General features: G+C 36.4%; 6 protein-coding genes across 29 annotated transcripts; 3 read left to right on the top strand and 3 right to left on the bottom strand.

Annotated features, from left to right (window-relative positions):
- Positions 1-9,511: 9,511 nt before the first annotated feature.
- LOC113709581 (snRNA-activating protein complex subunit-like) lies at positions 9,512-18,169 on the top strand. Its single transcript, XM_027232378.2, has 11 exons — positions 9,512-10,003; positions 10,494-10,549; positions 10,690-10,756; positions 10,842-10,897; positions 12,222-12,363; positions 12,766-12,854; positions 12,978-13,065; positions 14,649-14,744; positions 16,733-16,858; positions 16,945-17,211; positions 17,758-18,169. The coding sequence occupies exons 1-11, from the start codon at positions 9,863-9,865 to the stop codon at positions 18,037-18,039; spliced, it is 1,410 nt and encodes a 469-aa protein (XP_027088179.1). The 5' UTR covers positions 9,512-9,862; the 3' UTR covers positions 18,040-18,169.
- Positions 18,170-22,985: 4,816 nt separating this feature from the next.
- On the bottom strand, positions 22,986-43,951 carry LOC113710405 (uncharacterized). Of its 19 annotated transcripts, none has more exons than XM_072065894.1 (9): positions 41,404-43,951; positions 40,984-41,064; positions 40,748-40,898; positions 39,810-40,045; positions 38,775-38,964; positions 27,916-27,978; positions 24,220-24,289; positions 23,543-23,576; positions 22,986-23,060 (listed from the first exon to the last, which is right to left on the bottom strand). In XM_072065894.1, exons 1-2 carry the CDS (start codon positions 43,538-43,540, stop codon positions 40,991-40,993), a joined length of 2,211 nt encoding a protein of 736 aa, XP_071921995.1. In that variant the 5' UTR covers positions 43,541-43,951; the 3' UTR covers positions 22,986-23,060; positions 23,543-23,576; positions 24,220-24,289; positions 27,916-27,978; positions 38,775-38,964; positions 39,810-40,045; positions 40,748-40,898; positions 40,984-40,990. The 19 variants fall into 19 exon arrangements, 16 of the variants coding, with proteins under 16 accessions (XP_071921995.1, XP_071921991.1, XP_071921992.1 ...); XM_072065890.1 differs by lacking the exon at positions 22,986-23,060 and adding an exon at positions 23,866-23,931 and having other exon boundaries at positions 23,130-23,576; XM_072065891.1 differs by lacking the exons at positions 22,986-23,060; positions 27,916-27,978 and adding an exon at positions 23,866-23,931 and having other exon boundaries at positions 23,130-23,576.
- Positions 43,952-47,973: 4,022 nt separating this feature from the next.
- Positions 47,974-49,152, bottom strand: LOC113709607 (NF-X1-type zinc finger protein NFXL2-like). Its single transcript, XM_027232406.2, has one exon. The coding sequence runs from the start codon at positions 49,135-49,137 to the stop codon at positions 47,974-47,976; it is 1,164 nt and encodes a 387-aa protein (XP_027088207.1). The 5' UTR covers positions 49,138-49,152.
- Positions 49,153-50,449: 1,297 nt separating this feature from the next.
- Positions 50,450-56,390, top strand: LOC113709704 (uncharacterized). Of its 6 annotated transcripts, none has more exons than XM_072066061.1 (8): positions 50,450-51,081; positions 51,225-51,296; positions 51,395-51,462; positions 52,530-53,841; positions 54,928-55,062; positions 55,156-55,287; positions 55,375-55,495; positions 55,590-56,390. In XM_072066061.1, the coding sequence occupies exons 4-6, from the start codon at positions 52,929-52,931 to the stop codon at positions 55,245-55,247; spliced, it is 1,140 nt and encodes a 379-aa protein (XP_071922162.1). In that variant the 5' UTR covers positions 50,450-51,081; positions 51,225-51,296; positions 51,395-51,462; positions 52,530-52,928; the 3' UTR covers positions 55,248-55,287; positions 55,375-55,495; positions 55,590-56,390. The 6 variants fall into 6 exon arrangements, 3 of the variants coding, with proteins under 3 accessions (XP_071922162.1, XP_071922163.1, XP_071922161.1); XM_072066062.1 differs by lacking the exon at positions 50,450-51,081 and adding an exon at positions 54,151-54,184 and having other exon boundaries at positions 51,106-51,296; XR_011821424.1 differs by lacking the exon at positions 50,450-51,081 and adding an exon at positions 54,151-54,184 and having other exon boundaries at positions 51,129-51,296; positions 52,530-52,618.
- A 2,119-nt stretch (positions 56,391-58,509) lies between these two features.
- On the bottom strand, positions 58,510-59,496 carry LOC113710035 (cleavage stimulating factor 64-like). Its single transcript, XM_027232884.1, has one exon. The coding sequence runs from the start codon at positions 59,494-59,496 to the stop codon at positions 58,510-58,512; it is 987 nt and encodes a 328-aa protein (XP_027088685.1).
- A 67,953-nt stretch (positions 59,497-127,449) lies between these two features.
- LOC140014580 (protein FAR1-RELATED SEQUENCE 5-like) lies at positions 127,450-127,932 on the top strand. The gene has a single exon (XM_072065636.1). It carries the CDS (start codon positions 127,450-127,452, stop codon positions 127,930-127,932), a length of 483 nt encoding a protein of 160 aa, XP_071921737.1.
- Positions 127,933-144,179: the final 16,247 nt, after the last annotated feature.

Raw genomic sequence — 144,179 nt, forward strand, 5'->3', positions numbered from 1 at the left:
AGCAATTTCCTTCTTCATACTCTCCCACCAATACAGAATCTTCAAGTCTTGGTACATTTTATTCCCTCCAGGGTGTACCGTAAACTTCGATCGGTGTGCCTCTTCTAAAATTTTCTTTTTAAGCCCTTCGTCTTTTGGCACTACTATCCGATTCCGAAACCTTAATATACCATTTGATCCCAAGTGAAAATCTGACTTTTCTACCTTTTTGACATTTTTCAACCACTTTTGCACTTCAGCGTCCTTTTCCTAAGATTCCTTGATATGCTCCAACAGAGTGGAATTCACTACAATATTCTCCAAAATTACTTTTCTTGGTTCAGGTCTAGGATTTCAATAACTAATTTCCTCTAACAAGTGTAATTCCTTAATCATCAATCCGGCCACTTGCACTTGACGACTTAGAGCATCGGTCACTACATTGGCCTTTCCTGGATGGTACTTTATCGTGCAATCATAGTCTTCTAAAAATTCCATCCATCTACGTTGCCTCAGATTTAACTCCTTTTTGAGAAAATAAATACTTAAGTCTTTTGTGGTCAGTAAAAACTTCAAACGTTACTCCATACAGATAATGTCTCCATTTCTTCAAAGCAAACACCACAGTCGCTAACTCCAAATCATGAGTCGGGTAATTTCCTTCGTGTGGTTTCAACTTCCTAGATGCATATGTTATCACTCTACCATTTTGCATTAAAACACATCCTAATCCTTCCTTAGAAGCATCTGTGTAGACCACAAAACTATCCTTTTCATTTGGTAAAGCTAACACTGGCGCTCTTGTCAAACGTCTTTTCAACTCTTGGAAACTCTCTTTACACTTGTAATTCCAAACAAACTTCCCACTTTTCTTGGTCAACTCAGTCATGGGTCTAGCAATCCTAGAAAAATCCTGGATAAATCTCCGGTAATACCCTGCTAGTCCAATAAAACTTCGAACCTCTGTAGGGTTTTCCGGTCGTTTCCACTTTGAAACAGTTTCAACTTTACTTGGATCTACTTTAATCCCATCCTTAGAAATTATGTGTCCCAAGAAAGTCACTTTTTTTTAACCAAAACTCACACTTGCTAAACTTAGCATACAATTGGTGTTCCCTCAAAGTTTGTAAAACAATTCTCTAATGTTTCTCGTGATCTTTCACATTCTTAGAGTACACCAAAATATCATCAATAAAGACCACCACAAATTGGTCTAGATAAGGCTTAAAAATCCTATGCATTAAATTCATGAAATCAGCAGGTGCATTGGTCAATTCAAATGGCATTACTGCAAATTCAAAGTGTCCATACCTCGAGTTAAAAGCAGTCTTGGGTATATCTTTCTCCAAAATCCTCAATTGATAATAATCCTGTCTCAAATCCAATTTCGAGAATACTACCGCCCCTTGCAATTGGTCAAACAATTCATCGATGTGGGGCAATGGGTACTTATTCTTGATAGTGACATCATTCCAGCCTCGGTAATCTATACATAATGTTAAACTCCCATTTTTCTTTTTAACAAACAAGATCCGGGCTCCTCACGGTGAATCACTCTCCTTTATAAAATTCTGTTCCAACAAGTCTTGCAATTGCAGTTTCAATTCCTTCAATTCAGTCGGAGCCATTCTATATGGCGTCTTAAATATAGGTACTACTTCCGGAGTCACATCAATCTTGAAAGCTATATCCCGTTCCGGGGGTAAAGACTCTAACTCTTCAGAAAAAATATTTGGGTAATCTTTCACTACAGGCATGTCTTCCAGATTCACTTTATCACTAGGGGTGTTGATTAGAAAAACCAAATATCCGTGAACTCCTTTACTCAATATTTTCCTAACTCGAATCCCTGAAATAAGTGCAGACGAGGCTAATCTACCTTTTACATTCAATTTCAGGGTTGCCTCTCTCGGAATGCACAATTCTACTATCTTTGTCTTACAATTCAACTGAGCAATGTAACGGGCTAATCAGTCCATTCCTAGGATCACATCATATCCCTTCATTGCTAAACCTATCAGATCGGCCAATAATTTTCGTTCTCCAACCCAGATCTCACAATCTCTATACACCAAGTTAGCGATTAGACTTTGATCCCCAATAGGCGTTTTAACTTTCAAGTCGTAAGGTAATTTAATTGGTTTCAAGTCTATTCCACTCATGAAATTAGGGTTTACAAAAGAATGAGTCGCACCCGGATCAATTAAAATCTTAGCTAAGCAGTGAAAAATAGGAATTATACCTTCAACCACCTCAGTCGCATCAGGTATCTGTTGGTGATCCAGTGTATAAACCCTAACCTGTACCTTAGGTCGGCTCCCTCCAACACCAGTCTACTTAGAGGTTGACTTTTCTGGCCTCTGAGGGTTACCTCCCAATTTTGATGCCTTTGGACAACCTATGAGTTGGTGTTCGACACTCCTACAAAACAGACATTTCCCTGACTTCTTCCAGCAGTCATTCTCAGAGTGGTTGGGTTTACCACAGTACCCACAAGTAACTTGAGGGATTACTGCCGATCCACTAGAAGGCGCTCCCCTAACTTGAACCGGCCCACCACAACCTCCTCTGGATAAAGCTCCCTTAGAAGCTCCTGCAGTTCTTGTTCCTCCCATTTCTCTTCCCATTTTGGAATGCTGTGCACTTTTACTAGCTTGTCCAGAGTGTGACTGGAAAAGTTTCTCTTCCTATTGTGAAAGTCCTTAACTTGCATTCTGGCACTCTCAACCCTTTGTGTTTTCTCTAGAGTCTCAGTAAAAGTAGTGATTTGGGTTGCGGTTAAGTCCTCCTGGATTTTCACATTAAATCCCTATAGAAACCGTCTTATCCGTTTTCGCTCATTAGTTACCAATTCAGGAGCATACTTGAAATGTTTAGTGAATTTCCCTTCATATTCCGCTACACTAAGGGTCCCTTGTTTCAACTTGATGAACTCATCCTCCATCTTTTCTTGGATCAAAGGCGGAAGGAATTTCTCATTAAACTCTCTCGTGAAATTCTCCCAAGTCTAAGGGTTTGGGCTCTTTCCTACTTTTCCCTTACCACATCCCACCAAGCACGAGCCACTCTCTCAAATTGGAAAGCAGCAAAATTCATTCACCTATTCTAAATATAGTCTAGAGCGGCGAATATGTTGGTCATTCTCTCCAACCAATTCTCTGCTACCTCAGGATCGGGTTCACCAATAAATTTAGGCGGGTTAAACTTCAAGAACCTCTCTAGAGCTCTATCCTCTCCTCTATCCTGTCCCCCAGTTTGGTTAAGTGGTCCAGGACCTTGTCTTTCCACTAAACGTTCTAGAATATTAGTCATCCTATTAATGGCAGTAGCCGCTTGATTTCCTTCTACATTTTCCTGTCCCTAGGTCGGTCCAGTTGCCGATCCCTGGTCATCCCCATGAGATTGGGCCTGTCTAGTCCCTTGCCCACGGTCTCGACCATTTTTTAGTCCTTCCATTATTCTAGGCGTGCCTAGTGCAAGAAATGAATCAATTATGCGAGAAAATACTTAAAACAAGAACCACTCACGAAAGCATTGAAAATTACAATAATTTACATTCATTAACATGTCAAGATCCATACAATTAGCAAGTCATGGGGGAGATCACAAAAATATAGCACGTAAGTGCCACAAGAGTACTTTCAGTCATAAAAGACTAAAGCAAAATCAAGTGCTTCAAAAGTAGGCCACACAGTCATGAAAATACAATGGTCTCAACACTCGCATCACCCCTGCTAATCCTAACTACACCAGTCAAAAGAGTCAAAAGGTCAATTGCTCTAAACCTAGTCCACAGTAGGACTACTAGGAGGAATATCCTCCTCAGGATCCTCCTCTAAGTCCTCCCCCTGAACCGGGCTCTGGATAATATCCGACACCCCCTCTATCATCTCAGTGGCATCAGCCAGGATCCCGGAAGCCCGATCACGGATCTCTTCTCCTAATCTAGTGAGTCAAGCCCTAGTCCTCTAGAGCTCCTCACGAGTAACCGCAGCAGTAGCCACCTCGCCCTCCAGAACCTTCTCAAGCTCCGCAATCCGCTCTCCCTGAGCACTAACCATCTACCTCAGCTCGTCTACCTCCGCCTGTAAATCTAAGTTAGTGTTCACCAACTGACGACGCTCGTCGTCCAAAACTAGCACGAGGCGGTTCGGGTAGGCGAAGGTCAACCTACACGAACATTGGGGATACCAATTGGCAGGTGAGTAACGCACGCGAGCCCCTCTACCAAGAGCTCGGTAGAAAATAGGCCTAGGAGGCTCTACATGACCATTCGCATGGCCATTCCCATTAGCTGCTGGGGCTCCGTTTCCATTTTTCATCCCTGCAAAACAATCACACTTTTCAAATTAGAAACTTAATCACTAGCTCACTCGGATGTCACCTAGGGTATGCCTAACTTAGTTACTAGTTCGCCCAAATATCACTTAAGGTATGACTTAGTCATCCTATCTCAAATCTTAAAGGTAGAGTTTCTAATATGTCACCCATATACATCTCTAATCTAGCGCTCTGATACCAACTGTGACGCCCCACTTCTCTCTAAGGCGAACCAAAAGATATCCGCGGGATGCCTGCCCAACTCTCATCAGGACTCAAGACAATTTCCGTTCAAGTTTAATGAAATACCAGCCATCACGATGATATAGGTACGAAAGGGAGGTCACTCCCATAAATAACATTCAAACTTACATCATGAGTTCCAAAATACGTCAAGTATCCAATCCTTACATCAAATTCTCAAAATATACAATAATCCAGAGTCTAGCCAAGCACATTGAAAACCCTAATACAAAAGTACATTCAAAAGGGGTTTCTCCGAGGTCCATTCCAAATCCTTTTCTGTGAAGGAAAACAAATCTACAGGGTGAGCAAAACGCTCGTGAGGCCAAGAACACACATGCAGACACGTTGTTCAAATAACAATCCCTATTTACAAGTAGAGTAATAATATTGCAATAATTAACAATTCGAGCGAGAAAAGTAAACAGAAACAATTCAAGGATATAGGAGCTCTCAGGAGTTATTTTTCACTTGTACGATCACGAACCTCCATTAGTTGACACTCCGTCAACCGGGTAGGTTCAGTCCGTAGAACTTCACTTATCATGTCCCCTTTCACCTTACATACCCCTGTATCGGGTCCGCCTGTTGTTTGTTTGAGGCGATACTGCTCGAGTATGCCAAGTAAGACCTCTCAATAGGTCAAACTTATATTTTCTCATGGTTCACCAAGGAGCCTGACCAAACACATGCCGGCTCGAGTCCAAGGTTAGCCAGTGAGATTTGGGCGTCCTCCATGTTCATTTGTGAGTCGAGGAGATTCACTCCAGCGACGTATGCAGCCATAGCATACCATTTCATTTCATTCAATCATTTAATATCATTCAATCATTCATTTCATTAAATACATTTCATTCCATTCATTTCAAATGAGAACAAGTGCGGTAAAGTACACACTCGACTTTATTTTCAAAATCTCCAATCATTTATAACAGTTAAGCATGTATCAAGTACTCATACACTTGACACTCACCGAGTGATTCAAGTAGCAAGTACAATCGATTGATTAGGCGTCTCCCGTGATATCCTCTTGGGGGTCCTCTTGAGTGCCTGAGCAATTAATAATGAACTATCACTTATAAACCCCAATTATCAAGGAAGATTGTACACTTGTACAATTTAAGAAAATTTCACGAAAATGAGCCTTAATTACTCATAAATCGAGGCTCAAAAAAAGGGGTTTTAAAACACAAAAGTAAAATATGATTTTTTTTCATCTTTGAAATCAAGTATACAACGGTCTAACAATACCAAAGGAGATAGAGAGTTCAAAACCCTCAATTTCCTTTAAGTTTGGAAATTTCAGATTTGTCGAACAATCTTTGAAAAATCGTATCTCACTCTCTACAAGTCCAAAATTGGAAAAATTGGTACCGTTGGAAACTTCTTCCAACGTACTAAAAGTTCTTAGAAGATACTTTTCCATGATTCCAAATGAAAGATATTCAAAATTTAGCTCAAAGTGGCTGTTTTGGAATGCCAAGACAGATTTGAGTTGATTTTCGGCAAAGTTTGGAAATTCAGCAAAATTCACACAATGCGAACTAGCCTCTAAAATTTGGAAGTCAATTAGAGTTACAATCAAAATTTTCAACACAATAAGTGGAACAAGAATTGGAGTTTTGGGCACCAAGATATGGTAGCTCAAAGTTGCTGCAAAAGTGAAACTGTTAAGCAAATTTCAGGTTTAAATCACGTACTTCGGGACTTTGTTTGAGCTTCTAAATGGACTCGGAATGGCACCAAATTTGGTATGATTATACTACCATATAAGGGCTATTCCTCTGTCAAATTTCATGGAAAAATATGTATGGGAAGTCAGTTAACAAAATCATTAAATCTCCAAGAACTTCCAAGACAAAACTGCCTTGTGGTTCCGTTTTCCGTTTTCAAAACGTTTGGCCAACAAAATGTCTCAAACACGGTCCATTTGTGTAGACAATGTCTAAGCAACATCCAAGATACATTTGGTAGGTGATCAACATCAAGAATTTCAAAACAACAAGTCCCAATCAAGATTTAAGCATTTACTAGTCAAAAAGAGGGTTTTCAACCACTGAATCAGTTTCGAACTTCGGCCACAACTCACTCAATCAACTTGGAATTGAGCATGGTTGGTGGTGTTAGAAACTACATTCATAAGGTTAAATGTTTATAGAAGGAATCGTTTTAAAAATCTATCCACAACTAGCCCATATTCGAGCATCAAGTTGCAGCTCATGACCTGCACTCCAGTGGATCAGCGAAACAGGACAGTCATGTTCAAATGATTGGTATGATTCACTCAGGTGGAATCTGGGCATGCATTTTATACCATTGGAAAACTGGAAGTGTCTAGTTTCTAATGCTACTAACGGCACTTGATTTCGACATCGGAGTAAAAAGTTATGACCGAAACAAAAATACTGCCAGAGTAACACGGGACTCATTTCCAACTTTGACAAATTTTCGAAAACTCAACATTTAATCATCCAAATCACGTAATTTTTTGTGGAAACCTTCCACACAACCCACACAACATGTATACATCATAAATAAGTCAATTGAACCACAAAAAAATGCACTAAGGCTCACGGCAATAACAAGGGCAGATTTGTCACTTTTGCTCAACTCTCTTCTTTTGAGTTTTTCTTCACAACCTAACGTATTTCCACTAGATTAAGCATTAATCCAACATAAATAGCATCATATATCATCAAATCAATCCACCAAGCCATTGTAGGCTTTCATAGATCCCACACACCAAATTTTCAACATAAATAAAGCTACCCACATGAATATATGAGTTTATAAGTGCAATATAACTTGCATAAGTCAAGATTTGTGAGGTTGATCATTACTTACTTTCTTAGATGATCAAGGCAGAAATTTCGGTCCTTTTAGCTCAAGAAAAACTGTGAGAGCAAGCCCCTTTTCCTAGCTTGAGGTGATCTCCAAGTGTTATCAAAGTGTATGTGAATTTTGAGGTGATTTGGTGAAGATTTGAAGCAAGGATTGATGAAGGAAAATGAAGAACTTTGGTTGTTTTTCTCCTTGGATGGCCGGCTGTCTTAGAGCAAGAGAGAGAGAGGTTTTGGCTGCAAATCAAGCTTCCAAGAGAAGCTAAAATGTATGGCTCTAAATTGGTTCAAAAGTCAACTCTCTCTTCCACGCGTACGCGCGCATTTCGTGCTCGATTCCTCTCGAGATTGTTTCACTTGTGCACTAAACCTCTAATGCACTTGTATTCCTACTATTATTATTCACTCTTAATGATCTAAAAATAAGGGTCTAAAGTCCCTCAATTAAATCGCGCGTGTAAAAACGCGTACTTCTAATTTGTGCCCGGTAGAGTGGAATTTTCACGAAATTCTTATAACGATGGTATCACTAACTAATAGTTGAGTACTTAAACATAAAAATACCTATTTTAAGACTAGTGTATAAGTCTCCAATTTTCAAGCTCATAGTTCTCTCAAATCGGTTATTGTCTCCAAACGCGTATTCGCTATTCTCACTTAACGAGATTCCAAAAATTAAATTTTGAAACAAGTCACTTTAAAAATACATGTGAGCTATTATTCTATGTAATTGAGTAATAAAAGGTCAAAATAAAATATTCTGAGTAAATGGCCAAATAAATAATTAAATAAGTTAGAAATAGGAAATTTAAATAAGTAAATTTTGCGAGTCCTCACAGAGGCACTACAAATGGACATGCTTATATTGAGCATGAATTTATGTTGTTACGTAGTTTTCCTCTTAGACATTTTATCAAACACACGGTGTGAGAAATCATTTGTTAAAGCAATTAGTATTCAAAATTTTTTGAAGGCCATAGGAATGTTCTAAAATTGCACAATAGAAAAGACAAGAGAATAATCTTCATTTACCTTAAAATTATCAATTCAAGGAGAATATTTTCATCTACAGATACAATATCAGAAATGATAATGAAGTTTTAGATGTTGTTAATATAAATATTGGCTTTTAACAATTACATTTGACAAGGAAAAATAACGAAAGGACACAAAATAATAAAGGAAAAAAAAGTGGGAATGTTCAAAGAGAGAATCAGGGAAGATATTAGTTGGGAAAGAGAGATAGAATGTGTCTCTATCTCTATCCTACCACATATGCAACCTATATGGAAAAAAAAGAATTATAAAGGTAATAAATTTTAAAATTAGGTTACATTGGGTATATGTAGAGGTGGCAATTTGTTTCAAGTCCCAATGGATTACCCATGCCCATGGGGACTTTGGGCGGGTTGGGTACTGGAATTTGATATTGGGTTTAAAATGAGACAAATCCCAATTATACCCATTAATTGATGAGAAATTTTGGAAAATATTTGGGTACCCATTGGGCTCAAATTAGATTAAAAAATTATCTTTAACAATTTTTATAGTCATACCAGCGAATATAATCTAGCAGTCTTCTTAGTCATTATCCACAAGAATTTCCAGCATTTCATTCAGTTTAGACCTGTCATCCTTGGACAATTATGAGGATAAATATTCAACACCCTAAGTGCCTTGGCCATCTTGATATTTGTTGGAATATGGCTGTATATCTATCTTTTTCTTTATTTGTTAATCCAAATTTTGGTGGGAATCCTGAGTACAAAGCACTTTCATGTTTATTTAATAAAACTAAAAGAAATTTAATTATTCAAAAATATTAAAGTTATATAAAAAATGAATTAAAGGAAAAAAAAATATGTAGAAAATAGATTTGGGTATTGGGCGGGATCAATCTAAACCCATTCCAAAATGATTCCGCCCAAGTTAGTCCCAAAACACATATGGGTAAGGTTGGCCCAAACCCATATGACTCGGTTCCGTTTCAAACCCAAGCAAATCCCACTCCTCCCGCCCATTTTGCTACCTCTAGGTATATGTTTCAAAAGAAGAGTTATTTTGGCAATAAACTCTGCGGGTGCCGGCTTAGAAACTAGTATGATGTCTTTATGATGCACAAAATTGAAAATTTCTTTTTCCAAATTGTTAAGAAAACGGTCCGGACTTTTTACATTCCAAATCAACCGCGAAGAAATTATTTGCCCTTCCTTCTCCCTATTTTCTCTTTATAGAAGTAAAGTTTAAAATACTAAAAAAAAAAAAAAATTTCTCCTATGTTTGAATTAGTCTGAGAAGATAAACCATCTTTTTTTTTTTTTTTCTTTTCTGTTTCTTTCCCGCGTAGACCCCCCACCGGCCACCGCCACCGCCACCATACGCTCTTTATCGGCCTGCTCCGGCAGCCCATTGTGTATAGCCATATATAACTTCCTGATTTCTCAGCATCTACATACAGTTGGAAACCCCTAATTATTCCCATGTCGGCGGCGGAATCCCTGAGCATCGGGGACGAACAATATATTTCAATTCCCTGCGGGGGTCCTATCTATAGCCCCCATATGCTTGGGCGCCTCACTAGGGTTTCTGAGTTTGAGAGCTCTGTATTCGAACAACTTCAGGTATCCAAGGAAACAAAAATTTATTTATTTGTTTTTTTACTTTTTTACTAATTTCTACGGGTATTTTAATTTTTGAAGTATCTAAGAAAATTGTGGCTTGTTGAAGGTTTTATTGAGCTTTTTCTAATATGGAAATATTATTTGCTAGTAAGAATTGGGGAACAATTTTAACCATCTACAGAAGAAAGTTTTTTTTTTTTTTTAAGGTTGTTTTTGATTAAGTCTTTCACTATGATAATTGATTTTAACCATCTACGGAAGAAAGGCTTTTTTAAGGTTGATTTTGAGGAATTTTTTCACTGTGATAATTGATTTTATGGAATTTTTACTGTATGTATATATTTAATTGTGAATTTCAAGAGTAATTTTAATTTTTTTAATTATTTTTTAATAATGCTCTTTTTAGTGATCCTTTTTTTTTTATTTTAGGAATATAAATTCCTTGGAATATTTGCATAGTCAAACTTATAAGAATTTGTTTTTGATGCAGAATCTCAAGGCAGAGATTGGTTGGGACTCGCTCGAGATATCTGATGACGAATTTTGGTCAGTTTTGTTTTGCCTTTTCTTTTTTATTTTTCACAATGTATTCAGAATTAGTCGTGGTTTCTTTGCATTCTTTAATGATGATATCTGGTTTGGATGTTATATGAATTTTTCTTTCTCTTCTTTTAATGGCTTGGCAGTGTTAATGATCTTAAAATAATTAACGAGGAGGTCTTGGTAAATAGGGCTTTTGAAGAGGCATTTAAGGTAAGCTGTTTTGAATTGTAATTTCTCAGAATTACCAAGTTTCTTATTTTGTATTCTTTTCTTAACTTTTAGTGGATAATGACAGGATGGGCAGCTGATAGAAAATGTTTCACAAAAATCCCAGGAGCAATCATGTCAAAGGTTAGCAGACAATTCATTGCTTCTTGCTGTATTTGTTTCTTTTCTAACCTTATTTGATGTTTTATATCTCGAATGGTGAAATACCTGAGATTTTCTTCTTCACTTTTTTGTTGAGTGTTGAAGTGAAGTGAAATCGAAATTACTGATTAATGGAAATTTCAGAGATGTTACAGGTCTTTGGGTTTGTGGTGGGGGAAAAAAGTTGGGTTAGTTTTAGGTTTATCATAATATAAAGGACATAATAGGCTGTGATATGTGACTTTGGATATGTAAAAAGGCAGCCAGATGAGCTTGGAATTTTGGCTTCATAAAACATGATAATGGTGTGCTGTACATAAATGGTTTAAAAAAGAACAAAATCAGCAATATTCCTGGAAACATTTGGCTTCAGTTCTTGCCTATTAGAGATACTATAATGCATAGTGGATCCTCATGAAAGTTTTGGTTATGTAAAATGAATCTCATTACTTTTAGTTTAGCTTGGCATTCTTAACTGCAGGAATCTTCATAGTCACTGTTCACTGTTCCAAAGCTGTCCCTAAAATCATATGTTTTTGCTGCTAGTTGAATGAGAATTTTCTTTCAGCTGAACCACAGAGACTTATGAAAAGGTTAAGAAGCAAATAGAATTATATATAAAGTCATTCACTGCCTTCTGTTCAACTTTGTTTACATATCTGGATTGTGCAAACATTTTAACTCTCGAAACTCTTCTCAGACTACTACAAGAAATAGTGGAAGTTAAATTCTTTATCTTATGAGTGTTGTAATTATAGCAAATGGACAATAAACTTCTATAAAACACTTGCACATCACACATCTCATGCTTATCTTAATGATACCTTATGATTATTACAAAAGGGAAAAGGAAAATGGAAGGTGTCTTTTACTTAATTTTTAATTATAAAATTGAAGTTCCAGCACAAAGAGCAATACGTTTATGAAAAAGCAATAGACTGCAGTAGTATCACGTGATTCTTTTTCATGGTTGGCATCTTTGTTTTTGTGAATCTTTTCTGATTTCTTTATTTCTTACTCTATGAGAGCGACTTACTTCAATACCAAGCGTTGAGAGGTTTTCAACTTTCTCATCTCAGCTTTGTTTTTCTTTGTTTCGAAGTAAGGCTACTACTTGTGTTGATTATGACCTCTAGCATTTTTTTTTTCCAGATAGCATCTCTTTATGTATTTAGTCTCCTTAGACTTGTGTGGGCCTTTCTTCTCTACTTGATCAGGAGTTTAGATTCATTTGGTTTTGATGTCAAATCTGTAGGGAACCAGATAATGGCACTTCATCTGCTACTCTAACTTCTTGTATTACTAGGTTGGGAGGAAACGACACTTTAGTTTCTTGTGACTCCTCAACTGGTGGTCCTAGAAACTTTGAAAAGACAGTATCAAATGATAATGTTTCACAAAAGAGGAAGAGGAAGAGGCATGTGAATCGGGAAACTGTTGATCTTGAAGTATGCTTCTAGTTTCTTATTGTACTTTTTCCTTATAGGCATTCTTTTTCTGCTTCCAAATGAGAATTATGTTGTTCAACATTTGATAGAATTTGGCTGCTTAAAAAATACACGCCTCTCCTTTGTCTGTTCCTTATGGGCTACATTTGTAGATATACTTAGGATATATTCAACATTTTAGATTGTTTATTAATTTTTGGGGATCTGAATATGGACCATGTAATTAGCAAACCAAAATGTTGTGATTTTGCCTCGTTTGGGAAATATAATTTATGAAAGAAAATGCTAAACTGAAAAAATATTTGCAGTAGCAGGGATGCTATTTTACCAATTTTGTCCCTTGATTTTTGTGGAAAACTTTACCTCAACTTGATTTAAGGAGATTTTCTCCTGTATTATCAGGAAGGATATGTTGCAAAGGTGCAAGAACTTGCAAAAATCAAACAAAAACAAGATGAAGATAAAACAGCAGCGAGATTGCATTCATTCAAGTAGGCATTTTCTAACTTTGATATTTGGAAATGTGCATTCGTTCTTAGATCTGGTCATTCTTGTTAGGAAATTCAAGTATTTAGGATTTGCATCTTAGCTTTTGTGTTTATGCTTCAATGCAGTGGTAGTTGCAGGAATCAATCTCCTACTAGTTCCCAGATGAATAATGACAAGATGACATCACTCAAGTCAACAAGTTTTTCACCTAAGGTTTGCTTGATTAAATGCCTTGTTTTACTGATTGACATGTATCTGAAACTGAGTGCTGTCTATCCACGATTGAAACTTTATGCATTTGGTTTTTTCTCTTTCTTATTTTTCTATGAAGTTGACTATTCTTTTGAATAAAAATAATTTTCCACTTCAGGTTTTTAGCTTACTTATCCTGCAGATTGGAGCAAGTGAACATTAGCATTGTTAGATATGCGAGAAATATGTCCTGTTTCTATTACTCTACTGAGGCAAACTTTTTTAGATATGTTTTGCAAGTAAATTTTTGGAGTGTTGCTTAATTTGGTTGCAAAAGGAGTTTAATAGTTTAAAAGTATGACCATGTAGTACTCATTCAGAAGAACCTTCCGTCTTTTTATTTAGCAAGGATGGTGGTGTTTGAGTTGGACAGAAGCCATTGAAATAACGGGGAGTGATGAAGAGCACTTTTTAATGTTGAATGTAAAAAGCAATTATAGAAAATTAAATGAAGTATGCCTTGTTAAAAAAAAAAAAGCTTCAACACAGTAAGGTTTTTCCCTGTAAGAAGGTGCTGGAAGAAGAAGACAAATTATTTAGATCTGATAAATTGTTTTGTCTAAGACTATAACAGGAATAGTATGAAGAAGAATTGGTGAGAGAGGAAGCACCTAGCTTTGAAGGATTGTTGCTTCATGCTTATATTCAGTTTTGGCCTAATTGTGCTACCCAAATAATTTCTATATGGTACTAAATAGTTTTCATGAAAAAAATGGAAATGACAATATAAGCAATCAAAGGAAAACATGCTTAAGGTTATAATCAGATGTCTAGTTGTGGTACAGTGGATTTGTTTATATGTGAAAATGATATTAAGTATGCATATGCTTAGATTTGTGGATTTTACGTCATTTTGTTTCTTGTTAATGCTTTAACTTGCTCAAAGTGGATGATAGTTTGACTTACTCTGTAGGTGAAAGGCTGAAAACCATTTTAATGTTTAGGAGCATCTAAGCTAGTGCAACATGACTCCATTACACAAGTCTCATGAGAAGGTTAAAGTGATTTTTTGCTAGAACAGTATGAAGTCGTTGTCTGTGCTATATGTGGTTTGCACTCCCATATATACATGATGAAGAAGATAGCATTTATACTGTTTTATCATCATTATTTATCATCATTAACAGATGATTTCTTTTATAATTGGGATTTGGTGTACAAAATAATGTTCTTTAACCACTTAATAGCTTGCAATAAGAAAATATATTTCTAAGGTAATAATACCAAATATTAGGTTTGAGTTTTAAATAAAGGTCTATACAAGTAAAACAGTAATATCGCAAGTTGTTAATTTAAAAGATTATTTTGGAACATTATTGGATTACATGCATAAAGTGATCTGATCTATTTAATTTTGCAGTCAATGAAGATTGTGCATATACAAATGTAAATGGATGGTGAATTTTGTAAATTTCATAGTTGGGAAGTTGTAATAGGTATTGTAGGTTTAACATGCAGACACTGTGCATATTAATCCTATTGTTTATTGCTTTTTAAAATGTTACACGGTTCTGATAGTTTAAATTCCTATAAATTAATTGCAGGTGAGATTATCCAATGCTCCTGAGCAAGTTCCAGTTCATTTTCCTGAAGTTATTCTCTGCCTTGAGGTTTACCATCGCAGCAGAGCATGGTCTAAGGTGAAGTACTGCCACATAGTATATCCAAAATGATGATGCTTTTATATTGACTCATTTAATCATAATGTCTTTAGCTGGATCAAATCATTCATCTCTGTTTGTTCGGTTTTTATTCCCTTTCACTAACAAATAAGTATACAATTGGTATATGAGATAGCAATCGGTTTATTTAAAAAACTTGTCCAACAGCTATCTATAGAGGTGGAGATGGATTCTACAAGCCCAAAAAAGAAAGTGAAAATGAACATTGCTGTATTGCATTCTCCACGAAGGGCTTTCAGTTCCCTCAAAGCTCTGTTTTTTCCTCTCTCTCCATAGTAGTTTCAACCACCAATTGACATACATCTGTTCTGGCATAACCTTGTGCATTTGAAAAGATTAAATGCAGCTTAAAACCCTTATAACCCATTGTAACTGAGCACTGGATGGTTGTTATCTTCTACTGTCTTGTTGCGCATTAAACACCAAGTTAGGCAAATTCTTTTGCTCATACCTCAGATATTCAGCAGTTAGAGTTAATTAATTGGTAGCCTTTCATGCAGAGAAAGCAACTTGTGCCATATTACCATTATGTTGATCATTGATTTCTGTCCTAAGGAAAAAGTTATAACATTATGTTGATCATTGATTTGTCCTAAGGAAAAAGTTGTACCATTATGTTTGTATTGTGATTTGTAGCTTTCCTTGAGTTTATGCTGTTTAATGGCCAGTAGCCTCCAATATCTTGAAAATTTTGGCTGTTTGTGATATAAACTGTAGCCTAGAGTTGATTTTTGTCATGAATAGAATTTTCACATGTGGTTTCAACTTTATTAAGGTGGTGCTATTCCGCTAGTACTTGTGCTGTTCAACAGATGAAACCTGAAGTAACATGTCCATTCTGATACTTGGTGAGGACTTGTAACTCCTATGTATGTGCATTCTGTAGTACAAATTTTAGGGTCTTCCTTTAGGTGTGTGTAACCAGCATTCTGCTGCTGGAAAGACTCATTAAATGATTGCATGGAAATCCTAATGTATTGGTGCAATTTGTTATTTAGTTAAGTGGTTTCAGGATTTTCATAATGCCTTGTGCTATCTTTAAGGGAGAGCTTCTAACTCTAGTGCCTCACATGTACAATTATCTTCTTAGTATGTAAAGTTTGGTCCTTAGAAATGCTGGGTTTCTCACCAATTGCTTCTTATTCATGTCTTGGTGAGACTACTCTTACAATAAAAACAAATTGAGGATAGCTGGACTAGACAATATGCGCACACAGCTTACAAGGACTATAGTGGTTGTAATATCTTGGATCCTTTTCTAGTTTATGAGATTTTTTGAGTTTGTATTTATTTTAATTTTCTCCTAGAGTTGATCATCTTGTAATTTGACACTTGATTGCTCTGGAGGGAAATAATGCCTTGTCCTCGAGCTGAATGTTTTGAACATCTCTTCTTGAGGCTCTGAATTTTTATGAATTATGTTATTTAGTCTTAACTTTATATCCTTGAAAACTAGCAGCCCCCTCATGGGAGCTCTGCCGTTTATTTTATTTTTTGTTTGTTTTTCTTTCTATCTTTAGTTTCCATTGTAAACTAAAAGTTGTGCTAGTTATGCCTAAGAAGTGCATTATTTTGCTTTCCATTGAGTAATTGACACACATTAACCTGGGAAATTGTCTCAAATCACCAAATGTAGTTTCTGGTTGCATGTGAAAATGGTCTGTCAAAAGACATTTAAATATATTTTGTTATACTTAATCACACTTTGTTATTAAATCAATGTACTTGTTTAGAATTGCACTTTACTCTCACTTTCGTGGAATGTGGTTTTTTGGGAACTTCACCTGGATTTGGGTTTGATCTTTTTTGGCCTTTTCTCTGTCTCTCTCTCTGTTTTTTTTTTTCTTTTTAGGAGGGGGTGGATACCAGAATCTGTTTGATTGATATTTGTCCCCAGTTTTACTTGCTGCTGAATTTAACTTATACTTTTGCAATAAATTCTGCAGACACAAGAATTTTTGGTTCTTGGGCGACAGTTTTTGACTGAAGTGAGGGACAAGATATATTGTTTAACTGATGAGATCATGAAAAAGGCTGGCCAGTATGATCCATCTGGATACTTCCTGGTAGAGGTAAGTGAGTGTAATGGCTTTCTTCATTGCTGAAACCTATGGCTGTTCTTCAATTTCTCACCCTAAGAGAGGTGTACTTTTAGTAGGATGTATTTTGCAATGATACGAGGGAACCTTCAGCAATAGATTACAGTAAGCCCATTTTTAAGTGGCTTGAACACTGTAGGAATGATGCACTTGAAAAATGGGAGTTCATTGTAGCTGGTGAACAACAGCAGCACCAGAAGCAAAAGGCATTTCTAGATAACAATGAAAAACTACAGTTACCACGATTCAAAGCTGTTCACATGCAAAAAACTCGCTTTTGTGACCTTGGATTTCGACTTGGCGCTGGATATCTCTATTGTCACCAGGTATACTTGTTTACAATCATTCTAGAAGTTATTCTTTTCTGTCCAGTTGTTACCTTATCAGAATTGTATGTTAAGGAAAGTTAGAAAACTGTTGGAACCCTTATTTTCTGCTGATTTTATGTTGCACTATTTCGTATTCATAATTTCATGCTGGTCAGAAAACTGGTCAGTATATCATGAACTTTGTTTTTTTTTTGAGCAAACATTTACTTTTCATTGATCAGAAAATCAGCTTATACAAAGAGTCAGCAGGCTAATTACATCGACAAAAACACTATTAAACTATAAACAAAATTCAACCAAGACACTGATGTGGTAATCCCAGTTCCATGATAACTCCTAGTTGGCTTTAGTCCTAGGAAATTTTCCCCCAGCCAGCAATCCCAGCCCTTCCTGGACCCAAAATGGCATATTATGAACATCATATCTTCCTTCCTCTGTTTTCTGCCAGTTCACCTACTTTTATGATTTCTTTTTGAACTGTCCCACGTGTTCAATTGTTTAGCTGTGTCATGGACTAATTTTGCTCATCTTATTGTGCTCAAGGGGGATTGCAAACACCTAATTGTCATTAGAGACATGAGGTTGATCCACCCAGAGGATGTACAGAGCAGAGCCTCGTATCCACTGATAACCTTTCAATCTAAATTGCGTTTTAGAAAATGCTCGATTTGCAAGATTTATAAGGCGACCAAGGTTACAGTCGATGACAAATGGGCTCTGGAGAACCCTTGCTATTTCTGTGATCTTTGCTATTACATGCTTCACTATGCAAATGGCTCTCTGCTGTATAGTGACTTCTCTGTATATGATTATCTTCATGAATAGTCAAACAGATGATAGAGTTTGTGTGTTCAAACCGTATGCAGTGCGGCAGTTGAACTTCAAGAGCTTTAATTATATCTGTTGTTTTTGCCTGCATATGAAATGCATAAAGATATGGTAATGATTTTTTCTATTTCCTTATTGAGTATATTTGTGCTGGCAATTTATTTTATAAGTTATTAAATTGCTTTTGCAAGAAAACTATTTTGTACCAACCGTAGCAGCTATTCTGTAATGATGTGTATGGGTTTCCTTTATTTGAGAATCAAATGTGAAAGAATTGAAAGGTCCAACCGAAACTTATCTGTGTAATTGATGATACATGCCTATTGCTCGGAGCACATTGAGCTTAAGAGACCATCTAGCGAAATGATTGAATAAGATTCTTTCATTTTCACTTCTGAGTACTTCAGATTGGCCTTCAGTAATAGTCTTTTGTAAATCATTGCCTGTCTATATACGTTACTTTCTTTTAGTTTAATGACCATGTACTGTAGTTAACGGCTATACGTATGACAACAAAGAGGGAGAAGTACAGTTCTGGCTCTCAAATTTCGGCCTGTGTGTCAAATTGATCCCTAATGCTTCATGAAAAACAAATCTAGCCTCCTATATTTTTTTATGTCAGGCAAATTTAGGATAACTAATGAAAAATTACAATAATTAAGGGTCAATTTAAATTGGCATTTGTCAAAAGTTTTGATAATGCATTTTTAGTTCCTAATTTTTGAAGTTTTGATCAAAGTTTCAAGTAGTTATAATTACAGGTTTTAAGATAAAATGTAATGTGAATTGAATTGAATATATGACAATTGAGCTCCTGAATCCTTATAAAATTCTATGAAAACACTTTTTGGCAAAACATCATTTTTTAGCCTAAATTGCATCTCTTTGTCAAATAAATTACAATTAGATGATAAGTTGAGACTAACCACGCTAAAAGAATAAGTATATGAGAAATTGGTGGCATGAATAAGTAAAATAACAAAACGAAGTTTAATAACAATTCCTATTACCAAATTAACACAATTTTAAGAGGTGTCCTAGCTCCATGAGTAAAGCTGCTTTACACAGAGGTCTACAGTTGTATAATGCTGGATCTAAGTGGTTGATCAAGAATGGAGAAGTTGTCAGATTTTCGTTGGAAAACTGGTTGGGGGTAGGTCCTATCTGAAGTTGAGTTCAGGGACCCTATTAGGTGTAGGGAAGAGGATATCATGTCTATGATCAAAGCTATTCCTAGACAGATGAGTAACCAAGACATGACTCTCTTATTCCGGGCACTTCTTGTGATGGTAAGTTTAATTCTAAAGGGGCCTACGATCTGGCAACTGACTGCAACTTTCTTTCCTCTCCTAATGATCCTAGCATTGCTTCGGTTTGGAAGATTAAAGCTGCCACCAAGATCAAACGTTTCTTCTAGTTGCGTAGCCAACAATAGAGACTAGCTTCTAGAGGCGTTGGGCAAAAGATCTATTGTTCAAACGGTTCTAGCGTTTTTGGTAGCGCTCCAGTTAAGAATGTAGAACATATTGTTAGAAGCTGTGCTATGCTAAAGCTATTAGCCTCTGGTCTTCTTTATCCTTTCCCATTACTGATTCTCGTGTCGCTCAGATGCTTTTTATCGACCGGTTTAAGTTTGGAGGTAAAAAATTTTCAGTTGCAAATTCTTCTAAATTGTCTTCGAGCACTTTCTTTGGTTATGTCTGCTGGGATCTTTGGATTGACAGGAATAAAAGCTTTTTTGAACCTTTTGAAAGTCCAAATTTATTTAAATCACTCAGCCAAAACTTGTTCAAATGCAGAATGCCACTTCTTAGTTTTTCTTCTGTCCACTAGCCTCAGGTACAGAAACTCACAAGTTTTTGTCTGTAACCCTCTGCCATCAGGGTGATGGTTGCTAGAAACTCCAGACTAAATTTTAGGGTTAATAACACTGCGCCCCCCACCCCTCCCGGGGTGCCCCTTCGCCCGGGGGCTGTGCTGCAGAATATCCTTTGCTTCCGTTGTAAGCTGTTTGCAGCAGCCAAACTTGGAATCAATTTCTCAAGGTCATGCTTTCGTTTGGACCTTAAACGCAGCTAGTTGAACCATTACAACCATGAAGCAAATTGTCCCGAGACATGATTTCAGTGGAGAATATGAGGAGCAGATGTTATTACGCAAAACACAAGGCAGAAATGACAGCTAAAGTGTCAACATGAGAAATTTCAAGCAACCAAAGATCAAGAAGTTCCTGCTCCTGATTTAGAAGTTTGGTAAATAATAAAACATTTTTATAGCTTTTGCTATGTATCCATGAAAGTCAGGAATTTACAGAGGGCAAGAAAGATCGCAGTCCATTCTGTTGTTCACTACAACATGTGTCATCAACAACCTTACAAGTCCACTCCTGGCCTAACTTAAAACAAAAAGTACAAAAAAGTGATATCATTTTTTAACTCCTATTTAGAAGTTGAGAAACTGCAGAAGCATCTTTTTATATCAACTATTAGAACTTGTACAATTGTTTAACTCCTATTAAGCACATAAAAAGCGATATCATTTGATTTAACAGGGATTTCCAATGTTCCAAAAGTTAAAAAAGTCATTATAACACCCAATGGATGTATGCACCGAAACCAAGCTCCAAGCATTTAGCTAATTCTTCAGACCGCTCATGTTAAATCTTTGCCGTTTCTCCTATTTGCTAAAGCATCCCTGGACATTGTCAAGTTAGTGAACCAAAACTGTTGTCTTTCTGACCCTATATTAACCCAGACATGTCAAAGGCTTGAACAATCCTGCTTTATGTAACTTTAGTGCAAGCTGACTTGCAATTCTCATGAGCCTGCAACTGGAACAGAAAAGAATAACTGCAGCGCCAGCCGGAGGCTTTTTAGGGTGAAATTGCCGAAGCAAGAGCTAATTTCTCATTTTCCAAACTGGAAACAGCTGCTAGTCCATCAAGCAACAGTATGGCAGTAAAAGAGAACAACACCCATATGAGTTTGTTACCCAGCTAGATGATCATAATGGCTCGTGCACCTTTTTTCTGTCTTCTTGACTAACTATATATATAGCGAGTTATTGGCTTAACTGAACCGGCAGCATTGGCAATCCTCGATGCTCCTCCTTGCCTCTTGCTAAAAAGTCCAATGTTTTCGTTTTGATGTTATCATGACACTTAGAATGCCTATTTCTTTCTCAAAGTCAACTTTCTCATTTGTTATAGAATATTTAAGGCCCTACTAACTCTTTAGGATACTAATAATGGAGCACATACTTTGCACGCGAAGATCATACTTTGAAGGAATAATTGTAATTGAGACCAAAAAAAGTAATGTTTAATATTTATATTTTTTTTTTTCTGAACTTGATTTGTGCTAACTACCACAAATGCACAAGCAATAAAGCATCCTTTATCCCAAGAGTACTTTTATTTTGTAACAGTATCAATGTTTTTGTCTTTGTATTAAATTTGGATGATTTGAATGCCTATCTTTTATGTCATTTGAGTTAAAATTTTTAACTTTTTGAATAATTTGTTGTTTCTCTTTAAGTCATTCTATGAACTTTTTTATTGGTTTTAGTGAACTCTTCTTTCTTTTTTTTTTCTTTTTGCTAATGGTGAATCATAAAATGATCTATAGTGCTATTGTAATTATAATAGTATTTAAATATAATGATGTTCTAATTTAAATAGCTTAACTTGGATGAGAAATGTTTTGACTTAGTGAAACTTATTTGTATTTGTCATCAATGACATGTTTTATCATTATAGAGTTTATATGATTAAAAATTGTAAGCCGCTAAGATTATTTATTATATAATAGTCAAACTAAACTTTGATATATTTTTATTCACCTTTGAAGTACCCTTTGAAATAGGATGTTTTATTTTTTATATATATATGGTTTAATTCACCAAAACTCAAAGGGATGTTTCACTTTCGTAACTATTATTATAACTGTCATTTATGTATATAATATTCAATAATTGTAGATTAATGTTGTCAATTGTTATAAGAATACCACTAATAAAGTTCATTAAATTAAAATTTATTTTATTTTAAATAAAAAAATTCCAACATAAAATTCTTTGCCTACCCTTGTTTTCTATCTCCTATTATTTAATTTTTTGTACTATTATTCTTTGCCTACCCTTGTACTCAATACTAATATATGCATAGTAAAAAGATGCCCTTAAAACTCGTGATATTTTTTAAGAGATTCACAATACCAATTTATTATGTTTTATTTCATATTTAAAGACTAAAGTACCCTTTAAACTTGAATATTTTGTAAATAACATTTCTTCTTCTTTTTTTTTTTAAAATAAAATAACATTACGGAATCTTTCATTTTTGTAATGACTAGCATGTTCGATATTATTTAGCAATGAGATGCAATGCAATTTGTCCATGTACTAGAGAAGAGTGTAATTTTGGCATCACAAAAACTTTCACCATCTTTTTAATAATTTATAAATAAAATTTGTTCTCTTTTTTTAAAATGTAATTCACCAAAACTTGAGGGAATGTTTTTCATTCTTGTAACTGTTGGCATAATTGATATTAATTATTGATGAAATACAATGAATTGGTTTTTTTTTCTTGATTTAATTCACCACAACTCAGGGGAATGTTTCTTTGTAACTGTTACATAATTCTTATTAATTATTAAGGAAATGCAACGTAAATTGTCTATTTATTGGTGTTAAGGGCAATTTTGGTGTCACAAAAACTGAAATCAAGTTTTGCTAACACTCTCACAGACCAAGGGTCGTCATATATATATATATAGACTAGTTTTACAAAAAAAGAGGATGCCCAGATTTCTGTCTGAGTATGCTGCGAAGTGCCTGGATTTTTTCTTGAATTTGTTGCAAATTTCTTATATATTCGTGGGAATGCATTAGTACGAGAATTACTTGGGAAGTACTAAACAATAGTTAGGAACAACCTGGAGAAATATATCATACTCAGATTCACTGCAATGTATTATCCCTATTGCCGCCAATGCAAAGTAGTAGTGTCCCTGCATCTACAAATTGGTCTTCGCATAAATGACAGTTATAGGGAGCTACTATTTGCCATATATTAGTCTCGTGCAGAAAACTAAAGCAAAATTTCACATTATTTGTAATAGTTTGACCAATTCACTGAAGTACAAAGTTAAGCTAAGGACCTGAGAATGACTATTATCCATCTAGAGTACAATGAACCTTTGGTGGGGTTACATATCTGTTATCCTCATATCTAAATACATACAATAACACAAAGTATCATTATCTGATCAAGCTTTTGTTACACTTGAAAAAAAAAAAAGTTCATCAGGAAGCAACAAGCACACATCATATAACAAGGTTTTGGCAGTGAATCAGTCAGTTGACCAACTTAACAAGTCAACTAATCTGGCTCTCTAATTCTTCTTTTGTTCAAGAAATCAAAATCTTTCAAGAGCAGTTGAAAGAAAGAAAAGATTAATATAAACAAGCAATTCCTAGAGAATGAGAAAAAACTTACCCCAAGGTACATTTTTCCGATGCTCATCTGTTTCCTGTAAAGGGTACAAGAGTTCAGGTTGTTATTGTGTAGAACGGGAGGGGAAATGCCACATTAAGCATGAAACAACATGTGCTCCTTCACTCTATTTTCCAGCTTCAATAGAGTTAAAATTGACAGATGCATTTATTAAAAGGCTTTCTAGTTCCGATCTTTTTATTTTTAAAATCAAGCCTAAGTTTTTGGAAAGATATACGCATAGAAGGTAAAGGTAAAAGTCTCACAAATAAAAAGGCATAAAGCTAAACTTTATCAAAGAAAATAATGCATCCAAAGAAAAGTACCATATTAAGCTTCAATGCTCCAGTTTAACATAACCAAAGCTCTCCCATACTTAATCAATAGACAACCTACAATGTTATCACCTTGTCTCATTTAGACATTTTACAAAGCTCCAGAAAGAACCAATTTGTTAAGTCATTGAGTTAGAAAGTTAGATTTCCAAGGCTAATAGAATAAGTCCAAGGAATTAGCCACAATTAAGGGAAAGAATGTAGGAGAAAATGATGCAATGCTCAATTGTTACGACTTGAAATGAAGAGATAATTATCAACATGCATGGTGCTAAGGAATCTAGTAGCACAAGGAAATAACACATGCAATTTAATGAGTAAAAATAAAGGTTCAGTAAAACAAACCTTTGGCCTTCAAATTCAACCAATTGGCACGATAGTTGATGACAACCAATAGCACAGCTGATACATCAAGCTGTCAAAAGAGAAGGAACTTGAGCTCATCAGCAGGGACCAGAGACAGATCAATAACATCTCTGTGAGACCCCGGTTAGTCCTTAAGTTTGATAGTATGTGAGATGAATTATTTGTGCGGTAAAATTGGGTTTTAGGGCTAATTAGAAAACCCTAATTTGGGTTAGGAATTGAAACCCTAGTTTTTGTATTAATCATAAGTTCGAGTTGTAGTTATGCTAGTGTGTGTTTTCGTACAGGTAAGTATAAGATCTGATCCATTTTATATAGGTTAAGTAAGTTTAAAACCTTAGAAAACCCTAAACTAGAAAAAAATCTCTAGTGTTATGATTTATTAGAATCCTAAGTTGGGTTTAAACCCTTAATATTTCCCATGACAAAAAGTTTGGTGTTTACTTGCATTTGTGTATGTTAATACATGGTTAAATACAGATGACTAAGTTAGTGGGGTGATTAGTAGAGAAACTAAGTAAGATTAATTAGTTTGGACTAGATTAAGTTTAGATCCTATGGAGTAAAAAGTAAGAAGTTCAAATGTTTAGGGGCAAGAGTTGATCACATGCAAAGTTGGAGTGTAAGGGCTAAAGAGCAAAATTGAAGCTTTTATGTGATTGGTTATTAGGGAAAATATCTTCTAATGCTTTGACTAAATTTATATCATAAGATTTGCTAGATAATCATAAGAAATAAACAAAACAAAAACCAAAAGGAGAAAGAGGGAGAGAGGGCCGAAACTTGAAGCTTGAGAAGAGAAGAAAAATTTCTTTGGTGCATCAACTTTTGTCCATCAATCTTGAAGTTGGAGCTTGGAGGAACCTCTTTGAGAGCTTGTTGTAGTAGTTTGCACCCTTATCAACCTTGTTTGAAGGTAAGAAAGCTCTTGCAAGTTTAAGTTTGGTTTATGATTTTTGAGATGGTTGGAAATGAAGTGTATGGTTGTTGTTGAGCCTTAATATGGCTTATGAAGTGATGGTGAGATGTTTCCATGGATTATATTGGTGGTTTATTGCTCCAAAACTTTTGGTTATGGCTGCCCTAGTTAGGGTTTAATGATGCACATGTGAATTAGTTCTAATCTTGTGTTGTTTAACTTGCAATTGATATGTTTGATGATTTGCCTCATTTGTTTGGTTGGTTGATAGCAAGGGCTGGTTTGAATAAAAAAACCCTAGGTTAAGATAGGGTGTATTAGCTTGGTTAGGGTTTGGTTGGATAGGGTTTGGCTAAGTAATGGTTGGATTAGGTTAAGTGATGTATATAACGCTAGGTTCAAAATTGTGGTTCGTGTTTGGAAAGTTTTTGTGGAATTTCATGGAGAATCTTTGGATTAGTTGTGTAAGATGTAGGAGCTGGTATATGTGTGTTTATTTGGTATGAAATTGGTTAGAAAACTTGCATGAGAACCATAGCAACGGACCATGCGTTTGCGACGTGCGAAACCGGTTAAACTGGAAAACAAGGCAGCCCAGAATCTGAACTTTGGCTACATTTTTCTTTGTGCTACGTACTGATTTAGGGTTTGCCCAAAACATGAAAATTATATCTTCTTAAGTGCTTGTTGTGCCTGCAAAATTTCAGGTCAAACGGATCTGTGTAGCCTGAGTTATGGCCAAAACCCTCGTTTCTGTTCTAAACTCTGAATTGTGCTAAGTTTCTTGATTTTGCTTCTGACCGTGCTCAGTTCACATTGATAACGAAGGAACTGGGTGTTGAGGTCTTCATAAGACTTGTAGATCTTTGTTTCAGTTTCAAAACGGTATAAAGTGCGTCCAAATCCGAGTTCCGTAGCTCTAGTTATACCCAAAACAAAATCGAGTGTCAGAACTGCCTTTGAAGTTGGACAGTTCTGATAGGAACTTTGGACCCATTTTTCCCTATGCTCTGTACTGATTCAGCTTTTGGTCAAAACACAAAAGTTATAACCTTATAAATGAGCTTTCTAACGCCTCTAGAATTTCTTGATTCCGATCTCTGAGTCATGAGTTATAGTTGTTCAAACAGGACCTACTCGGTAACCTGAATTGAAACGGCTGGGACTGTCTTGTGCATTTTGTCCTAGTCCCATTGAGATCTGGCTTGAGGTGTCTTCATGAAAGTTGTAGCCCTTCTTCTTAGCTTCAGAACGGTACCTCATGCACTTCGATCCGATAACCGTAGCCTGAAAATTGATCAAAACAGTTCTAGGTGCCAAATCTGCCCGTTTCCGTTTGCCGGCCGTTTCCGTTTTCGTTTGCCGTTTCCGCGTGTGCATGTGCCCGTTTTGCCGTTTTGCTTGATTTATGCACTTTAGTAGTGGTTTGTGTAATAATGTGGTGCAACCTTCTATTACAGACGGTGGCGAGTTAGACGGAGCCGGTGGAGCCTACTAGCTATCACACGCGAAGTGATTTTTGCCCTTGTGCTATCTTTGTGTTTTGTGTAAGTATTCAAGCCGTTTTTGTGTATAACTTGCTTATGTGCTTTGGTGTGGATGAGAGGGTACTTAGGCGAGGTGTACTTGATCACACTCGACCTAAACCCTAATTTGCACTTGTGCTTCTTTATGAGATGTGTATATATGAATTATTTTGGTGTTGAACCCCTTGAGCTTGTAGTTCGGAGTGACTTTTGTGGGGCCCGATCTCAAAACCTAGACGGACTATTCGAGCGGGCCGAGGCTTGGTCGAAGCCAGTCCAACCTAGTCTTAAGGTCACCAAGTTTGTGGTTCTGTGAACCAAGTTTGTGAACCGAGCTTGTGAAACAAGTTCAATTTCGTTTCATTTGCTCGAGCCATTTCGTGATGTGACTGGCCAGTGAGGGTGATAAGGTGTTAGGTGGGAGTACAAGTGGAGTTCTACAGACCCTTATCGGCGGTCGACGGAGTGTCGACAGGAGGTCAAACATAGCACATGACGTGGCTTTGGAGCCAACTTGTATCTTTAACTTGTGTTGTTACTTTTTTATTTTCGATTTGACATCTTTGTGACGTAATTGTTCGTCTTAATGTGAACCTTACGTTTTTACCCCTGTTTACTTACTAAGCATATAGTTTACCCATTTCCCTTGGTTTTCCTTAGACACATAATCAACTTAAACAAGAACATTAGTCATGTAACAACACATAATTCAGGAAAATTAACAATATAAAACAATGGCAACACATTCATTAAAAGGATACATGCTCACAGGGAGCCTTTTGTTCCTTCATTCACCTTTCATTTCCTTATTCCTCCAATCATTTTAAAATGCAATTTGTACGCGAAAACCTCTCCATTGACATTGTCAATCGTTCATTCATTTCATTCTTCCCCCTTCTGGACATTGGCCAGACTCCACCCGACAATGTGGTAATACTCGAGTATACCAAACTTTCACCCAAGATCACCAAATCACCCGACCGAGTCCGCTTCTGGCTCGAGTCGACCGGCAACGACGGGCAAGGGCCCAGTTCAGCCAAACGGCTTACATTCATGCGCAACTAGCATTTAATCATTTAATCATTGAAAATTTCACATTCATTTAGGTTGAGTGCGATAAAGTACACACTCGCCTAGCAAAATTCATTTGTAACAAACATTTATCATTTAATCAAATATCCACAACAAATCATATATTTCATGGAAACATATCAAACAAAGAAAACTCACCTATTTACGCAAAATAACGTCCAAAGTATCATTCCGGATAATACCCTCAATCACCAAGGAACCCTAATATAATCAAAAGAATACATTATGCTTCAACCATCAAAGATTTAAGTGATTCAAAGAAAATGAGAATACGTACTAGTACAAAGTATAAATAGGGTTTTGGTAGTGAAAATAGTATATTTAAACCTAAGGACATAAGTAAAATATTTGTAAAACTTATGCTTACTCGTAAAACTTTAAAATCTCCATTTGAGTCGAAATGACAAAGAAAACGTATTTCTATTAGTCGAAAATTTCATTTTTTCAATGGTACAAGTTTCGGCCGAATTCTAACTTATATACCTTAATAAGAGAAGACGTAAATATCCTAGATGATTCAAGTGGTATTCGTCCTCAAATCCTTACCTAGTTCTCGAGTGCAAATTTGGGCAGCACGTCCTTCGTATTTACCTATTTTCCAGCCATTTATGGCTTCATTCTTTTTCTCAATCCGTCCCAAAATCACACACAAAATCATCCCATTTCAATAGCCGTTCAATAGGCTCAATGTCGTACTAGTACAAAATCAACCTAGGAAAATGTCTGGAAATGAAGTTTGAGTTAAGAAACAAAAGACAGATTTGACGTTGTTTTGCGTAACGGACACAACCGAAGATACACTTATCGGATTAGGGTGCAATTTATACCGTTTCGAAGCTAAGATAAAGGCCTATAACTTTGATGAAGACCACTTAGTCCAGTTCATAGTGTATTCAGGTCAAAATTTCAAATTACAGAACCAGAATCTCACATTCGGGCTAGTTAACCGCACTATGCGTAAACGACAATAACTCAGGCTACCGAAGTCCGATTGAGGTGTTCTCAGGGGCGTTGGAAAGCTAAGACATAGTACTACAACTTTCATGTTTTGGATAAATACTAGTTCAGTACATATCATGGTGAAAAGACACGACTAGATTGGTGAAATATCCAAAATTGATCACTGGAGTCACCAAGGGCAGTCAGGGTATTTCGGTCTTTTCATAGGCTACGTTGCTCCGATTGAGATGAAATTTTGCAGGCAACTATAAAACATCATTCTCTACAACTTTTATGTTTTAGGTTAAGCATAATTCAGCCTTTAACATGGTGAACTAGAACCGGGCAGAACAGGGTATGCAAGAAATTAAATTCTGGAAATTTAGGAAGTCAAAGTACAATTCACATTTCTAGTTTAAAACCATCACTACCACCTCATATACAAGCTTATATACATCATATACCATCCATACAACAAGTATGAGAAGGGAATCATTCAAACTGTAACTCAAATGCATCACCCCAATCATCCAAATTCCCTTGATTTAAGCATCACAATCACAAATACTAAACAACTCCAACATGATTAAGGGAAAAGAAAAGAGTCGTCAGCCATTTTACCTCAAAACCAGAGCTTGCTAGTGTTCTCCTTCACTTCCCCTTAAAATTTTTAGTTCCCTAAGCTTCCCAAGCTTCCAATTTACAAGTTAATCGGTTTAGTTGTTCTTATTTTCACTCACAAGGCTTGATTCAAGGTTGAAATGGAAAGCTCTCTTCACTCTTTCTCCCTTTCTTGCTCTCGGCCAAACCAAGGAAAAATGGTGAAGAAATGGAGCCAAAGTGAAAATAAGAAGTAAAGAAAATTGGCTTGGTCAAAGGTCTCTAAGTAACCAACAAGTGTCACACTTTGGTTAATCCAAATTTTTTTTCTTTTCTCTTGTTTTCCAAGTCAAAAATTTCGGCCCTCAAGATCAGATTTTGAGCTGATATTTAAGCTCTAATATCAAAGAGATTAACTTGATAAAAATTGTGTGTTCAATCGGTAGTGAACGGCACTCGTCGGTTTGAACTGATTTTCCCTAAATCGCATATACTAGGGTTTTAACTTGTAATTCACTACCTTATTATTATCACTTCTAATCATATTCTTAATATAATCTAAAACTCACTCTTAATCACCAAAATTTATCGCACTAGCGGGTCCCACGTCTATAATGCGTTTCAAATTTAACGTACACTAACTCATACTAGGAAAATGATTTAAAACTGTACTTGCTTATAAAAATGCATAGAAACTTTAATATTGTAAAGGCAAGTATAAAAATGTAGGCAAAAATAAAATAAGGTCTAGAAAATGGGAAAATTTTCGGGTGAGATTTTGGTTCAGTAATTTGAAATTTTGACATGGATACACTACTAACTGGACTGAGTGGTCTTCATCAAAGTTGTAGGCCTTTATCTTAGTTTCGAAACATTATAAATTGCACCCTAATCCGATAAGTGTATCTTCGGTTGTGTCCGTTACGCAAAACAACGTCAAATCTGTCTTTTGTTTCTTAACTCAAACTTCATTTCCGGACATTTTCCTAGATTGATTTTGTACTTATACAACATTGAGCCTATTGAACGGCTATTGAAATGGGATGATTTTGTGTGTGATTTTGGGACGGATTGAGAAAAAGAATGAAGTCATAAATGGCTGAAAAATAGGTAAATACGAAGGGCATGCTGCCCAAATTTGCACTCAAGAACTAGGTAAGGATTTGAGGACGAATACCACTTGAACCATCTAGGATATTTACGTATTCTATTATTAAGGCATATAAATTAGAATTCGGTCGAAACTTGTACCCTTGGAAAAATGAAATTTTCGACTAATAGAAATACGTTTTCTTTGTCACTTCGACTCAAATGGAGATTTTAAAGTTTGACGAGTGAGACTAAGTTTTACAAATATTTTACTTATATCCTTTGGTTTAAATGTACTCTTTTCACTACCAAAACCCTATTATACTTTGTACTAGTACGTATTCGAATTTTCTTTGAATCACTTAAATCTTTGATGGTTGAAGTATAATGTGTTCTTTTGATTATATTAGAGTTCCTTGGTGATTGAGGGTGTTATCCGGAAGGATACTTTGGACGTTATTTTGCGTAAATATGTGAGTGTTCTTTGTTTGATATGTTTCCATGAAATATATGATTTGTTGTGGATATTTGATTAAATGATAAATATTTGTTACAAATGAATTTTGCTAGGCGAGTGTGTACTTTATCGCACTCGACCTAAATGAATGTGAAATTTTCAATGATTAAACGTTAGTTGTGCATGAATGTAAGCCGTTTGGCTGAACTGGGCCCTTGCCCTTCGTTGCCGGTCGACTAGAGCCAGAAGCGGACTCGGTCGGGCGATTTGGTGACCCTGGGTAAAAGTTTGGTATACTCGATTTGGTGACCCTGGGTAAAAGTTTGGTATACTCGGAAGGGTTTTCACGTACAAATTGCATTTTAAAATGATTAGAGGAATAAGGAAATGAAAGGTGAATGAAGGAACGAAAGGCTCCATGTGAGCATGTATCCTTTTAATGAATGTGTTACCATTGTTTTATATTGTTAATGTTTCCTGAATTACGTGTTGTTACATGACTAATGTTCTTGTTTAAGTTGATTATGTGTCTGGAACCTCACTGGGCTTTTAACTCATTCCGTTAGTTTTGTTTTCCTTACAGGGGATGCGAGCAAGGGCAAAAGACCTATATAGAATAGCATCGTCTAGTCCTTTTGAAATTTTTCATTTGTACCCGCTCTAGTGCTTGATTATAAGTATGCGTTTCAACTTTGTACCCGCTTCTGACTCGAGTATAAGTATGCACTAGGAAGAAATGAATATAAGTATGAGTTTCAATTTTGGGAATTGGTTTTGTTTTACTTTTCTTCGAGGTTTTATCTTATTTTGTTGAAGTAAATGAACGAGTCCCGGCGAGAGTTGGGCAGGCGGCCGCCGAACCCTTTGGTTCGCCTTGGGGGAGGTGGGGCCGTCACAAGTTTTTGCACCACATTATTAGTAGTTGCTATAATAAGCATAGTGCGGATACTTGGTTCATAGCTTATAGCTTATGCTTCAAATTTAAATGGTGTGTTCGCTTAAGGACTAACTGTGACGGCCCCACCTCCCCCTAAGGCGAACCAAAGGGTTCAGCGGCCGCTCTGCCCAACTCTCGCCGGGACTCTTTCATTTACTTCAACAAAATAAGATAAAACCTCGAGAAAAAGTAAAACAAAACCAATTCCCAAAGTTGAAACGCATACTTATATTCATTTCTTTCTCGCAAAAAAATACAACCCAAATATAACAAAAGATTTAAGTTCCAATACTTCCAACCCTAATCAAACACTAGAGCGGGTACAAATGGACAATTTCAAAAGGACTAGACGATGTTATTCTATATAGGTCTTTCGCCCTTACTCGCATCCTTTGTAAGGAAAACAAAATTAACGGAATGAGCTAAAAGTTCAGTGAGATTCCAGACACATAATCAACTTAAACAAGAACATTAGTCATGTAACAACACGTAATTCAAGAAACATTAACAATATAAAACAATGGTAACACATTCATTAAAAGGATACATCCTCACATGGAGCCTTTCGTTCCTTCATTCACCTTTCATTTCCTTATTCCTCCAATCATTTTAAAATGCAATTTGTACACGAAAACCCCTCCACTGACATTGTCACTCGTTCATTCATTTCAATCTTCTCCCTTCTGGACATTAGCCAGACTCCACCCGACAACGTGGTAATACTCGAGTATACCAAACTTTCACCCAGGGTCACCAAATCGCCCGACCGAGTCCGCTTCTGACTCGAGTTGACCGGCAACGAAGGGCAAGGGTCCAGTTCAACCAAACGGCTTACATTCATGCGCAACTAGCATTTAATCATTTAATCATAGAAAATTTCACATTCATTCAGGTTGAGTGCGATAAAGTACACACTCGCCTAGGAAACTTCATTTGTAACAAACATTTATCATTTAATCAAATATCCACAACAAATCATATATTTCATGGAAACATATCAAACAAAGAACACTCACCTATTTACACAAAATAACGTCCAAAGTATCCTTCCGGATAACACCCTTAATCACCAAGGAACCCTAATATAATCAAAAGAACACATTATGCTTCAACCATCAAAGATTTAAGTGATTCAAAGAAAATGCGAATACGTACTAGTACAAAGTATAAATAGGGTTTTGGTAGTGAAAAGAGTATATTTAAACCAAATGACATAAGTAAAATATTTGTAAAACTTATGCTCACTCGTAAAACTTTAAAATCTTCATTTGAGTCGAAATAACAAAGAAAATGTATTTCTATTAGTTGAAAATTTCATTTTTCCAAGGGTACAAGTTCCGGTCGAATTCTAACTTATATACCTTAATAAGAGAAGACGTAAATATCCTAGATGGTTCAAGTGGTATTCGTTATCAAATCCTTACCTAGTTCTCGAGTGCAAATTTGGGCAGCATGCCCTTCGTATTTACCTATTTTTCAGCCATTTATGGCTTCATTCTTTTTCTCAATCCGTCCCAAAATCACACACAAAATCATCCCATTTCAATAGCTGTTCAATCGGCTCAATGTCGTACAAGTACAAAATCAACCTAGGAAAATGTCCGAAAATGAAGTTTGAGTTAATAAACAAAAGACAGATTTGACGTTGTTTTGCGTAACGGACACAACCGAAGATACACTTATCGGATTAAGGTGTTATTTATACCGTTTCGAAACTAAGATAAAGGCCTACAACTTTGATGAAGACCACTCAGTCCAGTTCGTAGTGTATCCAGGTCAAAATTTCAAATTACAGAACCAGAATCTCACATTCGGGCTAGTTAACAGCACTATGCGTAAACGACAATAACTCAGGCTACCTGATCCGGCTCGTTCTCATTTTCTCCTTCGGGGTTTCGTCCTCACCTTCTACCTCTATCTCGACTATCGGAGTCCATTTAGGTTCAAAAGTCTATAAATCGAAACTTAACGTGTACTTATTATTCAAACTATGAACAAAATAAAAAACACAAAGCATATGCACAAAAGACACGCAAAATATAAATTCAAAAGATTATATTCAAATATATACATATATTTACAAAGTCACACTAAAAGATATACAAGTTATCTGACATCTGGTCGGTACAAAACCCATTATTTACATTAGCACTTCGGCTCCAAAAATATAGTCAACCATCAGATAACAAAAGAAACCAGGCATACTGGTTATAACAAAAACAAACATGCCAGATAGTCAAAAGGAAATCCCAACAACGGCCCTACGCGCCTTCCCTATGGCCCCAATCCCCAACGGAACCAAAAGTGTTCATCTCGTCCATCAGCTCTGGGCCGGTAGCTCGTGGTAGTGCCTCCGCGGCCACATCTAACAGGACATCACAGTCCAGCATGATACCCGAGCCCTCTCCCTCAGTTGCCCCTTCATAGCGAAGAGGTGCTGGTGTGTGTCATAGAGCTGACGACGAATAGCGTCCGTCCTTTCCACCTCAACTCGGAGGCCCTGCTCCAAATCCCTAATGTGCATAGCCTGCTCGTGGGCAATTTCTCTAACCTCCTCCAGCTGTCTAGCCAAACGATCAGCCGCCTTCCTCAGGCGACGTCGCTCGTCGTCCACTGCTAGGACGACCTCTTCGGGATAACCGAATATGTATCGACACTCACATGGCCGGTCCATTTGGCAAAAAGGTGAGCACAACGTATACGGCCCCCCAAACCTTTTCTGATATCGAAGCACACGCCGGCGTAATACCTGGTTCACCGGGCCCCCTGCACTTAGAGGTCTCGGTTCAGGTCCCGATCCACTAGGTTCTCCGGCCTCCATACCTACAAAACATTATTTGGTCAGTTCTTCGATATTTCAGCTTAAAATATATCATTCATCTTAAATAGAATCACATATTCCTAATGCCTATCATGTATGTCCCAATTACTCAAATCCTCTAACCTAGGCGCTCTGATACCACCTGTGACGCCCCCACGCCAGGACTCAAAAAGACAAAGCAACAAAAACTAGATAAATCAAAAGAGTACTATTCACAATATATACAACCCCAAAAAAGTTCTATTTACATCCTCAAAAAGAGTTATCTAAACTACTACATTGTCCTATGCTAGTAATCAAAAGTAGAAAGTAGATCCAAAGAGGGGTCCTTATTCAGATCACCAAAACAAGAAAAAACATCTTAGTTGTTTGCCTAATTATTCTAGTGATAGTGCCAATTATTCCACGCGTCAGCCCCTGTTAAGGAAAACCAAGGGAAAGGGGTAAGTTATATGCTTAGTAAGTAAACAGGGGTAAAAACGTAAGGTTCACATTAAGATGAATAATTACGTCACAAAGATGTCAAATCGAAAATATAAAAGTAACAACACAAGTTAAGAATACAGGTTAGCTCCAAAGCCACGTCATGTGCCATGTATGACCTCCTGTTGACACTCCGTCGACCACCGATAAGGGTCCGTAGAACTCCACTTGTACTCACACCTAACACCTTATCACCCTCACTGGCCTGTCACCTCACGAAATGGCTTGAGCAAACGAAACGAAATTGAACTTGATTCACAAGCTCGGTTCACAGAACCACAAACTTGGTGACCTTAAGATTAGGTTGGACTGATTTCGACCAAACCCCGGCCGGCTCGAATAGTCCGTTTAGATCTTGAAATCGGGACTCATAAAAGTCACCCCAAACTACAAGTTCAAGGGATTCAACACCAAAATAATTCATATATACACATTTCATAAAGAAGCACAAGTGCAAATTAGGGTTTAGGTTGAGTGTGATCAATTACACCCTCGCCTAAGTACCCTCTCATCCACACGAAAGCACATAAGCAAGTTATACACAAAAACGGTCTGAATACTTACACAAAACACAAAGATAGCACAAGGGCGAAAATCACTTCGCGTGTGATAGCTAGTAGGCCCCACCGGCTCCGTCTAGCTCGCCACCGTCTGTAATAGAAGGTTGCACCACATTATTACACAAACCACTACTAAAGTGCATAAATCAAGCAAAGCGGCAAAACGGGCACATGCACGCGCGGAAATGGCAAACGAAAACAGGAACGGCCGGCAAACGGAAATGGACAGATTTGGCACTTAGAACTGTTTCGATCAATTTTCAGGCTACGATTATCGGATCGAAGTACATGAGGTACCGTTGTGAAGCTAAGAAGAAGGGCTACAACTTTCATGAATACACCTCAAGCCAGATCTCATTGGGACTAGGACAAAAATGCACAAGACAGTTCCAGCCGTTTCAATTCAGGTTACCGAGCAGGTCCTGTTTGAACGACTATAACTCATGACTCAGAGATCGGAATCAAGAAATTCAAAAGGCTTTGGAAAGCTCATTTATAAGGCTATAACTTTTGTGTTTTATCCAAAAGTTGAATCAGTACGGAGCATAGGGAAAAACGGGTCCAAACTTCTTGTCAGAACTATCCAACTTCAAAAGCAGTTCTGACACCCGATTTTTTTTTTGGTATAACTAAAATTACGGAACTCGGATTTGAACGCACTTTATACCGTTTTGAAACTGAAATTTTTCTTCTCCTCTCAAGCTTCAAGTTTCGGCCCTCTCTCCCTCTTTCTCCTTTTGGTTTTTGTTTTGTTTATTTCTTAGGATTATCTAACAAATCTTATGATATAAACTTAGTCAAAGAATTAGAAATGGTATAAAGTGCGTATAAAGTTTTTTGTTTCAGTTTCAAAACGGTATAAAGTGCGTCCAAATCCGAGTTCCGTAACTCTAGTTATACCCAAAACAAAATCGGGTGTCAGAATTGCCTTTGAAGTTGGACAGTTCTGACAGGAACTTTGGACCCGTTTTTCCCTATACTCTGTACTGATTCAACTTTTGGTCAAAACACAAAAGTTATAGCCTTAGAAATGAACTTTCCAACGCCTCTGGAATTTCTTGATTCCGATCTCTGAGTCATGAGTTATAGTCGTTCAAACAGGGCCTGCTCGGTAACCTGAATTGAAACGGCTGGGACTGTCTTGTGCATTTTTGTCCTAGTCCCATTAAGATCTGGCTTGAGGTGTCTTCATGAAAGTTGTAGCCCTTCTTCTTAGCTTCGCAACGGTACCTCATGCACTTCGATCCGATAACCGTAGCTTGAAAATTGATCAAAACAGTTCTAGGTGCCAAATCTACCCGTTTCCGTTTGCCGGCCGTTTCCGCGCGTGCATGTGCCCATTTTGCCGTTTTACTTGATATACGCACTTTAGTAGTGGTTTGTGTAATAATGTGGTGCAACCTTCTATTACAGACGGTGGCGAGCTAGACGGAGCCAGTGAGGCCTACTAGCTATCACATGCGAAGTGATTTTCGCCCTTGTGCTATCTTTGTATTTTGTGTAAGTATTCAAGTCGTTTTTGTGCATAACTTGCTTATGTGCTTTCATGTGGATGAGAGGGTACTTAGGCGATGGTGTACTTGATCACACTCGACCTAAACCCTAATTTGCACTTGTGCTTCTTTATGAGATGTGTATATATGAATTATTTTGGTGTTGAACCCCTTGAACTTGTAGTTCGATGTGACTTTTGTGGGACCCGATCTCAAGACCTAGACGGACTATTCGAGCCGGCCAGGGTTTGGTCGAAATCAGTCCAACCTAGTATTAAGGTCACTAAGTTTGTGGTTCTGTGAACCAAGTTTGTGAACCGAACTTGTGAATCAAGTTCAATTTCGTTTCGTTTGCTCGAGCCATTTCATGAGATAACTGACCAGTAAGGACGATAAGGTGTTAAGTGGGAGTACAAGTGCAGTTCTACAAACCCTTATCGGTGGTCGACAGGAGGTCATACATGGCACATGACGTGACTTTGGAGCCAACCTGTATTCTTAACTTGTGTTGTTACTTTTATATTTTCGATTTGACATCTTTGTGACGTAATTGTTCGTTTTAATGTGAACCTTACGTTTTTACCCCTGTTTACTTACTAAGCATATAACTTACCCCTTTCCCTTGGTTTTCCTTAACAGGTGCCGATGCGGGAAACTTATCACTAAAATAGTTAGGCTTGGTTTATAATAGCCAAACAATTAAGATGTTTCTTCTTGTTTTGATGATCTGAATAAGGACCCCTCTTTGGGTCTACTTTCTACTTTTGATTACTAGCATAGGATAATGTAGTAGTCTGGATAACTCCTTTTGAAGATGTAAATAGAACTCTTTTGGGGTTGTATATATTGTGAATAGTACTCTTTTGATTTATCTAGTTTTTATTGTTCTGTGTTTTTGAGTCCTAACGCGAGTTAAGCAGGCGTCCCGCCGATACGCTCGGATTCGCTCTTGGGAGAAGTAGGGGCGTCACAATCTCACTTTTAATAACTCATCTCCAATAAAGTGCACCAAGGAGAAGAGAAGAAATGACGTTCTCCACTAAGAAAAAGATCAGTGAAGCAAAGGAAAAACATTTGATTTTTGTAGTCTCACTAGTCCTGCAAAAGCTTAATATCTTCAATAAGAAAGTGCACCTCATTCAATTATATAAGCAAATATAAGTCATCGACAAAGAAAAAGAAGTTTAACCTACATAATATATCATGCCTGCAAGTCAAAATCTCATGAATGTTCCATCCTATTATACTTGAATTTTTGTTCAGCATTGTAACTATCTGAAATATTTGATGGAAAAGATTAAAAAAAGGTGGCAAAAGTCTGAAGAAATTGAAAGACCTACATCATAGATAGCTTCATGGATTCATCACCCTCATATGACAGATAAAAAATGATGAGAAGAGCTTACTTTTGAAGAAGGTTTCAACTGCAACATGCATTTCAGGAAACACACTCGGAAGAAAGAAAAGTAAGTGCTAAAAATGCAAATAATCAGAAAAAGCAAAACATAGTAGCTATGCAAAGAGGAAAAAGTACAATACTAAAATAATGACATGTCTCATCTACTTCAAAATTTGTCAAAATCTTATATAATACAAGATTAATCAAGAGAAAGCCTACCAGTTACGAATGCAAGAAGAGGAGGATTTGCGATCTGAAAGCTTTGTGGAGAATTAGGCGAGGAACTTTAAACAGTTTGTTCGTCAGTGATTGATGGATAATAGTTGACGACGGATAGAGTGGGGCAGAAAGTGGAAACTGTGGAACTGGACCAAACACAGTGGATTCTTCATCATGTCTCTAACTGAGTCTGTAGAGAAAGGCATCAATGCATGATGACTAAATGATCCAAATACCAAATTACTCAACAAATAAATTATATATGGTCTAAATTCTATTGTAGCAATCTCATTTCTCAGCACAAGCTTTGTTCGATAGTTAGCAGCTAATTTAGGGTTTATTCTTCAGTGGTGGTGGTGGTGGTGGTGGTTTTGGAGGTGACTGAGGTTGGAGAGCTGTGTTTTTCTTTATTTGAGTTTATTCTTCAGTGGTGGTGGCAGCAGTGACGCTGGTAGTGATTAGCCAACAGAGGCAGAGGAAGAGACATATGTAAGATGGGAAAGAGATGAAATCACGGAAGTAATGAGAGAATTCTAGAGGTTGAGGTGCAAGAAGGCTTTGACATATCACCCTCCACATGGTGCTTTGCTGGATTAGGAGTTGGCTGAAGTGAAGCATTCGTCTTCAGCTGGTTGCTTTATGAAGTGAAGCATCGCAACACGTGTTACTGCTCCATTTGTTATATAATCAGAGAAATTTAAGAACTCAAAATCCTGTAGGCAACCCACACCTCTTTTAAACTTTCACCCTGATGAATACTATAAACACCCTTTCACATGTTTCTTTTTGCTTCAGGATTCTGCAAAGTAGCTTCTATGTTCTAAGTCAAATAGACTTCAGAGAAAAGGATGAATTAGATGCTTAACTGTAATCCATCTACATCTAATACTGCCTTTATAAATCAGATTTGATAGAATGTCCATCATTGAGACACATATCAACAAACTATCAATTACCCCATGTTAAGATAAACCAATACATTTGCGAATTTGGATATACAAAAGTAAAGAAACGAAACAAGATTAGAAAGTTGACCTTCTCGTTCAGAGAAATAAGTCTAGCTGTTTTTCTTGCACCGTAATGTAATTATAGTTCAGTCAACATGCACACAAATCTGATTCCCTGAATCCCAGTTATAAGTTTGGTTTACCATTCTTCAGTTTAATTTCAGATCAGTTGTAGGAAGACCAAGTATAGCTGGTAACATGGATAACTCTTAACTGCTTTCAACCATCTAGCATTGATCTAGTATTGATCAAAGGAGACCAGCCCTGAATATCATACAAAAATTCACAGCAATCGGTCAAATGAGCCTTGTAAATATATAAATCATGTGGTATGCATAACTTTAATCAACTGCACACACAGAATCTTATTGACAGATCAATAAATTCAACACCCACAGTCAATCTGCATGCAGCAACAGAACTACAGTACAGCAAAAATATACGATCAGGGCAGAGATAGAGTGAAGAATTTACCTTCCAAAAGAACCAGACCTAAGCTTTCATTATCATTTATCACAATTGTAACTCAACAGAAACCACTAACCTCACTTGTTCATGTCAAATACAGGCCTCAATTATAATACGGAAGGCATCAAAAGCAGAACAAGCAAATCAAGTAAATGAAACCTCAATTGTGAGTAACAAATTCATAAGCGCAAAACCAATAATTCATGTGGATATGCACGGCAAACCTCTGGCCTCACTTGTTTATGTCAAACACAATACTCAATTATATAAGCAAATGCATCAAGAGCCACAAAAAAAAAAGCAATTCATAACCATGCAACCCTCAACTGTCAGTAATGAATTAATAAGACCAAAGCCAATAATTCATGTGCATATGCCAGTCATATGCTCTGCCTGAATCTAATCAATTATACATGTAAATTTATACATGCATGTAAACAATTCATACACACATGTAAGCTGGAGGTGAAGCAAAAATCAAGAAACTTATATTCTCACCACAGAGTTTAAGTATCCGGGTAAATCTCCAGAATCTGTAGTTCGCACAAAACTCTTTGGCCTAACTGATCTGGTAAGCAAGCTCTCTCAAAAGCAGCAATCAGTCAGCAGTTCCAACAGACCTTCTTGCACCGGCCACTCACTGCAGGAACTAAAGGAACAACAGTTACAACAACAACTGTCTTTATAGGCAAACTCAGTCTAATACAAAAGCCACCAGAGTTACTTGAAATTACCGTATAATCAGTCCATGTTATGGTAGCAAACCATGATGCTTTTTATATAGTTATAATTTGAAGAAGTGCAGGTTTCGAACCCTGTGCCCATACAACAGTCAGGTCTGAAGCCGCATTGAGCATTTCAACAGATTGCAGCTAAAACTTCAATGGATGCAAACCTAGTTAAAGTTGACTAAAGTATATATGCATCTATCCAATCTATGCTATATGACTTTCTCAAACAACTGGGATTGTTTCCAATGTATGCTATATGGCTTCCTTAAACAACTGGGATTGCTAAAACAATCCCAATAATTATAATGGTTTTTTCAGCAAAGCAAAAGAATTTCATAATGGATTCCCCACAAGAACATTCACATAATGAGTACTAAAATAAACAGTTGGAATATCCAGAAAATGTTTGATTCTCTTGTGTACCCTTTTTCACAAAGTTCCTGACTAAGATATGCCATGTCACCTCATTAGGTATAAATCCACAGGCCACGCCTCTATTTAAGAGCATATGGGCATCATTAAGCATGCCCATTCTACAATAGGAACTTATAAGAGTGTTATACGTGATGGGATCCGGACTAATGCCTTCAAACTGCAATTTATCAAAAAGGCTTGTTGCTTCTCGAACACAACCCAACTTACATAGACCATTTAACAAAGTGTTGTATGCAACTATATCAGGTGTCAATCCACGATGAATCATCTCTCTTAAAAATTCAAGTGCCTTTTGTACCTTGCCAATTTTGCACAAGCCATTGATTAAAATGTTGCAGGATATGTTATTAGGATAGACTCCCTTTCTCAAAATTTCCTCAAAAAGTCCCAATGCTTTCTCAACAGCACCATCTTTGCACAGTGCATGTAGAAGGCTACTATATGTGTACTCATCAGGGGCACATCCTCTAAACAACATATCATTTACAAGCTTAAGGGCCTCGTGGATTGCACCTTTTTTCAGGAAAGCATGTATCAATGTGTTGTAGGTAACAGTATTGGCAATAACCCCCTCAAGCAACATATCACGATACATGCTAAGTGCCTCTTCCATCTTATCAACCACGCAAAACCCAAATATTAAAGAGTTGAATGTAAATATATCTGGTTTATATCCATTTCTTGACATATCACCAAAAGTTTCTAATGCCTCCTGGATCTTTCCATCCTTGCACAAAGCAGAGACAAGACAGTTATATCCGACTACATTTAAACTAAGACCTTGCGATGACATCTCAATCAAAAGTTCATTAGCCTCCTCTAAACGTCCTTCATTACAGTATCCCCCAATCAGAATAGTATATGTGATCACATTGGGCTTACAACCCTTGATTGACATCTCCTCAAGAACTTCACAAGCTGACACCAAACAACCCTTTTGGCAAAGGCCATGAATCAAGATGTTATATGTATAAATATCCGGCTGCAAGCCAACATTCATCAGGCCCTCCCTGATAAGAGCTGTTGCTTCATCAAAACGACCAGAGGCCACAAATCCCTTGATCAAAATGTTAAACAGAACAATATTGGGATTGGGCACTCTGTATAGCAGGGCCCTGGCTTCATCTATTTGATCTGTTCTGCAAAAACCATGCATCAAAACTCCATACGTTATAGCATCAGGGGCAAAACCCCGAGCAAGCATTCGATCAACCAATTTGGCAGCCTCATGAATTCGACTGGAATGGCAAAGGCCAGTTACAACATCATTGAAAGTATTGGTATCTGGTATACAGCCCATAAGAAACATCTCCTCCAAAAGCCTCAAGGCATCACCTACTCTATTGGCCTTGGAAAGTGCATGAATCAATGTCTGGTAAACTATAGAATTGGGCACACACCCATGTTTCGTCATGTCTCTCAGAAGTGAACACCCAGAATCCACTTCATTAATCATGCATAGCGCTTTTATTACTCTGGCGAAACATGAAACGCTAGGGGAGACACCTTTGTTAAGCATTTCATAAAAGACATTAACAGCAACTTTAGGACAATTACCATCCACTAGAATTCCCAACACAGCACTATACGATTTAAACGTTGGTTCGCAAGAAAATATCTTCCTCATATCCAAAAGCAACCTAGTGGCTTGACCAGGTAAACCAGCTCTACCGTAATGCTTCATGATCATAATGAAGAGGGACTCCCTGAAAACTATCCCATCCTCCTTCATCTGCAATAACAGTTTATCTAAAGCCTTAAACTCCTTAGCAGCACCAAGTTTATCAATCAAAGTATAGTACACATCAAAAGTGTGACAATAGCCTTTCTGGGCACTAGCCTTCCGAAATAGCTCCAAGGATGTGGGCACATCCAAAGGAAGAGCCAGAAACTTGCTAAGCTGATAAGGGGTAATTTTACTGAGTACTTTCTTAAGCTGTTTGAGGTCAAATGGTTTGAGCAAACTTTCCCATTCATTTTCAGATTCTGAAGCTGCAGCTTTGGCAATATTATTGGTACTATTACTGCAAATCCCACTAATCAAAATTGCAGAAACTACATTCTTGAAGGGTAAAGATTGGGTTTTTCGACGAGGATGAGGCAAATGCTTTGATCTTTTTAGCATAATACTAAGTGGATGCTGAGTGGTGGTCGAATGAGAAATTTCAGAACTCACCTTTCCAATTCAGCTATTGAAATCGACTTGGGAATTGCACAGAAAGACAGCCATAACAAATCAACCTTTAACCCAAAATTCTCTCTTTGAAGACCCTTCACTAAACAGCAATTGGGTGGCAGTGATTCAAGAGAAGGAGAAGGAAAATTAAAAGGGCAAAGAGGACGAGGAGGCTTTCACATCATATGCACGGCGGCTGGTGGTGGTGGAATTTGGAGAGGAGCGGGAGCAAAGGAGGACGAAAGGCAGACTCGAGGGCGGAGATGGCAACGGAAACTCAAGGCTGCTTGAAGCTGGACAAAGTATGTAAAGATAGAAGGGATAACTTCAGAAACCTCCCTTGAGGTTTCTAACAGTGCCACTTGGCACTCTTGAATTTTGAAAAGTCTCACTTACATCCCTCACTTGGGCTTTTGTTTCTTTCTTTCTTTTTAACTTTTGCAGCCCACTTCAAAATATAATATCCCAAAAATTCATTTTCAAAGAGAAAAAGGTTTAGACCAAAACTCTCTTGTATATTGAAAAAATTGCAGTTTTGGATTCAAATATTTGAAGCATAAGCATTTCTAATCCCTAAATTTGGAAGAAAGTACATGTAGTTCCAAATATTTCAATCTTTGCCCATTAATCTTATTGACTAATTTTTACCAATTGCTATTGCAATCCGATCACATACTACTACATAACAGTAATTAATTTTTTTAAAAGAATTTTAAACTTGAACTAAATGTTGTTGGCCATAAATTGTAGTAAAAGATAATTAATTATTCACTGTAGATCGCCTGTTATTAGTCTTTAGCCCAATAATACAAAAATTCAATTAACAAAAATTTAGGTTAAAGACTAATTACTTTGTTTCAAAAAGACTAATTACTCATCTTTATTACAGAGATTATGGCTAGCAATTTTTTTATTAGGTTTTTCTATTTTTTTGAAAATTAGTTGCTAGCATATGACCAAATTCCAATAGTAAACGGTAAAAGTAAGTCATTGGGACTAAATATGCATAAAAACTAAAATATTTGAGACTACATTTGTTTTGATCCAAACTTTAATGACTAAAAGCATTCATACCTCAAACACTTGGAATCAAAATTGTAATTGCTAATTGCTCAGAATATTGTTCGAAAAAAAAATCTCAAGAATAAAGTTCTGACAGAGTTATAGTACAAAACTATGGCTGATTTAGCCTGGCACTAAAAAAAAAAATTTTAAAAAATTTCTGGGTTGTCAGCCCGGCAGCCACGTGCAACTTTTTCTTATAAATATGATGGCTGCCGGCCTGTGTCGAGCAGTCGGCTGCCATCATCAAAAGCCCAAAAAAAGAAAGATATGTGGGGAATGGGGATAGCAGATGATGGGTCCCCATTTTGATGGTTCCTGCAGTTGCTTTCCGGTATGATATGTGGGATGGATTATGGATTCTCCATTCATCGGTTCTAGCTTTATTAGAATATGTAGTATAAACCGGGAAGATGGTTCGATAGTTTGGTCGTCCTCCATGTGAGTTTCACGTGTGAAAGAGTTGTATTGCTGTTTTTTTTTTCCTTTTCTTTTCATTATTTTGCCTTTTTTCTAAATCCCAACCGCCCTGCCCACTTTTTCCCTTGCTTTGGAACTCAGGAAGCATGATTGCGCTTTTAAGTCTTAAGTCTCTACATAAACAACGGACTGCTTGTAGCCAGCGGTGCTTTGGAATCCCCTCTTTGGACACGATCATTCTTTTTTAGAATTAAATTCTGATGGCATGCTCTGTATTAGTGGCGGAAGTACCTAATGATTCTTTTGATTCCCAAGACCTCTCTTGCTAGCTTCTCGTGCATTTTCTTCTACAACCTCTGGCCTGCCTATACAACCTCTGGGCTTAAAGATTCTCCGGCGGTTCTTTAGAATCCCCTCTTTGGACATGATCATTATATTTATTTAGCATTAAATTCTGCTAGCATGCTCTGTATTATCGGCGGAACCTAATGATTCCTTTGATTTCCAAGATCTCTCTTGCTACCTTCCCGTGCATTTTCTTCTCTACTTTTCATATATTCTTAGCGGTTCTTTCTCTGCACAAGGATGAAGAGCTGCATCTTTCGCCCTTATTATTATTCAACCTCTGGCCTTATCTCTTTGTACCTGTGCGCCATCTTCTTTGTCTCCTCTTCTGCAGCGTACGTTGTTTACTTGCACTCTCTTTGCTCTTGCGTTCATTTAGCCCGTAATACTGTCCATTTTCCCTCCCGTTGCCGTCATCTTCGGCGTTGTTCTTTCTGTTATTACCCAAAGAAGGTACCTATTCTATTCTTTTTTTACGCTCCTTTTTCTATTCTTGTATCTTGTTTTCGTTTGTATTCCATTCTGTTCCCTGCGTAGTTTGTTATTTTCCTGTTTTGTGCTGGTTATTGCTGTTTAGCTGCTCTTCCGCGCATTTAGTTGTGTTCTGCATCATTAAGGGCGAAAGATGCAGCTCTTCATCCTCGTGCATTTAGTTGTGTCCTGCATCATTACTGGCTTTTTCCTTTATTTATATTTCGTTTGTGTCCTCTGTACTTGATCCGCTCATTCCTTCATTGAAACCCATTCACCACCCATTCACTACCCGTGTGTACTTTGCACATTATTCCATGCATGCACTGTTGGATAGCCGAACGTTGCTGTTACTCTTGCTTTCCCCTCCTTCCTTTGCTATCTCTTTTTGTTTGCTTCTTTCACTAATGCCTTACTGGTGGATTCATATCCTCCCTTGTTGGGAAGCTCATTGCTTCTCTTTCAAGGACATTGTGTTTTGAAGTGGCTTCCACTGTTTGCTTAGCGCTCTCGAGTTCCATGGATAGAAATGTAAGGCGTCGCAAGCGCTGCCGGGAAATGCCCCAGGATAACAAGAATGATCTTTTGCGCCGACGACAGCAGTCTTATGCTGCGAAGAGAAGAAAGCTGCTCCCTTCCGCTTTAGATCATGTGCTTGAGCCTGTTGCCACCTCTCAGGCTGCACCTTTGGTCCAGGTGGAAGCAAGTGTACTTATTCCTCGTTGTTCTGGCCAGTGTTCGCATGGTCAAGCTGTTGTTCCTTCCATTGGCCAGCTTCGTGAAGCACCAGCTTCTCAACCTGTGGATCATTCTTTGGCATGTATGGCGTCAACCCCCAGCCAGCTTTGCGAAGCATTAGCTCCTGAAACTATAGAGCGTGCTTTGTTATCTACAGTTTCGTCCGGCACAGGTTGTCCATTAGTTTCTTGTGCTAATTTATCGATGTCTGTTCTTTTAGCCACCTAATTATTGCGGTTCCTGATGACATCAATATTGGTCCTACAGATGCTGTTTCAAGCCGGTCTAGCAGACAAAGAAAGCGCACTCCTTCTCGGCTAGACAGGATTGCTCAAGAATCCTTGCTACTTTATTTTCCCTTTAAATAGAAGTTCGCTATTTTAAACTTAACCTTACAAATATCAACCTTATTCACGAATACACTTTATATAATACCCTTTCCGCTCTTTTCTATGCCATGGATCATTAACACGATCTCTTAATTTAATCCGATAACAAATGACTTCACAGCACACTTTTGAACACTGATTACATAACAACAAATGTTATCTAGCGTTTGATCCTGGGCAGATTTACACTTTACCACCGTGCGCAAGCACGGTGATCGCCTCCTAGTTCAAAGTTAATCCACCAACTTGCATGAATTCATTTTTACAAACTCATTTAAATTCATTTTTGTTAACTAAGCTATCAATTTATATCATTCTTTACATCCATCATTAGTTTTAAATATTTACTTATAATGTTTAATAAACTTAATTATTAATTTTTTCTCCATCCATACTCTATGTTGCAAAATTACACACTATTTAATAACTAAACAATAAGAATATAAAAATTTGAACTAAATATTATAAAAGTTAACATATAAACTTAATGCAAATTTTTGAACCTCTAGTATTTTTTTCATGTGTAAATTTAAAATTTCATTTTGGAAAGGTAGGAAAAAAGGTTAAAACTTGTCATAAATTAGTAATGCTGAAAAGTGAGCAAATTAACAAATTAAAAAAAATAAAATGATAAGATAAAATTAACAAATAATAATAAGAGTGAATGGTCCAAAAGGTCATTAAACTATTAAAAATGGCACCCTCCGGTCACTAAACTTTTTTTGTGGCCGAAAAGGTCACTAAACTCGCAAAAACTCTCCAGCGAAGTCATTTTACCGAATTTCAGCGGTTTCTCATCCGGTAACAGGGTCAATATGGAGTGGAGGAATATAGTAAAGGGGCAAAAATGTCAAACAAAATATGGTCAACCTTTTTCCTTTGTTGAATCTTGATAACAAGGAATCTGCTCTAAAATCAATTTACCAATCTCAATCCCAACTTCGTTGATAAAAGAATTTATCTCATTTTACCAATCACTTTAAGAATTACCTGTTTCCTTGCGCTTCCACACCTGGAGGACTTGGTTACAACTGTCCTGCAAGTCTCAATGCAAGGCCCGCGATGACATCTTTCTGGGCACCTATGGAATCCACAGCTCAACAGCTTATCACAAGTTGCTCCACAGAGAGGCACAACAACATCACAAGCCATCCCTTCATACACTCTCTTTCCACAAGGACAAGTCCTCTTCCCCTGGAGTGGACACTCACCACAATTACCTTTATGACACCCTCTCTCACAAACATGCCTCCCACAGCCAAGCAACTTCTGGCATGGATTTTCACACCTAAAAATCCTCTCACAACACTCTCTTTCCAGCTCCACCTTCCCGCATTGGCACTTATAAACCCCTTTTTTGCGACACATCGGACAGTCACCATCATGGCAAATTTCACCACACCTATGGCTTCCACAAGCTAATGTCTTTCTACAAACGCCTTTACAAGAAAAATCCTTAAACCCGCAACGTCTCACGTCCTCTTTAGCCCCACAATAACACTTGGTTTTAACCAATTTCGGGCACGAGGGGCAGGGCCCTGGGTGACACAACAACAAGCATTCGTGCCCACAATTGTATGTCAACGGCCTACCACAGATTTCTCCACAAGAATGAGGTAAAATCCAGGGATCATGAGGTGGGTTTTCGAGTTTTCCACAAAAACAATAGTAATACTTGGGGGTCTGCGATTTGGGATACTCGATCCGGCATTTGGGGCAATGCCAGCGGAGGGTGTCATCGTTAAGAGTGGCGGCGCGTGAGGCAGCCCGTGCAGCTGCAAGATTTGAGGATTGGTGGGCCCAGGATTGGATACAGAGGAGGTGGAAGACTGCGAAGCAGCGGGAGGAGCAGGACCAGGTGGGATCGGTGGGTTTGATCCGTTCAAGGCATATGAGGCATGAGAGAGCCCCAGAGCGAGAGGAAGTAAGGAACGATTGGATCTTTATCAGGTCTTGATGTTGAGGGGAGGATTGGTGACCGGTGAGTTCTAGGTAGGATTTAAAGATGGTGGAGGAGAGGTCAGTGTGTTGGTGCTGGCGGGAACTGGTGCCGGAGTCGGAATGTGAGTCGGAGGACGGTGGAGAAAGTGGCGGTAGGAGGGTAGTGTTGGAGGTCGCCATTACGGGCCTTCCTGCGGAAATAAGGGTTTGGGATTGAGACAATCTATGGCTTCACCTATTCCAATAATCTTTCGGACATTTTTGCCCATTTACTATATTCCTCCACTCCATATTGACCCTGTTACCGGATGAGGAACCGCTGAAATTTGGTAAAATGACTTCGTTGGAGAGTTTTTGCGAGTTTAGTGACCTTTTCGGCCACAAAAAAACTTTAGTGACCAGAGGGTGCCATTTTTAATAGTTTAGTGACCTTTTGGGCCATTCACTCTAATAATAATGATAAGGAGCATAATAACTGAACGTAACAATTTTCGTAGTGTGGTGCAGCTATTGTGGAAAAATTACAAGGTCGGTACAGTAGCTAAATGGGCAAAAATGATTTATGCTAATATACCATTGTATATCAAAAGTTTTTTTAAAAAAAAAAATCAAAAGGTTTTCAATTGCCAGGCATTTGGTTACAATTTTGGATTATTTAGATATCAATATCAGACTAGAATGCGCCAAGAGTAATAATGGATGCAAAACAAGTAATCATGGAGTTTGTAAGCCTCCAATATATGACACATTGCCGTAGTCCTTTTTTTTCGCTTTGCATGATAGGCCGGCAGCATCTTTTTTTTTTTTTTTAAGTTGCATGTGGGCTGCTGGGTAATTAAAAAAATTTTTTTTTTTTTTTGCAACGGATTGACTAAGTCGGCAGCCATAGTTTGTATCACAACCTTGTCAGAGCCTTATACTTGCGATTTTTTTTTGGAACAATAATATGAGCAATTAGCCCTTTGCAAGTGTCCGGTTGCTAAATTCCATTCTCGAATTACACGGACAACTAATTAGTACGTCTAAGGGAAGGAAAGATCAGTTGTTAGACTGCTAAACAATGATAGTGTATATCTATTCCAAACATTTACTTTATACCCGATTGACGCCATCATTATTTTAATTTCTTGTCCTTGAGAAATTCCTACTTTCTTGTAATTACTTATTTTTCTTTCGTTATCACCTAACCATATCTTACATATATAGAAAAAGCTAAGACTTCTTCTCCCACATTGATCCACCTGGCGGCATTAGAGGAGGGAGAAAATTTTTCTTCCTTTTATGTCCTGGGAATGTTTACTACTTCCGCTAATAGTATATCACTGTTGAGGGCATTTTGGCCTTTTTACATGAAATTACTATCTTGCCCAAAGAAAAATAACTAGCCACAAAACAGTAACAAACTATTGAGGGTTATGTCTGACTTTTTGCGCATATTCTTTTGCTTTACTTCTCAGTCTTTCACGTCTCTTCCGCGCATATTCTTTTGCTTTTACTTCTCAGTCTTTCACGTCTCTTCCCCTCTTTCCTTAGACCAAAGAAACCGGTAGTTGGCATTGGCTCTGTTCTCCACTTATTCTTTGTCTCCATTATGAAAGACAAGAAGCCAAAAAGTCAAACAACTTTAGCACCGATGGCAGGGAAGGAATTCATGTTCATTGCACTTCATTTTACAACTTTAGCCCATCATCTTTGTTTTCTTCTTCGTTTCTTTCTCTCTGTTTCCCGTTTCTTTATTTCTCCTTTTTTTTCTTGCTGGTTCAACGAAGAAAAGTACAACTTCAATTCTTCCATCAGTAGCCAATTGTTTAGAAGTGTTTTTGACTTTTTCCCTAGCATTCTTGCCCTCTCTTTCCCGTTCTTTCCGTTTCGTTTTCTTTTTGCTTCAGAAGAAGCATATTTGCAGATTTCATTTTCTTTTCATGTTAAGCTCTACCTTTTCTCCTTCGTCCCTCCCTCTCTGTTTCCATTCCTTTGTTTCTCTTTTGTTTTCTTCCTGGATCGGACAAACAAAAGTACCAACTTATCTGCTCCAACACCTGGTCAATAATTTGACCATCTTTTCCCCCAAAATATGGCCGCTCATCCATATCCCAACTATGCGATTATTCCACAAAGAGTCAGGTATGAGCTATGATTTCCACCTATTATTAGAGATATAGGGTCTGTCCTTTTGCCTTCCTTTTCATTTGCCAGTTCACAAATTATCGAAAGTGAGAAGAAAAATCTCTAACAACTCATCAATTTTGTGTCTTTATATACATTAGGAACACAAACACTGCTCACAAAAAAAATCAACGCTTCTTCCTCCTTTTGCTCTGTAACATCTCCGAGTAAAGGTAACTACTCATATTCTGTGCCTAATAGTTTTCCCCACCAGTCTTGAAGAGATTGGATAATCTATATACTTTCTATTTTCGTTGCCAAATTTCTTCAGGGGTTTAATTGCACTTTGAAAGAATTGGTGCAGAAGAGCTTCTGATTTAGCGTTCACAGATTTCAGTTGTAAGTTCGTTTGCTTTCAGTTATTACTTGTCGACTGAATTTTTTTTCCCTTACTTTTTTTGTTATCACTTTTAAGTTCCCTTGCGAGTATCAAGTCCATAGATTGTAAGTTCTCCTATTTTTTTTCCTCCAATTCAACGAATATGGTATTTTTGAGTGGTGGATAGGATGGGATAGAAGGTTGTGTAGGTGAAATAGATTTTGGTTGTTGATAGAGCAAAGGAATGGTCTGATACTTGGTAATTACTTGTATCCATGTTTTTGGGGTCTAAAGTCGTGGATTTGCAAGTTGGACACGGCAGTGAGTGAGACGGACAGAAGTTGTGGAATAGGCGGACATGCATAATCATATATATATGCAAGTTGGACTTTAGCTTTCTATGTACGTAATATATATTTGGCTTTCTAACTTCCTATAACTGCTTTTTATATATGTATAGGAAATGGAGAGAGGTGGTAGTTGGAATAAATATTGTGTCATTTTATGAATTTTTAATTTTGTCCTTAAAAATTAATTTTTATTCTTCTAATCAGATTTGCTAACATAATCTCCCATAACACTCTTAAATATTATAACTACCAAATAAACTATAGCTGTTTTTAAAGAAAAAGTTACTAATAAATTACAAATTTTTATTACAAAAAGGATTCCAACAACAAAAAGAATTCTTGGTGGTCAAAAACAAACGGAAACACCTATACTATACAGGCACAAAAATTGGATTAGATTCATTGTATCAGGTTTATTAGAAAAATTAATAGTTAGTGTGTCTATCATTCCTCTAATTGGATTAAATTCTTGTGCTTGTTGTTGTTCAGCTTCTAATATAATATTCGAAATCCTCAGATACAAGCTTGAGGGTAGGTGTAGGTGGGTGGTATTTCTTAATATTTCAGCTACTTTTCTCCTTAACAGATTCACATTCATTTAAAGTGTGCCTAATTATATTTTCGCCTCTGTCTAATTTTTTCTCATCTGAGTATAGTTTAAACATATTGGATAATTTGTATAGTTTTACATTGATGCCTTTCTTGTACAATTTATTTTGGTTGCCAACCTTTTTCAGGGGTTTAGTTACGATTTAAAAGAGTCGGTGCTAAAGAAGCTTTGGTTTGGGGTTGGCAGATTCATATTAAGGAATTGCTTCAATTCAAGGTTATTCCTTCTATTCCTTCACTACATCTTACAATTTTCGTGCTTAAGTTTTGTTCTGCTTGACTACACCCTGGAGAATATCATAACTGAATCTCTATGCTGATATGATTTTTCTTTCTCAGATTTTGCCTCTTACTATTTAATCACTCTAATTCGTTGAATATGACGGTCTGAAACAATTAATCTCATGTTTGTATCTCTTGGTCAGCTGCTTGTATCTAACAGTTTGGATTTCATATGTATAGAAGTTAGCTTTACTCTCTTCATTAGCTATCATTAGTGACATTTTATTACTCCTACTTTCATTAAAATGAAAAGAAAAAGGAATGTAAATAAACCCTTTAGTTTAGTAGATGAGTGGCTCAATGAATGTTACAATGCTGAGGTTTCATTAAAAAGGAACGCAAATAGCTCTCATACAATAGAACAATCTGAAGAGCTATCAACAAACCTCCCATTTTCTCAGGCTCATCCTGCTAATCCAATCCATATGCATTCTGATACTACATATGTCAATATTCAGACCTCAGGAAATAACGCTCATCTAATTCGTCCCACCTTCCACTTTATGACAGACCCAAATAGTAACATCATTAGGAAGGATCATGAGAATTATACTAATGAAGTTGTCCCTGTTTCTAAACATTTATCCTCTTCCAATGTCGCATCTATGCATGGATTAGATAGTTCTCATTTAAGGACCTTAAATCAATCAAATCATAACCAGCTCCTATTAACCTCTAATATTGACGAGGTTTATGCTCACTCTCACAGTTCGCCTTCCATCAATTTTACATGTATCCCTGAAATCCATACTTCTCATATCAAGAGCTGCCCTCAACCTAATGATATTGATCTTAGATCAAGCTCAAATAGAACATCTTCTTATCAAGACAGCTTTAATGAGAACTATAATCTCACAGTCACTCGACTTCGTGGTATAAGTGGAACAGCAAATGTTTCCACTTCTCAACCAACTTCCTCAGTACTACCTCTCTCTGCTATTCTTTCTCATCCTTCTGCATATGATCTTGAAGAAAAATGCTTCGAGAAAAAGAATTATAGAAGACAAGCATACATAAAGTGGAAATCTAAGAAATTACGTAGACATGGTTGCACTAAAATCCAACATGTACCAGCTCTGAGATTGGAAAGGATTGAGAATTGCACAGCTGCTACCAACTCTGCATTACAATCCGATGTACAATCACTAACCCAAAAAGGTAATGAATTCTCTATCTGAGATTTGTCTATTTCCACTTTCTTTTATAAATTTTTTTATACAAAAAAAGGTTTAAAACACCTTTTCAAACCATCTTTTCTAAATTCATAAAAACTTTCAGACCATCTTTAATACAGTCAATATGAAATAAACACTATCAATAATTCTTCTGAAAAATCATTGATTCGATCATCAAAGAAATCCTCCAATAATAACCATTCAGCTTTATACTCACTTCTCTTCAATTTTAGGATACAAAAATTTGCAAGATTTTAGAATTACTAATCAATGAATGCAAATCACATTATAGGTAAGATGCATCCGAGTGGAAGAGATTTGCTAAGGTTCATACCTGATTACCCTGATAGGTTACCATTGGAGCCGCAGTGTCAGCATTGCGGAGCAAAGAAATTCTATTCTGAGACAATGAATTTCTGTTGTTCCAGCGGTGAAGTAGTTCTCTCTCAAAATAAACTCCCTAATGTTCTAAAAGAGCTCTTAACTTCAACTTCAGAAGAAGCAAAAACCTTTAGAACTATGATTAGAACTTATAACAACCACTTTGGTGTCACCTCTTTTGGTGTTAAATATGACAAGAAACTCTGTAGAAGAAATAAAGGAATCTATACATTTAGAATTCAAGGGCAAATTTATCATTTTTTAAACAACTTAAACTCAGCCAATGATCATGGCGAAAACCTTCAATTATATTTTCATGATCCTGAAATTGAGTTAGCCAATCGAATAGCATCTTGCCCCAGGTTATCAGAAACTTTAGTTAAGAAACTCATGTGCGTGTTGGAAAACAATCCATACGCTAAATTTTTTCGAACTTTAAGTGGAGTGCCTAATCTTGATAATTATCACATTGTCCTGAAGAGCATTCCTGGTCTAGACCAGAGAGTCTATAATAAACCTACAAGCTCACAAGTAGCAGCTTTGTGGATTGAAGGTGAAGACAATTGTCAAACAGGAAAGCGAGACATTAGAGTGCACACTCATAGTGGGACCTCAAAAAATATTCAATATTATTATGGATGTTATGATCCACTTCAATACCCACTAATGTTTCCTTTTGGTGATCTAGGATGGCACCAAGGCATTCCGAAAAAGGGAATAAAGGCACAAACTAAGAGATTGAGAAAAAAAAAACTTACAACCGAATCTATTTGCCCCATCAATGTCTCTAATGTAGATGAATTACTTGAGAATGAAGAGGCTGGTAAGTAAATACAAGTTTATTAATCAGCACTCTTTAATGTAAAATTTCACAAAAATATCAACTAATAAAAAATTTTCTTCTCACTTTACACAGTAATGAGTAGCTTTCAAGAAGATCCAGATTTTGTTTCCGTGCGAGAGTATTATGCTTATAAGCTCCAGAAGCAGATACAGATTGGATCATAAAATGTTCATCATGCAGACAAGAAGCCAAAGTGGAACTAAGGTATTGTTTCTCATCTAGCCTGTTTAAAATTAACTCTTTTATACTATACATTGTACAATAAACTAAAACTCGGACATTGCACATAAGGTGTCGCATTGGAATAACAGTGACCGATCCAACTGCAAGCATTCAATGCTTAATATCTGGAAAAGAAGCTGAAAGACTGATACAATTGACTGCTGCGCAGCTTAAGGATGCAGAGGCACATGTACATCAGCACACCTAACTTTCAAGTTTTCGTTCAACATTTATATACAGAAATACTAATATATAAACACTCACATTGATGCTTATCATTTCAGGGAATAACAATGAACCAAGAACTCTCTGCCATCATGAAAAAGTACAGGTTGATCTGTTTTATCAAAACATATGAGACAACTTTTCAAGGACAACTTCAAAGAAGAAATGCAATCATCAAAGCCTACCCAACAGCTGAAGTCCCCAACATATCATTGGCTCTATTAGATTCACCACCAACTCTCCAAGCTTCAGAAACTAGAACAACATCAAACACCAAGCAAAAACAAGTCATAGAACAACAAACGTTCACACCAACAGCCAAGTTGCTCCTTCAAGAAATAGCCGAATCCACTGCTACTAAAAAAAGCTTCATCACTAAATGAACAACTGCTGCAACAACCAGCCACAAACTGCTTGGAGACACTGCTACCTCAGCTTCACCAAATACCACCCCAATCGACGAAACTGCTGCCAGCCCAACAAAGAAACCAAAACAGGAAGGAAAAGGGAATTGAACACTCCCCAACCCTTACTAAAACCTTTTGATATTGCTAGAGAAGAACTTAGCAGGTCTATCATGCCTAAATTGTAGTTTTAGAATCCATTGCTCCAATATTTTTTGATAGAGCAATGCATTCTAATACTTAGAATTAGTACCTCCTCCCTCACCTGCTAACAACTCCTATTACCAGAACCATAAACCTGTAAAGCCTAGGTTCATGACTTTGTCAAGCTGAAAATGCAGTATTAGAATCCATTGCTCCAATATCTTTTGATAGAGTAGTGCATTCTAATACTCATATGTCATATAAGCTTCTCTAGCAATCAATAATATGTGCAGTACTTCTATACGTTCCAAATGAGCGGTTTACTTTTCATATAAGTTAAAAATTTACATATGTTTCTCCATATATCTACTTTATTGCACTCATTTAATTACAAGTTGAAAGTGTTGGTGCAGAAAAGCCTTTTATTTGGGGTTCACAGATTTGCACTAAGGAATTGCTTCAATTTCAGGTCACTTTCTCCTCTTCCTTGACTACACGCTATAATGTTTGTGCTTAAGTTTTGTTATATTTCATCTATTATTCATAATTTTTTCAGTTGTAGGTTCGTTTGATCTCACTTATTAATTGAACGTATGCTTTATACGATTATGGTGAGGTTGGCTAATCAATAGATTTATATGTACTAGAAGCAAACGAGTATGATCAAGGAAGATCACCTACTTGCTGCAATCAAAGTTGCTGCTTCTATCAGAGGACACAACCTATCAGTAAGCTTTTCTTCACATAATTGGCCTTAAGGTCAACGAAAAGACTGCAGCATCATAGCATTATCTCATCTTACTTCACTTTACCTTAACTTTGTTGGTAAATCCAGGGATCAGGAATTTGATAAAATGAAATTCAATGAGTGAAAATTGAGATGTCCCTTTTTGTGCTATATAAATTCTTATGTTCTAAATTATTGAATTTCGCATATACTGATTATCTATGGTTTACATTTCTAGCTGCATGGTTTTGTAAAGAAAGGGAAATTGCAGGATGCCCTCACTAGCATCGACCTTCTAATCATTCCTGTTCGAGTTCATAGGAAACTAGCAATGACTAAAGATGACCTTTTTAATATCAATCCTCACATTGTTAGGACTCTATGAACGAATTTCAAAGTGCTGTACGAAAGCTATTATTCGCATGGTGCCATTTGGGGCTGCAATGAACGTCACATCTTGCCATCAAACATTTGGGCTGCAAGGAATTTCAAAGTGTTTGTAAAGTTACGCACTATTGTTCTGCGATTCAGTTAATTTTGTTTTGGTGTTGTCTAGATATCTTTATTATCAATATTTGGTAATTCAAAGTCCAACATGCTTGAATTAGCCAAAGATTTGAATTTTTTTTGGTCATAATTCTTCTGCAAGCTGTACAAATTATTGTAAAACTGTGGAATTGTATGTGATCGAGCTGTACAAATTATTGTAAAAATCTGGAATCATACGTGAGTGTGTATCTTTCTGCATGAAAGAAACATTGTGTGCTGTGAGTTAATTAACTTGAGTTTATTGTCTTCTTCATTCATGTTTATTTTTCATATTGCATATGCGCTCATTTCTCCGAGTTACGCATTTGCATAGACACTACATAAAACTTGCCAAGAATTTACATGTCATTCTTTAAAGAAATGAGAATACCAGCAAATTTCTCAATATTTTTGACACTATATATTGGGCATTGGCTGTGCCTTGCACAGCCAGAAAATCTCTAGTTACCATTATAACTACTCATAACAAACCCAAATCTAACTACCAAATTACTGTAACATTATAAACCAAAGTTCTTTAATGAAAAATTTATATCAATTTTATTTATGTAAAGAACAAAATTGGTATAAATTAATTAATTTAATTATTTTTAAATTACACACACATTGGGTCTGCCCTTAACAATAGTTCTATGTATTCCCTCAATGCTTTAAAAGATATGTTATATTTTTATATAAAAGAAGGCCATACTTCAGACTCTTCCAATATCTATATCAATTCCACCATTGACTCAAAAAAAAAAAAAAAAAGAATCAGGCATCCAATCGTGAAAATGTAATTGAAAGGAATAGATCATTCTTGTTGGTTATGAATAATTGGGATAATTTGAAGGGATAGGAATTTGGAAGACATGAGAGAAACAATCAAACCAGAAAAGACAGTTAGTTATAAATGCAACGGAAATATGTATTCATATATATTGGAAAGAAGCTACAGCAGAAGAGAAGGATGCAGAACTGAAAAAAACCATAATTTTTGCTGTCTAATTTTGTCAATGATTACATCAATTTCAGGACTTTCATGCTTCAGAAAGATTATCCCAATTCATCAATACACAATAAATTTTACAATTTCAAACAGATTCAAGAAAGACTATGCCCCTTCAGGAAGGATCAAGCAGGGAAGGGAAAAAAACGGCCGTTTGTGCATCAATATTAGGCCGCCGAGTACGTCTGCTGAATTAGCATTTGCTGGAGTTGAATCACCTGTTGTTGCTGTTCAGGAGGCAGCGAACTAATTTGCTCAGGCGTAAGATTCTTCACTTGCTGCAACAGATAAGATTCTTCCTCGGCTGAAAAGTGCAACTTACCAACTATGCTATCACAGGCTGATCCTCCTCCGTCTGTGGATGAAGATGCAGCCATTCCACCACTTAGTTTTGCACTCTCTAATGGACGAACATTATTCAACAAACTGTCCTGAGAGCCTTCGTCTCTGGAGGAAGATACAGCCCTTCCATCGTTCAACTTTACGCATTTGGAGGGATGATCATCATTCAAGAAACTGGTTCCAGATTGTGTAGAGTCTATTGACTCCACACGCAATTGGGACTGATCCAAACCTTTACTTTCTGCAGCAAATTGAGGAATTGCAGCAGCAGCAGAGTTTGGCAACTGCATCTGCACCATTTGAGGAGGTACAATTCCTAGCATCACCTGTACTTGGTAAATAGCTTTAGGCAAAGCAGGGCATGCATGTAAAAGCTGACGAGCTTGCTCCTTATTTTCTGCGGCCAATTTCTTCATATCAGACACAATCTCAATCAATTTTTCCCTAGGAATTTTAGCCAAATATTCTGTCAAAGGGTCACTTCCAAATCCAAACTGATCCTGATTATTATTGTTACTCCTATTTTTCCGATTTCTGTCATAATTTTTATCATTATCTGCAAAATTAACTCGTAATTTTCTTCCTCCCAAATCTTCCCCATTAAGATTTCGAATTGCACTCGTTGCTGTCTCTTCATCCCTGTACTCACAAAATCCATATCCCTTTCGTTTCCCAGTTTCTTTATCACGCATTAATCGAAAAGAAACAACAGGGCCAACTTCCTCGCACTTTTTTGTAACCTCTTCTTCACTGGCGTGAAAAGGTAAATTCCCGACAAATACAACACAACGCTGATTAGCAGAATCTGCCATTGTCAACATCCAGTTAACAATCGAAATCAATGGCAATTTCTTTATTTGTTGTTATTGCGACGAACCGAAATTAGGGCTCGAATTTTAGTGCTTTCCTTTATTTTGCCGTCCCGATCCAAATCAGGGCTTCGAATTCTTGAATAATAATGAAATTAAAGAAGTAATTAGCATAGAATGAATGGTTAGTGAAACCCTAGAGAAAAATCTGAGATTCTTGAATCGCTTAAAAGCAGAAGAAAAACCAGTGCTCTCGTTCGGACTTATCCAAATTTGTAGAAATTTCCCTCTTCCCAAAAGCAATACGATTTCCCAGTTTCCTCATTCGAGCTCCACTTTATATATCAGCAGTAATTCTTTCACCGACCTAAAGTCTTTTTTCTTGGGAAGACACCGACATAAGGTCCATGCTCCTGTAGCATTTAATTTAAAATTTTGGATTATTATTCTTTAGGGTTAATTGCATATACCACCCTTTGGTTTGATCAAACTACCGATCAGGCCTTGAGGTTTGGCCATACTACCAAATGACCCTCAAAATCAACAAATCCTTAACAAGTAAGTCCTTGCATTTAGTCAATCTTCATTGACCGTGTGAATGTTGACTAGGTTAACGAAAAAAAAAAAAAACAATTGAATGTTCCAAAATACCCTCAAGTAAATGATCGTACTTGATGACTTCCGCTTGTCTTTCCTTCCAAACAAGAATTCCCAAATCTCATTGCTGACAAGCCATGATTGCTTAAACTATCAAAATTTTCATTTAAGATAAATCGTATCTATTAATTGGACCTACTTTTCACACTATAAAATTCAATTATCATTGAACAGCTAAAAAGAAAAATGAAACCCGATTCTCCAAGAAAAGTTTCTTCCTTGCCCAGTCACTTGTTGATACTTAAAAGATTCAGTATGAATGGCCTAGCTTTCTAGGAGGCAAGGAATTTCTTGAAGTTTGTTGTGTTTCAAATTGGCCTAACAATTTTAAATATCTCCTACATAAAGGAATAGAATAGCTTGGAAGATGTAAATCATGTATGTCAAGCTCCAAATCAAATCTAGTTGATGAGAGAGGCAAGGGTTCTAAAGGAAACAATTATGAAGAGAAGGAAGGTTTTTTTTTTTGGCCCCAGTGGTAAAGAAAGAGAAGGCTTAGTGACTGTTGTTGTTCCTGATACTTAGATTGAGGTGAGATAAAAAAGAATGAATGACAAAGAGATAGAGGAAGCAAGTGGTCAAGGAGAAGAAAAATTTTGAAAGTCAGTAATGAAAAGTTGGCATTTGGGGACCTAAGTGGAGCTTTCTCTGTTATCCTTTCTTTTTTATTTTTTGGGCTAAAAGCACTGGTACTTCTAAAATCTTTTGAACAAGGACTTTTTGTCAATTCATCGCATCTGTTAGCAGAGCTTAAGGATCATTACTGATGGGGGCAATTGTAATTTGATCAAATTATAAGGTTTATATGGTAATATAAACAAACCTCAAGGGAGGTAAATGTAATTAACCCTATTCTTTATTGTTAGGGACATAAATTTTTATTGGAAATTGATTGTGCTTGAGTAACTTAATTTTCTTCCTAGATTTAAACTCAAAAGGATGGTTATTAAATAAATAGTCACACTAGTGTTTTCATACATTTTCTGCATATCACTGAACAAAATTGTTTGACTTAAAATTTTAAATTATTTTGTCAAATGTGTCTGATTTTATTCATTCTAAATAGATATAGTCTTAAAAATTAGAGAAATTTTGCTATAAGAATAAGTTAAACAGATGAATTTAGTGAATATTCATTATCCACCATTGTAGAGGATAGTTATATGTATCAATAATGTGATTCCATGTTAATTATACTATTTATACTATTCTCAATGACTACTTCAATTCTCCATTGTCATGAGCCCCCATTTGTCTAACAATTTAGTGTCCCTCTCATTTGTCTATTAGCTATTCCATTTAGAGTAAACCTTATATACACTGACAATGTATGCATTATTACAGTTGGATACATAACACATATGTAAAATTTTGGTTTTCAAATTTAAAAATGAATTATATATTATGCATCCAATGGTGAAAATCTATACACTATCAGTATATAGAAGATTAATTTTTTCCATTTAGTAGAGGAAACCAATTAATTAAAAACCATGTTTGTAATAGACACCTATATAATAAATATCTAACATTATAGAGTTACATTCGAGCCAAAATTTAAAAATTAGATGATAGTAAATACCTTTTTAATCCTTTTTTATTCTACAGATGAAAATCCTTCCCTTATCAAAACATGATCAAATTTTTTCTACCACTGTTTAGGAACTTGTTTTAAACCATAAAGAGATTTAATTAATTTACAAATCATATTTTCTTGTCCAGATACAATATAACCTTCAAGTTGAGTCAAATAAATTTCTTCTTCTAAATGACCATTTAAAAATGCTGTTTTAACATCCATCCAATGAACAAAAAGTTTATGGATAGAAGCCAAAGCAAATAAAATAGAATGGAAGAAATTCTTGCTATTAGTGCAAATGTGTCAAAATAGTCAATACTTCATTTTTGTGAAAATTGTGAGAACCCTCACTTTCAAATGCAATTCATTGAAGTTGACTTGTTTATCGATGTTTGAAAATGCTATCTTGTCTCGTATTTTACCTACTTAATTACTTGGAACCTCACTGGGTTTCTAGCTCATTCCACGCCATTTGTTTTCCTTACAGGGATAAGATCATGAGAGGTTGAATTGAGGAAAGCCTCGTTTTCTTCTAAGTTTGTTAGTTGCTAGTGTGAGCACTGCATCGGTGTCTAACCGACTTGTTTGGTTTGATTTTTGGCAAGTTCGACTCTTTGGTTGTAATAATTTCATTTTCTTTTGAGGGTCTATTTGTAAATCTTCATGTTATTTGACTGAGTCCTGGCGAGAGTTGGGCAGGCGGTCTGCCAAACCCTTGGGTACGCCCTAGGGTTAGGTGGGGCTGTCACAAAAATCCTTTTGCTACTAAATTTGTTTTGTATTTTTCTATAGAGCCATCATAATTATATTTTCTTTTAAAAATTCATTTGCAACCAATAAACTTTGCACCAATGGGTAAATCTACCAAAGTCCAAGTTTTATTTTTCATAATAGAATCGATTTTAGATTTATTTGCTTCTTTCCAAAACTTGTAATCAGGAGAAAAAATAGCATCAGAATAAGTTAAAGAATCATTATCAACAAGAAAAGTTCAAAAATCATTTCCATAAGAAAATTCTTTTCTTGGCCTTCTACTCATTCTCAATTCCTTGTTAGAGGTTATTTCTCTAATTATTTCAACAAGTGCATGAAAAATTTTATTACATAGTGAAAAAATATGTTCAAATAATTCAGCATTCTTTGTCTCAATATTGTATTTCAATCAAGCAGATCACTTTTTAAAATAAGAAACCTATATGCAGCACTATATTCAATATATGCAATAAACAAACAATCAGAAGTTTTAGAATCTAACTTTCTTTTCTTATGTTCAAGTAACAATACTTTAGCAAGACACCTCGTGCTTTTAAATATTTTAAATTTGGTTTATAAATTTTACATAACTCATAAGGTGTTTGCTAGTTTTATTTATATGGAATCCTATTTTGTAGGTGACATGCCGATAGTATAGTTTCTCCTCACAAATTTTCAAGAGCATGAGAACTAAGTAACACATAATTTATCATTTCTTTTAGTGTCCTATTTTTCCTTTTAACTATGCCATTAGATTCTAGTGATTAAGGAGATGTTATTTTATGTATTATACCTTCATGTTCACAAAATTTATCTAAAACTAAGTATTTATCCCCTCTATCAGATCTAATTCTTTTTATTTTCTTTTTAAGTTAATTTTCTACTTCACACTTATAAGATAAAAAGTTATTATGAGTATCATCTTTATTTCTAAGTAAATACAATTTGGTATATCTAGAATAATCATCTATAAAAGTAACATAATATCTTTTACCATCTCTAATCATTGTTTTAAATCACCTAAGTCTGTGTGAATTAAGTTTAATAATTCAGTTTCTCTTTGGACAGTTATACAACTTTTCTTTGTTATTTTAGTTTCTGCACATATTTCACATTTTTTCATGTCATGATTATTAACACTAGAAAGTAACTCAAGTGATTGCGTTTTCTTTATGTAGCTAACATTAACATGTCCTAATCTAGTATGCCATAAAGAAATTGAATCAATAATGTAAGTAGAAGAAGATGCATTTTCATTGATCACATTTGAAATGTTGTGACGACTCCACTTCCCCCTAGGGCATACCCAAGGGTTTGGCGGACCGCCTGCCTAACTCTCACTAGAACTCACTCACTAACGTTCTTGAAATAGCCGTTCAAGCCTCGAAATTAATATAAAAGTTCAATTTCCAACCAATAATTCAAACTTAATTTACAAGCCAAGAGTAAGACATAGGATTACATATCTAAAGATTTCAAATACATCTCATCTACAAAAGTACAAGTGCGAGAGATTATATACACTAGTTCACGGCTACTTGCTCCAGCCTCCACCCCTGTAAGGAAATCAAACTAATGGGATGAGTTAAAAGTTTAGTGAGATTCCCAAACAAGCAATCAAAGAGGTATACACGAAAACATTTACAGTTAGCACTTTGCACACTTGGCACAGTAATAAACAGTCATTCAAGAATCAATCATTCATTCATTGAAAGGATACAAGCTCACTTAGAGCCATTCATTTAAGACATTCATTCATTCATTCGCCAACTGTTTTCCTTATCCCTTCGACATTAGAAAACATTTGCAAGTGAAAGCTCCTATAGTGTTCATGTCATTCATTCATTGATTTCATTGCATTGAATTCACTGGCCAGTTCTCCACCAAATTTTGTGGTAATACTCGAGTATACCAAACATTATTCCAGGGTCACCAGTTGCCCAACCGAGTCTGCTTCTGGCTCGATTCGACTGGCAATGAAGGACAAGGGCCCAATTTAGCCAAAAGGCTTACATTCATGCACAAGTAGCATTCAATCATTGAAAATTCACTTTTATTTGGGTCAAGTGTGATAAAGTATACATTCACCCATCGAAAATCCATTTACCAATCATTGGAAAGTATTTAACATTCCGGCAACATTCACAACATTTCACATAGTCATTTAAAGCATACACATGCAAGGAACACTCACCTTTTAAAGTAGACCAAAGCTAAACATTCGACTCCGGGTCTTGCTCGTTCCCACCGTTAAATCCTAAAAGTAACCAAGACAAGATGTCATGGTGCAATCATTCAAAACTTAGGTTAATAAGGTGCTTACTTTAGCTTTAATCATGAGCCGTACGCCTATCTGAAATTGCCCCCTCAAAACATAAAACTCAAAGACAAACTTGAAAGCCAATCGAAAAATGTCCAAGTGCATTCTAAGGCCATGAAGTACACTTGTTTAACGCCACAAAACCATCCAAAATCACACCAATTAAAGTTTAAGACCTAGAAAAGTTTTCTCAAAGTTTTCCAAGTTCCACTCAATTCGTTTGACAAAATTTTCCAACTTTGGCAACATTCTTTGAAAAAGTATAACTTGAGTTGTGCAGGTTGAAAAATTACAAAACTTACACAATTAGAAAATAGACTCGAAGTACTAATAGACTTTAGAAGACATCTTCATGAAATTCAACTCATAGATTAGTCAAATTTTCAGTTCAAAATCACTGCTGTCTTATGTACAAAACAGAACAATCATGATTTTTCAAGAAACTTTGTAAATTTGCTGGTATTTATAGGAGTTGAACCAACCCTTCATTTTTAAACGGTTAAAAGATCTATGAGTGTAGTTTCGAATGCAATAAACGGAACTCAATTTGGATTTTTCTACACCAAGATATAATAGATTTCCCAAGACTACTCAAAATCTCCTGTGGGAAAAATTTTCAGCAGTATTTGCCCTTATTTTTCCTAATTTCTGGCCATTTTCAAGGCTTCATTCTCACCACAAGATAGCCCCAAATCAAGTTCACAAGGTATAGGATACATAGAGCACTTATTTTAGCCACAAAACTAGCTATAATAAACATATACCTTAGCTGAAAAATTCTCTACCAAGGCTGGAACTTTGCAACTAAGGCTGGAAATTCTTATTTGGAAATTAAAAAGTCACAATAAAGTTACAAATCTTCATACAAGTCCATAACAAAGCTAAATACTATCATATCATGGCTGAAAATATAATACAAAGGTAGAAATTAGTAACATGAGCTGGAAATGGCAGCCTACAACCCAAAACCACAAAATCAGCCATAAAACCTACTATAAACAAGCCAAAACTCCAACCAAATGCAAGATTAAGGAGATAAAGTAACTCTCAACCAAGAATACCTTCAATTCTCAAGATAAGCAGCAAAATACAGCTTGCTTTCTCCCAAAATAACTCCAGTCCAGCTCATCTTTCTTCCTTGTAGCAACTTCCTATGAATTGGTTTTGGATTGGAGGTTGGTTTCCTACAATTTTTGGCTAAGAATCAAAGTGAAAATGAAGAAAGTTTTCTCCCTTTTTCTCTTCTCTCTCTCGGCCCTCTTGAGTTGTAAAAATCTGGTGAGCTTTGGTGAGAAATAAAGTATAAGTAAGGAAGAAAAGTTGTGTCAAAGATAGCTTGGATGATCAACACTTGTCACCTTCCATTTTTTCCTTTCCTTTTCTTTTCTGTTCCTCTCTTTTTGGTCAAACTTTTCAGCCAACCCTAGGATAATATTAGGGGAAGGAAAATGAAAGAAAAATAAGAAGATTAAGGAAAGAATGTATTGGTCAAGTGGTGTCCTCCACCGGTGACAAACGGCGCACGTCGGTTCAAGTCTATTTTCCTAACTCTCTTGTTTGTCTCTAATTCCCATGATATCTAGGGTTTCTCCACTTAACTCTTAACACCTTATGTCACATAATTCTTGGTGCAAAAAGCTCCTTATTTATCAAATTTATTACTTACACGTTACCAGTCGGTTACACTATCTCAATGTACTAGACACTTATCATGCACTAAAATATAAGAGGGAAATTATAAAAATCTTGACTCAACTAATGAAATCACCATGAAATTTAGGGCTAGTAAATAGTTAAATAATCAAGTAAAGAAATACAGAAGAAAATATAAATTAATTTTTCAAAAATGGAAGGAAATTCTAAAGAAATTTTCGGGTCCTCACAAATGTTAAGTACAAAGAGTCCCAGGTTACAATAGCTTTTGCCCACAAATATATTATTTTTGGTCATCACAATCTTGTTAGATTCAAATGACACTTTCACCTCAACTTTTCCTAGCAATGCTATAGAAACCAAATTTACCTGAATATTTGGCACGTGCAGCACATTGTTGAGGGCCAAAGTTTTTCTCAAAGTGTGCTTCGAGAGCACTTTGCTCTTACCTAGAACTTTAGCAGTTCGTGAGTCTCCAAAGTAACCACCTCCTCATCATCTCCTATTGGAGTATAGGAGGAAAATGCTTCTCGATTTGCACATATGTGTCGAATAACTCCAGAGTCTACTACCCATTCTTTCACATTGGCTGCAATATTGACTTGAGAGATGACTGTAGCAATTATATAATCCCCTTCAGCTAAATTAACCTTAGGAGGATAGGCATTTGCTTTGTCACCTTTTATTTTGTGCCTACACTAAGCAGCATGGTGTCTTGGTTTGCCACAAACATAGCAATTGCCTTTCTTCTTTTTAAAGTTGAGATTATTGGCTTTGTAATTCTGGGACTTATTAATGTACCTGTTATTGTTGTTTTGTACTAGATTTGCTTTGAGGGTCATTTCCTTGGCTTTGGCAGCACTCAACTCTTTCCTATTGGAATCTTCAATGAGGATATGCTTCATGAGTTCCTCAATGGTGTATTTCTTCTGCTTGTGTTTTAGGTTATTTTTGCAGTCAGTCCATGACTTGGGCAACTTTTCAATCAATATGCCAGCAGCAAACTTCTCGGGCAAGTTTATGTCTTCATTTCTCAAGTCCTCAAGTAGCATTTTGTACTCCATGATTTGAACTTTCATTTCCTTGTCATTTGTCATCTGCCACTAGTAGTATTTTCCTACAACAAATTTTTGTTTGGTTGCATATTTAGTAGTAAACTTTGTCATCAAAGCTTTCCAAATTGTTTTGGCTTCCTTGCAACTAGAGTACACATGAAACAATTCATTAGAAAGCGTTTGTAAAATAGTATGTCGACATATCTTGTTGGCATATTGCCATGACTCTTGCAACTTAGCATCTATAGTTGGAACAAGTTGAGTATGAGTTAGTGCATAGGCAACTCCATGAATGTCGAGAAAAAAGAGAACACGTTCTTGCCATCTTTTGAAGTTTTCATTAGCAAAAACTTCAATTTTGGAGACATCTGAAAAGGCTTGGCGAATGGCAATGCAACTGCAACTAATGCAGATGTTGGTTGAGATGTGTTGACATTGTTGGAAGCCATAGTTTCTTAGATTGTTGAAAATGTGACGCCCCCACTTCTCCCTAAGGCGAACCAAAGGGTATCTGCGGAACGCCTGCCCAACTCTCGCCAGGACTCGATACAAGTCAAGTTTAAACTTAAAGGATAACGACCAAAATAATAAAAGTCGAAATGAAGAAAAGTCGCTTCCTTAATGGAACATTCAAATCTTACATCATAAGTCACCAAAAGTATATCAACTTTCCACAAATACAATCACTAGAAATCGACTAATCAATTACATTTCTAGATTCTAATCAAAAGTAATCAAGTCGGCTTCTTCCAAAATTCTATCCACCTCGAACTCCTGTTAAGGAAAACAAACTAATGGGGTGAGCGAACACTCAGTGAGGCCAAGAAACACACATGCAAACACATAGTCCAAGTAACAATAACATTTATACAGTAAGTAAAACTATAAAATTTGAGTAATTAACATTTCAAGTAGGAAAAGTAAGTAGAAACAATTCAAGGATACTGTAGCTCTCAGGAGCTAAATTCCACGTAGTAAGGTCAAGGTCTTGATCAAATTTCATGTTGACACTCCGTCAACCAAGTAAGTATCGAATTCGTAGAAACTCCACTTTCTCCAGATCCCGTTCACCGTTTCACCCCCTACATCGGGCCTGCTCGTCAAGATTTTGATATTACTCGAGTATATCATGGCAATACTACGCGAGTATACCCAACAAGATCTCTCCAATAGATCAAGCTTCATGTTTGCTCATGGTTTACTAAGTTTTTCGACCAATCCCATGCTGGCTCGATTCGCAAAGTTAGCCAATGACGTTAGGCGTCCCCCACAAGTAAGAATGGTTGACGAGACAACGCTCCAATCAACAATTTCAAATATAAGTCGATAAGATTCACTCCAATCAATAAAAGTCAAACACAAGTATAATTTCAAGTATGAGCAAGTCTATTATCAAATCAAGTAAAAGAGAGCGAGTACGATAAAGTACACACTCATCTCGACAAGTACAATTCACATATTTAACAAGAAGTATTGCAAGTATTAGACAACAAATCATGCACTTGACACTCATCAAATCAAGGTAAGTGAGCAAGTAAAGTCTTTAATTGTTCGCCCCGAGATTCTCCTCAAGACCCTCTTGAGTGCCTGAAGAAAAATGACCAACAATCACTCTCATACATTCACAACTCCTTATCAATTAAGGAAGAATGTATACATGCTTAAAATTAAAACAATGTCTTAAAAGAACTTCACTCTAATGAAATTCAAGATCCAAAAGTGAGGATTTAAAGTCATCAAGGAAACTTGTATCTTCCATGAAATCAGTTTTAAAATAAACTATCAATATCAAAAGAATGTGACAAGTTCTTAAAAGTTCAACTCTTAAGAAATCAGAAAATTTCAGCTTTGCGCGACAAACTTGGTAAAATTAGATTTGGAGTTTCGTATGTCCAAAAATGGAAAAATTTATACCTTTGGAAACTAGATTCAAAGTATTAAAAGTTCCTAGAAGATACTTTTCTAAGATTCTAAACGGAGAGCCTTCATATTTCAGCTCAAAGTTACTGATTGAAGAAGGTAAGACAGAACCAGTCTTGGTTTTCGGCGATATTTGGAAGTTCGGCAAAATTCACAGAAAGTAAACCAGTCTCTGAAATTTATAACACAATAATAGTCCTAAACAAAGTTTCAAATACAACAAATGGAACTAAATTCGGAGTTTTGAGAAACAAGATATAATAGCTTAAAGTTGGTTGATTTCACTATATGAACAGTGAATTTCCAGATTTGAAGAGCAATCTTTGGGGCATCATTTGGATATCGAAATGGTATTGAAATTATGCCAAATTTGGTAAAATTAAACCTAAATATATGGACTACCTCTCTATCAAAAGTTAGATAAAAATTTGCACGAGAAGGTAGTTGACAAAATGACCAAAGTTCGTGAAATCTTTCAAAGTGAATCTGCCATCCTATTCCTTTTTCTTTTCCAAAAGTTTTGTCCTACGAAATCAGCCCCAATTCGCTCCATTTTTGAAACCAAGATTCTAGAACTATTTAATAAGTAATTGATGGTTAAATGACACTAAAATTTTTGAAATATAACATCCCAAAATAGACTTGACCATTCGGTTAGCAAGGAAGGGAAAAGTTTCCAATTTCCAGTTTCCAGCTTTGTCGCATTTTCGAAATTAAACCATATCTAACTCTATAAAACTCCAAATTGAGAATGGTTGATGGCATTGGAAATTAGGTTCAAAATGATACAATTTATCAGAAGACATCATTTTGAAAATCTTTTCACAAGAGGCACAAAATCGAGCCACAAGATACAGCTTCCCAATTTCATTCAAATAGCCAGTCAAAACAGAACAACCGACTTTGCTGACCATTACAGATCACTCAAAATGAACTAGCAGGGGATTTTTATACCGTTGGAAAGCTATGAATGTCTAGTTTTGAATTCCACTAATGGCACTCAATTTTGACTTTTGTACAAAAAGTTATGTTCGGATAAAAGACCACTGTCCCGGTACCCTGCTATACATTTTTTCAGATTTGAATCTTTATCAAAACTCAAGTTTTGTGCAACCATTCGATACAATCTTTGAAAGGCACTTTGTACACACAATATACAACATATATCCATCAATTTCACAGCCAACCCAGCATCAAAATTTTGAAATAAAGACAGGACATCATGGACAGAATTTTCGGCCAGCTTCCTTTCCAAGTTTTCCTTCGATTTCTCTCCACTTTCTAATCGTAATCAAGCTATATATCACATAAACAACCACAACCAAACAATCAAGCCTCAAGTCAGCAACTTGGAGGTCTCATCAAGTCCACTAGCCTATGATTTAAAGCGAAATAAATTGTTTCCTCAAGTCCTCTAACCTATTTTCTTGCTTAGGGTTGTAAACCCATGAAACTAACCACTAATCTTTGAATAAATGAAAAGATTAACGGAGATGAAAGGTTACCTCCTAAACCCTAGATGAAACCAGATTTTTTCACCAAAAATTCTCCAAGAAACTCCACAAGATGTTGCCTTTCTTCAAGCTAGAGTTGATTTCCAAGAGGTGTGGAAGTTGGATGAAGAAATGGAGCAAGATTGGAGCAAGAAAAGTGAAGCTTTCTTCCTCCTTGTCTTCCTTGGAGTTTTGGCCGACCAAGAGGAGAGAGAGAGAGGTTTTTGTGTGTTTGGCTTGTGTTGGAAGATTGGAGAGAAAAGGAACTAATAAGCTTGCCAAAAGTTAACTTTGAATAGTTGTCGAAATAGTGTCGTGCACTACCACTTTCTCTCTTATTTGATACACTCATGCACTAATCCTCCAATGTAATTCCTTTAACACTATAATTACTCACTCTTACGAGTTTAGTATTAATTTCTCAAATCTCTACTTAGTCGCTCCGATGCAAAATGCGCGAACTTTCGACTCGCGCGTGATAAAGCGAAATTTAAAAGAAATTCATGCAACTAAAATATAATTAACTAACACTAGGGCAAATAATTATAAAATAACTATTTTAAGAAATAAAACATGAGTCCTCACAGAAAAGGTGTCCAAACAATGCTAACAAAACTGTAGACGTAATTTGAGGAAGCTTGAATTGTGCTTAATGTGACGACTCCACATCTCTTAGGGCATACCCCAGGGTTTGGCACACCACCTGCCCAACTCTCGTCAGTACTCACTCACATCCAACTTTAAGCTACAATAGTAACAACCTCAATAACAAGAACAGTAACAATATCTAAACTTAAATATATACATACATTCATTGGCATCAAATAGCTACAGATCCAGAAGGTAACAAAAGATTCAAACTCAAGTCGAAACCAACAAAGCTAAGAAGTACACTAGGATGATTAGCAAAGGACCTAGACAAAACTCCAGCTTTTTTCCAACTCACACGCCCACATTCTCACCCCCTGTAAGGAAAACAAACTAACAGAATGAGCTATTGCCCAATGAGGTTCTAAGAAAACATGCAAGTAAAGTGGTAAAAGATCCAAATCACGAAGAAAGTAAACACCAACAAGGCACATCATTAACAAGACAAGAAAATAACAAGTAACACTTTCAAGTAAAAGGATATAATTTTGCTCAAGTGAACCAATTCGCTGGCAGCTTGTCTCGAATTCGTTGACACTCCGTCAACCTTAGAAATATAGTAATAAGCAATATCTGTAGGTCACTGCTTAACTCCAGTCTGCATCCACTGATCTACCCCCTACCGGGCCTGAACTTTCCAAGAACACTAGATGGTAATACTCGAGTATACCGTATCAAGTGTGATAAAGGATAAACACCTACCCATGATTCATCGATATACTCGACCAAGCCCTTACTGGCTCAGTTCGACTGACTAGCCAATGGGGTTTGGGATCCCAACCACTTCATATAATTGGTGGGATAACATACCTATCCAACTTTCAAGTTAAGCATATGAATATCATTTCACTTGTAACAGTATCAAGTTAGGGCAAGTACGATAAAGTATATACTTGTTCGGTCAATATCAACTCAAACAAGTTTAACAAGCCAAAAGTAGTCAATTAATCAATCATTGCAAGATAGAAGTTCAAGTATTCACAATCTCATCAAGATCACACGTCAATCAAGCTACAAGTTCTAATATGCCAATAGAACACTCACCAACTGATCAAGGTCTATCACCGTCAAGTGCAAGATTTGCCTCCTGGCCACTCTCGAATCCTGCGATCATATATCGTATAGCATGAAGTCATCAAACATCCACTTGGACACCATATATATACTCCCAACATAGTTTTGACAAATCATAAATTTTACTTGTGAAAATCAAGGAAAAACCACGTATATGGTAGCTCAATGCCTCAAACATAATATGGAGCAAAGCTATGTTAAGTATAGGCAAGAATTTTGAAGAAAAGTAACAAGAGTCTTGAGGTTCAAAGTTGAAAATTTCCAACTGTAAAACATTTTGGGGCAAACACTATTTTCCTTCTCTTAATTCACTTTGTTTTTGTTCAAATCCAACCTATATGTGAAAATCAAGGGTTTCTCAAGTAATCAAGCAAAGGTAGATCAAAATCACCCTAAACTTATACCTCAATTCTCACTCTTTCACGTGACCAACCAAGAAAGAAATTGCAGCAATATAACCCCAAGTTCCTCTAGTTAACCCTTCAAATTTTCAACCCTATTTTTATGACAAATCCACTATCAATCAAGATAACATGTCATAGGGTGTAAGGTACATGTTCTAGGCAAAGGAATCATCAAAAATTTCACATATATAAATCTCTTAACCAAACTGCATATATCATGTACCAAAGCTGGAAATTGTAACATAATCTAGAAAAACCATAAATTCTCCATATAAGTACTTCCTTTAGCCTCTATAACTTCATATATTGAATATACCTAAAGTTAAGAGAAGAAAGAGAGGTTTCCTAGCGAATTACCTCAAAAACCTAAGTTGGAGAGCAAATCAAAATCTTCCTTCCACCAAGAGTTTAAGCAAAAGCTTCCTTTCGTATTTACTTCAAAGATCTTCGGAGTAGATTAGGGTGTATCTTTGGATTTCTCACAAATCAAGCATGAGATCAAGGCTAGAACTTGAGTTTTTTTCTCTCCCTTTCTCTCTCTCAAAGTCGGCCACAAGAGGAAGAAAAGAAAGCTTGTTTTGGTGATGAAATGAAAAGGAAACTTTGATAAATACGAGACTTGTCTTGGTCAAAGGTTATTAGATGATCGACACTTGGCCTCTCAAGGATTAATGTCTATCCATTTGTCTCTCTATTTGTCTCTAATCACCAATATATCTAGTACTCCAATTAACTCTTAACACTTCTTGTCACATAATTTCCCTTGCACAAAACTCTTTCGTATCCACCAAAATTATTGTACACACCTTACTAGTTGGTCACACTCGCATAACACACTACGAAACTCAACATGCACCAAATTAAATAAGGTAAAAGGATAAAAATCATGACTTAACCATTAAAGCAATCAAGAATTTAAGGCAAATAATACAAAAATAAAATAAAATAAATCAATAAATAATTAGATAAAATAAAATAAAATATATACATAAATAAAAATGTAAAAATGACTTTCAGGTCCTCAAACTTAATAGTACTATCCTAAAAAACTATTTTAGGAAATTGAAATATTTTTTTAGGATTAAATAAGCCTTCTTCTAATAAACAAGAAGGAACAAAACTAGCAATCGTTCTATAAATCCACTAGAGAGGAGAAAAGAAAATAGAGAGAAAGAAGGAGAGAAAGTGAGCTGCCAAGAAAATTCTATTGTAAGGTCTCAGTAACTTTCCAAACTAAGAGCACCTGGGATTTATAGGTATAAAAAAGAATACGTTGGAGAAAGGAAAGGATACGGGATAAAACTTTCTGTAACATAAAAATCTTGTCCCTGATTGTTTTGTAACAGAACTTCAAAGAATGTTGTTAAGAGTGGTGGAAATAGTCAAATCCTGATTTATAAATGTAAAAATAAAATTTACTTCTTCCAAAATATAACAACAATAAAACTAACTTGGGCTGTGCTTAACCCACACGCAAGGGGGGCTAATCCATCAGTTTGTACTGAATAGATCCAACTCAACTTTCTCTCATGTGTGTGAACCCACACTAGTTACCAATTTAACACAAGTCCAATAAGAAACTAAGCATTATAAAATGATGGGAAGTCTCTTTGGCTTTTCAATGTGAGACAAAATCTTTTTGAAATACTGCTTTATTTACAACAATCTCCTTCCTATTTCAAAATAATCTACTGGATTTGTTTTGGGTGTAATGTAATTAGTTTGGTGCCTTTATGGACTATGAACGCTACTTAGATTGACAAAACATGACTCACATAATTATCGATGAAATATGAAATTTTATGAACCAATAATTCTTGATGTATGGTAGAGATTTTATTGGCTACAATGTTGACTTGAGAGATGACTGTAGCAATTATATCATTCCCTACCTTCCTGGTTTAAACAACCCACTATTTGCTATTCAACACGATTTTACGCTTTTAGGCCATGCGCCTACTTCGTTATTCATGTGATCTCTAAAAATTCAGCCAAAAATCTTATAAGAGCGGTCCCACTCCACTCTCATATAGATGAATTCATCAAGTGTACACTGCTTAAATACACCATCTAAAGGACTATGAATTCATTAATAGTTTTGAACTCAATCTCATAGTTACTAGCAGTCAAAGCACTTACCTTGGAAAGGACTTAAATTCGAATTGCTTTACAGTTAATATTTACTTGTTATTACTCATACGAATCTATTTCATAGGATCCAATCACATACGTTGGGTTGCCATCTTTATTGACAACTTGTTGGTCTTAGTCCCATTTCCGTTGTAATTTGAAGAATTAATTTCTCCCTACAGGTTCACTCAGAAGATCAACTAAGATCAACTCTGACTTCATAAAACCAATGAAATCATTCCATCTCTAAGCAGCTACTTTACGACATCATGTCTCAATTTCTGGTGTCGACTTTATAATTATAGGACTTGTTTATAGCAATAGCAATTGCCACTTGACAATCACAATGTATGGACATAGGAGGCAACGGATCCTTAGTTGAAGGAATATTGGCTAAAAAATTTCTTAACTAATCGGCCTCAGAACCAGCCAATTCTAGAGCTATAAACTCTGATTCCATAGTTGATTTAGCAATGTCTGCTTAACTGATTTCCATGCTATTGCCCTACCCCAAGGGTGAACACATAACTACTAGTAGATTTTGTCTCATTTGAATCAGAGATCCATTTAGCATCACTATACCGCTCTAATACAGTAGAAAATCTACAATACAAGATACCATAATTTATGGTACCTCTCAAATATTTCATTAGTTTGACTAATACAAATCAATGCTCACGATTGGGATTGGGAATATATCTACTCAATCTACACGCAGTATAAGTTATATTAGGTCTTGTGAAATTTATCCAATGTATCAGACTCCCAATAATCTGAGCATATTTAGACTGAGCAATTGGATCACCATTATTTTTCTTTAATTGAGTGTTAGCATCATAAGGGGTGCTCACAGGTGTCACTTCAAAAATTTCAAACTTTTTAAGAATTCTCTCTTTATATGTTCTTATGACAACATTATACTAGAATCTTTCCTTATGATTTTAATGCCCAATATCATTTTTGCTTCACCCAAAATTTTCATATCAAATTAGAAGATAGAAAAAATTTAGTACTACTAATAATATCTAAACTTGTATCAAATATAAGCATGTCATCCACATATAAGATAATTATCACATACTGATCATTTATAACTTTAGTGTATATATATATATATATATATATTTATCCACTTCTACAAATGAAAATCCTTCTCTTATCAAAACTTGGTCAATGTGCTATACCTGTGTTTAGGAGCTTGTTTTAAACCATAAAGAGATTTAGTTAATTTACAAATTTATTTTCTTGTCCAGATACAACATAACCTTCAAGTTGAGTCATATAAATTTATTTTTCTAAACCACCATTTAAAAGGGCTATTTTAATATCCATCTGATGGACAAAAAGTTATGGATAGAAGCCAGAGTAAATAAAATACGAATGGAAGAAATTCTTGTTATTGGTGCAAATGTGTCAAAATAGCCAATATTTCATTTTTGTGAAAATCTTTTTCCTACAAAATGAGCTTTGTATTTCTCTATAGAGCCATCAGAATCATATTTTTTTTTAAAAAAATCCATTTGCAACTAATAAATTTTAAGTAAAAGGATCATTATCAACAAGAAAAGTTTGAAAATCATTTCCATAAGAAAATTCTTTTCTCGAACTTTTACTCCTTTCCTTATTAGAGGTTATTTCTCTATTTATTTCAACAGATACATGAGATATTTTATTAGACAGTGAAAAAATAAGTTAAACAAACTCAACATTCTTTGTCTTAATAATTGTATTACAATCAAGTACATCACTTCTTAAATTAAGAAACCTATATGCAACACTATGTTCAACATATCCAATAAATATACAATTAGAAGTTTTAGAAACTAACTTTCTTTTCTTAGATTTAGGTAACAATACTTTAGCAAGACATCCCCATACGCTTAGATTTTTTTAATTTGATTATAATTTTTTCATAACTCATAAGATATTTTGCCAATTTTTTAATATGAAATCCTATTTTGGTAGGTGACATGCAGATAATATAGCTTCTCCCCACAAATTATCAGGAACATGAGAATTAACTAATATAGAATTCATCATTTCTTTTAATGTCCTATTTTTTCGTTTAGCTACTCCATTAGATTCTGGTGAATAAGGAGGTGTTATTTCATATATTATGCCTTCATGTTCACAAAATTTATCTAAATCTAGATATTCACCCTATCTTTTAGATCTAATTCTTTTTATTTTCTTATTAAATTGATTTTCTACTTCACACTTATAAGATAAAAAGGCATTATGAGTATCATCTTTATTTCTAAGTAAGTATAGTTTGGTATATCGAGAATAATCATCTGTAAAAGTAACATAATATTGGTTACCACCTCTAGTCATTGTTTGTTTTAAATCACCTAAGTTTGTGTGAATTAAATGTAATAATTCAGTTTCTTTTTGGACAATTATACAACTTTTATTTATTATCTTAGTTTTTATACATATTTCACTTTTTCATGTCGTTATTATTAACACCAGAAAGTAACCCTAGTGATTGCATTTTCTTTATGTAGCTAACATTAACATGTCCTAATCTAGCATGTCATAAAGAAATTGAATCAACCATACAAGTAGAAGAAGATGCATTTTCATTGATCACATTTGAAATGTCAAGTACAAAGAGTCATTGGTTACAATAGCCTTTACCCACAAATATATTATTTTTGGTCATTACAATCTTGTCGGATCCAAATGACACCTTCACCCCAACTCTTCCACCTAAAAGAATTCCTTCAAAAATAGCACAGTTTCTTGCTTTCCATAACTCCTAACAAATTAGGGAACTCAATACACAAATGCCAAAAAGAGTTGGGTGCTGACCTAAACCACCATGAAGTAATCATATACTAAACTGTAAAAATAGAAGAAGATTCATCAACATGCAAGTCAAACCTACTCCAAACCTATAGAGCAACATCCCCAGTACAAATATATGATCCAACATCTTGTGATAGCCCCACCTTCCCTTAGGGGTCATCCCAAGGGTTAGCGAACTGCCTGCCTAACTTTCGTCAAGACTAACTAATCCAAAATTTTCAATAAGTATTAAAACGAACAACATAATTTCAAAACACCGCAACCCAAAGTTATATACAATTCAAGTTTAAAGTACAAGTCAAAGCATTCAATCTTATAGAAATACATATAAGGTTTACTAATACAGAAGAACTTAAACAAATGCCTAAGGTCTAAACCTAACTCAACTCTTTCTCAAAATCACTAGCCCAATTCTTCGCCCCTGAAAGGAAAATAAGGATAACGGAATGAGCTTTCGCCCAATGAGGTACCACAGGGTCATGCAATCAAAAATCACATAGTTCGAACTTTAAACTATCAAGTATAAACACCAATTAGGGAGATAAGTAAACACCACAACTAACACTGAGTAATACAAGTAAAAGAATATAATTGGCTCTCAGGGGCCAAATTTCCAGTCATATTAGCTTGATCCAAGTCTGTTAACACTCCATCAACATTTAGAGAAGTAGGAATATTGACCGTAGATCTCCACTTTACACCAATTTTCGTCCACCAATCTACCCTTTACCTGGCCCAAACACCAAATAGAAATAATGGTGGTAATACTCGACTATATCAAATATCAAAAGAATCCAGTAAGTGTTCAGTGAATCAGTGATAGTTTTCCTCATAACCCATCAATCTACCTTGACCAATCCCTTGCTGGCTCGATTCAATTAACTACTAATGAGGTTTCAACCTAAATTTATAGTGTGGTCGTTGGATACTAAGTTCTAAATGACGTCAAATTCATCCATAAATAACATATTTCAAATGAACACTTGAACAGTCAAACAGTCTAGTAGGACTGAGTATGGTAAAATACACACTCATCCAGCTCAAATTAAATAAAATCACAGTCATACAAATCATAAATCTCAGTCACAAAGTAGCTCACTTAAGTAACAAGTCATGCAAGTGGTACACTCACCGTTTCAAAGTAGAGCAATGCTAAACGTTTGTCCCTGGGTAGTTCTTGTATTCACCGTCAAACCCTAAAAGTAGCCAAGACAAAATATCGTGGTTTAGCCATTCAGAACTTAGGTGTGATGAGAACATGAAGATTTGGATTCCCTTCAAATTCAAGAAAATTCAATTGATGGTTGATGGTGCAATCAGGTTCAAGAATCATTGAAGATTTGTCATGCTTATTTCTTGTTATTTATTTAAGTAAGTTTCCAACAATTGTTGTTAGTTAGTCTTGAGTTATTAAGGGAAATAAAGGTTAAGGTCATGTTGACCATAGTTAAGCCAATTGAGTCAGTTAGTTTCCTATTCTAATTGAATTAGAGTTTTAGGAAAGTAGTTAATTACTTCCAAATTTATTTAGGAAGTTGTGTCAAGTCAAATAAGGAAACTTGTATTGTTTCCAATTTAGATTAGGGTTTTGAGTCTTATAAGGTTATAAATAGTCAATTTTATTTAACTATTCGGATATATGATATTGAAGATGAATTAATAAAAAGAGAGTTGTCTCCTTTTATGGAGTTCCTTGATGGAACTTGAGTTTCTTCTTGAACTGTATCAAGTATTTAACTTGGATACTTGTGGTATTCAAGGCAAGATGATCACATCATCTTGCTCTTTCAAGTCAATAACCAATCCACTAGATTTCTAGAGACGGGTTCTCTTTAGGTCTAACAAGGTAGTTATTGTTCCATAACCTGGTCAAGATAGATCCTTCCGCTGCCTGATCGATTCGGTTCTTCAAGACAGGTTCTTGTTGGGTCGAGTTCATATCATTTGGTATCAGAGTTTCGGTTCTTGATTCAGGTTAATATCCTTTTCTTTTCTTTTTTTTATTTATTTTCTACCAAAACCCTAGCCACCTTTTGATTTAAAAGAAACAAAAAAATAAATTTTGATTCTTGTTTTCTTGATTTTATCACTTGAGTCTAACCTATCCTGTGATTGATCGAGGTTGAAATTTTTTGGTATGATTACGTTCTTGAAAACAGGTTTTTCAAGGGTTTAACTCCCATTAAATTTCTTCCAAGTGAAGTCATAATCTTGTGTTGAGTCATCAAAAGCAAAAAAAAAAAAAAATATTCGAACTGTTCACGGCGGTACTATTCATCGATACTATTCATGACTGTAGCAGTACTGTTCATCAGATTTTTTTTTACCTTGTGTTTGTTTCTTGTAGTTAGTTTGGTAATTTCTTGAAGTTCTTGGATTGCATGTGGGTTCTTGAAAAAAAAAATCTTGATACTTTGAAAATCCTAAAAATCATCCTCTTGAATCTTGAAGTACGGTTACCTTATTTTCTTGAATTGGCAAGTTAGAAAAACAAAAAAAAAGAAGAAAGAAGGAAAAAAAAAAGGCAGCCTTGCCTTGAATGGTTTCCAAATTTTGATTGAAATCTTGATTGATTTCCAAATCTTGATTGATTGCCAAATCTTGATTGATTTTCAAATATTGGTTGACTTCCAAATTCTAGCCAAGTACAATTGGGTGAAGATATTCTTGACAAATGGAGCATGTGCAATGGTTCGCTTTCATAATCAAGTTGAGTTGGCGACATGGTTCTTGGATTGCATTTATCAAGACATTCTCCGAGTTATTCCTTTGTACGCAAGCACTCGATTTGAGGACAAATCGTCTTTCAAGAGGAGAGGAATGATGAGAACATGAAAATTTGGATTCCCTTCAAATTCAAGGAAATTCAATTGACGGTTGATGGTGCAATCGGGTTCAAGAATCATTGAAGATTTGTCATGCTTATTTCTTGTTATTTATTTAAATAAGTTTCCAGCAATACTTGTTAGTTAGTCTTGAGTTGTTAAGGGAAATTAAGGCTAAGGTCATGTTGACCATAGTTAAGCCAATTGAGTCAGTTAGTTTCCTATTCTAATTGAATTAGAGTTTTAGAAAAGTAGTTAATTGCTTCCAAATTTATTTAGGAAGTTGTGTCAAGTCAAATAAGGAAACTTGTATTGTTTCCAATTTAGATTAGGGTTTTGAGTCTTGTAAGGCTATAAATAGCCAACTTTATTTAACTATTCGGATATATGATATTGAAGATGAATTAATAAAAAGAGAGTTGTCTCCTTTTATGGAGTTCTTTGATGGAACTTGAGTTTCTTCTTGAACTGTATCAAGTATTTAGCTTGGATACTTGTGGTGTTCAAGGCAAGATTATTCATCTCAGTCCGTATCTTTTGATGATGACAAAACAAATGGATGACACTAATATTCCCCAAAATAGATATTTTCAGATTTGGAGCAAAACTGGCTAACAAATGTTGAAGCATGTGTCGGACGCACAAAAAGTCTGTATCGGTTGTCCGACAATCTTCGAGCAACTTCGGACGCATAAGGAACTCACTCTCGGACATCTGAAGCAAATGAACCTAGCTCTCTAAACTCACTGATTTCGTTCGGACGAACAATACCTGAGTACCAGACGTCTGACAAACGGTGCGACACTTCGGACGCAAAGTATTGAAGCACTGGACGTCCTAAACATTTCAAGAAAAACTTTTTCAACTCACTACCTGCAATCGGACGTGAAAAATCTACCTACCAGACGTCTGACACCACCAACGGCTGGTTGACTCTTCAGCTGCCTTCTATCCGTTGACAGCATTTATTGGAGTACTTTTTGGTCTCTTATAAATAGAAATAGTCAACCACTTCAGAATTACTTTTGCACATTGAGACTACATCAGATCTTGAGTGATTCAAGTGTTAGAATACTCCAAAAAGAAGATTTGTACTCTTAGTTGTGTAATTTTCAATAAGCTTTTCAAGTGTGTTTCAATTTCTTCAATAGTGTAGCTTTGTGAGGGTTATCCGAGTGATTATAAAACTTCCTTGCTTGATCAAGTGAGACTTGAGGTAAGGAGGAAGTGATCATTCCTTTGTACACAAGAGATTGGTTGTAAGTTGATCAACTTGAAAAAGCTTGCCATATAAAGTGATATTCAAACTCAAGTCGAGTTTGAAACTTGGTTTGCTATTCCATCTCTTTACTTACTGTCCTGTAATATAAACTGCTTATTTCTTCTACTCACAATCACTTCTGCTTATTCATTAATTGTTTCTTTGTGAGGTCTTTTAGAAAAAGAGGGCAAGTTCAAGAAAAGGTGATTCACATCTTGACTAGTTTTTAAACCACCTAATTCACCCCCCTCTTAGGTTGTTTTCGATCCTTACAATTGGTATCAGAACTTGGTCTCCTAGAGATTAAGCTCAATCGACTTTGGAGTAAAAATGACAACCAACAATGCCATGTTCTTTGAGGGACAATCAGTCACTAGACCTCCAATGTTCAATGGATCAAATTATGTGAGTTGGAAGGAAAGGATGATTATTTTCTTATAATCTATTGATATTGAGCTGTGGTTTTTTGTCAATAAAAGTCCATATGATGCTTCTATTACTGATGAAGATACAAACAGACCGAGACCAAAAACAAGAAGTGAGCTGACTGCTGAAGATAGAACTCATCTCACTCTAAATGCCAAGGCGATGAATGTACTATATAGTACTTTAGATTCAAATGAATCTATTAGAGTCAAGGGCTGCAAATCTGCAAAAGAGATTTGGGATAAATTTAGAGAAATCCATGAAGGAAGTGAGAATCTGAGAGAACAGAAGAAATCCATTTTGGTCACTAAGTATGAATCTTTTAAGATGGAACCTCATGAAAATATTGACAAGATGTATTGCAGATTCAATGATCTTATTAAGGATCTAGAAGTGCTTGAGAAAGATTACTCTCTAGGTGAGAAAAACAGAAAAATTCTGAATGCTTTATCAAAGGATTGGGAGAGTAAAGTGACTGCCATTGAAGAAGCCAAAAATCTAAATATATTATCTATTGAATCTCTTATTAATTCACTGACTTCTTATGAGCTAAAATTCAAGTCCAAGGTACAGGAAGAAGAAGACACATAGATGAGAAAGAGTATTACTCTGAAGGCCTCAGAAGATGAAGATGATACAGCCTCCCTGGATGGAGATGACATGGAAGGTGATGACAGTGTTATTGCACTCATCACACGAGACTTCAAAAGAATACTCAACAAGAGAAGATTCAGAAAAGGTGAACCTAGCAATTCCTTTCCGAATCAGTTCAACAACTTAAGAAACAAAGGAAAGTCAGAGTTCAACAAAAAGCAAACTGATAAGTGCTTTGAATGCACCCAACCTGGACACTATGCAAATGAGTGTCCAATGAAGAAAAAGAAGGAGAGCAAGATTGAACGAAAACTAAAGTTCAACAATTTTTAGATCACCTGGAATGACTGCAATTCAGAAGGTGAAGTCGAAGAAGAAGAGGAATCTGCCCAAATAGCTTTCATGGCCATTGGTGATGAAGAGGTAACCACATGTAACTCTCAAACTGATAGTGACAGTGAATCCGATAATGATGTTAATTCATTTTTGGAAAAAATGCACAACAGTTTGAAAGAGTCCTATGTTTGGAACAAGGAACTAAAATAGAAAATTAACTTTCTGATACAAGACAATGCAAGTCTTTTTCGACAAAACAAATGTCTGAGAAATGAAAATGAGAGTTTGAAAAGGATTGAAAATGATTTGCATGCTAAACTTGATAGAAAAACAAACCTCTGTAACATGCTCAAAAATGAACTAAGCAACTTGAAAAGAAGAATGGATGATCTTAGTGATATGCTTCAAAATAAGAAACAAAACTGGTTTCAAAGACGCAAAACCTCATTTTGGCACTCATCAGATAAGACTGAATAAAAATGCAAATGAGTTTGCTATCCATAAGAAAAGGCAAGTCAGATTTATTAAACCCGTTCATGTGAATAACTTTTTAAATGAATGTAGCTTCTGTTGTCAATTTGGCCACATAAAAAGCAATTGTTATGTAAGAAAAAATATGAGAAATGGCATGAGATACATGTGGATGGTCAGACATAATGCTAACTCTCAAGGACCCAAAAAGTAAAGGGTACCAAAAATTATCTTGTGGATCTCTGCATAGGTGAACTTGGTGAACACTGTTAAGGAATCAAAGTGGTTCATAGATAGTGGATGCTCAAGACATATGACTGGTGATAGATTACAGTTCATCAAGCTCAAGCCAAAAGCAAGCGGAAAAGTGACTTTTGGAGATGACAACAAAACCAAAACTGTTGGTATTGGTGATGTGGGTAAGAATGGTCAAACCTTTGTTCACAATGTTCTTTTAGTTGAAAATTTGAGCTACAACTTGCTAAGTGTTAGTCAATTGTGTGATAAAAATTTGTTTGTATTATTTAAAAAGCATGAATGCCTTATTCTTGACTCAAAATTCAACATTGTTTTCAAAGAAAAAAGAGTAAATGACATCTATGTTGTTATCCTTGAAAAAGTTGATTCCTCTAACCTTAGTTGTCTCAAAGCAACAAATGAGGACCCCTGGCTGTGGCATAAAAGGCTCTGTCATTTCAATATGGATTTGCTAAAAGAAATTTCCAAAAAGAAACTTGTTAGAGCGCTTCCAAAAATCAAATTTGAAAAAGACCGAATCCGTGATGCTTGCCAATTTGGAAAACAAGTTAAGGTATCTTTTAAACCCAAGAAATGTGTTTCTACTTCAAAGCCTCTAGAACTTTTACATCTTGATCTATTTGGTCCTACTCAAACCACAAGCCTAGGTAGCAAAAGATTTTGTCTTGTTGTTGTTGATGATTATTCTAGATACACTTGGGTGATGTTCCTTACACACAAAGATGATGCTTTCAAAAATTTTATTTCACTATTTGCAAAAGTTCAGAATCTGATTAGTTTGAAAATCATCAAAATAAGGAGTGACAATGGTTCAGAATTTCGTTTCTGTGGTTTTCTAGAATTTTGTGATAACAATGGTATTACACATGAATTTTCTATTGCAAGAGTCCCCCAACAAAATGGGGTTGTTGAAAGAAAAAATAGAACACTCCAAGAGGCTGCTAGAACCATGCTTAGTGAATGTAATTTACCAAAGTATTTTTGGATTGAAGCTGTTAACACAGCTTGCTATACCATGAACAGAGTTTTTTTAAAATCAATTTTGAACAAAACTTCCTATGAGCTGATGTTTGATAAAAAACCTGTTGTTGGATATTTTAAAGTCTTTGGTTGTAGATGCTTCATTCTAAATATCAAGGAACACCTTGGGAAGTTTGATAAAAAATCTGATGAGGGAATTTTCTTGGGATATTGTGAGAATAAGAGAGGTTTTAGAGTCTATAATCGTAGGACTCTGGTTATAGAGGAAACTATACACATTACTTTTGATGAATCTAGTGGTGACATTTCCATGAGTTGTGGTGAAGATGATGATGCAGGTGTTCAAGAAGAACTAAAGAGGCTAACAATCAGTGACCAAGGCACTGCTTCACCAGAAAATGATTCAAAGGAAGATGAAACTTAAGACAGTCCAACTAGAGAAAACAACGACAGAGACTCTACCACTCCTGATGATCTTCCAAGAGCCTGAAAATTTGTCTAAAACCATCCTAAGAAACTCATCATTGGTGATCCATCTGAAAAGGTTAGAACACGTTCCTCCTCCAGACAACTAATAGATAATTTTGCATTGGTCTCATATTTTGAACCAAAAAATGTTGTTGATGCATTGAAAGATGAGAACTGGATTTTAGCTATGGAAGAGGAGTTAAATCAATTTGAAAGAAATAAGGTTTGGACATTAGTTGCTTGACCACAAGATCATCCCATCATTGGCACCAAGTGGGTTTTTAGAAACAAAATGAATCACAAAGGTGAGGTAGTAAGAAATAAGGCCAGACTGGTAGTTAAGGGATACACTCAAGAAAAAGGAATAGATTTTGATGAATCATTTGCACCCGTAGCTAGGCTAGAATCAATTAGAATATTTTTGGCTTTCGCATGCTTCAAGAATTTTAAATTATTTCAAATGGATGTTAAAAGTACTTTTTTAAATGGATTTATTGATCAAGAAATCTATGTTGATCAACCTCCTGATTTTGAAAATGAATTTTATCCAAATCATATTTTTAAACTTTCAAAAGCCTTGTATGGATTGAAACAAGCTCCAAGAGTATGGTATGAACGTTTGAGTGGTTTCTTGATTGAAAATGGCTTTAAAAGAGGAATTGTGGATACTACCCATTTCACTAAACAAAATTTATGTGATTTTTTAATTGTGCAAATATATATGAACGATATCATATTTGGTACTACTAATGAGAGGTTGTGCATGGATTTTTTCAATATCATGCAAAAAGAGTTTGAAATGAGCATGATGGGAGAATTAAATTTCTTCCTTGGACTCCAAGTGGTTCAAACCCGAGATGGAACATTCATCAATCAAACCAAATACACTAAGGAGCTGCTAAAAAGATTTGGAATGGAGGATTCAAAATAAGTTGGAACACCTATGTGCATATCTACCAAGGTTGACAAGGATGAAGAAGGTACCAAAGTTGATGAAAAGAAGTATAGAGATACGATTGATAGTTTGCTTTACTTAACTGCTAGTAGACCTGATATTATGTTTGCTGTGTGCCTATGTGTTCGTTTTCAATCTTGTCCAAAGGAATCACATTTGAATGCGGTAAAAAGGATTCTTAGATATCTAAAAGGAACCTTGAATTTTGCCCTTTGGTATCCTAAGTATCATAAACTTCCTCTATGTGGATTTTCTGATGCTGACTTTGGTGGCTGTAGGGTAGATAAAAAAAGTACAACCGGTATATGTAACTTTGTTGGAAATTACTTAGTATCTTGGTTTAGTAAAAAACAGAATGCTATTTCATTGTCTACAACTGAGACTGAATATGTTGCTGCTGGTGTTTGTTGTGCTCAACTGTTGTGGATGAAAAACACATTGAATGACTTTGATTTGGTGTATTATTGTGTGCCTATGTATTGTGATAACACTAGTGCCATCAATTTGACAAAAAATCCCATTCAGCATTCTAGGACTAAGAACATAGACATAAAGCATCATTTCATTCGTGATCTTGTCCACAAGGGTACAATTTGTGTTCAATATGTTTGTTCTAAAGATCAAATTGCTGATATCCTCACAAAAGCCCTCCCACTGGATCAATTTGTGTATCTGAGAACAAAACTGGGCGTTTCAGAAAAAGTTTCTAAGTTTTTTTTTCTGGTCTTTCTCTATCGGACGTCCAATGAGTTAGAACGGACGTCGGACAGTGTTCTTAATTACTTTTCCAGAAAAATTTTGGTTCGAACGATTGTGTCGGACGCTTCACTTCGTTCGGTCGTCCGACACTTAAAAATTGAGTCTTATAAAGAAATTTTTTGCGTCATTTAGTTCATTCTTATCATTCATCTCGGACACAACTCTTCACATTCTCTCTCAATTCAAAATTCAAAATTCGTCTCTCTTTGGAACAAGTTCTAACAAATTACTCTGACTGATACCTTCTCACACCTATTGTGTATTTATTGCACTTCATATCTTTCCCCCAACCGCTAACTACACTATAAATCCCAATTTCTACCCAAAACCCTAAATCACTAAAACTCACTCTCTGTGGACAATTTGTGCATCCACTGCAGTTAATACTGAACTCTTTCACCGTTTGATACTGATTTGCATTACAACACACAACACAAACACCACTGCATTTCAATCATGGTGAGGATCAGAGAGGGATCCATGAATGCCGGACACTCTTTCAAACTGCGTGATGAAGAGGATGAACATGTTCAAGTTATTGAACCCTCCATCAAATCACCCAAGAAGAAAACTAGAAATCGTAGTGGAAAAATGACAAAATCAGCAAGAAAAAAATAGAATGTGCAGACTAGAGAGCCATCTGCTGAACCATCTATTGAGCAGATGAAGGAACAGCAATCTGAGGAGCATCCAGTGAGTGACAACGAAGAGGAACCAGCGCAGCCCACCAATGCAGATGTAACTGTCACCAAATCACCCAGGAAGGGTAAAAGGACTGCAAAAAGGAAGAGCATTGTTCAGCCCAAGAAAAAACAAACTGTTGATCCTTTTGGGGATCAGCAGAATGCAGAAAAAACTGCTGAGGATCAGCAAAATGAGGAATCATCTACCAGGAAATCACCAAGGATAAGGTCTGGTGTCCAAAGTGCTGCACAATCTGCTCAGCGCAGTGGAAAAAGAAAGTTGCCTGAGCAGCCTGAGACTCAAACTGCTACTGAACCCACTCCTCTACCCAAGTTCATCGACGATGAAGCCAAAGACAGGTTCGAATGGATTTCGTAGAAGGGTTTCATCACCCAGAGGACCATTATTCCCTACGAATTCCGTAAGCTTGATCTTGAACCCGTTCTCAACCTGTTTGAATTCCAAAAATGGACCTATCTGTTAATCATTCCAAACACATACTATCCTGACATGCTCCATCAGTTTTTTGCTAATCTTAGGAAAGACAGATCACATATTGATCTCGTTTCTCGTGTCAACTCTGTTAACATTGAACTGAATCCTGACATTGTTAATTCTATTTTGGAAACCAAAATTGAAAGTGGTTTTAAAGGCAAAATTACAAACTTCTTTTCATACGAGAAATTTTCCTATGCATACCATCACTTTCATGTTACAAAATTAATGACCTACTTTCAATCTCATTTTAATACTCCTGCTGAGGCTAGATTGGAGGATCTGAACTCTCAGAATCTGATTATTTTAACCATAATTTCAAACTTGTTGGTGCCTACTGATGGCCACCGAACTGATGCAAATAAAATGAAACTTTACTTGTTCTACTATTTTTTGGAAAAAATTCGAATTGATTTTGGCTTTGTAATGTGTAAGTTTCTACTCAAAATAAGTTCTGACAGTCGTAGGAAACTGTCCTATGAAAAATTTCTGACTCCTATTTTCAATCATTTTGAAATTCCTTTTTTCTGGCAAATCCCCAAAAGAGAGTGCATCAACTGTGTTTTCAAAGGCTTATTTTGAGAGAAAAAATCTGAAATTTTTTTAGGGTCACTGGTGCTACAAAGAAACTGTCTCTGAGTTCAGGAGAAAAAATCTTCATGAAATCCCTGTCACCCCTAGGACTCCTCATGACCAGTCAATGTATGTGATACCCTTCACCATTCATTCCAGAAAATCAGCCTTTAAATTTCCTTCATCCAACCTTGAGGTCATCATTCTGCTTGAGGACCTCAAACAACATATCTTGCTTCTTGAAGATGGTTTGATGATGACCATGACTTTTGATCAACAAGCCACATTCGTTGTCAAAAAGAATCTGCTCGTACCTCCCATTCCTCCTGAAAATGAAAATACTCACCGAAAGGAGCCTAGAACTGAGCCAACCACTGAGGCCACCCCAGAGCACCGTGCCTCCAGTACTTAACCACAAGTCAAGGGAAAAGCTCCGGCAATTGAAGAAGAAACTGAAGAAGAGGATGACAATGATGAGGATGAGGACACTGAGGAAGAAAACCCTGCTCAATTTCGTCTGGCTAGAAAAAGGCTTGGATCCTCCAAGATCACATTTTAGGCATTCCTAGACACATGCACCTCATGGTAGTTCATAATTAGTTCTTGGCATCCTTTGCGTTTAAAATTTATGTGTTTTGTATTAAGACTTCTACTTTCTCTTTCACTGCTGGTCTGTAAGAATATTTGGATATTTTTGTGTGCTTTGAATTTGTGACTTGTTATTCCTATGCTTTTTGGATGAATGTCTGTTGGTCCGTAATGAATTTGGTATTCCTATGATTTGTTGATTCATGATTTGTTGCATGAATGCTGAGCATGGTTGATTTAATATGGCCATGGTTGATTTAATGATGACAAAAGGGGGGAGAAATGGATTGAATATGAACTCTCTATGTGAGGGGGAGTCAACCTCTTCTGAGCTGAAGGGAGATACAAATAAGGAGATGCATTATGTAAGGGGGAGTATGTGTAAGGGGGAGCTATACTTAAAATTTCTTTTGTTCCATCCATTGTTTTGTTATCATCAAAAAGGGGGCGATTGTTCATCTCAGTCCGTATCTTTTGATGATGACAAAATAAATGGATGACACTAATATTTCCCAAAATAGATATTTTCAGATTTGGAGCAAAACTGACTAACAAATGTTGAAGCATGTGTCGGACGCACAAAAAGTCTGCATCGGCTGTCCGACAATCTTTGAGCAACTTCGGACACATAAGGAACTCACTCTCGGACGTCTGAAGCAAATGAACCTAGCTCTCTAAATTCACTGACTTCGTTCGGACGAACAATACCTGAGTACCGGACGTCCGACAAACGGTGCGACACTTCGGACGCAAAGTATTGAAGCACCGGACGTCCTAAACATTTCAAGAAAAACTTCTTCAACTCACTACCTGCGATTGGACGCGAAAAATCTGCCTACCGGACGTCCGACACCACCAACGGCTAGTTGACTCTTCAGCTGCCTTCTATCCGTTGACAGCATTTATTGGAGTACTTTTTGGTCTCTTATAAATAGAAATAGTCAACCACTTCAGAATCACTTTTGCATACTGAGACTACATCAGATCTTGAGTGATTCAAGTATGAGAATACTCCAAAAAGAAGATTTATACTCTTGGTTGTGTAATTTTCAATAAGTTTTTCAAGTGTGTTTCAATTTCTTCAATAGTGTAGCTTTGTGAGGGTTATCCGAGTGATTATAAAACTTCCTTGCTTGATCAAGTGAGACTTGAGGCAAGTAGGAAGTGATCCTTCCTTTGTACACAAAAGATTGGTTATAAGTTGATCAACTTGAAGAAGCTTACTATATAAAGTGATATTCTAACTCAAATCGAGTTTGAAACTTGGTTTGCTATTCCATCTCTTTACTTACTGTTCTGCAATATAAACTGCTTATTTCTTCTACTCACAATCACTTCTGCTTATTCATTAATTGTTCCTTTGTGAGGTCTTTTAGAAAAAGAGGGCAAGTTCGAGAAAAAGTGACTCACATCTTGGCTAATTTTTAAACTACCTAATTCACCCCTCCTCTTAGGTTGTCTTCGATTCTTATAAAGATGATCACATCATCTTGTTCTTTCAATCCAATAACCAATCCACTAGGTTTCTAGAGACGGGTTCTCTTTAGATCTAGTAAGGTAGTTATTGTTCCATAACCTGGTCAAGATAAATCCGTCCGCTGCCTGATCGATTCGGTTCCTCAAGACAGGTTCTTGTTGGGTCGAGTTCATATCATCTGGTATCAGAGTTTCGGCTCTTGGTCAAAAGATGGTTGGATGAGCGACAAGTGTCGTCTTAGGGTTTAAACTTATCTCCTTGTCTTTCCTTTGTCTCTAATGGCTAATATATATTATTTTTCTCTAATCCACTCTTAGCACTTCTAATCACATAAACCCTCTGGTAAAATATTCATTTTTGTTCACTAAATTTATTACGCACCTCACTAGTGGGTCCCACTTTCATAACGCACTACGAACTTAACATGCACTAATTTATATAAGAAAAATGATTAAAAAATCTTGACTCACTTATAAAAATATCTAGAAAATTAAAGCAATAAAGGAAAGTAAAGAAAATCTATTCAAAGAAATAAAATAAGATATAAAATTGATTTTTGAGTCCTCACACATCTCTACTTGGGGATCTTAACAACAAAAATGCCTTGAAGGTCCATGCATTCCTAACCTTCTCAACTGATCCATAAGACGAAGCTTAGAGTGTTGATCTTGATCCCTATTTTTTTATATTTACAAAACAAATGAATAGTACTAATAACTTTTCTAAGAAATCCTTTCAGTCTTGAAGCAATTTGATTCAAAGAACAAGAGCATTTGAAAAAAGATAAACGAAGACGAAAGCTGTCGGACGTTCACAAAAATAATACCGGACATCCGATAAACTATGCAGATCATATCGGATGCAAGCATCAGAAGTACCAGACATCCAATAGAATTGAGATAATCTTTTAAACTCTTTGTCTACTATCGGACGCAAGCATCAGAAGTATCGGACGTCTGATAGAATTGAGATAATCCTTCAAACTCTTTGTCTACTATCGGATGTAAGCATCAGAAATACAGGACGTCTGATAGAATCTTTCAAACTCTCTGTCTACTATCGGATGCAAGCATCAGAAGTACCGGACGTCAGATAGAATCCTTCAAACTCTCTATCTGCTATCGGATGCAAGCAACGATAGTACCGGACATCCAATACTCCCAATGGCTAGTTGACTGTTCAGCTACTTTCTATCCGTTGGAAATATTAATGAAACACTTTTTTGGTCTTATATAAATAGTGCATGGTCAGAAATTTCAAATAACTTTTGCATACTGAAGATATAAAAGATATAGAGTAGTTTTAGTGAGAAAACACTCTCCAAGGAAGATTTGTAGTTTTGGTGGTGTGAAGTTCATTGTAAACTTTTCATTTGTGAGTGAATACTTCAATATTGTAGCTCTGTGAGGGTTGTCATGAGAGATAGTAAAACTTCTTAACTTGACCGAGTAGAGTTTGGGGTAAGGAGGAAGTAAACCTTCTTTTATACACAAGATTGGTTGTATTTCATCAACTTGAAAAAGTTTGTTTGAATTGATCTTCAAGTTCAAGAGGAGTTTGGTAGTCAATTGGTTTGCAATTCCTTTCTTCTTATTTACTTATTGTTATCTTGTGATCTTTAAATTGCTTATATCTTCTACTTCTCTCAAGTGATTTTGTTCATTCATTGATTGATTCATTGTATAATCATTTAGAAAAGATGGTAAATTTCATATTGAGTAAAAATTACCCATAACTTGATTAACTTTATAATCAACCTAATTCACCCCCTCTTAGGTTGTTTTCGATCCTAACAATTGATATCAGAACTTGGTCTTCTAGAGATTAACCTCAATTGATTTAGGAGTAAATATGACAACCAACAATGCTATATTTTTTGAAGGACAATCTGTCACTAGACCTCCAATGTTTAATGGGTCAAATTATATGAATTAGAAAGAAAGAATGATTATTTTCTTGCAATCTATTGATATTGAATTGTAATTCATTGTTAATAAAGGTCCATATGATACCTCGATAATTGATGAAGATACTCATAAATCAAGTCTAAAAATCGGAAGTGAATTGACTGGTGATGATAGAACTCATCTCACCTTGAATGCAAAACTTATGAATGTGTTATATAGTATTTTAGACTCAAATGAATCTATCAGGGTCAAAAGCTGCAAATCAGCTAAAGAAATTTGGGATAAATTGAGAGAAATTAATGAAGGTAATGCAAATGTTAGAGAACAAAAGAAGTCTATCTTGGTTACTAAATATGAATTGTTTAAGATGGAACCTCATGAAAATATTGATAAAATGTATTGTAAATTCAATGATTTTATTAAGAATTTAGAGGTTTTGGAAAAGAAATACTTCTTAGGAGAGAAAAATAGAAAAATCTTGAATATCTTGTCTAAAGATTGGGAGAGTAAGGTGACTGCTATTAAAGAAGTTAAAGATTTGAATTCTATGCCTATTGAATTTCTTATTAACTCTCTAACATCTTATGAGTTGAACCTTAAGACCAAGGTACAGGAAGAAAAAGATGCAAAAGCAAAAAGGTGTGAGAACCCTAACCTACCATAACTTTCTTGGCCTTTTACTTATTTTCTTTTCCCTCTTTTTAGTGAAAATTTGTTAACCCTTTTGTGTAAACAATGGAAGGTTCGTTGTTACATGGATTGTGTGTGAGATACGTATGCATGTGTATGTATTAGAAGTACGATTGAGCGTGGCCTTCAAACTTGGAAAAGAGGGAAAATTTTTCGAAAAGGCTGAAGGGGCCGAATCCGGCCGGAAATCCAGCCAGTTCTTGGCCGGATTGTTGTGCAGTTTTGAAAAAAAATTTGTTTCGTCTCGGCCTCATATCCGGCCAGGAATCCGGCCAGAAACAGGCCGGATTGTGACAGGACAGCTGGTTTGACCAGCGTTTTTCTTCCTTCTTATCACTTTTGATCACCAAAATATCTCATTTCTTCCCTTGTTCAGCCGGCTAGCTTGAGAGGAAAAGGGAGAAAAACTCTTCATTCTTCATCTTTGATTTTCCTTCAATCTTGAAACTTCACCAATAGATTTTTAATTCCTTCCGTACAAGTGAGCTTCTTGGAAGGTTAAAGCTTTTGGGTGGAGTGATTTTAAAGGGGAACTTGGAATTGCTAGTCTTCTTGAGTTGTGAGGTAAGATGTTTAAGAAAGTTCTTTCTTGCTTTGATTATGGTATAGTAGTGATTTGTGGTGGTTATATATGTTATATTGTCAATGATTTCATGGGTTTAATGGATTATGGTGAAGTTTTCTAATTAATTATGATTTTTCTGTTTTCATATGGTTATTGCTTTTGGCCATTTATGATGATAGGAAATGATATAGAATGAGGCTAGTTGGTGTAAATGATGGTTAATTGCAAGCAATTTTTGGTTTGGAAGGAAATTTGGAAGGCTAGGGTTTCATACCCTTCAATTCTGCCCGGTTTTGTATCTCATGGTTAGGGGCCGAATTGGCCTTGGCTTAAAACATGAAACTTGTAGGGAATAACATTTTAGAGATGCCTGAAAAATTTCAGGTCAATCGGAGTGGCGTAGCTCGTGAAAAGACCGAAATACCCCTGCTGCCCTGGTTTCATCCGAACTTGGGACTTGCTTCTGTAATTAGCTAATTTGGCTAGGAATACTTCTGAACTGGTTGTTGAGGTCTTCTGATGAATTGTAGCCTGATGTCCTAGCTATCGTATGGCTTTGGAATCATTGGATTTGGACCTAGGTAGACTGAATTGTAGTTCGTTAACCAGAATGTGGTTTGTCCACCTGCTTTTACGGTTCTGAACTAGTGTCTTGTATTTTTGACCTAGTTGTACTCGAAACTGGATTAAGTGACCTTCTGTAACATTTTATCCTATCTCTTAGCTTCGAAACGGTGTATCTTACACCTTCATCCGATAATCGTAGCGCCAATGGTGCCAAAACCGCAAAATGATGTCAAAAACTGTTTTTATCCGAAAATGTTTCTAGCTTGACTTTCGTATTTATTGTTGTATTTATATGACTTGTAAGCCTAGTGAATGGCTTTTGGATGAGATTCTTCTATATGAGATGTTGGGACTGATTTGAGGAAAATAATGAAGCCATTAATGGCTGGAAAATAGGTAAACACAAGGGACATGCCGTCCGTTTATCTTCTTGTAAATTGAATAAGTTAAAGTAAACGTATTTCCTTGGAAGTGTCAGCGGGTCTTTTAATAAAGGTTCAAAGGCTAAGTTGCTATTCGAACTTGTATGTTATTGTTTGACAAATAAGGTGACCGTTTTACCCTTTTAAAACATGACACCTCTTCCATTTGAAACTTCAAATGTTCTTCATGCTTTTTAACATATAATGGTATGAGATAGGGTTTTGACGGCCACAGGTGAATTACTTTTAAGCAAGATTTTAAGGGTGGAAGTTAAAGTATTTTGTCCCCTTTTTCACATGATTTTCATCAAGGCTTCGGTCATTTATTGGCCATTTGAATATATATGCTATTGAGTCATAGAAACAATTCCGAAAGAATATTGCCTTAGCTTATTCCCTGGAGAATTTGAATTGTTTTGAGTTAAGTGGTTCCGTTAGAGTTTTTATAACCCTTTTGGTTTGGGATGCATTCGGGTTACGAAACCCTAGTTATTACGGTCCACAGGGTCCAAATGTCTTCTTTTCACTTTAAATCCAACTTATACGTTTTACTTTTAAGTGATCGGGTTTTTTCGATTTGATTTGATAGTGTTGCTAGATAAATGGTAATATATTTTCTCTTGTTTAATATTAGGTTTCATTGGTGACTGAGGGGAATACCCGGTGGGGTATTTTGAACGTTGTTTTGCATAACTAGGTGAGTGTTCCTTGTTTGTTACATTTCGTGATTATATGGCTTGTTTGAATGATTGATAACATGTTAAATACTTTCAATGATTGCTAAACGAGTTTTCGAGGCGAGTGTGTACTTTATCGCACTTAGCCTAAATGATTGTGAAATTTTAATGATTAAGCGATTGAAATGTTAATTGTGCATGAATGTAAGCCTTTTGGGCTGAACTGGCCATTGCCCCTTGTTACCGGTCGTCTCGAGCCAGAAGCGGACTTGGTCGGGCGATTAGGGACTTGGGTGAACGTTTCGGTATACTCGAGTATTACCTTGTAGGTTGGTGGAGCCTGGCCAAAAGCCAGGGACGGGGTGAATGAATGAATGAACGAATGGATGAACGAGGGGTTTTATTTATACAAAATGCAATTTCAAATGAGTGAAGGTAGGGGAAATGAAAGGAGAATGAATGAATGAATGAATGAACGAATGGCTCCTTGTGAGCCCGTATCCTTTTAATGAATGTGTTTATCGCTTTCACTTATACTTGTATCTGGAATGCTTGGTTATCTGTACTGAATGCATGGAACTGCTTGTTTGCCTATGTGATCGGAACCTCACTGAGCTTTCTAGCTCATCCCTTTAGTTTTGTTTTCCTTAACAGGGGAAGGCGTGCAAGGACGAGAGCCTGTATAGACTAGCTGGGTCTAGCTCTTGGTTTTCTTTTGTTATGGTTCTCGCCCTAGCTTTTGGCAAGGGTCGGATGTATGAAGTATCGAGAACTTTTGTACCCTTTGTTTTTGTAAGTCCTTTGAGATTGGAATGTATATAAGTTCTACTTTAAGTTTTGGATTCGTGTCCTATGTACTCCTGTAGTAATGAATTGGATCCTGGTTTGCTCTCTATTGAGGTTTGATTTCTGATTTGTTTGAATGAACGACTGAGTCCCGGCGAGAGCTGGGCAGGCGGTCCGCCGAACCCTCTGGTTCGCCTTAGGGGGAGGTGGGGCTGTTACAAAAGGAGTATTGCTTTAAAAGCATCTCAAGATGAAGATGACTCGATTTGACAGGATGATGAAGATATGGATGACAATGATTTAGCTCTCATCACAAAAAGTTTCAAGAGAATCCTTAACAAAAGAAGATTCAGAAAAGGAGAATCTAGCAATTCATTTTCCAATCAATTCAACAATGTAAGAAACAAAGGAAAACAAAAGACTAACAAAAGACAAGGTGACAAATGCTATGAATGCGGTCAACCTGGACACTAAATGAGTGAGTGTCCAATGAAGAAGAAGAAAGAAGGAAGAAAATCAAGATTCAACAACTTTCAATTCACATGAAATGAGTACAATTTCAATGGTGAAATTAAAAAAGAAGAAGAATCTGTTCAGTTGGCTTTTATAGCTATTGAAGATAATGAGCTAACAACTTCTAACCCTCAATTTGAAAGTGATGATAAAACTGATGATGGTCTTCAATCCTTCATTGAAAAATTGCATGATTGTTTGAAAGAATCTTATGTTAGAAATAAGGAATTGAAACTGATTGGTAATTTTACATATGATTGGTAATTGTACATGAATATATTTAATTCGTGAGTTCTGAGTGGATGCATGTACCACACCAATTCGGGTGGGAAGTACCTCTCATACCGTCTCAGTGCTATAATCGGTTTCCTGAGTGATAGCATGTACTACACCAATTTGGGTGCGAGGTACCTCTCATGTCAACTCAAAACCCTAAACAAATAATCGGTTCTCTGAGCGATAGCATGTACCACACCGATTCATGTGGGAGGTACCTCTCATGTCGACTGAGTACCATAAACAATTGTAATCGGTTCCTGAGCGATAGTATGTATCACACCGATTCGAGTGGGAGGTACCTCTCATGTTGACTCAGAACCATAATCAAAGTATAAGTCGATTGGAACGATGTCTCATCGACCACTTATTTCTCTGAACAGTAGCATGTATCACACCGATTCGGGTGGGAGGTACCTCTCATGTCGACTCAGAACCATAAATAGAGTAAGTGAAATTCTACAGAATTAAATATCTACCCGGTTGACGGAGTGTCATCACGTGAAGGTATTGGATCTAACTTGGGCAAAGCAATTGGAAATTAGCTCCTGAGAGCTCCTGTATCCTACTCAAGTGTGTTTAATTGTTAATCGTGAATTACTTGAATGTTATAGCTTTACTTCTCGTACAAGTGTTATTATTACTTGAACTACATGTTTGCGTGCTTTTCTTGGCCTCACTGAGCGTTAGCTCATTCCATTAGATTTGTTTTCTTTAGCAGGGATCGAGATGGAACGGGTTTTGGAGAAGCCGATTTGGAGCACTTTTGATTAGGACTTTGAATGTTTTGGGACTAAACATCTTTCGGAAGTTATATATTTTGAAAAAGTGAATGTACTTTGAAACTTATGATGTAAGATTGAATATTCATGTATGGAAATGACTTCTTGTCTTTATTTCGACTTTGGTTATTAGTCGTTATCCTTTAAGTTTGAATTGGAATTGTACTGAATCCTGGTGAGAGTTGGGCAGGCGTCCCGCCGATACCCTTTGGTTCGTCTTAGGGAGAAGTGGGGGCGTCACAAGTAGAGCATCACTTAACTCTAATTTTCGTCCACCGATCAACCCTCTACTGAGCCCGAGCTTCAATGATAATAGTGGCGGTAATACTTGAGTATACCGAGTTCAATGGACCGCATCCAGTGGATTACACAATAAATAGTGGAAAAATAGTAAACAGTGGAGTAAACAGTACCTATAGTTCGCCAATCTCATCGACCAAACCCCTGCCGACTCAATTCGACCAACTAACCAATGGGGGTTTGGGATCCCAGGTAGTTATCAAGTCATACACATACACATCAATTCACTTGTAAACAGTGTACAGTACGTAGTCAAGTCAGAGCAAGTGCGATAAAGTACACTCTTGCTCAATCGAACAAGTCAAGTACTATCCAATCACAATAAAAGAGTATTGTATTCAAACAATAAGTTCGACCATGCAATTGGAGACACTCACCCACCAATTAAGGTCTAGAGATGTCAAGTTCAGGATCTATCTCCTAGCCACACTCAAAATCTGCGATCAATGATTATATAACAAGAAGCTATCAAACTTCCAAGTTAGGGTTTCAAAAGTCCATAACTTTTACTTGTGAAAATCAAAGAAAAATCATGTAAATGTAATTCAAGACCATGAGTACAAGATAGGGTAATATATGGTTTGTATAGGTACGACTTTTGTCGAAATAAAGTGACAAAATCACGATTTTAAAGCTGGTCACATCTAACTACAAAACATGTGTGGAACAACCGTTATTTTCCTACTTTGAAATCACTTAATTTTGGCAAAAATCTAACGTATATGTCACAATCAAAGTATTCTCAAGTAACTCCAAGTAGGTCCAAATCACTCTAACTTTACACCTCAACTCCTACTTTCACTCACTTGGCCAACAAAGGGAAAATTTTCAGCACCATAACTCCTAAAGTCCTCGAGTTAACCCTCAAATCCAACTCTAGTTCCATTGCAAACTACAATCAATCTAAGGTAAAATGTTATAGGGTAGATGTGATGCACATTTTAGGTAACAAAAGCTATCAAAAGTTGACATTTCTAGAGCCCAACCTAAACTATATCAAAGCTAGAATTTGTGACATCAAAGTTGGAAATTATATATTGAAGCTATAAATCTCATATCAAATCTAGAAAATCTCATATTAAAGCTGGAAATTTTGTATCAAAACTAGAAAATGGCATATCAAAGCTGGAAATTGACCAAAACCTAGCGACAACTTCACCAAACCCTAACAAAACCATGAAATTGCCATAAACACACTTCCTTTAACTTCAATCACTACATATATAGAATAAACATCAAAATAAGTGAAGAAAAGAGAGATTCCCTAACAAAATACCTCAAAACTCTAGGTTAATATGCAATCAAGAGCTTTTCTTCCTCCAAAAATTTCACCGCAAGCTCAGTTTCTCCTTGTTGCGACGATCCACGGCTTAGATTAGGATTTTACATCGGATTTCTCACAAAATCAGACAAGAAATCAAGATGAAAATTGGAGTGATTTTTCTCTCTTTTCTCTCTCTCTAGTCTTGGCATCAAGAAGGAAAGAAATGGAGGAAATTTTGGTTAAATGAAAGATAAAGATGAAAGAAAAGTCTTGGTCAAATGATGGCTTTAATCGTTGATAAGTGGCATGATCCAATTCCAAGCCTATCTTTTTCTCTCTCTTTTGTTTTCTAATCACTAATCTATCTCGTGTTCCTCTAATTCACTTTTAACATTTCTAATCACATAATCCCTCTTATATAATACCTGTTCTTAACTACCAAATTTAGTACACACCTCAATAATTGGTCACACTATCCTAATATACTACGAAACTTAACATGCATCAAATTATAGAAGGAAAACAATAAAAATCTTGACTCAACTATAAACGTATCTAAGAAATTAAGGCAAATAAATTAATATAAAAGAAAATATCATTTAACTTAAACAAAATGAAGAGAAAATATAAAATAATTTTCGGATCCTCACACACTCTCTCTCTTAAAAGAATTTCGATCTCAAAATTCGTACCTTTATTCGCAAATAATTCGGGGTATTTCTTTCGCATATTCTCTTCCAATTCTTAGGTTGCTTCTTCCACGTCATGATTTTTCCATAGTAGCTTAACCAAAGGAATTCGTTTGTTCCTGAGTTCTTTCACTTTTTAATCCAGGAGTTAAACAAGTTGCTCTTTATAGGTTAAGGACTCGTCAAATGCAATATCCTCCGGTTGAAGTATATGGGTTGGATTTGGGTGATATTTCTTGAGTAGGGACATGTGAAAATATCATGAATCCAGAACAAACTCGTTGGTAATTTCAATCAATATGCCACTTTTCTTACCGGATGGAGAATGTCGAAAGGACCTATATATCTCGATTTTGACTTATTTCCTTTTCCTGTCTTAATACTTCCTTTCAAGGGAGTGACTTCAAGAAATATTTTGTTTTCAGTGTTAAACTTCAAATCTTTTCTCCGATTGTTTGCATAGTTCTTTTGTCGACTTTGGGCCACTTGATACCTTTGACGAATTAACTTCACCTTTTCGTATGCTTTCTTGATCCATAGTGTCGTTGTCGGATCCAAAACTTTTTTCTCTCCTACTTCATCCCAGTGAATTGAAGATCGACACTTTTGTCCATAAAGCGCCTCATATGGTGCCATTTAGAAGCGTGATAACTGTTGTTATAAGCAAACTCAACCAATATCATATGTTGGCCCCAACTTCCTCCAAAATCCACAATACATGATCTCAACATATCTTTAAGGGTTTAAATGATTCTCTTCGATTGTCCACTTGTTTGAGGATAATAGGCTGTACTAAAATTCAATTTAGCACCTAAAGTCTCTTGTAACTTTTGTTAGAATCGGGATATAAATCGAGAATCTCTATTGGACACTATACTTACCGGTATCCCATGTAATCTCACAATCTTGTCCATGTAAAGTTTAGCAAGTTTTTCCAAATAATATTTTATGTTAACTGGCGAGAAATGTGCCAATTTAGTCAATCGATCCACTATCCCCCAAACAGCATCATGACCTTTTTGAGTTCGTGGCAAATTTGACACAAAATTTATGATAATGTGCTCCTATTTCCATTTCGATATATCTAGAGGCTGTAACAATTCTGAAGGTTTTTTATGTTCGATTTTAACTTGCTGACAAGTAAAGCTTGTCTGAATAAATTGAGCAATATTTGCTTTCATGTTATCCTACTAGTATAGTTCTTTTAGTTCTTGGTGCATCTTACCAATATCAAGATGCATTGTATACCTCGAACGGTGAGCCTCCTCTAAAATTTTCTTTTTCAACATTTCATTTTTTGGTACTACGATGTGATTTCGAAATTTTAGAATTTCGTTGGAACCTAAATTGAAGTCGGATAACTCTCCTTTTTGCACTTTCTCCGACCACCTTTGCACTATTGGTTCTTTTTTTGACTCTCTTTAATACGATCCAACAATGTTGACTTCACTGCAATGTTCCCAAAGATAACTTTTTGTCATTCAAGGCGCGAATTCCACTCACTAACATACTCTAACAAGTTCCACTTTTTCATCATTAAATCTAATAGTTACGCCTTTCGACTTAGAGCATCCGCCATTACGTTGACTTTTTCAAAATGCTAATTAATGATACAACCATAATCGTCCAAAAACTCCATTCACCAACGCTGCCTCAAGTTCAATTCCTTTTGAGAGAACAGATACGTAAAACTCTTGTGATCCATATATACATCAAAAATCACCCCATACAAGTAATGCCGCCATTTCTTCAAAACAAATACAATAGTCGTGAGTTCTAAATCATGGATCGGATAATTTTACTCATGAGATTTTAACTTTCAGGAGGTATAGGCAATGGCAATCCCATTTTGTATTAATACACATCCTAAACCTTTCCTTGAAGCATCCGTATAAGCCATGAAACTATCATTTTCATTTGGCAGGGCTAATACTAGCGCCATGGTCAATCGTTTTTTAATTTCTTAAAAGCTAGTTTCACACTTAAGGTTCCAAATGAATTTACCTACTTCTTCATCAAATCCGTTAAAGGTCTTGCAATTCTTAAGAAATTCTTTATAAATCGTCGATAATACCCTGCTAAACCCAAAAAACTACGAATCTCAGTAGGATTCTCTGACTTTTTCCACTTGGCAATAGTTTCTACTTTAACCGGATCCATCGTGAGTCCTTCTTTGGAAATTATATGATTTAGAAATGATACTTTCTCCAACCAAAACTCGCATTTACTTAATTCGGCAAATAATTGATACTCCCTCAGGGTTTGTAATACCATCCTCTAATGTTGCTCATGATCCTTTCTAGTTTTTGAGTATACCAAATTATTGTCAATGAATGCCATCACAAACTGGTCCAAGTAGAGTTTAAACACCCGATACATTAAATCCATAAATGCTGTTGGGGTATTGGTTAATCTAAAAGGCATCACTGCAAACTCATAATGCCCATACCGAATATTAAAAGCAGTTTTTGGTACATCTTCTTTCTTAATTCTCAATTGATAATATCCCTATCTAATATCCAATTTAGAAAACATCACGACCCCTTGCAATTAATCAAACAACTCATCAATGTGGGGCAAAAGATAGTTATTCTTAACAGTCACTGCATTTAAATCCCAATAATCAATGCACAATTGCAAACCCCCATCCTTTTTCTTAACAGAAAGCACTAGAACCTGTGACAACCCCACCTTCCCCTAAGGCGAACCAAAGGGGTTAGCGGACTGCCTGCCCAATTCTCGCCAGGACTAACGGTTCAGTTTAGAGTGATCTAATACGTTCCGGAACATACAACCGCGCGTAAACAAGTCAAAATGTCAAAATAAAAAAAATGAAATCGGAGTCGGCCATGAATAGTAACCGACACGTCAAAACCCAACCAAACATCAAGCAAATATTTACATGTTGAAATTAAGCATATACAATCCAAAGTGGCATACAAAAGTTATTCAAAAGTGGATACATGTACGGTTTGCCAAATCAAAAGAGAAACGGACCCAAAAGTACATTTAGGGTTTCAATCAAGGAGCTATACAAAAGATATGTCCATCTAGCTCAATTCGGCAACCAACTATCAAATCCAGTCCAAAAGTATTTATTTTCCTGTAAGGAAAACAAAAGGGAATAGAGTGAGCTTACGCCCAGTGAGATAATACTACTCAAGCAACCAAGTTCATATAAGCATCAAGCTTTTCATTCCAATACATCAAAAGTAAGCAAAGGCACACATCAATAGTGGTGATAAAAGGATACGGGCGGCTCTCAAGAGCCATTTTCCTCGTTTGCATTCTTGATCGGATCTCATTGACCCTCCGTCAATGTTTAAGAGTAACCAACCGTAGGCTCCACTTTACTTCCATTCCTTCCACCCAACATACCCCTACCGGGCCCGAACTCCAAACAGTAGAAATTTGATCATACTCGAGTATACCGGAATCAAGAGTCTCACTACTACAAGATTCCATATAACAGTCCCCATGGCTCATCAATTTTCACGACCAGCCCTCGCCGGCTCGATCCAATCGACTACCAATGGGGTTGAGCTCAGTCGTATCAGTAATGGTCGTTGGATACTTGTCCAAGCGACACCAAATTCATGAACCAATTCAGTATTTCATGTATCACTCAATCATTGCAGTAAAACAGTAGACAGTCATATGATATACCAAATGGGTGAGGGCGATCAAGTACACCCTCACTTAATTAAGTTCAACGAAGCAAATAAGCCTTCAAGGCATCAAGTTCACATATACCAAAGCCACATTGTAAACAACAAGTGAGTGGTACACTCACCAATCAAGCAAATGATATTTCATGCACTTCCGCCTAAGAGCGTCTTGCACCACCGTCACGGCCTAGAACATTCAAATAAGCATAATAAGGCTCAATTACAAGTCATAACCAATGCCAAATACCACCAAAATAAGGTTCCACTAGAATGTATAAGCACTAGAGTAAACCAGGAAAATTCGGAAATGACATTAAGTTCTAACCCAAAAAAAACAGTTTTTGACATCCGTTTGCGGTTTTGGCACCATTGGAACTACGATTATCGGATGGAGGTGTAAGATACACCGTTTCAAAGCTAAGAGATAGAGCTACAATGTTGAAGAAGGCTACTCAGTCCAGTTTCGAGTGTAACTAGGTCACAAATGCAAGATACTAAACCAGAACCGCAAAAACAGGTCACAAACCACATTCTGGTTCAAACATCATAAGTCAGGCTACCTAATTCCAAATCAAGTGATTCCAAAGCCATCCGAAAGCTAAGAAACAAGGGTAAAATTAATCAGAAGGTACCAACAACCAAATAAGAAGCATTCCCAACCAAATTACCCAATTACAGACGCAATAATCAAATTCGGGTAGAACCAGGGCAGCAGGGGTATTTCAGTCTTTTCGCAAGATACGTTGCTCCGATTGACCTGAAATTTTGCAAGCCTCTCTAAAATATCATTCCATACAACTTTCATGTTTTAACCCAAAGCCAATTCGGCTTCTAACTATGAGCTACAGTGCCAGGCAGAATGTAAGAACATGAAACCCTAACTTTCCAAATTTCTTCCAAAACAGAAATTTCCTGCAATTAACCACTTTTTCCACCTTCTAGCTTCCTTAAATATCATTTCCAATCATCATACATGACCCCATAATAATAATCATATGAAAACAGAAAAATCACCAATAATTATAAAACTTCACCAATTCAACCAAAATCAAGATATAATCCATAAAATTACATCTTAAACTACCACAAATCATGAATTAAACATCATTTGATGGAGGAGAGGGGTCCTTCACTACTCACCTTAGTAATACAAGAGAGAGAGCAACTAATCACCTTAGCCTTCCAAACAACTCCACTAAACACCTCACAATCACTAAGTGAAGGGGTTTTATGGAACAAATGTAAGATCAAATGGTTGTTTTGTTGAATTTGAGCAAGATAGAAGCCAATATTTGAAGAGCTTTTCCCTTTCTTTTTGCTTGAGGTGGCCGGCCAAGAAGAGGAAGAAAAATGGTGAATTTTTGGTAATTTTTTGATTTATTTGGTCAAATGGTAAAAGGTGAATAGTGGTCATCAAGTACAACCAATCTCTAAGTGACACTTGTCACTTTATTAAATGCATAGCTATCACTTTGTTTCCTCTCACACCAATCCAAATAGCAACCTCTAATTATCTCTTAGCACCCGATAATTTAAACCCAGTGTCCCAAACTTAACCTAGTTGGCCGAATTTTTCCGAACTTTTCGCCTTAGTGGGTCCCATGTTCGGTATACGCTCTTAATTTCTTAAAAACTAACCAATACTAGAAAACTCACCTAAAAACTATATTTACTCATAAAACTTATCTAGAAACTTTTTGAATAAAGAAAATGCAGAAAACATGCCATTAAATATAATAAAACCTAGAAAAGGGAAAAATTACGGGTTCTCACAGAACGCCTCAAGGCTAGTCACTTTCTTGTATAAACTCGCGCTCCAACAAATCTTGTAGTTGCAACTTCAATTTCTTAAACTCGGCAGGTGCCATCCGATAAGGCATTTTCAAGATAGATGTTGTTCCATGTGTCAAATCAATATTAAATTCTATCTCTCCCTCGGGAGGCAACGACATGAGTTCATCGGAAAAGACATCTAAATACTCATTTGTCACTGGTACATCTTTCAACTTCACCTTATCTCCTGAGGTGTTAACTAGAAAGGCGAGATACCCCCGTGCCCTATTACTTAACAATTTTCTAGTATAAATTTTTGAAATAAGGGTAGATGAGGTTAAAGTACTCCTCACATCTAACTTTAAGGTTGTTTCACCTGATATGCAAAACTCATCACTTTTGTTCTGTAATCTAACCGAGTATGATAACGGGCCAACCAATCCATTCCTATAATGACGTCATACCCCTTAATGACTAGACTTATAAGGTCTATTACCAACTTTCGATCACCAACCCAAATTTCATAGTTTCTATAGACCTCGTTAGCAAGCAAATATTGATCACCCATGAGTGTTCTCACTTCTAAATCATATGGTTGTCTCTCGGCTTTCACATCAATTCCACATATAAAAGTAGGGTTGACAAAGGAATGGAGTTGCACTAGGTTCTATCAAAATCTTGGTCAAACGATAAAAAATAGGGATCGTACCTTCCACCATCTCAGACAAATTAGGCATTTGTTGTTGGTCTAAAGCATATATTCTGGCGAGTACTCTTGGTCTATTCCCTCCAATATTTGGTTGCTTAGGGTTTGACTTATCTGCCTGTTGGGTCTCACTGGTGAGTGGACAGGTCACAAATTGGTGCTCGGTACTCCCGCATTGTAAACATTTCTGCGCCTTTCGCCAATAATTGTCCTTGGTATGATTTGACTTTCCACAAAATTCATAAGATAAATGAGAAGTCGATACTTGGCCTCCTTGTGAGGCACCTCTCAGTTGTCCTCTTCTACCTAGGGCTCCTCTTGGAGACATTCATCTGGGTGTCCTAGGAAATCTCAAACCACTAGCCCCTCTTCCCACCTTAGAAGGTGATATATTTCGATTACCTTACCCCTATCCATGGCTACTACTAGGTGCAATTCTTCTCTTATGGAAAGTCTTTACCTGTGCCCTTGCATTCTCGATCCTTTGGCCTTTCTCAAGAACTTTTATAAATTTATCGATTTGAGTTGCCACCAGCGCTTCTCGAATTTTCACATTTAACCCCTGTACAAACTGTCTCACCCTTTTCCGCTCCGTAACCACCAGTTCAAGAGCAAATTTGGATAATTTAATGAATTGAATCTCATACTCAGAGGCACTTAGAGCTTCCTGACACAGTCTAATAAAATCATCTTCTTTCTTCTCTTGGACTAGGGGTGGGAGATATTTCTCATTGAAGTCTCTTACAAAGTTTATCTAGGTCCACACATTCTGTTCTCTTTTCCACTTAGTCCTAATCATGTTCCACTATGCTTGGACTGGTCTTTCAAATTGAAAGATGGCAAAAGTCACCTACCTTTCCTCCGTATAGTTCAAAGTTGCGAAAATATTAGTCATTGTCTCTAATCAGTTTTCAGCTACTTCCACATTAGGCCATCAAAGGAATTTCGGTAGAGAAAATTTTTGAAAATGCTTTAAGGCCCTATCCTTTCCTATCCCAAGGTCCCTAGGTTGGTTAACAAGGTTTGATCCTATTGCTCTACCATTCACTCCAAAATATCGATCATTCATTGTATGGCTATCGCTAATTGGTCCCCTACTTCGACCCTTGGTTCATATTATTGCTCGGCTGCCACTTGTCTTTCTTCCCTTGGTTCCTATGCTTGCCTAACCCCACATCCACGACTAGTCCTACGTCCACGATTTCGTCTTCCCTCCATACCCTTTTTGTTAAAATAGACTATATATACGTAAACAAAAATAAATCAGCTATATATAAGCAAAAAGATAAACTAAAGATAAGGAAACACGCTTAGTATATATAACACAACAAGTTCATAAACCAGGTCAAAAAATATTAGTCATTGTCTCTAATCAGTTTTCAGCTACTTCCACGTTAGACTCTCCAAAGAATTTCGGCGGAGAAAATTTTTGGAATCTCTTTACGGCCCTATCCTTTCCTATCCCAAGGTCCATAGGTTGGTTAACAAGGTTTGATCCTATTGCTCTACCATTCACTCTAAAATATTGGTCATTCATTGTATAACCATCGCTACTTGGTCCCCTGTTTTGACCCTTGGTTCATGTTGTTGCTCGGCTGCCACTTCTCTTGCTTCCCTTGGTTCCTATGCTTGCCTAACCCCACATCCACGACTAGTCCTGCGTCCACGACTTCGTCTTTCCTCCATACTTTTTTCATTAAAATAGACTATATATACGTAATCAAAAATAAATCGGCTATATATAAGCAAAAAGATAAAAGATAAGGAAACATGCTTAGTTTATATAATACAACAAGTTCATAAACCAGGTCACAAAATACTATACATGTCATCCTAACAGAACCAAGTACACCAAGCAAATCAAGTACTATACACATCAGCTGTAACAAGTCAATAACAAAAGTACATGCAATGGTAAAATAAATAAAGTAATGTGCCGTCCCAACCACCCTAACTTCCATCCTACAGCTCCAAGGTTCTATGTCCCTAGCTTAGTTCATTTTTGAATCAGCTGATTCCACGTCTCCCTCAGGTTCTGCTTGACCCTCCGTAGGTTCAAGGTCAGATTCATTAGGGACCGCATTCCCTTGACCTTTCTTGGCCACGTTCACTTGTACTACCTCGTCAACAAGCATCCCACATTCAGTTAGAATATTCTATGTTCAGTCTCTCACTTCCCTCACAATCCAAATAAGACGATCATTCACCTTTTGCACTTGCTCATGAAAGGCATTAGTGGTCTCTTGTTCTTCAAGAATAGAGGTCTCAAGTTCTCGAATCCTAGTATCTTGCATCCGTAGCATTGCCCTCAGGCGCTCGATCTCAGTCTGGACCCTACGATTGACACTAGCCAACCTTCTCCTCTTATTTGCTATGGCGAGAACCACCTGATTGGAATACGAGTAAGTCCACCAGCAGTCATAATGCCTCATCCTATGCCCCGAAACCCATCAAAAAATAGTCCCTCCTGGATGCTCTCGGTAGCTAAGGACTGGACGAGATCGCTCGGGACTCTCATTTCCACTGACTCCCTTTATTACCAACATTACAACCAAGTACCAAGACAATAAGAAAACTTACACAAACGAAGCAAGATTCACTACCTAACACTTTCATGTTTCATACTTAAGCACTTGCACTTAAATTGTCATAACTGTACTCACTCAATCCATCTAAGTCAAATCAAACCTAGACTTTGATACCACCTATGACAGCCCTACCTCCCTCAAGAGCGCACCCCAGAGTTTGGTGGATCGCCTACCTAACTTTTGTCAAGACTCACACACAAATCTGAAACAATAGCAAGAACCACAATAACAAAAGCAATAGCCACTTTTCAATTGAGATATATATACATTCATTGTCATCAAAGTCTCATACATATCTGTAATACATCATGAGGTTCAAACTCAAGCTAACTCACTAACACTAGAAGAGTACTAAGACAAAAATCAAGAGATCTAAACAAAATTTCAACCTTCTCCCATTCATACGCCCTCGATCTCGCCCCCTATAAGGAAAACAAACTAATGGGGTTAGTTATTGTCCGGTGAGATTCCAAGACACCATACAAACCAAGTAGTAAGTTGCCATTATTTAGAACTCGAAATCTCAAAATAAAGGGAGTGAAAGTTCATGAGAGTAAGCATTAACACTTCAAGTAAAAAGTCAATTAGGCAATCAGCACTTTCATGTATAATGATACAATTTCCTCTTGCGAGCTAATTAGGCAGCAACTTGTCAAGGATCAGTTGACACTCCATCAACCCTAGAAGTACAGTAACAAGTCCAGTAGAGCACCACTTAACTCCAATCTCCGTCCACTGATCAACCCCCTACCAGACCCCAACTCCAATGATAACAGTGGTGGTAATACTCGAGTATATCGAATCCAGTGGACTGCATCCAGTGGATTACACAATAAACAGTGAAAAAATAGTAAACAGTGGAGTAAACAGTAAATGGTACCTATGGTTCGCTAATCTTCTTGACCAAGTCCTTGCCGGCTCCATTTGACCAACTAACCAATAGGGGTTTAGGATCCCAGGCAGTTATCAAGTCATACACATACACGTCAATTCACTTGTAAACAATGTACAGTACATAGTCAAGTTAGGACAAGTGTGATAAAGTACACCTCTTGCCAAATCGAACAAGTCAAATACTATCCAATCACAATAAGAGAGCATTGTATTCAAACAGCAAGTTCGATCATGCAATTAGAGACACTCACCAACCAATTAAGGTCTAGAGATGTCAAGTTCAGGGTCTGCCGCCTGGCCACACTTAAAATTTGCGATCAATGATCATATAGCAAGAATCTATCAAACTTCCAGGTTTGGGTTTCAAAAGTCCATAACTTTTACTTATAAAAATCAAAGAAAAATCATGTAAATGTAATTCAAGACCATGAGTACAAGATAGGGTAATATATGGTTTGTATAGGTATGACTTTTGTTGAAAAAAAGTGACAAAATCACGAGTTTACAACTGGTCACATCTTACTACAAAACATGTGTCGAACAACCATTATTTTCCTTCTTTGAAATCATTTAATTTTGGCAAAAATCTAACGTATATGTCACAATCAAAGTATTCTCAAGTAACTCCAAGTAAAGTAGGTCTGAATCACTCTAACTTTGCACTTCAACTCTCATTTCACTCACTTGGCCAACAAGGGGAAAAATTCCAGCACCATTGCTCTTAAAGTCCTCAAGTTAACCCTCCAATCAAACTCTAGTTCCATTGCAAACCACAATCGATCCAAGGTTACATGTTATAGGGTAGATGTGATGCATATTCTAGGTAACAAAAGCTATTAAAAGTTGACATATCTAGAGCCCAACCTAAACTATATTAAAGCTGAAATTTGTGACATCAAAGCTGGAAATTGTATATCAAAGCTAGAAATCTCATATTAAAACTGGAAATTTTGTATCAAAGCTAGAAAATGGAATATCAAAACTAGAAATTGAGCAAATCCTGGCAACAACTTCATCAAACCCAGCAAAACCATAAAATTGCCATAAACATGCTTCCTTTAGTTTATATATCGGATAAACATCAAAATAAGTGAAGAAAAGAGAGATTCCCTAGCAAAATACCTCAAAACTCTAGGTTAATTGAAATCAAGACCTTTTCTTCCTCCAAAAGCCTACTTCCACCTTGTTGCGATGATCCACGGTTTAGATTAGGGTTTACGTCAGATTTTCCACAAAATCAAGCAAGAAATCAAGATGGAAATTGGAGTGGTTTTTCTCTCTTTTCTCTCTCTCTAGTCTCGGCCTCAGGAAGAAAAGAAATGGAGGAAATTTTGGTTAAATGAAAGATAAAGATGAAAGAAAAGTCTTGGTTAAATGATGGCTTTGATCGTTGACAACTGGCGTGATCCAATTCCAAGCCCATCTCTTTGTCTCTCTTTTGTTTTCTAATCACTTATCTATTTTGTGTTCCCCTAATTCATTCTTAACACTTTTAATCACATAATCCCTCTTGTATAATACCCATTCTTGTCTATTAAATTTAGTACACATCTCAATAGTTGGTCACACTACCCTGATGCACTACGAAACTTAGCATGCACCAAATTATAGAAGGAAGACAATAAAAGTCTTGACTGAACTATAAAAGTATCTAAGAAATTAAGGCAAATAAATTAATATAAAAGAAAAAATCATTTAAATTAAGCAAAATGAAGAGAAAATATAGAAATAATTTTCGGATCCTCACACCTGCTCCCAAAACCTTGGCCTCCTGTTCTAACTAAATAGCAAAAGTTAACATATCCAAACCATATTATAATCCTACTCTAAATTAGTAAGATTTTAAAAAACTCTACTGCTCTAGGGCAACCTACCTAGATCCCCTTATAGAAGAAAAGCCAAATATCCTCTAAAACTCCTATAATGTAAACAATATCTATGACCGGAGCATAGACGGTGTTTCTGAGTACAACATAAACACAATCCTCCAATGAGTAACAATTGTGATCAAGGCATATCATAAAAGTCATGGATGTACTAACCAACTTGCGGCTCATGTCCTCATAACAGAATTCACAGGGCAGCTCAAGGGATGGTGGGATGAACAACTTACCTTAGATGAGAAAGACAAAATTCTAAATGCAATTAAACTAGATGCAGATGGAGAACCAATCCTATAGGATGGTGAAAGTATCTCAAATGCAAGAGCAATCCTGATCTTCACAATTGCAAAAACATTCATTGGTGATCTAGGGATATTCCAAAACAAGTTCTCAAAACTAGTAAACAATCTCAAATGTAGGAATCTTTCAGATTTTAGATGGTACAAAGACACTTTTCTGACTCCTATAGATTCAAGATTAGGTGGTAATCAAGCATATTGGAAGGAAAAGTTCTCAAATAGTCTTCCCAAATCATTAAGAGACCTTTTTTGAGAAGAAATCAAAACCAATATGATGGTGTCATACCGTGGGCAACAATTACTTATGGACAATTAACTAGCCAAGTTCAAAAAGTTGCTTTGAAAATTTGTAGGCAAGACAAGATACTCAAACATCTTGCAAAAGATCGAGTACAAAGAATGAAGGACTTTGATTCTTTCTCTGAATAGTTTGGTCTACCCAATTGTCATACAAAAACCAAAAGAAAACCTAAACCTTAGCCAAAACCTTCTCAATAAAAAAGAAAAACCTTACCCTATAAACTAGAAAACCAATACCTCCCCCAGAAAACCCAAATCCAACTCTTGTCCAATAGTCACCAGATTTACCAACGATTGTCTATCGTAGATGCAAACAACCTGGACATATAGCCAGATATTGCAAATTAGACAAACAAATCAACACTCTTGGTCTAGATGAAGAACAAGAAGAAAACTATGCAAACCAACTCAAGGAAGATGATGTTTCATCTTTGTCTACCGGTAGTGATGAAGATGAACAAGGAGACGAGCAACTGTAAATGTCTTGACAAAAGAATAGGACCTTCTTCTTGATGTCAAAGAAACCATTCCTGACCTTGAGAAGAGATAGTTCTATCTCAATAAATTCAAAGAATCCTTAAACAGACCATCAAGTATATCTTCGAATATTTCCGCAAACCTATTAACCAGAGACTATAGATTTCTCAATACTTACAACCTCACTGATATCCTTAACAGATTCCCATCTAAGCCAACAAAACCAATATCAATCCAAGACCTTCAGCTTGAAATTGTTCTTCTCAAGGATGAAATTAGAGCAATTAAAGCAAAACAAGAACTAGATGACCTTGTCTTACAAAACCTTGCTACCTCACAACCAAAGCCTTTTAAAATCATACCAGAAAATTCAACCACACAAGATGATAAAAAATTCCTAAATCAATTGTCCAAAATTTCCCACAAAAAAAATTTCTGATTCAAATCAAACTAATTATCTATGATGATTGTATTCTTGAAATAAAAGCCCTCTTTGATACTGCAATTGACCTTAGTTGTATCCATGAAGGACTTATTCCTACCAAGTTCTTTGTGCAAACTAAAGATGGACTTTGAAATGCAAAGGGCTCAAAACTAGACATCCATTTCTAGCTTTCAAATTTCACAATCCAATTTTCGTCAGTTTCAATCAAAGAAACCTTCCTTTTAACTAAAGACATTACAAACAATATCATTCTAAGAACATCCTTCATTTTATCTCCTGTTCCTTATTGAGTTACTCATGAAGGAATTGTTCCTCAAAACTTTGGCCCAGAAGAAGCCCTTTTTACTTTCTCCGAAAAAACTAAAACAAACTTAGACCTAAAAATTCTGACCCTCAAATAAATACTTAATCTAGCCAGAAAAGTTTCTTGTTTTCTCTTCATTTTTGCAAAAAAATGTCAACAAGAGAAAGCTCAGCATCCAACTCTATTCCAGATGAAAGTCTTATAAGATGAATTAGTAATTATCCACTATGACTCTCAAATGATGCAATTTCGCATCTTGTAATTATCCAGTACATTATAGAGTACAATGTAGCTGCACTGTAGTGGTACTGTAATAAAATGAAAATTTTGTTATAAATACTCCTCAAACTCATCATTCTAGACATACCATTTCTTCAACTCACTTCTCTTTCTAAGTTGAAGAAATCCTCCTCTTTCTCTCTAGAATACAAACTAGTTTTAGGCTTTAAGTTTCGAAGCAAGTTTCGATCACAATCAACCAAGTTTCAAATTTTGTAAGCGTCTAAACTTCTTCAATAAACTTCATTTAAGCATATATTGTCTTGTAAATGGTCGATTAAGCCACCTACATACTCTTGGTCTTTGCTTTCTTTAATTTCTTCTTGTTATAATTTGATTGATGGCTGGTTAACCACCCAAACATCTCAGTGGAAGTTAGTCCGCAACCCACTTCCTTGCTCTACTTTTAGGTCCTCTTGTGCTTCTAGGGATAGTCTCTCATCCTGCTCTAGTAGTAATATATTAGTAAATTTATAAAATAGTCTAATATTTTATGACCATTGAATCGAATATAGTAAGATTTCATGATTGTTTTTTTTTCCAAACTAATCCTAATTATCATTATAATTAATACAAATTTTTTCAAAAAAATGAGAAAAAGTAAATAATTAAATGAAAGATTAGACATGGATATGGTTGAAGTTTTGAAAATAAACAACAGTAATCCTTTTTTGAGTTCATAATATTGTATTAAATTTCTTGAATATTAATTTTGTTATTTGAAAAAAAATTGAACGCTATTTATATTATTTTTTAACTCTATAGATTTTTAATGTATTTTTACTTTAGTATGATTAGAAAAATATAATGGATGTTCATTAGATACTAGATCCATAAGGGTCGAGGCTGGATTAACTTTTTCAGATCCATAAGGGTCTGAATTTTAATCTGGATCAAATTAAATATAATAGATTTGAATCTAAATCAAAGAAATCAAATTCAAATCCCACCTATTGAGATGCTTACACCTGATACCACCTTCCATATTCTCAAGAACAAATTTCTTCATTCCATCAACTTATTTTATATGGTCAAGAAAATCCAAAGTTATTCATTGATCCCAGCGAACTCATAGAAAGCCTCCAAAGAGAGGAAGGAGCCCTCAGTTCGATGTTCTCCATGAAAGCGACATCAATGGCAGAGACATCGTAAATTGGTCTACCGCTACGGTGAGTAGTACTGCTGTATCAAAATCTGCATTCAATCCCTTACAAACTAACAAACTAATAGATGTAAACAAATAGCTGCCCTTTTACTAAAATGGGCTGGAATTCCTGGTGAAGATTTCTTAGATACTCTATTCGATTCTCCAGTTTGTGATCTTCCAGTTATCTTGGTCTTGCTCCCTTTCTCTGCCTCTTGATGTTGTGATCGAAAATTTGATTAGAAACTTGGATGGCCATTATGTTCATGAAAATTGAAAATTGAATCTCCTATGTTTCTCCTCCTCCTCCTCATTTTTTTCCAAGCTTTGATGCTGATGGCGGTGAATTAAATTGGCCTAAGGAGCTAGGGACTCTGGGTCAAGAAATGAATTGAGCATCCGGTTATATTAAGATGTCGCTTTTAAAGGTAGGTTTGAAATTTGCTTCTTGTATTTGCTTCTTTTATATTTTATTTATTTATTTTCATATTGGCATGTCCTTTTAATTATCGGCTTTAGAAATAATAATTGATGCTTTTTGCCTCTTAATTGATTCTTACTATCTTTGTTTCTCTTCCTTAATTATCCACCTGTAATGTTAGTATTGCAAATATTTTTTTTAACTGTGGTTGTCAAAACTTGTGCAGAATGAAGCTATCTATGTGGAAGATGTGTAATTTGTGGAAAAATTTTGCCATTATATTTATAATCAGAATCCTTAGTAATTTCATTTTTGAGCAGTTCAAATTGTTCAGTTTTTTTTTTTGGTAACATATATAAGTGTCATGGTTAAGTGTACCAGTCTTCATTGCAAGAATTTAGAGTAATTGGAATTTTGATGAAAATATCTAACTTAGATTTAGATTTTTCTTACTAATTGTATTGTTTCGAATCCATTGTATTGATTTATTCACAAAAGCTAACTTCAGGGTTCTTAGGAATTATATTTCATATGGCCAAGACCATCCATGCTCTTAGCGCGAGACATGCCATGTTTCCTTGAATGAGATTTCCGTGGTGGATACATTACTATTATTCGTTGCTCGACATCTAGATAATACAATACTCAATACTCTATGATAAGTAGAATGTACATCGGAAGATTTATGATTTCAACTACAACATAAAAAATTGCATCCTCATCTGTCACTTGTTGTATGCCATATCAATTTTCTCCTACCACCATTATGGGTTGTTTTCTCTGGACGACTCGTCTACCAGACCAAAAAATTTTCTCAAACCTTACAATTTTTCTCTTTGAAGTTTTTTACCAACACTTTGTTATTTTATTTTATTTTCTAATCTTGTGCTTTTAGAATGATCTAATTTCTTTTTGCAATATTCATCAATCCAATGTTCTCTAGGCAAATTGAGGATTTAAAATAGTAGCTCCATTGGACTCAACCATTTGTTTCTTTCAGGAGTTCATTATACTAGAACTTTTCTAGATGGAATGAAGTTTGATTCAAGTGATGCGGGTAGTCTTTTCAAGTTCACATTTAGTCAAAGTTAACTAATGTTGTAGTTAATGTTTTTTCCCAATGAAATATTAGACGTGGATTATATAAATAGTTAAAAAAGATATTTTAAGATTTGATTGCTTGCCTTTTCTTTGATTTAGATGTAGTAGTAAACTAAAAAATTTTGTACAAAAGCTTGGAATGATTCAGTGGAAGTGGATTCAAAGAAGTGAACTTTGATTTAGTGTCTAGGACTTGGGAAAAAATTTCCCATGTGTGGTTTGTCCGGGTTTATCGCTTGGAGTAATTGCTGCATGAGGCATCAGTCAACAATGATAGATGGAACCTAAAACAAATGCAAGGTTCTTTCTTATAATTTGTCTCTTTTGTTCATAATTTTACATCCGTCTAGGCTCTCAACCTTCCAATATAAATTATCCTTTGAGGAGAGGTAATTGCATTGATGTTGCGCATGTCTTAATTTGAATCAATTTTTAAATGCAACCAGTAGTTTGCTTCATGCACGGCAGATCTTTTTGGTCTTCTTACAGAGTATGGTGTTTATACTAACAACTAGGTTCTTGACTTTTGAACAAACATAAGTTAGTCCTTTGATTTCTTTATTTGATTTTCTGGCTCTTCAAAAGTTTCTATATGTTTTTTCTTTTATATCTTGGTTTATTTATGTTTTTGTAATGCTTTCAGTAACTTGTCTGTTGAACAGAAATACCAAGGTTAGCATGATTCAATCTGTTTGCCTTGTTTTCAAAAGGAACTTAAACCTGGCAAGATGCATTCCAGTGGTTGGTTGAGAATGGCGAAAAGAAGCTACAAAGAAAAACCGTTTTGTTTGGCTTTAGTCATGTCAATTTACCAGCTTTGAAGGAGCAGAAATACAATAATTATCAAGGGGTTAACCGGATTATTGTGTATCATCTTACTGTGGTGCAATCTATTATCTGTGAAGTGCAGTTTGCAGTGCATGTTTAGATAATTAGCATGCAGTTTGCAGTGCATGGTTTGATAACTAGGAACGCTGAGGAGAAGTGGAACCTAGCAATCCTATAGCATTTTCTGTATGGGTTAGTTTTCTACTGGTATGATGACATTGCTAGACTCAGTTGATATCTCTAGTGTTTTGTGTTCTTGTATGGTGTATCCTCAAGTGCAAACATTTCTTTACTTGTGCTTAATGAATTTTGCTCAAAAGACAAAAAGGATAATTCTTAGAACAGGTTGTAATGAAAGAACACTGTACATGATTAATAACTCAACACATAATTGGGAAAGCCTCACACAGCCCAATTCCTGTCTAATTTGCTAGCCATCTTATCTGTCTCTTTCTCTCTTGTTATGATATAAATACTTTCTGAATTAGCTTGAAGCAATTGGTGGTATAATATGGTAATATTTCATTCTAGCTTGGAGTAAATAGTAATAACTATTGTAAAATTTTGTTCAGGATGATTTAGTTTCTTTTGTAATGTTTATCGTGTTTACTATAAGGTGTCAAGCAGTGATGGAGTCGAAATTTTTTTATTGGGGGCCAAAATTTTTCCTAACAAAATTATCTTCAAATGTGTGTAAAATCTTTTGTAGCTCAACAATTTTTTAAAAGCTTTAAAGTTAACTCTATAGCATATATGTGTATAAAAATTTACTCTTTCAAAGTAAAGTCCATCGGTGGCGGATACGGGGCAGGAGCGGTCGTCAGGTCGACCGCTCCTGAACGGTCTCCTCACAAGACCCAAATGTGAGGCGAGAAATATTCCACGTCAGGAAGCCTTCAACAGGCCCCAAAAACGACGCCGTTACAAAAAAATATGTTTAGCCAAAACGGGAACATGACGGACCAAACGGAAGAGTTTCAATTTTGAAAATCAAGTTGAAAATTTGAATCAGCCGCACAAAACAAAACTGAGGGAAGAGAGGAGGCATCCTGCTAAAAGTAGCAATTGACAGAAAAGTGGGTGGAGAGAGCTGGGGTATGGTGTTGAGTGAATAAGGAAGAAAGTAAACAGAAAAATGGAGAGCCGAACAAAACAAAGCTAAGGGAAGAGAGGAGGCATCCTGTTGAAGGCAGTAAATTGACAGAAAAATGGGTGGAGCGAGCCGGGGTATGGTGTTGAGTGAATAAGGAAGAAAGCAAATAGAAAAGTAGAGAGTCTCAGAAAACAAAGCTGAGGGAAGAGAGGAGGCATCTTGCTGAAGGTAGCAATTAACAGAAAAGTGGGTGGAGAAAGCTGGGGTATGATGTTGAGTGAATAAGGAAGAAAGCAAACAGTGCAGTAAGAGTGTTGTATGCATTTTGAAGCTGGGTATGAGAGTGTTGTATCCTTTTTGAATGTGTACAAGGCTGGCGGCAAGGTAGAAGCAAATAGAGGAAATTCATCATCTCATGAAGCCTGTGACAGCCCCACCTCCCCCTAAGGCGAACGAAAGGGTTCGGTGGGCCGCCTGCCCAGCTCTCGCCAGGACTCAGTCGAGTCGTTAAAAGAAATCGAAAACGTTCAAGAAGGTAATAGCGCGCTCAAACGATTCAGAGTCGCCAAATGGCAAAATGAAAATCAACACCACAATGAATAGTGGTTGCCACATCACCACCCAGCTAGGAGCCCAACGAATACAGATATGGCCATATGACTTGGGAAAACATTTTCAATCCAAATAGTATACATGAACAGGGTAAATAGTTTTATACACATACGTTTGTAATTTACGGAACAAAAGAAGATAATTAGATGAAAATACATTTAGGGTTTTCCAACTATCGAGGAGCTTTACAAAACTATAATAAAACTAGCTTGACTCGTGCGTCAAAACATCTTAGCCCCAAAAGTGGTTCCCTGTAAGGAAAACAAAGATGACGGGAAGGGGTGAGTTTACGCTCAATGAGGTACCAAAATAATAGCAACTAAGAAACATGAAACTTCATATTCAATTAATCACATATGTGTATCAAATAAAGAAGTGAACAAACACCATAGACAGAAAGGATACGGGTGGCTCTCAGGAGCCAAATTCCCATTTGTTTCACCGAAACTTGATCGAAATAACAGTTGACACTCCGTCAGCGTTACAGAAGTAACCAATACCGTAGACTCCAATTTCTTCGATTCCTTCCACCTCACATACCCCCACCGGGCCCGAAATCCAATCAGATCAGAAATGGTAATACTCGAGTATATCAGAATCAAGGGTCTCAATACCCAAAGATCCCAAAACAGACTACCGTGGTTCGTTATCTAATCGACCAGGCCCTTGCCGGCCCGACTCGAGTAACTAGCCACAGGGGTTGAGCTCAGAGGTCCCAGAAAGGTCGTTGGATACAAGCTTCCAAACGACGTCAGAACAGATATAGATACAGATACCAGATACAGATAGCAGACTCAGATACGCACTCAAACTTGGCATATGAACAGACAAGAGAACGAGTGTGATAAAGTACACCCTCGTCTCAAACAGAATGAACAAATAGTTCAGTCGTTCATATCACAGATTGCATGTACAGAAACCAAGTTAAACAACAACAAGTGAGGGGAGTGGTACACTCACCGGTGTCAAAACAGATACCTCAAAAGTTTTTGCCCACAAGAGAGCTTTAATCACCAAGAAACCCTAAAATAATCAAAGTAAAACAATTGAAGGTTCCACTTTCAAAAATCGAGTATACAGAATGCACATGTGAGGCTCGACTACCAGTCGTATGCCTCGCCAAATAATTACTAATGCAAGGGTGCAAAACATGATTTTTGGAAACGAAAAGGTAACATGAAGACCTAGGCTCAAACAACCCAAAGCCCTTCATTTCTACCAAAAGGTATTCAAACTTAAAGGAACCAAACGGCCTAGAAAATTGGACAGCATTTCCCCTAAATTTGCTTACTTTTCCAGCCTTCATGGCTTCATTATTTCCTCAAATCAGTCCCAACATCTCGTACAAAAATAATCTCGTTTCCAAAAGCCGTTCACTAGGCTTAAAGTCATTCAAGTACAAAATTTAGCTAGGAAAATGACCGGAAAGGAAAGTCAAGCCCTAAAATGTTCCAATAAGCACAATAAGACTCGATTACAAGTCATAAACCAATGTCAAATACTACCGAAATAGGGTTCCATAAGCATACATAAGCATTAGAGGAAACTAGAAAAATCCGGAAATGGAGTTAAGTGTTAACCCAAAAAAAATAGTTTTTGACATCATTTTGCGGTTTTAGTACCAATGGCACTACGATTATCGTATGGAGGTGAAAGATACACCGTTTCGAAGCTAAGAGATAGGGCTACAATGTTATAGAAGGTCACTCAGCCCAGTTTCGAGTGTAACCAGGTCAAAAATGCAATATACTACACCAGAACCGTAAAAACAGATTCACAAATCGCATTCTGGTGCAAACATCATAAATCAGGCTACCTAAATCCAAATTCAGTAATTCCAAAGCCATCTGAAAGCTAAGAAATAGGGTTACAATTAATCAGAAGGCCTCAACAACTAATTCTGAAGCATTCCCAACCAAAATAACCCAGTACAGAAGCAATTCTCAAATTCGGGTAGAAACAGGGCAGCAAGGGTAATTCCATCTTTTCACAAGCTACGTTGTTCCGATTGATCTGAAATTTTGCAGGCATCTCTAAAATATCATTCCCTACAACTTTGATGTTTTAACCCAAGGCCAACTTGGCCTCTAACTATGAGCTACAGTGCCAGGCAGAATGTAAATCAAAGAAACCCTAACTTTCCAATTTTCTTTCCAAAACAGAAATTGCTTGCAATTAACCAGTTTTTTCCATAACAGAATTTCGCCCTCAAAATTTTTCTTATCAACGGAATCTATCAAAACCTAAGGTACCCAACAGATCGTACCTTCTACGTCCTCAGACGAGTCAGGGATCTGATGCTGCTCCAGAGAATATACCCGAGCTGGTGCCTTCGACCCAGTCTCTTCTCCTTTCGTCCGTCCCGGGTTGATCTTGGCTGGTTGCTGAGAATTGGTCTTGGTTGGTGGCAGAGTCCCTCTCCGCTCGCGCAGGCGAGCTGGACAGTTAGCAATCCGATGTTCGGCGCTTCCACAGTGCAAGCATTTCCCTTCTTTCTTCCAGCAATTTGCTTCCGTATGATTTGGCCCTCCGTAATATTTACAGGGACCACGAGTAGCAGAGACTGATTCCCCCTGTGGAACACCACCGGTCACCCCCGGTAGCCGTACTTCCCCGTTTCCCTTTCGAACTTTAGGGGTTGTACTATTATCCGCTTGTTCTGAGCTGCTCCCAGGAAAGCCCCTTTTTTTGGTTTGGAAATTTCTAACTTGTAGCCTCGCATTTTCAACCCGCTGGGCTTTCTCCACAGCATCACTAAAGGTATTAAGTTGAGCTACCGCCAAATCCTTTTGAATCTCAACATTTAGTCCCTGAATAAAATGCCTTATCTGTCTTTGTTTGGTTACGATCAGTTCGGGCGCAAACTTAGACAACCGAGTGAATTGACTCTCATACTCGGCTACGGTCTGAGTTCCCTGGCGAAACTGAATGAATTCATCTTCCTTCCTTTCTTGGATTAGAGGAGGGAAAAACTTGGCGTTAAATTCTCTCGTAAAGTTCGCCCACGTCCTCGAGGTTTGTTCTCTTTCCCATTTCATTCGAATGACATTCCACCAGGAACGGGCGGCTCCCTCTAGTTGAAAGATAGCAAATGTCACATGTCTCTCTTCGGTATAGTGTAAAGCAGCAAAAATATCGATCATCTTCTCCAGCCACTTCTCCGCCACATCAGGATCAGGGCCTCCAAGAAATTTGGGTAGGGAGAACTTCTGAAATCTCTCAAGGGCTCTATCCTCGCCCTCTATGTGATTACCAGGGTTCCTAGGGTTGGGGTTAGGGTTTTGACGCTGTTGGTGCACCACTTGGGCTAGCAAATCAGTCATTTGCTGCATGACAACAGCTATTTGGACGTTGGGGTCAATCCTAGGTTTAGGGTTTGGTCCGTATGAGGTTTCCCCAGCACCTCTGTCCGGCGTGGGTTGCCTACGCCCGCGCCCACGTCCCCGGCCACTACGTGTGCCCTCCATTAATCTAAGTCAATCTAGGGTCAAGGTGCAAAGATAATATTAAAGATAATTATAAGCATAAGCAATTAACAAGAGGTACACACAGAGCAAAAGCATATAGACACACAACTGGACCGAACCAGTCACACAGTAGCAGTCAATTAGATACAAATATGAGAGATCCATGAAAGTAGCGGGATCCTCCGAAAGTATTATAGACAGACTAGGTCACGAGTACAAAAATAACTCACGAAGAGCTTTTCCCCCTCCAGGGCTCCGTCCATAATCTATGACAACAACACCATCTATATTTTAATCAAAGTTGATCACGCTTAACCACACCCGAACAGACCACACGAAGTTCCATAGAATCGCCTTTCTCGTTCGCCTAAGTCCTTTCTAACATAGTCTCTCATTGATTAAGTAGCCGGGCACAAGAATCCTAAAGAAGATAATTCACAACTCAAGCCGGCCGGTCCCAAGAGTAAATCATCCATAGTATAGATTCCTACCCGACATACATATCTATCTTCCTCAAGTTTCAAGATAAAGATTTTTACACTGATAACATGCCCGATTCATAACTTATGCTCAAAGAGCACTTAACCCTTTTAGACACCTTTACCAAAAGCAGGACCATAACACCACTTGGCCCCAAACTCACTCCGCGTAGAGACCACGCGAAGTAGCTCTGATACCAACGGTGATAGCCCCACCTCCCCCTAAGGCGAACGAAAGGGTTCGGTGGGCCGCCTGCCCAACTCTCGCCAGGACTCAGTCGAGTCGTTAAAAGAAATCGAAAATGTTCAGTAAGGTAATAGCGTGCTCAAAAGATTTAGAGTCGCCAAATGGCAAAACGAAAATCAACACCACAATGAATAGTGGTTGCCACATCACCATCCAGCCAGGAGCCCAACGAATACAGATATGGCCATATGATTTGGGAAAACATTTTCAATCCAAATAGTATACATGAACAGGGTAAATAGTTTTATACACATACGTTTGTAATTTACGGAACAAAAGAAGATAATTAGATCAAAATACATTTAGGATTTTCCAACTATCGAGGAGCTTTACAAACCTATAATAAAACTAGCTTGACTCGTGCATCAAAACATCTTAGCCCCAAAAGTGGTTCCCTGTAAGGAAAACAAAGATGACGGGAAGGGTGAGTTTACGCTCAATGAGGTACCAAAATAATAGCAAATAAGAAACATGAAACTTCATATTCAATTAATCACATATGTGCATCAAATAAAGAAGTGAACAAACACCATAGACAGAAAGGATACAGGTGGCTCTCAGGAGCCAAATTCCCATTTGTTTCACCGAAACTTGATCGAAATAACAGTTGACACTCCGTCAACGTTACAGAAGTAACCAATACCGTAGACTCCACTTTTTTCGATTCCTTCCACCTCACATACCCCCACCGGGCCCGAAATCCAATCAGATCAGAAATGGTAATACTCGAGTATATCAGAATTAAGGGTCTCAATACCCAAAGATCCCAAAACAGACTACCGTGGTTCGTTATCTAATCGACCAGGCCCTTGCCGGCCCGACTCGAGTAACTAGCCACAGGGGTTGAGCTCAGAGGTCCCAGAAAGGTCGTTGGATACAAGCTTCCAAACGACGTCAGAACAGATACAGATACAGATACCAGATACAGATAACAGATTCAGATACGCACTCAAAATTGGCATATGAACAGACTAGAGAACGAGTGTAATAAAGTACACCCTCGTCTCAAACAGAATGAACAGATAGTTCAGTCGTTCATATCACAGATTGCATGTACAGAAACCGAGTTAAACAACAACAAGTGAGGGGAGTGGTACACTCACTGGTGTCAGTACAGATACCTCAAAAGTTTTTGCCCACAAGAGAGCTTTAATCACCAAGAAACCCTAAAATAATCAAAGTAAAACAATTGAAGGTTCCACTTTCAAAAATCGAGTATACAGAATGCACATGTGAGGCTCGACTACCAGTCGTATGCCTCGCCAAATAATTACTAATGCAAGGGTGCAAAACATGATTTTTGGAAACGAAAAGGTAACATGAAGACCTAGACTCAAACAACCCAAAAGCCCTTCATTTCTACCAAAAGGTAATTCAAACTTAAAGGAACCAAACGGCCTAGAAAATTGGACAGCATTTCCCCTAAATTTGTTTACTTTTCCTGCCATCATGGCTTCATTATTTCCTCAAATCAGTCCCAACATCTCGTACAAAAATAATCTCATTTCCAAAAGCCGTTCACTAGGCTTAAAGTCATTCAAGTACAAAATTTAGTTAGGAAAATGATCGGAAAGGAAAGTCAAGCCCTAAAATATTCCAATAAGCATAATAAGACTCGATTACAAGTCATAAACCAATGTCAAATACTACCGAAATAGGGTTCCATAAGCATACATAAGCATTAGAGGAAACCAAAAAAATCCGGAAATGGAGTTAAGTGTTAACCCAAAAAAATTAGTTTTTGATATCATTTTACGATTTTAGTACCAATGGCACTACGATTATCGGATGGAGGTGGAAGATACACTGTTTTGAAGCTAAGAGATAGGGCTACAATGTTGCAGAAGGTCACTCAGCCCAGTTTCGAGTGTAACTAGGTCAAACATGCAATATACTACACCAGAACTGCAAAAACAGATTCACAAATCGCATTCTGGAACATCATAAATCTGGCTACCTAAGTCCAAATCCAGTAATTCCAAAGCCATCCAAAAGCTAAGAAATAGGGTTACAATTCATTAGAAGGCGTCAACAACTAATTCTGAAGCATTCCCAACCAAAATAACCCAGTACAGAAGAAATTCTCAAATTCGGGTAGAAACAGGGCAGCAAGGGTAATTCCATCTTTTCACAAGTTACGTTACTCCGATTGACCTGAAATTTTGTAGGCATCTCTAAAATATCATTCCCTACAACTTTCATGTGTTAACCCTAGGCCAATTCGGCCTCTAACTATGAGTTAAAGTGCCGGGCAGAATGTAAATCAAAGAAACCCTAACTTTCTAATTTTCTTTCCAAAACAGAAATTGCTTGCAATTAACCACTTTTTCCACCTTCTAACTTCCTTAACTATCATTTCCAATCATCATAAATGACCACATAATCATATTCATATGAAAACAGAAATATCACCAATAATTATAAAACTTCACCAATTCAACCAAAAATCAAGATATAATCCATAAAATTGCATCTTATACCACCACCAATCATGAATTAAACATCATTAGATGGAGGAGAGGGGCTCCTTTACTACTCACCTTAGCAACACAAGAGAGGGAGCAACTAATCACTTTAGTCTTCCAAACAACTCCACTAAACACCTCACAATCACTCACTTAAGAGTTTCTATGGAACAAAAGCAAGATTAAATGGTTGAGTTCTTGGATTTGAGCAAGAGTAGAGCTAAGAATTTGGAGAGATTTTCTTTCTTTCTTCCTTGGAGAGAGCCGACTTCAAGAGCTTGAAATAAGGGTGAATTTTGGTAATTTTTTGTTTTATTGGTTTAGTTGGTCAAATGGTAAAAGAATGAATAGTGGTCTTATAGCAAGATTGAATCATATGGTGACACTTGTCACCCTAATTAATGCATCTCTATCTCTTTGTTTCCTCTCTCACCAATCCACTTGGGTAACATCTAATTATTTCTTAGCACCCGATAATTTAAACCCAGTGTCCAAAACTTAACCTAGTTGGCCGAATTTTGCCGAACTTTTCACCCTAGCGGGTCCCACGTCCGAAATACGCTCTTAATTTCTCAAAACCTATTCGATACTAGAAAAATCACCTAAAACCTCTATTTACTCATACAAATTATCTAGAAATTTTCCTAATCAAGAAAATGCAGAAAACATGCCATTAAAGATAATAAAACCTAGAAAATGGAAAAGTTACGGGTTCTCACAAAACCAGATTTTGTCGTGCAACTTAATAGCAGAAGCAACTGCACTCTCCGAATTCGGTGAAACATAAAGCATATGGTTAAGACCAAGGTAACGTGACTGAATATAGTGTGTTAAATGAGTAATATGTAGTTGGTCCATGCTCATTACATGATGTAGAGGAAAAGACATATATGTGAATAATAAAAGAATGTACCTGGTGTTGTAAGTTAATTACATGATGTAAGAAATATATTACAATGAGTAGAAAATACTTGTTTGGTTCTCAAAATGTAGAAATAGTAGAAAATGCACAGTTGGCTTAGGCAGTTGTCATTAATGAATGACATAAGGTCCAGTGAACTAAAGAATTTTGAACCTAAATATAATCAGCAGAGTAGATGTACATACAGTTAAAATAAGCTTACATCGTGTGACCAATACATTGCAATCCGTATAACTTAGTGTACATGGAGTTCTATTAGTACATAGATAATGTGGTTGTCTTCGAGTAAAAGTAAGATGATGTGATTCATTAATCGTATTGATAAGCATAATAATAGAATTTGGTATATGAGTAATATGTGATTCATGACACATTCTGAATGGTAATTTACATTCATCTTGTCGTTTATTTATATACAATTCATGAAATGTTGCCAATTATGGTGTTTGATGCATAATTGATAGAAGCAGAAGTAATGGATTGTAGCAAATTGACAGAAGATAAGATCTCTGAGTTAGGAATGGAGTTCAACAGTGAAGAGGATGCGTACAAGTTTTACAACAAATATGCCTTTGAAATGAGTTTTAGTGTACGCAAAGACTATCTGAATAAAGACAAAGATGACGTGATCACGTCTAGGAGATATAGTTGTTGCAAGAAAGGTGTGAAGCGCAAATACGAAAGTGATGCGATGCCAAAGAGGACACGAACGCCGACGAAAACGGGGTGTGGAGCTAAAATGATTATCGTGTTGCTTAGAGGGATAATAAAGTACCGTGTGCATGACCTTGTCTTAGAACATAACCATGAGTTGCACATTGCTCAATGTTCACACATGATGCCATCACAAAGAAAAGTGAGTGGGGTTCAAGGATTCCAACCTGAAATAAGCAAGGATGCTGGATTTTCATTGAAACAGAGCCATGAGCTTATGGGAAAGGAGACAGATTTTGGATAAGTAATGTGGGATATACATGGGATGGTAAATATTTATGCTACAACAATGTTATCGTTATACAGTTAACTAATCCATAAGTACCATTCACTATAAAATAACATTATTGTCGTGTCAATAATACAGGTCTCAAAATCGGAGCCGACATCGGTTTCATTTTATGAACACATGTTTATGGGATGCCAGTCATCAACTGACTCAGTTTCGATTAGTATAAAATGGGCATGACTTTAACTTTTATTTGGATGTTTCTTACAGCACAATTAGTTATGATGATGTTACATTATGTGATGATTTTGTTACAGCTGACATCCCTCCTGATATACCCTTTTTGTCTGTTTTATACAATTATTTGGTCCATACAAAACTCGTAGAAGCATTCAATGACCCAGTCAGTGAATGACCCTCCAAACGTTGTTGCTCTCGAAATCAAGGAAAGTTCAACGGTATATATACATTTAGTAGATAAAATTTGATTCTTTTTTCGTATCGTAGAGCTATTTTTTCTTTAATTGTAATGGTGGGCACCCGAACGCTGTCGAAGCATGCATATTTTGTAGTTAACATATAATACTTTAATGACATATTGTTTTGTATTATCCGAAGGTCCACAGATTGGCTAATCAGGAGCCTCATGGAAGTATCCCTATAGAATGGATGCACCCCAAATTTTCTATATTTTCTAACCATAACTCCGTCAGAGATATCTTAATGGTCTGAAACATCATTTTTGTTATAATGTCTAGTCCAATTTAGCTTTGTAACTGAGTAATATAGGCATTGCTAATGAGTTGTTGACAGTTGAATAGTTATATTATACAATGTATGCGGAGCATGCGGCAATTTTAGAACACTGTGATAATGATGCATATCATGCATTTTCACCATCACCCCAGGTGACAAGCTTTTATCATTACCCCACATATTTATGGTGTTTTGTTAATTGGATACTTCGACAGCGTATATCATTAACCGTATGTTTCATTAACTGTATTGGCTAATTTGTCATGGTTACGCATTATAGGAAAGAAATAACACCCAGGGATTGTGACTAACTGTTGACGTCAACTCCTCTCAGTTGCAAGTTGATGAATAATGTGTATCTATAATTTTTATGAATACAAAATAATTGATTGTTCCAAACAATTGAGTGCTTGTACAGGCACCTTGTTATGTTCGTCTATGTTAAAACTTAGAGATGTGGTTTACAATTGTATTAACGATGAATATTACAGATAGTATTATAGGCACTTCAATGGGTATTACTCCTTTAGTACGGAAATGAAGTTATAATTGGCGTCTCGGATTGGTTCCACACGACCACATGCCAAGTAACCGTTTCGCAAAAGAACATGATACTTCGTTGGAACAACTAATTTGAAAGTGGGGTAACTAATATTTAAAATACAACAAATAATTATAACGAGATGTACAGATTGAGTTACAACGAGTTAGGTGTATGTTACAATTCATTATAACTAATGAATTAGCAATCGGCAGCTTTTTGTCTTCTCTAGTTAAAACTAGTAATATTACAACTAGTAATTTTACAACTAATGATATTCTACGATGTTACAACGAGTGATACTATAATTAGTTAACGTCCGATGAACCTTTCCTCTTCTCTTGTTTGTGCAATTGCTCTTAGCACAAATAATAATTCCCTCCCCTCCCGACACATTAAATTTCTTAGATACTTTATTAAATGCTCTAGTAATTTGCAGTTAGGGTTGTCTCAAACACTTAATTAATTTTCATTGTTGTAATAAGAACGAACAAAACTATAAGTAAGAACGCACGAATTGTAACTAGATATGCACTTTGGTGTTGACCATCATAGTGAGTTGTTGTTGTTCTACTATGAAATATGAAGTTCGTGTATTAAGGTAACCATACAATCTTGTTAAACTCAATAAACATAATATTTGGAAGTAGCAAGGTGATTATGTTACAAGGCTCCGATGTTACAATCTCGTATACGGCTACATTTTTATCATACAGGCTTACTGTCACATATGCTGGTAGAATGTACTCGACTGATCGCTGAATGGTGCTCTTATTTGTTGCACGTGTAGACTTACTTTATCTCAATGTCAAAGTCTCCTAAAAAGCGAAGAACATGCATTTCATATGATTTCATATCTATCGTTGTGTAACAAATTGTAAATCAATTTGTAACAGTTTTCAAACACATTGTAACTAACAGTCTTCAAATACCACTGTATTAATTTTCGAACACACTTTAACATTCCATTAACTATTTTGTAACAGTCTTCAAATACACTGTAACTTACCAATAACTATTTTGTAACACTCTTTAAACACATTGTAACTAACAGTTATAATAATAGTTTTGTATTAATTTTCAAACACTGTAACACTACAATAACTATTTTGTAACACTCTTCAAACACATCGTAACTTTCCAATAACTATTTTGTAATACTCTTCAAACACACTATAACTAACAGTCTTCAAACAGTTTTGTAACACTCTTCAAATACAGTGTAACTTTTCAATAACTATTTTGTAACATAATTTCAAACACACTGCAACTAACAGTCTTTAAATAGTTTTGTATTAATTTTCAAACACTATAACTTTCCAATAACTATTTTGTAACACTCTTCAAACACACTGTAACTTCCCAATAACTATCATGTAACACTCTTCAAACACACTATAAAAAAACGAGCACTAATTTGTAACTATCTTCATACACACTGTAACTGCTATTATTCAAACAATTTTAAATGAAATCACATGTGATTATTATCGATTTAAATGAAGTTTGTCTAGTTTGTACTTTATGCAGCAAACAAATTGGTGTGTTATGACATCCCTCCCTACAAGTTTTTTATCATGACTAAGAAATGAAATTATATTCTATATAGGTATCATCATTATGGTATAAACACAGTTAATGTATGTGTCTACCTTTTACAGTCATGTTACTTGAATTACAACCTTATGAATAATACAGCAGTACCAACCTTTCCTCTTTCGACCATATGACAGCAATCTATGTGGTGTTTCTGGGTCAGGCAGCTGTGTCATCGATGCACTCCCAATCAAAGATGGTTGCACCGTAGATTGACTTTCTTCGACAGGTTGTGACATTTGCCTTCGAAAGGTGGTTGCACTCCCAATCACTTCACTTTGTATGTCTCCCTCAACAGTATGTACAATCTTAGAAGCCCATATCATATTTAATCTCCACTCAGCCATTGTTATGTAATAAAACCTACACCAACTTCATGCACAATAACCATAACAATCCCTAACCCATGCACGCAATTTTGCAAGCACTTGGTGTGCAAAATTTTCAATACCTTTCTTTCCCCGTGTTGGTAATTATAATATCTATTATGTGCAACCGAAGGTTCCAGTGTATTAGCTATTTTCCACTGTATTAAACACTTACTTTAACCAAAACTACAACAAGTATAATCAGCCAATTTGTTCACAACGATGTATACAGCAAAAGATAACTACAAGTCAAATTGATCCACAATTTATCTGATACCATTGATGTTTTCTTACTTGTGTTTCTTCTTCTTTATCTCTTCTTCGGATCTCCCAACCTTGTACTCCACAATTCCCGTTCACCTTCTCAAGTCTTTTGATATTTGAGTGCCAATCTTAAACTCTCTCATTCTGCCACTACTTATTGCTTCTCCTCGCGTAATTTTCCTTCGCAGCCACTCTATTTCTACTGCTTCTTGCTATCCCTTGTATAATTCTGCAATGTTGTTTTCCTTTTGCTTTTTTTTCTTGCTCTGTTTTGTAGAATTTTGCATTAATGAATATGGGAAATTATTTTGGAGGGAGTGTGACTTAACTTTTCGTTTTGAGGATTCATTTGGGCGGTAACGGACCAGCTGTGAGAACCCGTAAAATTTCTTATTTTCTAGGCTTTATTTTATTTATTTGCACGCTTCTTATGCATTTTCTTTATTAAGAAAATTTTCTAGATAATTTTTATGAACAAATAGGGTTTTTAAATTATTTTTCTAGTATAATTTAGTTCATGAGATTTTGGAGCGTATACCGGGCGTGGGACCCGCTAGTGCAGTAAGTTCGGTAAAATTGGGCCAATTAGGTTATGTTTTGTGTACTGGGATTAATTTGCTAGATGTTAAGAGATAATTAGAGGTTGCTTAGATGGTTAATGATGGAGAGACAAAAGGATAAGTTTTAACAAAAAGGGATGCTAGGTGTCTTCACATGGTTGGAACTTGGACTTTGACTACTAATTCCTAACTTTACTAAATACCAATTTGGACCAAAAATCATCTTCATTTTGTCTTGCTTTAGCCGAATTTCTTAGAGAGGAAAGGAAAGAGAAGGCTTCAACTACTTCATCCATTTCTTGCACAAATCTTGTGATCCAACCATCCAAATTTGAAATCACTCCATAAAACTCCCTAGTTAGGTAGGATTGTGGAAGGTGGTGGAGTGGTTTGGAAAGATGAGGTGCTAAAGTGCTTCTTTTCTTGAGGTTTCCAGGTGAGTAGCTAAGGAATTCCCTCTTTGATCTTGTTAATGTCAAATTAATGGTTTATGTTGGTTAAAGATGTGATTTTATGGAAGATTAGCACTTGAATGCATGAATTTCAGATTAGAGTTTTTAGTTTTTTCAATTCTTCCCGGTACTGTTACACCTAGTTAGAGGCCGAATTGGCTTTAGTACAAAACATGAAAGTTGTATAGAATGATGTTTTCTAGTTTCTTGTAAATTTTCAGCCCAATCCGAGCTCGGTAGCCTGAGATAAGACGGAAATACCCAGACTGGTCTAGGTAGGAATTCAGCGAACAGGGTTGTCATTTCACCCAATCTGACCGTGACTTTTCACCATGATCCTTACCGAATTAGATTTTGGCCGAAACATGAAAGTTGCAGCCATAAGTATAAAATAGTTGCCTACAAAATTTCAGCTTGATCCGACCACTGTAACATGTGAAATGACCGAAATACCCTTGACTGTCCATGAAACCTGTTTCGCGCCCAGAATTCTGTTTTCGTGTAGTTTTCCATTTTTGATCATGAAAATGCATGATTTGGCCTTGGAGGTCTTCATAAGAAATATAGGGTTGTGTTTTAGCTTCAAAAAACCATAAGATACACTTCAATCGGACTTCGGTAGCCTGAGTTATTTCTGTTTGACAATTGTGCGGTTAGCCAACCTGTTTGTGAGATTCTGGTTTTGTATATTTCAATTTTGACCTAGATACATTGCAAACTGGACTGAGTGGCCTTCTTCAACATTGTAGCCCTTTCTCTTAGCTTTGAAGTGGAGGAAATTGCGCCTCAATCCGATAAGCGTAGCCTCGGATGTGCCCATTCCGCAAAAACCCGTCAAAACTGTCTTTTGTAAACTTCGTTTCTGCACTAGTTGTTAGCTTAAATTTTGTCCTTGTATTGTCTTGAGCATATTGAGTGGCTGTTTATGTTATGTGTAATGTTGGGATTGATTGAGGAAAACAATGAAGCCATAAATGGTTGGAAAATAGGTAAATACAAAGGGCGTGCTGCTCAAATTTTCACTCGAGGACTAATTTTCTATTTGAACTTGTATATTTTCGTTTGACAAATATTATGACCGTTTTTCCATCTTAAAACATGGTCCTTCTTCAATTGGAAACTCCAAATGTTTACTTACTCTTACCAAATAAAGAAAAGTGGTTTAGGGTTTTCTTGGATACTTGTCCTCCTTTTACATGAATTTCATTAAGACCTTTAGTTTCTAAAATCTACTTGCATATGAGATGATTTTGAACCATATAAACGATTCCGAAAATAGTATTTCTTAGCCTATCTAGTTGGATTCCGACTTGTCTTTGGTTCAAGTGTTTCCATTGGAAAATTTTATAATCCTTTTGAGTTTAGTTTTACATTTGGTCTATGAAACCCTAATTATTTTGTCTACGGGTCTAATGTCTTCGTTTCACTTTAAAGTCTTTTATTACGATCTACTCATCAATTGGCGAGTTTCTTTGATTTCACCTAACTGGTTGTGCTAGATGAGCTGTAATATTCTTTCTCGTTAATTTTAGGTTTTCTCGGTGACTAAGGATTATATCCGGAAGGATATTTTGCAAGTTGTTTTGCGTACATAGGTGAGTGTTCCTTGTTTGCTATATTTTCTTGACTTCATGACTTGTATTATTGTTTGATAACGTGTTAAGTGATTTCAATGATTTCCAAAACGAGTTTTCTAGGCGGGTGTGTACTTTATCGCACCCGACCTAAATAAATGTGAAATTTTCAAAGATTGAATGATTGGAACGTTACTTGTGCATGAATGTAAGCCTTTTGGCTGAACTGGGCCCTGCCCCTTGTTACCGATCGACTCGAGCCAGAAGCGGACTCGGTCGGGCGATTTGGTGACCTGGGTGAACGTTTGGTATACTCGAGTATTACCTTGTAGATTGGTGGAGGTTGGTGGAGCCTGACCAATGTCCAGGAAGGGTTGAATGAAATGAACGAATGAACGAACGAGGGCTTTATTGATAAATGAAAAATACATTTTCAAACGAATGAAGGAATAAGGGGAATGACAGGAGAACGAACGAATGAACGAACGTATCCTTTTCATGTGTGACTTATTGTAAATGTTGTAAATGTTTCTTGACTTATTGTTTGATTTATGGCTTGATCCCATGTTCGGAACCTCACTGAACTTTTAGCTCATCCCTTTAGTTTTGTTTTCCTTAACAGGGGAAGGCGAGCAAGGGCGAGAGCTCTATACCGACTGGCTGGGTCTAGTTTTGGTTTTGTTTTGGTTCTCTCCCTAGTGCTTGGCACGGGCTGGTTGTATGGTGACTTGAGAACTTTTGTATTCTCGACGGTTGTACTTCTTTCTGAGATAGCAGTGTATATAAGTTTTGTTTTAAGTTTTGGATCCTCGTTTTGCTCTTTCTTGTGGTTCTATTTCTGATTTGTGTGAGTAAACGACTGAGTCCCGGCGAGAGCTGGGCAGGCAGTCCGCTGAACCCTCTAGTTCGCCTAAGGGGGAAGTGGGGCTGTCACACCAGCGCTTCATGAAACGGTCCGTCAACTCTTTTTCTTTTTGTTTTTTCCATTTCTCCTCAACTGAAGCCTTCCTGACGTGGCTTATTGTGGTCTATTTGTTGGACCTTGTGAGGAGACCGTTCAGGAGCGGTTGGCCTGACGATCGCTCCTGCCCCGTATCCATCAGTGGCAGATTCTGCCACCCAACTGCCACACTGGAGCTCTCAGTACTTTAACTGCAGCCTTCACAAAAAATATACCTGAAGAATGGACAAGTCATTTAACACTGTCCTCCATGTGTACCTTGGGTTGAAAATCTGAAGGAGTTTGCTCAATCAGCTTTTGAACTTCAGTATTTACACGTCGACCTACTGGCCACTTCCAATGATCATACAGAATATTAGAATCTAAACTAGTTGATAATGAGGTCCTAAAAGCATGTAGCAGTTTCTTAGAAAAAGCTTGCAGCAATGGACCACAGGAATGGCAACTATCAAACCATAATGAAATTGATTTGCCATTCCTCACTACCATTTTAGTCCAATTCTGAGCTATGGGTCTGAGCTGCAAATGTTTGCTCCAAATCCATGAACAATTCGAAGGAACTTTCTGTGAGGACCTGAATCTTTCCTACTTTTAATTCTATTTTACTGACTTATTTAATTATTTATTCACCTGTTTACTCCGAATAATTTATTTCAATTATTTTAAATTCATTTACATGGAACCATATCTCATTTATATTTTTAAAACGTCCCGTTAGCAATTTAATTTTTCTGCAACTCGTCTAGTAAGGACGTTTTTCGAGGCAACATTTGATCCGAGAGTGCAATAATCTTGGAGAATTACAAATGATCAATAGTAGACTACGAAAAGTTAATTGAGGGATTAGATGTGAGTTAGTTAAAATTAAACTTTTACCGCGCGCGCGTCGATAGTTTTTTCGAAAGTCACACCGCGCGACTAATTGGAGATTTGAGGAATTAATATTAGACTAGTAAAAGTGAGTAATTACCATATTAAAGGAAGTACATTTGAGAATTAGTGCATGAGTGTATCAAACCCGAGAGAAAACGGTGGTACGAAACCCGCGCGCGACACTGTTTGAAGTTGACTTTTGCAAAGCTTCTTGGCCACAATTTCTTAAAGCTTCCAAGACAAGATTCATACCTACCAAACACTCTCTCTTTCTCTCTTGGTCAGCCGAAACCAGCAAAGGAAAAGGAAGAAGAAAACTCTTCATTTCAAGCCTCCAATCTTGCTCCAAAACTCCATCTAATCTTCTAGTTCTTGGAGATTCATCTTGGCTTGAAGAAAGGCAGCCTTGTTGTGTTTTTTTTTTTTTTTGAGAGTTTTGTGGTGAAAATTTTTGGTTTCTTCAAGGGTTCAAGAGGTAACCCTTCACCTTCTTCAATCTTTTTAATTTCTTCAAGAATCATGGTTGGTTTGCATGAGTTTACAACCCTAAGCAAGGAATAGGCTAGTGGACTTGAGGTGTTTCATTTCTTTCTTTAATCTTTAGGCTAGTGGCCTTGAGGTGAATTATAGGTAGCTAACTTGAGGATTAAAATGTTTGATTGTTGTGTTTATGTGTTATATGGATGGTTTACGGTTGGAAAATGAAGAGAAAGTTGAGAAATGTGCGATTTTGGAGCTGGCTGAAATTCTGTCCATTGTTGCTCTGTTTTAATTCAAAATTTTGGTGCTTGTTTGGCTGTGAAATTGAGTGATATATGTTGTATATTGTGTGTAGAAAGTATCTACCAAAAATCGTTTCAATTGGTTGTTCAAAACTAGAGTTTTCGAAAAGAACCAAATCTGAAAAACGTGTTATAGAGGTCTCGGACAGTGCCTCTTTGTTTGAACGTATCTCTCTGTACAAAAAGTTGAAATTGAGTGTCGTTAGCGGCATTCAAAACTAGACATTCATAGCTTTTCAACGGTATAAAAATCACCTGCTATTTCATTTTGAATCAACCGTAGTGATTTAACAAAGTTGACTGTCCTGTTGTGACTGTCTGTCCGAGAGGAATAGAGAAGCTGCATATTGTAGCTCTATTTTCTCTCACTTGTGAACTGATTTTGGGAAAGACTCTTTCTGATAAAATGTAGCATTTTGAACCTAGTTTTCAACGCCATCAACCATTCCCAATTTGAGTTTGTATTGAGTGAGATGTGGTCTGATTTCGAAAGTGCAACAAAGCTAGAAGCTGGAAATTCTTCCCTTTCTTGTTGGCCGAATTTGTTTTGGGATGTTTTGTTTCAAAATTTTGATGTCAATTGCTTTTTAAATGTTTATAGGACCTTAGTTTCAAAAATGGATTGAATTGGGGCTGATTTCATTGTGCAAAACGTTTGGAAAAGAAAGAAAAGCAAGATGGCAGATTAGCCTTGAAACATTTTTCGAACTTTAGTCATTTTATTAACTGCCTTCCCATGCTAGTTTTTACCTATAATTTGATAGAGAGGTAGTCAACATATGAAAATTTAAATGTACCAAATTTGGTGTAATTTCAAGACCATTTCGATATCCAAATGATATCCAAAGATTGCTCTTCAAATCTGGAAATTCACTGTTCACGTAGTGAAAATCAACCGACTTTGAACTGTTATATCTTGATGCTCAAAACTCCGAATTTAGTTCTGTTTGTTGTGTTTAAAACCTTGTTTGGAACTCTAATTGTGTTACAAATTTCAAAGGCTGATTCACTTCTGTGAATTTTGCCAAATTTCCAAATATCGCCGAAAATCAATACTGGTTCTGTCTTGCTTTCTTGAATCAACAATTTTGAGCTGAAAAATGAATGCTTTCCGTTTAGAATCTTAAAAAAATGTCTTCTGGGAACTTTTATTACTTTGGATCTAGTTTCCAAGGTGTAAATTTTTCTATTTTTTGGACATATGAAACTCAAGATCTGATTTTACCAAGTTTGTCGCGTAAAGTTGAAATTCTTGATTTCTTAGGAAATGAACTTTTAAGAACTTTCCATCCTTCTTTGCAATTATTGGACGGTTTTAGGTGTAATTTCATGGTGGAATACACGGTTCCGTTAGAACTTTAAATCTTCATTTCAAATCTTGGTTTCCGAAGGTTAAACCTCTCTTCATGCGTTTTCTTGGTTGTTCCATTTTCTTGATTAATGATACCTTATTTTATACTTCAACCTTGGAACCTTAGTTTTGATATTTTTTCTATGAAATGAGTGGAGTTTTGGATATGTTTGACTCCATTAGCTTGGAAAAATGTGAATACTCTTCACCTTCCAAAGTTTGGACATGAGGTTTAAAGTTTTGAGAAACGAGTACCATTTACTCTTTTTCTTGATTTTCATGCCGAAAGTGAATATTGTACTTTCTTTTGGAATTGAGATTTATTTACCATGACTTGAATCAAAAAATGACTTTTGAGTTCTCCTTGAGCATTATTCCAATGTTTTAGCTAGAAAAGCTTCATTAACTTGACCTGACTTGAATTAATGCATTCTTAGATATTTTCAAATACTACCCTCGTGGATTAAGTAGTAAGTGATATTTGCATTCAATTTGAACGTGTTATCTCTTGTGTGAGGGTAGCGAGAATATTACTAGACCTTGGTTGAATACCTAGGTAATTTGTAATTGTGCATGTCTCAGGTGATCAAGTGGATCCCGAGGAGCTCGTTTGATCTTGCCTTGCTCTTGCTTTACACTCTTGATTTTGGTTAGTGTCAAGTGCATGAATTGTTGCCTAATACTTGAAATGCATCTAGTTGAATACATGATTTTAACTTGTCGAGACGAGTGTGTACTTTATCACACTCGTTCTCTTTACTTGACATGTTACTTGATTTACTTGACTCGTTACTCGATTTACTCGACTAGCTACTTGACTTGCTCATACCTGAAATTATACTCGTGTATGACTCGGTGTCGATTGGAGCGATGTCTCGTCGACCAATCCTACTCGTGGGGGGCGCCCAAACTTATTGGCTAACTTTGCGAATCGAGCCAGCATGGATTTGGTCGAGAATCTTAGTAAACCATGAGCAAATACGAAACTTGATCTATTGGAGAGATCTTGCTTGGCATACTTGCGTAGTATTGCCACGATATACTCGAGTAATATCAAAATCTTGACGAGCGGGCCCGGTAAAGGGGTGTAACGGTGAACGGGATTTGGGAAAAGTGGAGTTACTACGGATTTGATACTTACTTGGTTGACGGAGTGTCAACATGGAATTCGATCAAGATCTTGATCTTGCTACGTGGAATTTAGCTCCTGAGAGCTACAGTATCCTTGAATTTTTTCTGCTTACTTTTCTTACTTGAAATGTTAATTACTCAAACTTTACAGTTTTACTTACTGTATAAATGTTATTGTTACTTGGACTATGTGTTTGCATGTGTGTTTCTTGGCCTCACTGAGCGTTCGCTCACCCCATTAGTTTGTTTTCCTTAACAGGAGCTCGGAATGAAAAGAATTTTGAGGAAACCGGCTTGATTACTTTTGATTATAATTTTGGAATGTAATTGACTTGTCGACTTCTAGTGGTTGTATTTTAGGGAAAGTTGATGTACGTTTGGTAACTTGTGATGTAAGATTTGAATATTTATATGAGGAAGTGACTTCTCTTTATTTTGGCTTTTATTATTGGTGGTGTATTGTTAAGTTTAAATTTGATCTGTATCGAGTTCTGGCGAGAGTTAGGCAGGCGTTCCGCGGATACTCTTGGGTTCGCCCTAGGGAGAAGTAGGGGCGTCACACTTTCACACTCCAAAAAGATTGGCCTTTAAGCAATATTTCATGCACCCATTTAATCCATAAGGTGTCATTTTTAACACAAATATTCCATATATGTTTTAGGATCAGGCACCTATTGCAAATAGCAAGATCAATTATCCATAAGCCTCCTTCCTTCTTAGTCTTACAAATATCACTCCAAACAACTTTGGCACAATAATGAGATTTAACATCACCCGACCACAAATAGAAATGCAGCCATTAAGCTCTCAATTTTCCTAATGGTCCTCTTAGGCAAAATAAAAACACTAGACCGGTAGGTAGGAATACTATTAAGTACTGATTGAATACTTAGCCTCTTGTTTTCCAAGGTTTTGATCTTGTTCTGACACTTAACCACAATAGCTTAACAATCTCGATAAGAAAATCTAGAAGCAATAAATGGCAATCCCAAATAGGTTACAGGTAGTTCACCCAAAGCCATGGCAAATCTGTGTTTTTTCTTTTTCTTCCCCCCCTTGGTTCATTACATAGGATTTCTGCTAAAAGACATGGCACTTCGCATATTTGGATGCAAGCCGGATAACATCCCAAGTTCTTGCAGACCTTCATTGATTGTATCAAGTGAAAGATCAATAGGGCTGCACACAATGAAAAAGTCATCTACAAATATGATATGAGAGTGTCCAAGTGTATGACATCCTATACGATACCTCTATATTCCATTGAAATAACATGGTAAAGAGCTCCATGGCCAATAGGAACAAGTAAGGTGCGAGAGGTTCACCTTGTCAAACATCTTTCATCTCAAAAGTAACCTACCATAGAACTGCTCAAATTCAGCGAGAACGAAGATGTAGAGACACAAAGCTTTATCCAAGCAATATACTTTGGAGGAAATCCTATCAAAGACAAGACAACATATAGGAAATCCTAATTCAATGCTTCATCGGCCTTTATGATATCAATTTTAAGAGCAGCTCCAGCCTTCTCACCTTGGCTCATATAGCCCCTAACAATTTCATGCATAACCATCATTATTACTTATTTGCTTTCTTTCAAGAAAGCATTCTGATTAGGACTAATCAGAGATGGAAGAACACCTTTCAATCTCTTAGTCAAAATTTTAGAGATTACCTTATACAACATATTGTAGCAAGGAATAGGTCTGATTTGCTTTATATGGACAACATTTTCCACTTTTGGTATTAATGAGACACAAGTCCTATTCAAGGGAAAGTAATATAAGAATGCTAAAACATGTATTGTACTACTGAAATTACCTTAGAACCCACCATCTCCTAATTATTTTTATAGAATTTCACTGTGACCCCACCCGGTCCTAGTGCTTTATTCTTTTGCAAGTTGAAGACCGCCTTCTTAATGTTTTCTGCACTTACATTTGTTTGTAATGCTTCACATTGTTTTGCCGTCAAAGTCTTATTAATCAGTTGTTGAATCCTGTGTGATGACTCTACCTTCCCCCTAGGGCATACCCAAGTGTTTGGTGGACCGCCTGCCTAACTCTCATCAGGACTCACTCACAAACTCCAATCCATAACACTAAAGTCCTTCAATATAGAATTTATATGTTACAAAATGTTCCAATATTCAAACTAAAGTACAAGCCTAAAGAGAAGAGTTTAAACAACTAGTACCATAATATAGTGTCCCGGCCAAATATAAGCCTAGAATTTCCTATTACAAACTATTACTATCCTCGTCTCTCTCATCCCCCACCCTATTACGGAAAACAAATAAAGAGATGAGCTAGAAGCCTAGTGAGGTTCCAAGAAAAAAAACAAGCAATTTATTATGCATTGTAACATTCACATGATGGCATGATCACGTCTTCCATGAAGTAAGTAATATCTAGATAACTCATTTAACAATGTATGGTAAATAACATATACATGTAAAAGGATACAGCCTGCTGTCGGGAGCAAATTCCATAGCATTTTATCTAGGATCCGTTGATACTACGTCAACCATGGAATTATAATATCCGTAGATCACCGCTTATCTTCAATCCCGTTCCTCTGATCATCCCCCTGTATCGGATCCGAACTCCAAAACAAGAAACACTACCCATAGTTCGTCATTCTCCTCGACCAAACCCTTACTGGTTCAATTCGACCAACTAGCCAATGGGGTTTGGGCTTGGAGCCCCAAGTATCGGATAGCCGATATGGTAAATGCACACAATCGACTTTCAAACTAGTCACAAGTAGAGACGTTAGAGTAAAGCACATGAGCACCCAATGCTCAAGTATTGCATGTCATGTGTTCAAATCACTTGTCACTTGGGAACATTGCATTCACTTGCTCAGGTTACTTGGCTGTCCAACCTACTCGACCTCGCTAAAGCTGGTTTCGGTTAGGGGTTCTAGTCGTTACCCAAGACTCTCCAACCTATCCGATCTTGCTAAGGCTGATCTCGAATAGGGGTTCCAGCAAAGGGCCCAATTCAGCTGATGGAATCAAGTACACATTAGGCCTATACTCATGCACATACACATTCAAGTCCGCATTCAAGACCATGGAATTCAAGTTCATAGAGGTGAGTGCGATAAAGTACACACTCGCCTATGCAATAACAAGTTAAGATATCTAGCAATTTCGAACAAGTCACATAAAACATCAATCAAGCAAGTCACATAGTCCTAACATGAAGTTGGAACAGTCACCAATTGATTACAATCTTTCTACTTCAAATACTGGTTCGTCCTCCTGGACACTCTCGAGTCCTGTGGTTAGATAATACATCAAGAGTCTAGCAACTCAAAGCGAATAGAAATAAGAAACTTGAAGCTTCAAAGCTTCACTTAGAAGACATAAATTTCCCGATTTTACCCCCAATATAACTTCCAAAATTGTACCATTTTCTTGTTCAAATATAGAGGAAAACCCACATATATGATATGTCAATGTCTTAAGCGAAATATGGAGCATAAGTAGGTCAATTATAGTCAAGAATTTTGGAGAAAACAAGGCAAGACTCTTGAGGTTCAAAGTCAAAAATTGCGAGTAATAAAATGTTTTGGAGCAAACATCATTTTCCTCCTCTTAAATCGCTTCAATTTGACTGAAATCCAACTTATATGTGAAGAACAAGAGTTTCTCAAGTATCTTGAGCAAAGATATATCAAAATCAACCCAACCTTAAAATGCAAACTCTTCCTCTCTCACTCAACCAATCAAGAAAGAAATTACAGCAATATAATCCCAAGTTTCTCTAGTTAACCCTCCTCCAACTTTCAACCCTATTTCCATGACAAATCCACTATCAACCAAGATAACATGGCATAGTGTGTAGCGTACATGTTCTAGGAAAAGAAATCTATCAAAATTCCATATATATAAAGCTCTAAATTAAGCTACATTTATCTTGCACCAAAGTTCGAAAATTGCAATCTAACTTGACAAAACTTGAAATCTTCCATAAACATCCTCCCTTTAACTTCTATCACTTCATATATCATATAAACTTAGAGATAAGAGATGAAAGAGAAGTTTTCTGGCAAATTACCTAAAATACCTAGTATAGAAAGCAAATCAAGAGCTTCCTTCCTCCAAGAACTTCATCAAAAGCTTCCTTCTACACTTGCTTCAAAGATCTACGAAGTAGATTAGGGCTTTTCTTTGAATTTCTCACGAATCAAGCAAGAAATCAAGGCTAGAACTTGAGGTTTTTTCTCTTCCTTTCTCTCTCTCAAAGTCGGCCAAGACAAGGAAAAAATGAAGAAAATTTTGTGATAAAATGAAAGCTAAACTTGGATAAACACAAAGCTAATCTTGATCAAAGGATACCTAGATGATTGACACTTGGTGAAGAAAGGTTAGTGTCTATCTCTTTGTCTCTCTATATGTCTTTAATCACCAACATATATAGTGCTCCTCCAATTAACCCTTCACACCTCTTATCATAAAAATCTTTTTGCACAAAACTCCCTTTAATTCACCAAATTTATTGTACACATCTCACTAGTTGGTTAGTCTAGCATAATGCACTACGAACTTTGACATACACCAAGTTAAATAAGATAATAGGATAAAATCATAGCTCAACCAGTAAAGCAACCAAGAATTTAAGGCAAGTAAGTTAAATTAACAAAAACATAGAAAACAAATTTTCAGATTCTCACTCTCTTCCCCTTAAAAGAATTTCATTCTCGAAATTCTAGCCTTTGCTCGTAAATCAAAACTCGGGCTCTTTCTTCTACAAGATTTTCTCCAACTTATTCAAGTTAGACATATATTACCCTGTCTCATCAAAATTCCTTCATTACTAACTACAAATGAAATATCCTCGCTCAACCCCAAGAATAAATTGCAGAACTTGAATTATGGATAAGGATATAATTTCAAACAAACATCGACATTTTATATCGCTAGTTCAAACATCAGACTCCAAGTTCACTATGTATAATGAAGATACAACTTTCTACGTAAAGCAGTCACTACACATATTCCAACAGATACAATTATTTTAGGAAAAACATCACTAATTGCTAA

The sequence above is a fragment of the Coffea arabica genome, chromosome 9e (assembly GCF_036785885.1).
Source record: "Coffea arabica cultivar ET-39 chromosome 9e, Coffea Arabica ET-39 HiFi, whole genome shotgun sequence".
NCBI lineage: Eukaryota > Viridiplantae > Streptophyta > Magnoliopsida > Gentianales > Rubiaceae > Coffea > Coffea arabica.

Bases quoted from the DNA above. Each gene is read 5' to 3' on its own strand.
- LOC140014580 (XM_072065636.1), top strand. From the start codon at position 127,450: ATGGATTGTAGCAAATTGACAGAAGATAAGATCTCTGAGTTAGGAATG.
- LOC113710405 (XM_072065894.1), bottom strand. From the start codon at position 43,540: ATGCTAAAAAGATCAAAGCATTTGCCTCATCCTCGTCGAAAAACCCAA. The intron at 41,065-41,403 runs GTACACAAGAGA...GTATGGGCACAG, and splicing joins CAGGAACTTTGTGAAAAAGG to GGTTCGAAACCTGCACTTCT.
- LOC113709607 (XM_027232406.2), bottom strand. From the start codon at position 49,137: ATGGCGACCTCCAACACTACCCTCCTACCGCCACTTTCTCCACCGTCC.
- LOC113709704 (XM_072066061.1), top strand. From the start codon at position 52,929: ATGAAAAGAAAAAGGAATGTAAATAAACCCTTTAGTTTAGTAGATGAG. The intron at 53,842-54,927 runs GTAATGAATTCT...TTGGTGATCTAG, and splicing joins ACAATCACTAACCCAAAAAG to GATGGCACCAAGGCATTCCG. The intron at 55,063-55,155 runs GTAAGTAAATAC...CACTTTACACAG, and splicing joins ACTTGAGAATGAAGAGGCTG to TAATGAGTAGCTTTCAAGAA.
- LOC113709581 (XM_027232378.2), top strand. From the start codon at position 9,863: ATGTCGGCGGCGGAATCCCTGAGCATCGGGGACGAACAATATATTTCA. The intron at 10,004-10,493 runs GTATCCAAGGAA...TTTTTGATGCAG, and splicing joins CTGTATTCGAACAACTTCAG to AATCTCAAGGCAGAGATTGG. The intron at 10,550-10,689 runs GTCAGTTTTGTT...ATGGCTTGGCAG, and splicing joins ATATCTGATGACGAATTTTG to TGTTAATGATCTTAAAATAA.
- LOC113710035 (XM_027232884.1), bottom strand. From the start codon at position 59,496: ATGGCAGATTCTGCTAATCAGCGTTGTGTTGTATTTGTCGGGAATTTA.